Source organism: Haemaphysalis longicornis, unplaced genomic scaffold, assembly GCF_048455015.1.
Source record: "Haemaphysalis longicornis isolate Haplotype H1 unplaced genomic scaffold, Haemaphysalis longicornis Haplotype H1 scaffold_4, whole genome shotgun sequence".
In the NCBI taxonomy this organism is placed as follows: Eukaryota; Metazoa; Arthropoda; class Arachnida; order Ixodida; family Ixodidae; genus Haemaphysalis; species Haemaphysalis longicornis.
The window spans coordinates 220,235,745-220,351,798 of NW_027526361.1; the positions used below are offsets into that span (position 1 = coordinate 220,235,745).

Sequence of the window (116,054 nt, forward strand, 5' to 3'; positions counted from 1 at the left end):
TATGCCGCGTCGATGTCTCCAATGATCTCCATTTCTCTTTCTCGGTGGGGTGAATACCGTCCAGCTGAAGGGTCGACGAGGCCGGCGGGCGAGGCGTGGTAGCGCTGCGACTGCCGAGGCTTAGCTGACCCGTCGGTGCGGCACAGTCTTCTTTTGGCAATGAATGGTACTCCGATGGCCTAAAAAGTTAACTGGTAATCCCCAGTGATTCCATGCAACTTGCCGGTTCACCTAGTACCACTGATTACTGCTTGACAAACGAATTTAATGCATTTAAAGCTTAGAAACACCGAGCGTATGAACAACGCGTCTGCATCGCTCGGCTCCCTAACGGCTTTTTCAAAAGGCCAGTTTCCAGAACTGCATGGGTTCTCGGCGCCCAGACGCCTGCCGTTGCTCGGCTGTACACCGCTTACTGAAGTAACGATGGATAACCTGAGAACTTTACGGCGGCTGATCTCCAGCTGAGCACCGCTTGCCAATTATTCTGCGGCCGTTCGCTTGCCGTGGTTCGGCCTAAGACCGCCAACTGAATGAAAAACCAACATTCTGGGGCCGCACGTAGGCCGGTCTCCTTTATTACACTGGTTGCCCGAAGAAAACGAACATTCTGCCGCCGGACGCTCGGTTTACAGTAGAGAGAGCAAATACACTGCAGCCGCACTCAGGCCGGTTTTCTTCCAAACACCAACTGCCACATGAATACGAATATTCTCTGGTAGGTCGCTTGTCGCGATAGGCTGAACACCGTTTCCCGAAGGAAAAACGAATGCCCTACGGCCGTCCGTCGGCCGTTCTTCTTCTGAACGTCGGCCACCGACGTCGGCCGTTCTTCAGAACACGGGCGGCCGAAAAAATACCGAAGTGCTGGCAGCCAAACGTCGGCTGTTTCACGGTCGAACAGTGGCTGCTGGCCGGACATGCCAGAAAGCGGCCATAGACGAGCCGGTCGTGGGGAAGTCTTTCTGTGCTGCCTGGGCTAGCACTGCATGGCGACCCAAGAACAGCTATATACCGCTAGTGATCCTTCCTATCCTCGCGCAACGTGACTTCCTCCAGTAAGGATGAGAATGATGTCAGAGATGTAATTACCATTCCTTACCGCTTCATCGTTTAATACTGGTGCTACCCTATCTAAATTCTCGCCGAGGTATTGATACGAGAACCAAAATCAGTAGACAGTCGCGCGTAGCACCAGATGCTCTAACCCACCAAAGAAGATTCACTGCTCCGCTAACAGCTTTGCTCTGTCTGTTGTAGCCGGCTTCTCCACACATTGTTAGATTGCAGCCATACATAATCGATCTTGCACTGCTGCCATGTCATTTGTTTTGATGAGGCTGCGGTGTCATCATCCAAATCTTGGGACCCAGCGACGTGCTACCATGGCATAAATGCTGACGTTGATGTTGACGTCTATCTTACGTTCACCGCAACCCTCTCCATACCATGTAGCCTCGACCGCAGTGGCTATATTCAGAGACTGGGCAATGGTCCGACAAGTCAAAGAAGTGGGCAGTGGCGCGTAGCGCAAGACGTATCCGCCTCCAGCGAATACAATGCTATGTATTGAACGTAGCTTTTTCGGGGTAACGGCCACCTTGTAAATACAACATCACAAATCGACCATCAACCATCTCTCTCGTTCTTTCGCCAGCTAACATTATTCAGAACTAACAGAATGCGATTTCTCTTCACAATACGAACTGGCACAGCATTTGTTTCGCTTGATGAAAATACAATAAAATGGGAAGGTGGAAATCGGCAATAAAGAAGTAGGTCGTTAACTATCTGCTTATTCACACACTTCACACTGAGCTCTGAATTCTATTAGCGTGTGCTAAAAACGAATATTTGGAAATCTTGTTAAGGACCTTTATGAAGGCCAACCTAAGGGTTTCGGGATACCTGTCCTCTAAAAGTGGTGAGCCTGAAATAATAGATAAAGTGATGCTGTCTTACCACTGTTTTGGGATCAGGTAACTACCAAGTTGGTGCTACCCGACAGGATCCTTGAAACCCTCAGCGTCAGGAGGCGAGACGGGACAGTGCTCGATGGCCGGTATGGGGATGTACTCCGTACTTCTATCAAGTATGTTACGTGGTGGCTGCACAAACGGCAGCGACAATGGGTTAATGCGAAACGACTTATTTACACTACCTCATCTTATTTACGACTTATTTACACTCGGCCATCACAGCCCTCAGTACACACATGCGTCACGCACACCGCTTCGTCGTCTTCGTCTTTTTTTCGCAACAGTAGTAAGCGCTTACGTCGTTCGCGTTCACGTTTCCGTTATGCACCTTCACTAAGTGGCTCGTCCCTCCATTTGGCTTTTTCTGCACCGAACGAGGACAAAATCAGGCACGCCTCCTTCTAACGACAGCGATATTTGAACGCAAAGCTCTCTCGTGGCGGATCATCGTTGTCTTTACACTGTGGGGCGTAGAATTTTTCTGTCCAATTTTGCACGTCGATGCACCTTTCTACAAGTCTAAACCTCTTCGACCATGTCAAAATGCAGCAACCGGATAGGCGCTAGCTTTATTACGCACGAGAAACACAGGTTCGAATTTCGCCGCGGGAGGCGTTTTTTTATTATGTAACTTCACCCATTTTCACGTGGCCGACGCCATCAGTGAGTGCACTAAAGCTTCGCTTTAGAAAACAGTGCTTCGGGCATCTTATATCACGGTTAAATTATCTCAAAAATTGCCGCTGCCATAACACTTTATAAACAAAACAAGTCATCTAGCAACCCAGGTGGATAAGAACGCCTTTTCACACCATTAAGTCTAACTAGTACCGCATATTTCAGCAAAAATTTGTCTTTTGTCCTAAACATCGGCAAGAAGGGACTAACATCGGAGCAGTGCGTAACATACCATTTGCTAGCAGAAACGCACAACCACATCTATATTTTTGTATATACCGTAACTCCCTGTAACCCAAGTGCTGCCATTTTTTCGCGAAAGTAGCCCCATGCTTTAAGAATTCCAACGCGATTTTTGTAATGGTGTATCGATTCACACACAGCTGGTAGGTATGGTTTATGGGGTTTCTTTCGCTCTTGATTCCATATGCAAGATGATCCAGTATTTCTAGACTTCAGTAAGGCATTCAATCACGACCATCCCAATTAACTTCAAGTAAAACTTCTAAGTATTGATTCACCACATTTTCTAGGCCTCAAAAATGATATGTGCCCAACAATACTCATTCTGGGGAGATTTTGGAATGCTCGTAAGGTGCCCTATCGGTCTTATCAAATGTTCCGCAGGGCAGCGTCTCGGGCCCCATTCTGTTTCTAATGCACGTAAGCGGTATCGGTTCAGTCGTTATTTCGGCCGTACATATGCAGTTAATTGCAGATAATTGCTTCGTCTTCGGAAAAGCAACATATACCGAGAACCAAAAAAATTACCCTGACGGCTTCACGCGTATTCGGAAGTATCGTAAATTGTTGTCTATGGCATTTTGCTTAGAAAAAAACTTAGAAAAAAACTCCGACTCATATATCTTATCGCATTCACCAGAAACTTTCTTGAAAACCTAGATGAAAATATATAGTCGTGGCAATTACTCTTTATTTATGATGGTATGAACCGCAGAAATTTCTGTGGTGGTGCCACGCGTAAATATTGCTTCCTAACGCTTAGAAAGTAAGACATCCTACGGAAGCCATGATTGCGATTGTAATATTTTAGTTGTACCCGAGATTCAACAGGAAGAATTGTTTGTGACCTCTTTTAAAACTAAAGCAAGCAAAACCTGAAAATTTGGTCAAAAGAAACATTACATTTTATTTTCAGTAAATGGATATTGCGCCCTCTAAACCTCAAGCGAATATATCAAGAATAAAATGTTGTTTCTCAAATATAAATCTAGCTCGGTAGCTGACACCGCATGATCCCAGTCATATCACATTTGCCTAAATTGCGTATACCCCGGAAATTATGCATTTGTGTCCTTACAACGCTGCAAAAAATCAATTTATTTGCTGGTTGTGTGCTGGAACTACGCTAGACAACTGAACATGCAGCATTGGATTCTACTGATAAAAGCTTATGTGTGGCGTTCACTTCAGGTTGAAAGCGACGAAAAGTAATTTATTTTTTAACACTTGGACCGGCTCAAAAAGGCGGTTGATATGTGTGCTCGTTGCTATCTGCTTTTGTTTTCAAATACCGTACGGATGTGATAGAAAAAGGAAAACGGTTACTACCTGCGGGAACTGTTTTACCATTTTCATTTCGGGTAGGTACGCGTTCTACAATAATTCCTTTTAACCAATATTGCAACTTTCTTGCAGGTAAACGGTCTCAAGAGGAATATCTCATTCACAACTGTCCTCGAAATGATCAGAACAAATAATCAACTAAGAACTTTATCTATGCTTGGTCATGACAGAAATCAATCTGTGTAAGTTTTTTTCTGGAACAAGCTACAATATGCGGGTTTCACATTTTAGAAAAACTACAAATACTGTTTCTGGTTTGCCTGTCTAAGTACACAAGTGTTGAAAATGGAAAGCAACTTATGTCAATATTTACAGCCGGCATATGGTCAACTGATACGGATCAAGATTTCCCACTTTTTTATTTTCGCCCCTTGCTGCATTCGCGAGCAAACCGGTAGATTACGTAGGAAAATGCGCCGTACTGATCAATGACACCCCCTTCCGCACTTCAGTCCCCAACGGAAGTTTTGGGCTGGGCCGAGTATTCTGTACAAGCTTGCTCAGTACAATACAAAATTTCGCTATATAAGTTGTTTTCGTGCTGCCAAAAAGTCACAAGAAAGCAGCATTTACTTTTCTTTAGCAAAATTATTTGAAAGCATTTTTACATGTCAAAGCAAATTTAATGAAATGTTTAGACAACCACACGTGGTGAAATGCTCTAAAAACTGGAAGCTTTCTGTTGCCTCAATAGACCCTCAATGTTCTTGCATATGTATGTTTAGGAATCCGCCAATTTTTTTTATTTAAGCACGGCTACACGAAACAGCATTATATCTTCAACGCATGCCAAACAACAAACATAAGGCGAGCTATGTTTCATTCGCACCCTTATTTCCTCAATCGTATACCACTGGCTGGTAACGTTCGGCATATGTTGCAGCATACCTTGCTGACCTTCTTAGGCGCCGAGAGCGTCACTCAGATGTCATACCGATTGGCAGCAGTTTTTATACCGTTGGAAATTTTCCGCGCAGTCACGATCAAGTTTAAGGTGATCGCGGGAGCATCGCCCTGCAGGCATTTCAAGCTGCATTGAGGCCGATTTCTGAACTTTGAAGATAAATATTGCAGTGTTTTTTCCCGCTCTAAGTCTCTTGCATGATACAATCGTGATACATCCCATAACATGGCGCTGCTGTTTCTTTCTTTGCCACGCTAGCGATCGTCGTTAAATTCATCGCGACTGTACATCGGGATCGGCACTGTACATAGGCAGGCTGTATGCCCTTCTTTGCGATATCCTTTGCCTTTGAAAGGTAACTACTGCAGTATTATTGCTAGTAACTTCCCTTGTGTCTGACAGACTGTCGAAATGCAGAACGTCGCAGTCCCTCCGTTTGGATTCTGAAAAGCATTACTATTTTATCCAAACTTGGTTTGGGGTAAAATTTCGGAACAGACATGAAACAGTCCTCCCCATCGGTTATAATACTGTTCTTTACTGGTGGCTTTTTTATGCTTCCCCATTATATATGATCCCTCTGGTGAAAGGGCCGGCGCCCGAAGCTGGGCTCTCTAAAACAAAAGAACAGCTGCCTCAGGCGCGTAATTTGGTTTGCGCTGAATGTTACCACTCCCCTTTCTGGTGTTCTCTTCCATCTGTCCAAAACAAGAGCACCAGGTAAGTTCACAGGGATCTATCGTGTACACGTGCACCTACACTGAAGGTACAATGACGTCAGTGCAAGCTGAGAGCATGGCTATAGATTCAAAACACAAGCAAATACGGCGCTGCTAAAAAACGTAGTGCCACGAGAAAAGCGAAGCGTTGCAGCTGGTGTGGCTCTATGTGCATTGCTCGGTGGCATATCACGCCCCCGACCCGCTGATCTCGCACAGCGGCGCATCATAATCATCATCAACACTCCACTATGTCCACAACAGGAGAAAGGCCTCTCCTATCGACCTCGAACCACTGCAGTCCCGCGCCGCTTAAGTGTATTCTTTGCCTGTGAAATTCGTTATTTCGTCCCTCCATCAAATAATTGACCTTTCTCTTTTCCTGCGCCGTCTCTCGGTGTCCACTCTATCTCCCTGGTAGTCAAACCGATTGTCATTGCACCTAACTACGTGGCCAGCCAAAGTCCATTTTTTTTTCTTGATTTGAACTATGGTATCTTCTGCTCTAGATTGTTCTCTGATCCAGGAAGCTAGTTTCCTGTCTTTAAGTGTTACCCGTTCATTATTCGATCCATGACACTCTTAAGTTCTTTTTAACACGAAATTGTTTTATGCGGGGTCCTCCAAGATCTAACTGACGCCATATCCGTCACGAAAATGACATCGCCATAAAACGTTCAATTGCTGCGGCGGCGCCAGGATTCGAGCCACTAATTCATCGCCGCCACGGGAGGTACGAACCGTGCTCCTGATTGCGCTATAAAAAGACGCATGCATAGGACGACAAACGCACCTGATAGCCTTCCTTTGAGATTGTGCTGCCATCTAGGAGAGGCGAAGCATATAGTACATCATGACGCTAGTGAGCGCCGACAGTTGGCGCCTCGATGCCAGTGCCTACGTGTACGGGGGAGGCGCAGCGTAAGCTGCGGCGGTGCCTGCCGCGCTCGTGACACGGCCCGCTGCTCCAGTCGCTGCAGCGCACCGTGTGTTCACTAAACGATTCTCTGACAACCCATTTGGTTTCGTTCGCACGGACGGTTTTCGAGTGCCTGTGGCTTCATTCGGATATACGCGATGCTCCGACGAGTGCAATCCAGTGTCTACCGTTGATGCGTCTACCGGTGCCATACCAACGAAATATAAATAGCGATGTGCGAGTTCATACCGATGCACAATAAACATCCGGCTACTTCTGTGAAGGCACATTTCACGTTCGCGTTTCACCTCTTCCTGTAGAAGAGGGAACAACAACATTTTGTTCTTTAAAGCGCCAAGTTGGCAGTAGGTAATTTGGGGTCAGCACCCGCGACGCGACAGCCCCAAATAACTCGCAGCGGGAAATTAGCAAGAGATCTTATCGATGTTGAATTTGACGGAATGTTTTCGCATTCACAACTGATTAAAAGTGTTTTGATGTCCTTGTATTTTTTTCCCCATGCCCACGAAAAGAAGGACCGGGACGTGGAACGTGAGTGGTTTTTTAATGGAAGTGTGGGGATCGTATATACTAATGATTATAGTAGGAGGCAGCAACGAATAGCACCACGTTCCTTCTTGATAATATTTTCAACATCCTCCCGACGACGCGATAAATGGAGGAAAATAATGAGCAAATCATGAAGAGTTGCAGTTTTTCGCCGTAGTCGAGCGCGTAAGCGGTCCAATTTGACAGCAGTCTAGGTCATGTCCGTGTTAGCTACACCACGATAGTTTACACTTCTACTTCCATGTATGCTTCAAGCGCCTGTAACACATTCGCTATGAGGAATCGGACCAGTTTAAGTGGCGCATCTGGACTGGCTTCCTAGTTCGATGAGTTAAATGACTCTCTTGTGTTTTCCTTTCCTTTGGTTTCCTTCTTTTCTCTAAGTTTTCAGTTGACCATTCTTTATTTAGGACGCTTTTTTTTATTTTGAGATACCGTTACATAATTGTTACATGGCCACGCGGTGTGACCGTTCCCGTAGCCTTCGTGTTCGCATCGGGGTTCCCAAATGTTCATGACGTCTTGCAGTGGCCAAACCAATACCCTTCGAACCGAAATTAATGCGATGGCGACGTGTACCTGAATGCTCCGTGGGTGAGTTTGAGGCTCGGTAGCTGTGTGGATGCTAACGAGGGGGTTCTCGGTTCAGGTTTCGTGGTTGTAGGCCTTTATTTGCACCGATCTTTTCGTCTCATAAAAACTTTCCGAACAGATGTTTCTTCAGAACCCCCCCCCCCCCCCCTGCATTGTCGTTGCTCTAATGAGTCGTGCCTCTACTTGTTCAGTCGATGAAATAATTCATTGTTTAGAGGAATCATCTCGTTTGGTTCCTTTGGGTCATACGAGGAGCTTCTTTAAAAGCTGTAATCAAGTCACCCTTTGTGTTGTTGAGAAAATTATTGTTTTTTACTGCCGATTTATTGTTCTTTACTATACCATGGTTTTTATTTCATGCGCTATATTTAAAATGCCATCGTTAAATTGCTTCTGCAATTCTGGGATCAAGCGAATTATTCGTCATTTGCTAAGCAACATTCAAGCTTCAAAATCACCCGTACTGTCAAATTCTTCTGTTAAATCATATAAGTCAACCAGCTGTTTAGCATCGAAATCTAGCTTTTTCATAATTGTTTCTTTTTCAATTAGGCCCTTCTTTGGGCAAATCACCGTACCAATTGACGTGGCCCCGCCATTGATTTGTGAATTAATGTCGTCAATCATTGTGGTAACGTCCTTTCGGCCTAAGTTTCCACTTTGGGAGAGGGCTTGCATGTCTATTCTAGAGGTAGTTAGTATCTGCGTGGCCGTTGCGATGAATCACGGTTGGCGCAAAGTAGAAACGGCTGCCGTTGTCTTGCGCTGGTTTCCGCGAGGCGACCGCTAAGTATCAGTAGTGTTGTTGAGGGCGTTGGATCAGGTAGTCGTTTCGGCGAGCCGTCTGCCCATACTTTGGTGTTGTTAATTTTCGCCTGCGATCCATGGTCAGAGCAGCAGTCTACATCCATCGCTGCTGTGTCACTCACATCATTGTTGTACGACAGTCCGCATTCAGTTCTTCAACTGCGCATTCCTTCTATCTTGGTCACGGTAACATTTTGTCGAAGAAATTGAGACGAGGGTTATGATTCCGGAGTCATCCTTTAATGTGAGTGTGGAACCGGTATCTACTAATGATGATATTAGGCGGCAGCTTCCAATAGCTACGTCTTCTACTTTTATAATATTTTGATAACGTCATTCCTGGTTGGGGCAGTATAGGAATTTTCTGTGGCATAAGTATGCGTCGTTTTAACTGTAAAAGCAATTTGAATGCTTAAACTAACACTTTTTTACATTTTTAGAGGTGAGTACTACAGTGATGAACCTTATGCTTCCTATTATCTCCTGGACAATGCATTGGGTAAGTCTTATTCTATTACGGTGGCAAGCCAGCGGGCATCACTTTCTGAAACCTACCTAAACTTTTGTGTACAGCGTTTCAAGCTGTAGTTATGCAGGATCTGTACATGGAGAAAGGCCTGCCCAGGTAAGCCTTCCTTAATTTAGCCTGAATGTTGGACTACAATATTTCTTATACCATACCTACTTGCACGAACTTGAAGGTGAGTAACACACTTCGAATGCGTAAAAATCAGACACTTACGTACTACATATATGCAATAACTTATCTTCTTCATTGCCCATGGTGCCATACAGATCCAATTATTGTTAAACAATCCCTTGCTCAAACAAACATTCTAGACAACTGTACCTTTAAATAAAAGCACCGTTAACTCATTTGACCATTCTTAATGCCATTAAGTTTGGTTTGTCACCCACCATACAACTCTCATTTCAAAATACCATAATGGACTAGCGGCTTCCAGTTCAGCGTGCCTTTGTACTTCTGTATGGCGGGTGTTCTAGCTTGGAGGTTCGATTTGATAAACGACTAAAATGCTAACGCTAACATTATCGTTCTCTCTGTAAGCCCCACTTCTAGACCGCCACCGAAGAGACATTTTATTGTAATAACAGAATTCAACGTTTTTTTAATTGTTGAAAATTTTGTTAATTCTCCTTTTTCTACTACTGTGGATTGAGCATAAGAAAAATATTTTTGATACCACCGCAGTTTTGATGTTAGTAACATAGTTTTGGTTTACACGCAGGTACATTAACCTCGCTGCCGTGGGATTTATAATGGGCCACATGATAACGCTAGGCTTCTACCACGACGGCAAGTTCCTTAAATATGTTTTGCGACCAGCTTGCAGCTACAAGTGCTTCCCACATAATGATGTTCCAATCACTAAAATACAGGTTTTAAGAAGCAACATAGCTTTTACTACAAATATTCTTATTGAAACTGCTAACTGCAAAACTTCTTTAGCTCCTAAGGGGGTGATTAACAGAGCTAACGTGCTCCGCAGATTCACTGATGATATGGCCGGGACAAACCCGTGTTTGCTTACGTTATAAATTGCTAACAAATCACAAAAACTTAACTGTTATTTTGATTCTTTACAAGCACAGTAAATGTTTTAAAAGTACAGCTGCCAAATAAATATTTTATTGGAGCATAGTCAGTGTCCAAATACGAACTTTTGATGATATAAGGACGCCTCTATTTCAGTTGTATGTTGCAACGAACGCGCTAACTTTGGCAAAGATGAATAACAAACCATGTGCCAGACGCACCAGCCTTAAAAACATAAAAAACAGCGCAATAAAACCAATGTATTTTATCGCCTTGTTTTTCCCTCTAATTTTACCACTAACACAATAAGCAATGCGTAACTTCAAGTGCTATCGTAGCTGTGAGAAATGCAGCACCATTCATTCAATGTAGATGTCCCCAACCTTGTTTTATCAAAGAGCGAGTGAAGTAGAGTATGCAGCGCTGTCTTTACAGTACGCAAATACAGTACAGCACCTTCATGTCATGGGAGGGGAATATGGAGAATGGATGCTGCATTTGTCAATGCAACGTTTGTGGAATTGTTAAAGAACTGTACTGAAAAACACTTCGGACACGAAGACACACCACATTTTGCGATACGTGTTTTATTCTTGGCCCTAAAGCCGGAAAAGACGAGAAAGTTCGGAGCAAGGCTAGGAGATTTATCTTTGCAGGAAGAGGTTGGAAACTTCATCTTGTGGTTTTTCCATTCGCGTTGTTGAAATGTGTGAACCCAAGAAAGCCACTGAAACACAATAAATCCACTAGCGAAAATCTATTGTTTAAATCAATACTACTAACAAATATAGTTAAAAAATCTGCATAGTTATTTAAATGGAGAAACGTGGAATACATGGCACAACAAAAGAGAAAACCGGGTAACATTTACGTCCCGTGTGCTTCATCGGTAAAGATGAAGATCATGAGCGAGTGATTTTCACGAGGTCCTCCGGCTCACTCTCTAAGGCATTCATAACCAGGTGCTAGGGGCTGTAATTTCGGAAAGCAATCGAGGTTGTGTGTTCAGACACACGCACAAGAAAACGCCTGTGTAAACCAGATGAGGGCAATTGTAGAAGTGTCCCATTTCGATATTATATTCTGTATCTCGAGCCCTAAGTGTAGTAGCGTAGTTCCGCTACAGCGCTCAGCAACTTAAAACAGGAAAACTTACATTAAGCAGTGAATGGCGCAGGGCAGGCAACAAAGTTCAAGCGTCCGAGAATTGAGCCTCGTCCGCTAAGATTTGCCGAGTTTGATTTTTATGAGGTTTTCAGATCAATTCGGGTGATTTGGCATTTTGTCAAATATTATTTTAAAACAAACATAAACCATAGTTTCCAATATTATAAATGATTTTAATTATACCCTGCTTACCGCTTTCTTTGGAACGATAATACTCCTATGTCAGGAGGCACCCAAAACATAACAAATATTTACCAGTGAGTCAAGATTACACTGTTTTGGGTGATTTCAAATGTTGTGTCTTAGGGAAAAGGGCACTTACCGGGTCCTCGTACTTCAGGTTCTTAGCTTAAAATGTTTTTTTTTATCCTAAAAGTGGTGTCATGTACTACCAACTAGCTCGCACCCACGCCTTATTATCTTAAAAACGGCAAACTTTTTCTTTCAGCAAGCTTGCTCGACTGGCTCGGGCGTTCGCATGACTGGTGGTCTAGTGATACCCGCGAAGCTTTTAAGCAGAGGAAGGAGTGTTTTGTCAAGCAGTATGAAAGTATTGTAGACCCTACGGTCAACATGTCGGTAAGTAAAACGTGAGATGCTTGCAATGAGAAAACTACATTCGTAGGTGGTACGGGATTAATTTGCAGCCCCAACATAGAAGCTCGAGCTTAGCACTTCGCCCATACCCGCACTTGTAGGGGTCCAGGCATAAGCTAGTCTACGAAAGCCCACGTTAACACATATTCTAGAAGCGGAATGAGTTATTGTTGCCTGAATGTCAAAAATATGATCCAAATTCTAGAAGACAGGGGCGGAGAGTCCTCCTCACATACATAAGTGATGGGAACGTCCAATAAAGAACGGCAAATCCGGAGTTTGATCTTATCGCTTTGCGCTTACAAGCAGCGCCTACAAATTTAATTCGAAACCCGACTGATGTGGTTCGCGGGAAATGCTGTGCGAATATCCAGGCATCGCACGGAACACTCTGAATGTGCCTTGAACATGACTATTTCCACAATACGCGTATCTCTGACATGTGCTTGGTCACCCATCGACCCCATTCCCTCGGCAGCGTTCACTTCCGTCTCCTGCTCCAAACTATGCTTTTGAAGCACGCGCTACGGCTAAAATTTCCACTTACGTAATTCAAATGTACGTAACAGCGAATCTCTCTACCTACCTTTTCGACCAGACCGAGACAATAAATATGCAACTGATGTACAACGCACAAAAATATGAAAAAATAATAAAAGTTCATGGGATGCCGGAATAGATCTCGGTGTCAAAAGAATACGTTCAATACTCACAGTTTTAACATACAGTAGCTGACAATGCCTAGAAAAACTCACATTTACGCTATACATAATGATTAGTACATATAACAAGTTTGTAGCATTCACGGGAAGCAACGATGTTTAAATTTCGCCTTTTAAGGAACAATTACACCTCACACCTTTTTTAACTGGTATAAGCACAGCCGCCTGTAACTTGCTATTTCAAGTGAGAATGCAAAACTTGTTTTATTCTTCACAAAAAATTTAGCACATTCTTTAACCTTCGTTATCCCAGTCCTTTTGTGGAAAACTTATGAGTAGTATTGGGAACATGGGGGGGGGGGGCCTTTCCTTTAATAAAGAAAACAGTTGTTCTTTGGTTAAATAAATTAAGGAAACCGGTCTGTCAACTTGTCCTTCCGTGACTCGATTCAACCGACCGGCCTAAAGATGAAAGGGCATGTTCTCAAGAATTGTATATACTCAAGGCCATTGGAAACTACTAAAGCTGGTCGTGGTATCCGTCGTGTATAGCAGGTTTCTGGAGCACACAGAAAACTTTACGAATAGAGGCGGTGGAACATCAGTTCTTAACTTACAGTACCGGCGTTGTTTTAATGAACAGTGCACGTGGGGTGCGTTTTTTCCGTTTTTGTGGTAGCAGATAGAAACAAGTTAAAATGCTGTAGGATAAATACATCGGCGAGATAATGTAACCACTCAAAATACCTTTTTGCGTGCTGTTCTAGGAGCAGTAAAACAAAATGTGGCGACAGATGTGGTGCGAGCACTGCAAACGCGGGAATATCACTTCGGATTGAGGAAACTTGCGAGCATGAGGTGCGGATGGTGGGGCTGGAAAGAGGAGCGGATGTTTCGAGGCGGGGCGCAGAAGACTATCGTGTTTCGGCGTCATTTGCACAAACGCAACCAGATACGTGGCCGTTTTTTAATTTTCTATACCATATTCTCGGCTAAAGCCTTCTTTCATGCGTAGGCCTGTACGTGCCTGCAACTACAAAAGACTTTCCGCTTCGCAGTAACTTGACCTAAAGGGCTAATATCTACGTGTAGGATCTTGATATAATAAAAAATCCTTTAGTAAGAACTGGGCTGGTTAAAACATTTACTACTGGGAAAATCAGAAAGGCTGACGAACAGCAGTGATAAACCTTGTTTGTGGTGCGTGTTGTTCTTAACTGTGGCGTTTCTATGATACGTACAGTTAAACCCGAATATAACGAACCCGGATAGAGCGAATTATTTTATACTAGCAATAGTACCCGGCGGTGCCCGGGTGGGCCATTATATTAGGGACAGCAATTGGTATTTGTTAGTCGCCATATTAGGCTACTTCATTGGGAAGCGGTACACACTCGGGAGCGTCTGCCTGCTGTCAATACATAGGCTCCTACTGCAGGCGCGTCGTGGTAATGTGAAACGACTGGTACTCGTGTTTTACTCCAACTCTCGCTAAACAAATTGCACCAAGATGGCGCGGTTGAGAGAATGAGTCAGTGAGTGAAAACGGTTTTATGGAGCCGGCGAAGTGGGAGTGGTTCCCAATTTCAGAAAGCCTTGTGATGAGTGGGCAGCCTTCGCTCTGGAGGAAGCATTGTCTGGACATCCAGATCGCTGTTAGTCACCAGGTTCTCCCACAGCTCAAGGTTTGGAAAAGTGGATGGAAGAAGGAGCTTGGTTTGCTTGCACTCTTAATATGATATGAGGAAGACTGCCAGGTTGCAAAGACAACTTGAATACGGCAGGAGATTGCGCTGGGAACACATGATGGAGGCCACTGTAGTTTTATCATAAGTAACATGGGCTCCCTACAGGAGGCGCGAGATTGCAGGAAGTCCCAGCAGATGTCGACGGCTAACCTTTGCGCTTTTTACTGGTACATTTTCTCTTTTACATTTATGATATATGACACCTGCTCCAACGGGAGACGCGTAGTTGCCGAAGGTATCAACAGATGGCGGCCGCTAAGCGAAAGCGGGAAAACTCAACTGAATTTTACGTCCAAAAGAATGCAGATTAAAAATCTCGCTGGCCTTCTTATCCGCATGTTAGGACAAAATCCTGAAAGTGGTTTTTGGGCAAATAAATGGGCAGCATTTTCAAGAGAAAACGAATGGGAGATATCAACTGGCTGGGTGGCTATTTACGAAAGTGTAAAAACACAGTGTTTTCCCGAAATCCCGCTTGCCTCTATTGGGAAGGTGTCATTGAAAAATCTTGTATAACAGTGTTGAGATACGTGAGTAAGTTGCCTATCCCAACGAAAATCAGTTCGATATCTCAGATGGCGGGCGGTAAAAAAATTAATATCTGAAAAACTATTTCACCGCTTTTCACTCTCTTCATGGTGGAATTTTTAAAATTTTAAGAAATATTGACCTCCAACAGCGTAATCAGAACGTGCCCTTGCAATCTGTAGCCGTTTGAAAGTGCAGTTTGGCTAGACGTGCGCATAACCTGTCGGGCCTTTTTGGCTCATCAGCCGTGTCATTTGTAATAACAATTTGACCCTTTTAGCGGCGTCGCAGAGCGAAATCCTTAAAATCGGTTCAGTGCATTTGTATGAGTAACATATTCTAGCAAAAATCCGTTGGATTACTGAATCGGTGAAAGCTTTATTTGAGAATCTTTAGGAACACCGTTTTAGTTCCGGAATGCGGAATCACCTCGCTGTTGTAGGTTATGGCGAAATCCAAAAACTACTTTTTAGGTATCCTTAAGGCCTACTTATATCAGCAAAAAACGTTTCGATATGTGAATGGGTGACCGAGAAAATCACGAATTCGCGAAACAACAATTTCTCCCTTTTCTTCGGTTAGGAGGGCAATTTCTGAAAAACCCGCCTTAGTGAGCACCTACTCAATGACGCAAATGAACTCGTGAAATTTCAAGTCTCTAGGTCTAACCGTTTAGGCTGGGCGTTGATGAGTCAGTCAGTCAGTCAGTCGGGCACTTCTTTTTATGGGTATAGAGGACATCTGCTCCAACGGGAGATGCGTAGTTGCCGAAGGTGTCAACAGATGGCGACCGCTAAGCGAACGCGGGAAAACTCAACTGAATTTTACGTCCAAAAGAATGCAGATTAAAAAATCTCGCTGGCCTTCTTATCCGCATGTTAGGACAAAATCCTGAAAGCGGTTTTTGGACAATTAAATGGGCAGAATTTTCAAGAAAAAACGAATGGGAGATATCAACTGGCTGGGTGGTTATTTACGAAAGTGTAAAAACACAGTGTTTTCCCGAAATCCCGCTTGCCTCTATTGGGAAGGTGTCATTGAAAAATCTTGTATAACAGTGTTGAGATACGTGAGTAAGTTGCCTATCCCAACGAAAATCAGTTCGATATCTCAGATCGCGGGCGGTAAAAAAATTAATATCTGAAATACTATTTCACCGCTTTTCACTCTCTTCATGGTGGAATTTTTAAAATTTTAAGAAATATTGACCTCCAACAGCGTAATCAGAACGTGCCCTTGCAATCTGTAGCCGTTTGAAAGAGCAGTTTGGCTAGACGTGTACATAACCCTTCGGGCCTTTTCGGCTCATCAGCCGTGTCATTTGTAATAACAATTTGACCCTTTTAGCGGCGTCGCAGAGCGAAATCCTTAAAAACGGTTCTGTGCATTTGTATGAGTAACATATTCTAGCAAAAATCAGTTGGATTACTGAATCGGCAAAAGATTTATTTGAGAATCTTTAGGAACACCGTTTTAGTTCCGGAATGCGGAATCATCTCGCTGTTGTAGGTTAGGGCGAAATCCAAAAACTACTTTTTATGTATTCTTAAGGGCTACTTATATCAGCAAAAAGCGCTTCGATATGTGAATGGGTGACCGAGAAAATCGCAAAGTCGCGAAACCACAATTTCTCCCTTTTCTTCGGTTAGGAGGGCAATTTCTGAAAAAATCGCCTTAGTGACCACCTACTCAATGAGGCAAATAAACTCGTGAAATTTCATGTCTCTAGGTCTAACAGTTTAGGCTGGGCGTTGATGAGTCAGTCAGTCAGTCAGTCGGGCACTTCTTTTTAAAGGTATAGATGACACCTGCTCCAACGGGAGACGCGTAGTTGCCGAAGGTGTCAACAGATGGCGACCGCTAAGCGAACGCGGGAAAACTCAACTGAATTTTACGTCCAAAAGAATGCAGATTAAAATATCTCGCTGGCCTTCTTATCCGCATGTTAGCACAAAATCCTGAAAGCGGTTTTTGGGCAATTAAATGGGCAGCATTTTCAAGAAAAAACGAATGGAAGATATCAACTGGCTGGGTGGTTATTTACGAAAGTGTAAAAACACAGTGTTTTCCCGAAATCCCGCTTGCCTCTATTGGGAAGATGTCATTGAAAAATCTTGTATAACAGTGTTGAGATACGTGAGTAAGTTGTCTATCCCAACGAAAATCAGTTCGATATCTCAGGTGGCGGGCGGTAAAAAAAATTAATATCTGAAAAACTATTTCACCGCTTTTCACTCTCTCCATGGTGGAATTTTTAAAATTTTAAGAAATATTGACCTCCAACAGCGTAATGAGAATGTGCCCTTGCAATTTGTAGCCGTTTGAAAGAGCAGTTTTGGTAGACGTGTACATAACCCGTCGGGCCTTTTCGGCTCATCAGCCATGTCATTTGTAAAAACAATTTGACTCTTTTAGCGGCGTCGCAGAGCGAAATCCTTAAAAACGGTTCTGTGCATTTGTATGAGTAACATATTCTAGCAAAAATCAGTTGGATTACTGAATCAGCAAAAGATTTATTTGAGAATCTTTAGTAACACCGTTTTAGTTCCGTGATGCGGAATCACCTCGCTGTTGTAGGTTAGGGCGAAATCAAAAAACCACTTTTTAGGTATTCTTAAGTGCTACTTATATCAGCAAAAAGCGCTTCGCTATGTGAATGGGTGACCGAGAAAATCACGAATTCGTGAAACCACAATTTTTCCCTTTTCTTCGGTTAGGAGGGCAATTTCTGAAAAAATCGCCTTAGTGACCACCTACTCAATGACGCAAATAAACTCGTGAAATTTCATGTCTCTAGGTCTAACAGTTTAGGCTGGGCGTTGATGAGTCAGTCAGTCAGTCAGTCGGGCACTTCTTTTTAAAGGTATAGATGACACCTGCTCCAACGGGAGACGCGTAGTTGCCGAAGGTGTCAACAGATGGCGACCGCTAAGCGAACGCGGGAAAACTCAACTGAATTTTACGTCCAAAAGAATGCAGATTAAAAAATCTCGCTGGCCTTCTTATCCGCATGTTAGGACAAAGTCCTGAAAGCGGTTTCCGGGCAATTAAATGGGCAGCATTTTCAAGAAAACACGAATGGAAGATATCAACTGGCTGGGTGGTTATTTACGAAAGTGTAAAAACACAGTGTTTTCCCGAAATCCCGCTTGCCTCTATTGGGAAGGTGTCATTGAAAAATCTTGTATAACAGTGTTGAGATACGTGAGTAAGTTGCCTATCCCAACGAAAATCAGTTCGATATCTCAGATGGCGGGCGGTAAAAAAATTAATATCTGAAAAACTATTTCACCGCTTTTCACTCTCTTCATGGTGGAATTTTTTAAATTTTAAGAAATATTGACCTCCAACAGCGTAATCAAAACGTGCCCTTGAAATCTGTAGCCGTTTGAAAGAGCAGTTTGGCTAGACGTGTACATAACCCTTCGGGCCTTTTCGGCTCATCAGCCGTGTCATTTGTAATAACAATTTCACCCTTTTAGCGGCGTCGCAGAGCGAAATCCTTAAAAACGGTTCTGTGCATTTGTATGAGTAACATATTCCAGCAAAAATCAGTTGGATTACTGAATCGGCAAAAGATTTATTTGAGAATCTTTAGGAACACCGTTTTAGTTCCGGAATGCGGAATCATCTCGCTGTTGTAGGTTAGGGCGAAATCCAAAAACTACTTTTTATGTATTCTTAAGGGCTACTTATATCAGCAAAAAGCGCTTCGATATGTGAATGGGTGACCGAGAAAATCGCGAATTCGCGAAACCACAATTTCTCCCTTTTCTTCGGTTAGGAGGGCGATTTCTGAAAAACTCGCCTTAGTGAGCACCTACTCAATGACGCAAATAAACACGTGAAATTTCAAGTCTCTAGGTCTAACCGTTTAGGCTGGGCGTTGATGAGTCAGTCGATTGAGATGCTGATTGGCCATGATTGGGATGTTGAGCCTCGCATGGAGCGACGTGACGCCCGACACCTTCCGTTACTGTTTCCGACGCATGGGATTCATGACAGAGCCTATCCAGTTAGCGAGTCTGGACCAAGACGGCAGCATCGGCGAACTGCGCAAAGAGATCGCCAATGTCCCAGATGATGTACCGAACAAAGTGTCCTTTGAGGACTTCCTGAGTGTCAACGACGACTTTGCCGTCACTGTGAGCCCCACAGGCCCAAACAGCCTCGCTGATGTCTGCTGGTGCTACTGAAAGCACCGAAGAGACTCAGGATGCCACAACGTAAAGCCATCCGATGCTTTATGGAGCGCTTTAGCCAGGGCACGGACTCGAACTGGTGCAAACGATGTCCCGTGTAGAGAATGCGGTTCTAGTTGGTGCCGCCACAATGAAGGCAAAAACAAAAATCACTTTTTTTTGCAAATTGGGCAGCTAAGGCGGGAAGTAGCTTTCTTGTATGCAATATGTGGATTGTTTTGTATAAGGTAATGGGATACTTTATGTGTTCGTTTCTCTATGTGGCAATGGCAGGCGTTGTCCTGCGTATTGCGAACTCGTAACAAAAAAAAATTGTTATAGACGGGTTCGGCCATATCGAACTATTGGATATATCGAACTAATGTCGGTGCATAATACAGTTCGCTATAACCGGGTTTGAGTGTATAACAATTTTTCTTAGCCTAAATCAATATGATTCTTATGTCACATTTTCTCTGCAATATTTTCAGTTGAATGGACAACGTACCGTGCGCAGAAACATTGCTGACAACGGCGGTTTGAACTTGGCCTTTGCGGTGAGTGGAAGACAGCTAAACCAGGATAATGCCAATTGGTTGGTCGTCATCTGGGCCTGCGAACTACCGCAAGCTCATTTGTGCATGAACGGAGAGTGAGGCGGAGTGAATACGTAATCTTTTAATTGGTTCGTCAGTTCTACTTTGACCACACACACGTTATATTATTACTGTATTGTAAGTATTGTGGCTCAGGGCGATGCTTGACCCGACCACAGCACAACAAAAAAAATCGTGTATTAGAGTGCACATTCGCGTGTAGAAACGTGTCAGTAGCGCTTCTTTCATGGATAAACTCGGCAAAAATGAACACATTTGTCTCACGTGGCATGCCGAGGCGTACAACACATGCCGAGGCGTACAAGAATGTTTACATTCCGGTGGTAGGACTCGGCGTCTACGTGGGCTAATGAGATGAGTGTGTGAAAACGTTTTATTATGAAACCTCTTTTATGTACAGGCATTCCAAAAACTTCAACGAGAATTACCAAACGCTACGCTACCGGGGCTTGAGAATTTTACTACAGAACAAATTTTCTTCATTTCGTTTGCCATGGTAAGTAACAGCCAGCGAAGTTCATGCTGTTTTTTATTTCTAAGTAGAAAAAAAAAACTTCCACCAAAAACAAATTCCCGAGGGCCATCAATGGCGCTTGTTAACCCAACGGCTGACACAAAATATTTACGAGTCTTGAGCTGATGGCTACAATTTGCAGGGAAAAATGCGTACAAATCGAACAATATTCGTAAACCTTTTGCACGACAAAAAATATTTATTGTAATATTTTGAAAAATACTAAACGACAGTCATCTTTAGAAAACGTGTAAAATAATAAATTTCCGTGCATTTCTATACAAAAATTGAAGGTTGATTCATGGGTTCCGTTTTTTCTTAATTTTCAATTGTGGCAACTTCAGACATTGCGGGGTATTACTCAAGCCCTTTTAAATTTTAGCGGCAAAAATAACTCGCCATAAGTTTGCCTACAGCTTCCATTCAGAGTATTCATGGAGTTATTTTATCCCTTCTCAAAGACTCCTTGTTCACTAACGGTGACCTGTCCTGAAACACACAGAGGGGCAATGTTTTCAAGAACATACGAAGCGTTCATTGTGTACTGTACAATGCGAAGCTATTGCTGGTATATTGTTTGTTATCCCAAGCTTCAGGCTACTGCATATTCCATTGTGGAACGTGGGGTTATTAAAAGTTTCTTCGACACAAAAAAACACTGAATCGAATTCAAAAAAATATTGCAAAAAGGGTTCTTCATAACGTTACTTGAAAGTAAAGAGTAATTGCGATGTGTCTATATGTAAATCGGCAGGATTGCTTAGTTTCGACAACGAATTAAAAAGTGTCTATTTGAGGTATTTTTTGGAAAAGTGGTATTTACCTCTACATGTGTCTTGTTATGCGACACCACCAATTAAAACACACTACAGGAGCTCCATACGATTGTGGTATGTCGCTGCATATTTTAATGAGTTTCCAGTGATCTGCTATTGATAGCTTCGTGAAGTAACATTAAAACGGCCACGGTTGCTGTTCGGCATGCATGAGCTAAAGTGCTCGGCAATGTTTCATTGCGTTGCACTTTTATTTGTCGTTTGTGGTTTCTTCTGTGTTTTGCATGTGTATCTACTCTATAAATATTACTCGTTTTCGGGGTTCCTATTTTCTCTGACCTTATAAAACTGCACCTTTTTTACAAACGCCAGTCTGTGAAACTGCCGCTACTGCTGGGTGTTGCCACGCAAACCATACTGAAGGCTTGGGCATGGCTGCGACTAATGTTGCTGTACATTTCTGAAAGCAATTAAAGGAGCCATGAAGAGAAAACAAAAGTTTGTTTTATTCGAAAGATTAGGTGTTTCATAGTACCCCAAGCGCTTTCCCGGAAGCAAATGATGCTTTATTCACTGATAAATAAGGCAATTTAAGCCAAAATTTTAAATCTCCCGCTAAAATTGAACATTCCGTGACGTGTACAATGGCGTCATAGAGCCGGTCCATGAAACAGATACTTAGTATGTCGACTCCATATAGCACCCACACGCGGGAGTCGATCGAGACGGCGGCCATTTTAAAAATACTAGTAAAACCTAGTGCACCCGCAGCCCTAGTCATGGAATCGCCTGATCCGGAGAACAAAACTCTCGCCGAGGAGCTCGGGCTTGCATTTAACAACCTCACACCACAAAAACGCTCAATGCTTCTAAGTGCACGAGCGGCAAGAGTTGTGGGATACGCGGTGGACGGGAAAGCGACCATTCCGCGATAGCCACAACAGACGAACGCCCAGCCGTCGGCACCGCTGCCTCGTCAGCCCCGTCGCGACGGACGAATATAGACTGGTACGTATGTGCCGTATTTTGATTACGGTTAATAATAGTTCAATTTCAGTAGCAGTATCACTTATGCCAGTTGGCCGGTGTCGTGTATGGAAAGCCGTTCGCGCGAGCTCTCTGCTTCGACCAGAAAGATACGAGCGTCAATGCGCGGTGTTTGCGGCATTTTTTTCCCCAAGGTCAGAGCGATTTGACGAAGTCGGCAACGAGCGCCAGCATGTTCCAGGAGTGAGCTAACGTAAGGGTCCCTGCCGTAACTGAACAAACTGAAGTTTTCAGTGGTTGTAAACTGGAAACGAGCTCGTAACGACAGCAGCAAACCAACACCATTCGAAACTTACGCGACGACTGGCACTATCTCGTCGCTTCTTGCTGTTCCTTACTCCCCTCGTTTCTATTTTTACCTTTGCTGGTTGGCGATATGACGGCCAACCTCCTGTGAAGGGATTACGATACGAAGCAAGGTGGCGGCTGTGCGTGCTGGAACGGTTCGTTGGCCCCGAAGAGCCTCGAACCCGAAAATTCGTCTGCGCGACGGCGAGATGTCGAGCTCGGCCGGCGCGCTAGTTTCGTACGCATTGGCGCACACGCTTGCGAGTTCGTTCGGACCTTCAACCGTTTACTCCACCGTTCTTTGTCATAAAAAGAATGTGCAGTATGTTTCACGGGCATTTAGCTCGCTATGCAAGCTGTAAGCCCTGCCTAACATGCATTTGCTTTTGCCGGCCTCCGCCAATCGCAGAGCTTAGCCCATGTGACGGCATAGGTTCTGTTGCGGGAAATGAGCTGGTGGGTCGCATGACCATTCCCGTTTTTCCTAATTATGTAGCTTATTTGAGCGAAGTTTGCGTTATAAGTGGTGTCGTTATGGTTCTAACGAGGCAATCTTTCGAATGAACCAAACTTGTGTTTTCTCTTCATGGCTCCTTTAAGAAACAATAATTTAAAATGTATTCCGCTTTGGCTTTGGCACAAAGCTTTCCTGTCTTATGTCATTTTGAGCGGTGTTTCTGCTCGCACGTTTTGGAACCGGAGACTTGTAAACGGTATAGTCCCTCCCTTTAGTAATATGCTCAAGAAGACCTCATTTCTCAGAATCGTACCCTGCCTTCAATTTGTACGGGCTCTGGCATTACTGCGTAACCCAAATGCTGACAGTTGCTTCAGATGGAGACAGGGGTGTGGTTTTCCCTTATATCGCAGCGATTATGACTTAATCCCTGCCCTGTGAGGTATTGTTCAATCAAAATCGGTGGCAGACTCCCTGTGCATAGATATGTGTGTGCTTGAAACGGTTGCAGAAGGTCTGCGTATGTTACGGTTTAGGTGGCTTGCTGGCTTGCCCTGAATGAATTAAGTGAAGCCGCCAGTTTGAGTGAAAGTATAAGTTATTATTTGTAGGTGTGGGTCGAAATTTTCAAGATTTTGTAGGTAGCCCGGGAGGTCTAGGAGATTTCTGATTTACATTTAGGCTATAAATCGCGTTATTGTGGAGAGCTTCGTACTTCTTGACCACGTGGGGATATTTACCCTGCGCGGAAGTATCTACACACTTGTTTTTCGCTTTGGGCTTTTGTGTAAAAAGCGGCTCACATCGCCGAGATTCTACCCGCGTCTTTTGCCTTAGCAGCACAACGCCTCCGCCACTGCGCGATCGCGGCGAGTCCACCGGGAGAGGAAAAAAGCCGATTTATATCTCGGTAGAGAGACAGACAAGAAAGTTTCGGGTCAAAATATTGGTGTGGGTTGCGCAGTGTAGAGGCATTTGGAAGCCTACGGCAGAAACCCTGGCCCTGCACTCGACATTAATAGGCTGATGATAAATATGGTTATGACAATACCAAGTGCTTTCACACTATTCATTTGGAGTACGCGACACTACTCATCCGAACAGTAGTGCCACAGCTCTAAAAACATTGTTATCAATTTCTAGAACCTTTCCCTACATAAATTACAGATAAGATACGCTGATAAATCTGTCTGCACTATCTAAAACCAAAAATTAAATTGTGACGAACGTTGCTCACTTTCCTATCTTCCTTTTTTAAAAACACGTTATCCCATAAAACAAAAATTTATAGAGCGGCCTCCTATCTAACAATTCTAGAAGTTAAAAAAGGCTAAAAGGCAATAGAACAAGCAAAGCTAAATGTGCATTGAACGTAATAACGTCAAAGGTGAGCCTTATATTTCTTAAGCCTTCATTGTAGCCTACTTCAACGCTGCAGACCTGCACTCTTGAAATAGCTGTGCAGGTTTGCAGCATCTTCCAAGCTGCGTTGCTTGCAGATTTCCCCTTTTTATTCATTCTCCTTCTGGGGACTTGCAGGTGCAATAAAATATATTGTTCGTCAACAAAACATGCGGTCTTGAAAATTTTGTGCTTTTGTCATCTTATTTTACCGCAGCCATGGTGCACAGCTGTCACGGATTCTTATCTCAAGCAACAAATCGAAGTGGACCTCTACTCACCCATGAAGTACAGGTGTGTCATTTCTCGGAAGCGCAATAATCCGTCACTCACAAGTTCTTTCTCACTACACATGATTTTACAGGTCACTCAAGTTCACTCAGTAATCATAGGCTTCACATGGACGCAATTATGCCGCAATCTATCATATTCGTAGCTCTGATAGACAGGACTGGAATATGACTGACTGGACATAAGGTGCATGCATGATGCCAATGGTGGTGCCAACAGTTAAACGGTGCGAAAGAAAATAACATTGTCAGGAGCTGACCACATTTGTTCTCTTAGAATGCAGGATGATGAAATGGCTGCTTTTGCGTTTGTGATGATTGGGTGTAACCGTTATAGACGCTTAGCGTTCAGGGTATATATACAAAAACCTATATGTGTATCTGTATTTGCCTGTGCGCGAATAAATTGCTTTTACTGATTATAGAGGCACATGCTTCAAACAAGAAGCGGAGCTTATCATCAAAACTTTGCTACGGTGCGCTACTCGCCAGCAGAAAAAGACGCTGTGATACATCACAATACGAAAGTTTAATTACTGTTGAGTAGTGTTGGAGTTGTTTTGGTCCACTTGTCATGCAACTGCAGCTTCTGCGCGACATAATAAAGTGCCTTTTTTAATAAATTTGTACAGAGCACCAAATATTTTCAATTTATTATGCACCGCAATTTTACGCTTCAGAACAACATATGGCTCTTCGTTGCCTAGATATACTGTGGTACCCATTGTTTGAGTGAGCAAAAATTTAAAATATAGTAAATGCGCGAAATGCTGTAAATATCTACCCGTAAACGTAATACAACAAATATGCAAAAAAGTACGGACACTTGCTACACCTCTGACATGAAACACCTGACGGGCGACGTCGGAGACACGAAGTTATGATGTCGAGGAAATTGGACTGAGTGAACCAGAAATGCGGAAGCGCCGTACAGTCTGAATTTTGCATCACGTATTGAATTGAGTGTAACCCTAAACCAAGATTTGATGCCGTTTTTAACCGATAGTATGTAATAAGTACCGAGCATTTAATGAAATTGTTGCAAAATTTTCTTGTTACATCGCTTCGGTGAAAACATTCACACGTGCTAGACAAAAACTGCGCCGAATAACCAGTGGCATAGAAGTATATAAATGTCATCTCGACTAAACGTTTCACTCTTTATAAAGGTGGTTGTATTTACTAACAGAACACAAACCAGTTATTTGTCGCAGCATCCACTAGGAACTTATTAACTGGATATAGTAAATATACCACTAGTGAGTTTACTAAGTGTAGCGGAAGTAAGCACCACTACATTCAACAGGAATGTCGAAGTGAATAACACTCCCCTGAGCCACATGCTTTAACTAACCGACCATCCATAACCTAGTTAAAACTGTGACGTGAGGGTAGTGTGTACACACTAAACATGTTTAGACAGCTTTTGGCCTAAAAAAAAGGTATAAAAATCTTGTCTCATGGCACACACGTTTGAAATATGTTTTAACTAAAAAAATCTCGGGGATGAAATAAAGTGTGTGCTTGTGAACAGCCTAAAGTAAGGGTGGGGGCAGCGCAGCTACGCGTGGTAATGTGGATCGGCTGAACGTGCAGCACGACTACAGAAATATCCCCCTTAGACCACGTATAAATTGAGCAAGAACGCAAAAGTACTGCACGGGAAGAGCGAATATATCGTAGTTACCTTAGGTATAAATCAGCTCTTGCTGTTGTAGCCAGCAGAGGAAAGTCCCGTGATAGAGTGGGTGGACTTGCCAGAAAAATCAATTATGTAAGCGATAATGTTGATGTTATGCATTTTAATTTGAGCATATACAAGTCAGCATGTGGATTCGCAAAAAAGTTTTAATCACTAGCTTCATTGGAAAAAGTGCTAGGTTATGTGGTTCAGTAAGTCGTAGGATTTTGTTAGTATCAACTAATGTTAGTATCAAACAGGCGGCAGTTACTCAGAGCCCGGTCTAGACTAGTCACCATATCATGTGGGTACCATATTTATTGATTTGATTGATTGTAGGGTTTAACGCGCCGACGCAACGCAGACGATGAAGCGCGGCGTAGTGGAGGGCTCCGGATTAATTTTGACCACCTGGGGATCTTTAACTTGCCCCGAAATCTCGTACGCACGGGCGTTTTTGCTTTTCGCCGCCATCAGAAAAGCGGCCGCCGCGGCCGGGAATCGAACCCGCGACCTCGTGCTCAGCAGCGCAACGCCTTAGCCACTGAGCCACAGGTACCATATTTACTCGCAGAACCTACGTTCCGCTCTGCTTTGTAGGTAAATTCGTAAGGAATTAGTAAATATAGCCGGTACTACCCCTTTACTAGCTTTTTTGTTAAGAGTGTGTTTGTATATATGCCCACTAATATTGCCATCTTATCGGCTATTCGGTTAGGACCTAAAACTACATTTATCATCATTATCGTCATTATCGGACTACTCAGGTTCACTGCAGGACGATGTCCTCTCCCATTGAGCTCCAAGTGCTCCTGTCCTGCGCTATTCTAGTACATTGTTTACCCCATATTTTCCTTATTTCTTCCTCCCAATGGATTACTGGCCTTTCCCTTCTTCTAGACCCATCTTTTGTTGTTCACTCCGTTGCCCTCCTTGCCCGCCAGTTGTCGGTTGGCCTCACTACATGGCCAGCAAGTCCTTTTTTGTCTCTTTATTTACACTATGATATTGTCACGTAGCAAACACGGAGCAGCTATCTTGAAGGAAAAACAAGTTTATTGCAGTGAACTTGTGCTCCCCTAACTACTCAAAGAATACACAGGCGGCGAACCAACAGTCCACAAAGTGACGTATGCAGTCGAGTGTCGGGAATTGAATGCCGCGGCGTCTGCTCTGCGGGCATTTCATCTTTCAGTGCGGGAGTTTCTGGAACCGTCGATTTGCATCGAGAACACTGTAGATAAACGAAGACTATTCTAGGCTAGTGGCGTAAGGGCGAAACATTCTCCCAATCAAATAAGATAACCGTTGGGCATCAGCAATAAAGAATTATGCGCTTCACTGGGGACACCGATAACACAGCCCGGCGCAGCGATGCGGTAAGGCCAACACATAAATAAACAAGTCCATTGCATTGTTCGCGGCAATATCTTCTACCATAGTTGCTTCTCTCATTCAAGTAGCTCGTTTCCTGTCCCTCAGTGTTACTCCTAACACTATTCGTTCCATGGCCATTTGATCCGACCTAATTTTTCTTTTTAGTTGTTTAGTAAGGCGCCAGATTTCAGCTCCGTACGTCCTAACCGGCAGTATGAACTGGTTGTAAATTTTCTTTTGAGTGGAAGAGGTAGCATACTTTTCATTATTTGAGAGTACTGGACAAGTGGTCCCCAACCTATACTTATTCGGCGCAGGATTTCTCTTTCGTGTTTGGGGTCAGCACTAACCATTTGTTCGAGGTAGTTGTAATCTTTTACTGCTGGCGTTTCGTTTCCTAAGCTGAAGAGGATATTTTCGTACGATTATTCTACCTTACTTTATATTTATTGGTATTTTTTTTACCCCACGGCCATGCTTCCTGATCCTAGTTCCTCAAGCATTGTTTACAGGTGGTCTGCAGTGTCACTCAGCAATACTATGTCGTCCGCAATCCTGATAATGGCTGAAGTAGTCCGCGTTTATTCTTAATCTTATATTATTCCAGTCAAGCTTTCTAAACACAACCTCCAGACATACTCTGAATAGTTTTAGCGAGATGGTGTCTCCTTGTCTTACTGCCTTCCGAATAGGGAATTTATCGCTTACCTTGTGGAGGGTTATCGTGACCGTGGGTTCTTTATATGTCTTCTAGAAATCCTAAGTTGGTCTCCTCTATTCTTTGGTCGTTTAGTGCTTCTAGCACGTCTGATGTGAGTACGGAATCAAACGCTCTCTTTTAACCACGTGAGGGTTCGAGCTAGTTGGTACTCCATAGTGCAAATTTAAAGCGCAACAAATTTAGACAAAAGACGAATGACACAAGGACAAGCGCTTGTCCTTGTGTCATAATTCTTTTGTCTAAATGTGGTGCGCTTCAAATTTGCTCTCTCTTAGTCTATAAATGCCAAGTAAAAAGGCTTGTTATTCTGCAGACCTTTCTGTCACTTGATTGACAACACGATTGTGATCCATAGTTTAGTACCCTTTCCTAGCCCAGCCTGCTCTCTTGGTAGTTGGAAATCTAGACTGTGACCTATGGGGCTAACTATAACTATCAGACACGTTACATTTGGTGCACTATGCCCAACCATGTTATGCCGAACCAAGTGTAGGACCAAGCGGAGAACCATGCGTTGGTTATGCTGAAACAAGGGTAATTTTTCAAGGTGGTGTTATCTACGTATCTCCCAGCATTCGTGTCCCATGGATACCCATCACAGTGGGCTCAAAAATTGCCCTCTTAGTAACTGTTTCGTTGACCTTGCGTGTTCCTTTCTGCTATGATTCGTTATCCTGTTGGCCCTAATTACGATTTTCCAGAGTTTAAGAGCGAACCCTGTACCACAGTGCATATTTCAAAGTCATTCATTGCGTCGCACGCTACCTTCATTCGCCGGCGCGGAAGCTGCGCCTTTCTTTTGCTTCGCTCTCTCAGAGCCTCGCCGTTGCAATGCCACGTTACTAGGCGAATGTTCAACGGCTCCTTCCGCAGCATTGGTAACTTGTTTGATCGACATTTGGTTGTTTATGGCACGCCGGCCTCGTCTTCTGTGCGCGCTCTTCAGTGTAAATCAAAGAATAAATACAATCATCTAGAGGATATAGCTAAACAGCAGGCTGCGAAATCTCAACCAAGGGCAAATGTAATGAAGCAGCGTGTGCGCACTCGTTGCTTTGGTTGGGATAATTAGGTTTGGAAGTTTTAAACCTGAGCAATTTTTGTCGTGTTAGACACCCTTGTCGTTCCTCAATCCGTGTAGTTATTCGCAACCGCCTCTAGCCTGCGCATTGCTTTGGCAGCTTTCCTAGCAAGACTGCTGTCGATAAGGAGCAAATTCAACGCCCCTAAAATCCCAAGCTCTGACTTCTGCCATAAAAGAAAACATTGTACAGTAAAACTTTCGTAATGTTCCTGTACTCCATATGCTGTACATGGGCCATAACTATTTATTTCCTAAGGGAAAAACTTTAGATGTCTCATTAAAGGCGGTAAGTAACCACAGTTGTAATTGCCGATAACACCACAAAATTACCGACGCTGTAAACATACTCAGTAAATCAAACTCATTTGGGTTTGTGTGATTTCAACACGAGCAGCCAGAGCAGCAGCTAAGTGAGCTAACCACAGTGAGAGACCGGCACCGTGCCGCAAGGAAACCAGAATCACCTTGCCGAAGTGTCAGGCGAATAAGACAGAATGTGCCCAGAAGGAGTGCACGCGGAGTACACCCCTAATTGTAGGGAAGCTGCCGCATGTACTGCACCTAGTCTGACTGTCTGTGCGATTCGCGTCAACAGAGTAATCAATGAAAGTGAAAAAAGAGATGCAAACACGGGGCAGCCGTGGAGAAATCTGTGATAATCAATGGCTTTCGCCTTCATATCACGTAAGCAGATTAGGTGCCTGAGGAATTTTAGAGCTAACTTAAGCTTGTCAACTTGCCATTCTGAGCGAAGCACAAATGGGAAACTTTTCACTGTACATGGGCGGCCATATTGCTGCACTTCGCGCTGAGGCCAAAAACTACGTCACTTTAAGCGTTTGCCGGGACATCTAAGACTTTCGCAAAAATAGCCCTTTGCTTCGCAACAGAAACCACAGTCCCTTATGACTTAGCGCATCTCCGCGCAGCAACAATAATAGAACGGTGCGTGTGTAACAGTGTTAAGGTGTTTTAAATTGACAAACAGTTCAGTGAACACATAATCACGCCTGCTGAGTTGGGAATTCGAAAACACTAGCGTCCTTTGAGATAACGCTTAGGGCTCCTTTCTTCGACACATGCCGTGTGGTCTCTACCTCACAATATGCATAACCCATTCATTACACAAGGCATGCAATTATGCACACTGCGAGGAGCCACCATCGGTCCGAGCTGGTGGAGCACGTTCACGAGGCTGAAACACCGCCGCGCCTATGGTGCCTCGATTCACGCATATCTCCGCCGTACAAGGTGTAGGCACGTATTGGTTGGCGCCACCATTTTGGGTCACGCTCGCGGCCCCAGCAAGTCACTGTAGCAGGACCGCACTCGACGTTTTGCCGCAACGCAGTTTACCCGCCAAATCTGAACGTTGCTGGGTCTTGTGGGAAACGATACAAACTATGGGTTGAGAACTTTGTCCCAATACCGGTGGCACGGGCCCGACCGTTCAAAGGGAGTCTCTACGCTTTAAGGCAATTCCTAAATGGAGGATTGCAGGCAGCCTAGCCGCACCAACTCAACACCGCCTCTTTGGGCAGTTGGAAGAAGGGCGCCTTACACTGGGTAAATACCCAGTGTGCGGCGAGAAGACGCTCAGTGAACGCCAACGTCCCAGTTACAGGGGTAACATGCACGTAGTTCTCTTTAGGTGAAAGGGCGATAAAACGCCACGCGTGAGTGAGCGCGTTGCCACTGCACTAGCCAATTGGCTCACCTATCTGGGCGAAATTCGGGGTGCGGTGGACCTTGGTGTGCCCGCGTTGCCGCGCTAGCCATACTGGCTCGCAGCAGTAAGAGACACAGCCCGTTCACTGAAAGACGCGTTCCGCATGGCGGGATCGTTAAGTGTTAAGTACGGCCTTTATGTGAGCGTCGGGAATAAGGAGCAACCTACGGCACGGGCCGGCAGCCGAAAGGGCTTATGGCTTTCACCACCGCAACAGAGGTGCTGCCGTACTGCAACACAAATGTCACATACCTTAGGCGTCATGGAGAGCGTCTCCCGCATCCGTCCCTCAAGCGCGGGGCGCGTTGAGCGTTTAAGGGAGATAGGGCTCGGGTCTCATTGGACCCTTCAAAATGGGCCAATGAGCTGAGGTCCACTCCCCGCATACCACCACCCCCCCCCCCCCCCCCCCCGCATGGCGGAGCAACCGCCGTCGTTACATTACCTTAACTACACCATTAACCCCTGGCAGTAGTCTGAAAAGGCTGCTCGGCCCGCCACAGTGTCACCGATACGAGCTGGCCTTTCGGGACGAGAGGGGGAAAGCGCCGCGCAATGCCACAAAACGAACAAATGTGCATTAGCAGCGGAATCCAGAGTCCCACGAGTCGTGCGAATAATGTTTTTGAGTTTGCTGCAAGCTATCTGACCTGCACTGGCGTGGACGACCACCTTTTCCTATTGGAGAGGCTAGGGCCGCGAATTTTGTAGATGGTTAAGAGTACTTTGGAGTACGTTGGAACTGCTGCGGAGAGCGCCTCACCTCGCGCCATACCAACCGCATGCAAAGAGCTTTAAAAAGCGTCGGGTCCTATGGTAGGCTTAATAGCTGCGAGTCTGCTGGCCATGCCAACTCAACCGAGGTGTGCGGCCACCTACGTCCGACACATATGCAGATTTTCTGCTTATTTTGCCTGCAGTGACTGGCTCCCTCCCTATCCCTCCTCTCGAGACGGGCCTAGAACCTTTCCTCCCAATAAAACTACTCCTCGTCCTTCTTTGCTACTAAACGTACAGAACGCCGCCTTTTTCGATTAGTAGGCAAGTTCAGGCTTTCGCAAGTTTAGGCCAAGACAGTTTCTGCACTCTAAAAAAGAACAGCCAAAATGAATTCGCTGCTACGATGGCTGTGTTTGACGCTTCAATGATTTGTTTTACATTCAACGACTCTCTTTAAAACGAAGGAGTTACACAGACTCTTACTCTTTGTAATGGGAGTAACGCGTCAACAAACCTGGTACCATTTATTTAGCGGCTAATTTTATTTTCATAGTGCTAGTTTAGTTTTGTGGCTACGGCATTTCAAACTTTTATGGCATAGATAAGCAAACATACAAAGCGACAAAAGACACGTGCGTATATGCCCCTTGGCTTTATTCTTGTGTACGTAAACGCTAAGCGCTTCAAATCTCATTTTAGAAGCGGCGCTGAGAGAATCTCTTGTCGGCGGCCCTGTCCTTCCTGCGTGCGTCCGTTGTTGTCCCCACCGCTGCGCCCCTCTTCCTCTCGCCGTGATAGAGCGCCCTCTCCCCCAACATCTGTGGCGCGCGCACTGCGGCGCGCTCTCTCACTCCGCTGGTGGACGGCGCGCGCGCGGCGCAAGCGCTCTGCGCATGTGCAGCGCCCTCACTCCCCGCCGTCTCCTCTCCTTCGGGCGCGCTGCGCATATGAGTGCCGCGCTCCGGCCGGTCTCTCAGTCGACGGCCGTCCGCTCTACGCTTGCTCTCTCTCTCTCTCTCTCTCTCGCATTACCCAACGATTGCTGACGCAATTCGAGTAATCGACCCAACGGAAACGCACAATGGAATCCCCTTCAGCGTCGCATCACACCAGGGTTCCCGTGAGGGGAGGTGGGGTAATTTTTCTTGTTTTCATTATCATTTTGTTAATATGTCATGTCAAAAAGCAGTCAGGAGCTGAGCAAAATTTTTTATTCCTAAAATTGCCAACTATGGGCGAATGTTAATGCTAAAGCGCGCAAAAAATGGGTTATATACTGCTTCATAGTTTCCCAATATACCTCCAAGGTATGCGCTATCGGCTGCAGACAACAAAACGTTTATAAGCCACTTTGCTGCACAGACCCCAGGCGCCACCTTTTCAGTGTAATGAGTCATTTATTGCATCTGCATTAGAAATATTTACAACTGCGGTCACCTGATTTCTCATTGTAACCCTGCGAATTCCGCCCTATTTTGTTTCATTACAGGTATAACGATACCTGAGCTCGAGGTTGTTGTGTTTTCCTTTCAATAATAAAAATTATTCTCTCATCTCTCTCTCTCTCTGTTTAGAATGTTGTCTGAAGCAAGCCTGAAAGCAGTGGCCACGCGTGTGGAAGCCTGTGCTAGGTTTCCTGCGGCAGGAGGCAACTTCCAAAGTTAAATTTCTGTTACCTCGCTCTTCCAGTGATGTAAAACAAGTGGTATTTTTGTAAGTACTGGAAACTAAACCCGGAGAACGGCACACTGTTGCGATCTACTACAATGGAACCCGCTGATACGTCCCCCGGACTTACGACGACCCGCGTCTTACGACGGATTACCGCGGTCCGTGCAAACTTGCATTAGAAACAATGCATAAAAACCCCGACGATATGACGCTCGGGTGCACGCGGTCTGCATCATACGACGGACCCTGGAGCGGATAATCCGGTGTTTTACCTTGTTTTACACCGCTTCGCTGGCTAATCCCGACCTTCTTTATTCTTTACCCTCGTTTGACACTGCTTTATGTGCAATAGTCCTCAGGCGGGCAGACAACTTGCTTAAAAGGGGCAAGCAAGCAGGCGGCTACTCGTGAGCGGGAGTTGACCTGTGACGGCCCCACGTGGCAGCCGTACGCCAATGCGCAAACTGGGAGAAATTGAAGCTCAGGTGGCAGGCGGGCCGTGAATTTGAAGCGACCATCGAGTCGCGACGAAAGCAATAACTCATACGAAGCAACCCCACGGCGATGGCCAAATACCCGCTTTCCCCACCCGCTAGACCCAAGTTCCTTTCACAGCGCTCTATCTCCCTACATCTCTGCTTATCAGTGTTTTTCAAAGCCGTGTTGTCGCTCCGCTCCTTCCTTTCATAGAGTGCCTCAATTCACACGCGTCCGCCGCAAGGGTGGAGACACTTATACGTTGGGACCGCCATTTTGGATCAATCGCTGGCCGCCTCGGCAAGTAACTGAAGCAAGACCTGCGCTATAAGTTTCGACGCAACACGGTTTGTTCAGAAAGTTTGAATCATCATATCTATTTCGCGTTGCTGGATCCTATGGGAAACGAAAGCAGCTATGTGTTGAGCACACCGTAGCGACGGCACGGGACCGTTCAAACGGTGTCTCCACCATGTACTGGAATGTTATTTTTCTTTCATCTCCGCCTTGTACTATCGTTCGTTTCGCTTGGCCGTGGCAGTTTCACACTCGCCTTTCCCATTTCAATTTGCTCGACTACATCGGCCTCCTCACTCGCGCAAAGCGTGGTGCTGGGATGTAGCTCGGATGCTTGGAGGAGAGAGGGCACAACACAGGCGTTACTTTTTTAACTTGGGATTTCAGCTAAAGGTTCGCAAATCACGCCAACAATGCCCTAAATATAGTAGTTTAAACAAGTTCTTAGCCCACCTGTCACGCGAGACCGTCTACTAGGCTGGCATTTGCCCACACCCCGATTGTACGACACCCCGGTCATACGACGCTTTCACGCGGTCCCCTGAAATTCGTATTATCCGGGTTCCACCACAATAATTTTGAGAATGTCTATATTAGGTCCATTTTCCTTCTCTTTATATATAGCTTCCTGCCGCAGTACACCATCCTCAGCTATTCGTGAGCACTTGTTTTGTGTGAAACGCTGGCTTTTGTCCCTTCTAAGCGCTATTTTTATTAGAAGTACGTAAAACAAATTGATCGGCTGCTGTTTCTGTGCTCTTTTGGGCAGTCCACAAAACCTCTCGTTTCTAAAACCCGAACAGGACGTCAGTACAGAATTTCGAACTAGACCTTTTTATCCCCAATAACCTTGATTTCAGCTTTTTATATCTGTCTAGTAATGATAGTTTGGTATGCACTGCTTAATCTGACGAATAAATGAAAGTTGTAAGTTGTCAGTATGCCCGCTTTTGGAAGTGTTTAATGACGTACTGGTATAGCGATTAAAACCTTAGTTATCATCTTTTATGAATGAGTGCTAACTCAGTTTTTGTTGTCTCATTTCAGAATTAACGTGCCGTTGAAAAATAACCCAGAGTTTTCGGCGGCCTTTCACTGCAAGGAAGGTTCCTCTATGCGCCTGCCAGATGAACAACGCTGCTTTATTTGGTGACCTAAACCACAGTTTGTGTAACCGAGCACCCCTGCCTGAAACGGTGCTCTAATAAGAGCTTTATAATAAATATATCTAATCTGGGAACATCCTGACTATAACAAAAACCATTGGTCTTTACGTTTTACCACCGAGAGTACCTTTTCTGGAGGGCTTTTTTTCTTGTGTAAAATATTCGTGGGACGCCCAATCAGACCATTAAATTTACAAGATAATTTTCCAGCAATTTTTATACCAACCTGCAAATGTGACACCAAAACACGTACAAGGCACTGGGGGCGTCACGACCGTGTGAAATGCAACGATTCGACCAATGTTGCTGGCCTATTTTGTAGATAAAATTGGCTGGGTATATGTAAACAAAAGATACGTTTTAGTGTAGTTATATATTTGTGTTTTCCTTTCGTATTCTTTAAAGAACGTGTGCGCGAAGCAGTGTTGCAAAGGTATGGAGTGCTGTCGGCTCCGGAAGAAACCACCATCCCGGATATTTAATTGGCTACATTAGAAAGGTACAAACATGCTAGGAAGGCTCTTAGGGACGCAAACAGCACTCCCTCACCAGAGAAGAATCTTGCCACCCTGGTGTAGTAGACGGCCGCCTCCTGCCACGTCCGACCAGCTCAACTTTCGGCCCTCAATCCCCAGCAGCTGTAGATCATCTGTTAACGGCGATGGTCAGAACAGCGACACAGCAGAGGGTGCTAAGAATCTATGGGTCCTGACACTGACCGGCGGCCATTGGAGCGTGACCCTGGCCATGTTAAACGCACGCACTCTGACTAGCGAGGGAAGCTTAGCTGTATTACTAGAGAAGCTCTCGGACATTGAGTGGGATCATCATCACCTGCCTATCTACTCCCACTGCAGGGCACAGGCCTCTCCCATATATCTCCAATTATCCGGGTTCAGTGCTAAATGCGGCCAATTCGTTCCCGCAAACTTCTTGGTTTGACCTGCCCATCTAACGTTCTGCCACCCCTGCCACTCTTGCCTTCTCTAGGGATCCATTCTGTTACTCTTAATGTCCAGGGCTTATCTTGCCTTCGCATTACAAGCCCCGCCCACACCCATATTTCTTCTTAATTTCTACTAACATGTCCTTAACACGTGTTTGTTCCCTGATCCACTACGCTCTCTTCTTGTGCCTTGATGTTACATTTATCATCTTCCATTCCATTGCTCGCTGAGTCGTCCTCATTTTAGGTCGAACCCTTATTGGCGGTGAGCGCGACCACGGGCGGCGCTGCGAAGCGCGCCTTCGTGACGTCGGCTTAGGGATTCTCGATTTTGTCGTCTGCTTCACTCGGGCTCGCTCTCCCTGCTGTTTCTTTGCGCTCGGTTGACATCGGACGCTTGTCCGCACCAGATTTGGCATGTGAGTAACTTTTTATCATAATAATAGACATTAAATCGTATACGCTACCTCAAGACGTGAGTTAAAGTGCAGTTTGGGGTACCGCTACGAAAGAAACATTGCCGGCGTCCTTGCGAAGCCGGTCCTGTGCGGAGTGCGAAGAGCCGGAGCTAGGGGTCAGCTTCTCTACTAAGCGATCTCTCGAACAAAAGGGAACAGTCAGCTGCTAATAACCGACAACAGTGAAATTGCACGACCAAAACAAATACCAGGCCTTCAGGGCTGTCGGCGTTGGCAGAAGGCACTACTACTCTCGTATGTAAGGTAAGAGGTTTTCCAACCTTGCCGAACGCTCGAAAGTATTTTATCACATCCATTTACGTTGTCACGGCATGAAAGTATGCCGGCATGCATTATGGGGCTGCAAGAACTGTAGGTTGAGTTCCGAATAACCCACTGTGCGTATAGGCGCGTGCTGGTTTTATACCATGAACCAGTATGGAGGTTTTTTCAGCAAAACGAGTCACGTCTACGGTAGAGATACAGTAACGCTATGTTTGTTCAGACCTGGAGAGATATTTCAGTACATTCCCCACAGCCACGTCTTCCCATTATTCAGATTTGCGGGAAAACTGCACTCAAGAGGAGAAGGTGGAGGAGAGACAGCAGGAGAAAACTCTAACAGTAAAATCGAGCTGATTAATGGTTCGGGTCCTCAGTCCAGGACAAATGAGTAAGAGCATTTTTTTTTCCAATTCATAGATCGCCATCCCGGGTTTGTTCTTTACGCCTGGAAGAGTTGAAAGAGTTGAAGACCTCCTTGGAAATATTCATCGGTTTCGATTCTTGTAATATATGCACGTATACTATTTATTTCGTTCGTTAGCGAGTATATCAAGCCTTAAACACCGTAATCGTGTCATAATTGTTCGGGTTGAGAGTAAGTTCGTTATGATAACAATGGTTACGATAGAAATTCGGAGCATGAAAGCCGCCGTCGAGTACTCTGGACAACGTTGCCTGGGGGCGCGATCGCGGAGGCGTAGCAATGACCTTCCCATTGCATTTGCATGTGAATACACAACGCATAATAAGACGTTTGTGACGGTTAATAAATAGTTATTTAAATAATTCGTATTAAAATTATTGCATTGGGCACAAAAAAACATTCAACTGGTAAAAGTCATCAGCAACGAAAAAAATAGAAGAGAGCCGCTTTATTTCCAGCTGTGCGATGCGCGTGTACGTAGCACTAGATTGTTGAGTCGTCAAAAGACATCTCAAAAATACTGTAGGGAATCCAACACATTTTGAATACTTATCTGTGCGCTGAACCTCGCGAGTAAGCTAGAAAGGACGGGTTGAACACGAGATACCGACCGATGCTCTGAAGAAAGTTATTCTTTCTCTCCTCGTGTGTTGCAAACTTGTGGGGGATACAGCTTGAAATAATTCAGATGTGTCAGAAGCTTGCAAAAATGACTGAAGTACTAAAAATAGGCTTTTTAATGCACTAAAGCACCAAAGCGGGCGATTTCGAGCACAGGCACTGCTGCCCCTCACAAGCGGAATGTAGCAGACGACAGCGGTGCGAGTCCCTAAGCCGACGTCAGAGACAGGGGGCGCCACTCAAACATCTCACCGCCAATAGTGGGCCTCCAAGTTCCTGCCCGGTAGGTGAGTACCGGCAGAAGTCATACACTTCCTTCTTCAGGGACAATGGTAAACTGCCATTCATCACCTGAGTATGCGTTCCGAATGCAGACCACCCCATTCTAATCCTTCTAATTAGCATTGCCTCATCATTGGGATCCAGGGTCACAACTTGGCCTAAGTAGATATATTCGCTTACCACTTCCACTGCCTTGCCAACTATCTCAAACCACTCTGCTCTTCCAAAGTTATTGAGCAGTACATTAGTTTTCTGCATATTATTTCCAGTCCCACGGTTCTACTATGCTTGTCCAGTGCGGTAAGCATGCATTGCAATCCGTCCCCCGAGTTACTTAGCAAGGCAACGTCACCAGCAAATCTGAGGTTACTGAGGTATTCTCCATTAACCCTTACTCCCACCTGTTCCCAATCCAACGTTCTGAATACTTCTTGTAAGCATGCTGTGAATAACATTGGAGAGATTGTGTCTCCTTGTCTGACACCCTTCCTTATAGGTATTTTACTGCTCTCCCTATGGAGGATGATGGTAGCTGTAGACCCATTGTAGATATCCTCTAGTATTCTTACATAATGCTCATCTACCCCCTGGTTCCGTAATGCCTGAATGACTACTAGGGTTTCGACTGAGTCAAATGCTTTCTCATAATCTATGAAGGCTATATATAGCGGTTCAGTATACTCAGCGCACTTCTCTATCACCTGATTGATCGTGTGAATATGGTCCATTGTTGAATAGCCTTTACGGAACCCTGCTTGTTCTTTAGGTTGACTGAAATCTAAGGTTGCAGAAATTCTGTTAGCGATTACTTTGGTAAGTACCTTGCAGACGACTGACAGTTAGCTCGTCGGCCTGTAATTTTTCAAGTACCTTTCGTCACCTTTCTTATGGGTTAGGATGAAGTTCGCGTTCCTCCAAGATTCCGGTTCACTCACGGTCATTAGGCATTGCCTATACAGGTTTGCCAGTTTTTCCAAGTGCAATTTCCCCGCCTTCCTTCAGGAGGTCTGCTGTTATCTGATCCTCACCAGGCGCTTGACCCCTTGCATTTCATTCAAAGCCTTCACTCCTTCTGTCGTTACTGTGATGTTATTATAGTATGATGTTATAGGGTTAAGCGAAGTTAGGACAGTAAAAGGCTTCATGAAGCTCACTAGCGAGATAAGCAAGAACACGTGGTGCAATTTTGAACCCATACAGAAGTAAGAGGAAACGTGGAGGAGTTTTTCAGCATTAGCTAGAGAGTCGTGTCACTTGCGATCAAGCTGAACAAGAGACACAGGTGAAAGATAGTGCAGGCCTATGCTCCAACAACCAGCTATGACGATGAAGCCATAGGCAACTTCTGCGATAATGTCGAATCAGTAATAACGGCAACGCCACAGCTGCCAGTTTTTATGAGAGACTTCAACGCACAGTTCGGTAAGAAGGAAATGGCAGAAAAGTCAGTGGCAAAATTCGGAATAGACAATCCCAAAATCGAGGCGATACACTGGTGGGAGTTGCTGAAAGAAATAACCTACAAACAGAAATACAAACAGAGGAACAGGAAATGTGCATGGAAATGAGTGCTACAACAAACAAACGAAAGTGACTTCATTTTAAGTGATAACCCAGGTATTGTTGCAAGGCGAAGATGTGCTAAGTAAGGTTGGGAACAGCGATCATAGGTCGGTTAGGTGCAAGCTAAGGCTGAATCTCAAAAGTGAAAGGAGGAAACTCGTGAAAACTAAGAAACCCCGCAATGAGTTAGTCAGGGTGAGATTGAAGAACTCATTAAGACAAAGTCGCGCTTCTAAACGAGCAGAACGAGGTCAGTGTAGACGGGCTAAATGACGACTTAACATCGGTCATCAGTGAATCAGCAGAAGCTGTGGGAGAAGCAACACATAAGGAACAAACTGAAAAAATAACTAGAAAACGAAGGAACTAATTGCCAAACGTAAGAACCTAAAAATGTCAAGCACGTCAGATCCCGTTGAATTATCCCAGCTGTCGAAACTGATTAACAGAAGTAAAAAAAAACGGCGTTTGTACATATAAAATGGCAGTGATCGAGGAAACGCTACAAATAGGGGAACGCTTGAAGGCAACTAAGAGAAAGGTAGCCATCGTGAAAGACACGATGTACGAACACAGACACGAGCAGGGTAACACAACACACAACATGGACAAGATAATAAAGGTAACAGAACGATTCTACACCAGGCTGTATGCCAGCGACATTAGAGCAGGAGAAACTACTGAGGGTACAACCTCAACTTGCAGTGTCCCACTGGTAACTAAAGAGGAGGTAGGAAGCAGTGTTGTACGGAACGGCGTTCGTGGAACTCGTTCCATTTAGGAGGAACGGAGGAACGCCACCGTTCAATTAAGGGCCGGTGGAACTGTAACGGTAACTCGTTAGGTTAATGAAGGAACGGCAGGAACGGTGTTTCTCCTGCAAACGTTACATCGGTAGGATTTGGCCATTTTTGATGCCTAGGCTCGAGTACAACAATCCACAAGTTGCTACTGTGTTTTTAACTTCCTACAAGCTGTCCAATTTGCCCTTGTTCTTCAGCAGAACGTGCTTCCTCGAAAGTCAAAGGCATAAGAATAACCACGCCGCGGGCCGCAGGTTGTGCTTGTTTCATACCGGTTGAGCTTACGCGGCGTTCGACGGGTGCCTTTTGTTTTCTGCCTTTCATCGTTTCGACGGCGTTCGACGGGTGTTTTCTGCCTTTCATCGCTTGTCTCGAGAGAGCAGGAAAGGTTGTCTAAGCCCGAGCGGTGCTGCAGTTTCCTTGTGAAACCACCGTATCTGTATATTGTCAGCGGTACCTACCGCATTAGTTCGCGCGAGGCGCGGGTGCGTTGCGGTCGGGAGAGTTGCGCTCCCTGTGAGGTCATCCGAAGGGTCACGGCTATCAATACGGCTGGGGGGCGCCGAAGGTCTCGGGATGCCGTACTGCTCGAAGTTAGAGCACACGCAGTTCCTCACGACGCGGCCCGTCGCCGATCTGGCGGGAATGGGCCGACGGGAGTGCCAGGTTCTTTTGTATTGCACGCGTCCTGCTGAGAAAGGACAGAAATTTCGTCCTTGTTTGGTATAGTTTTGTCGCGTGCTGTATGGGCAATACCTGATAGAGGCCACCCGAACGAGGGCGGCCAGCGTTTAGAGTGGAAACGAACCCACTCGTCACAAGCCCGCTTGTCACCGGAGAACTGGTCATATTTCAACTTATCACACCCGACTTTACATGCCATCTCGACATAGGAACTCTCGGGCAAGGTGCATTTTCGTCGCATGTGGTTCGTTGCACCCTGACCATGCGAAGAAAAGCCTTGAAGCGCTGACTGGAAATCGAAACCGGGCCTCAGGCTGGTTTCAACAACTTTATACTCGTTACAGCTCTTCAGGAGGACGTGGGGAGGTCAGTGCGACCTGCACGTGTGTATAACGCCTTGAATGGCAGCTTTTTTTTTGGGGGGGGAAGCAGAGGAAGGATAAGTCAGCGTGCCCTTGACTGCTTTGTGGGGCTGATCATACAGCGGCGTTGAGGTTGGGTACTTAGCGAGTATGGACAATGGCACTTCAGTTACAGCTGTAGTTGGGCAGGGTCTGTGTGACGACGTCATGGCGGGACCTCCACTAATGTTTTAACCTTTTACACCCAGCTGAAACATTGTTCAGGGGGCCAAGAAGGAGGGCGCCCCGCTCATGTGTTTTGAAAGTGGGCATGACACCATAGCAATTGCCCCATGTAAATTTGGGCATAGAAAAACTGTAGGTTTTTGCGAGTTTGGTTTCCCGTTTTGTCGCTTGGATTTCACGGTTCCGCTACATTGCAAACAAAGCACTGGTCTTATACGGTCAGGAAGAATGGTCTACGGTCAAATCACGTACCCCTAAAAAGAGAAGCATCAGGGTATAAAAGAGCGGCATGTGATCCAAGTATCATTATAACAATGTTAATGAGGTGTTACCGTACACTAACCTAATTTCTTCCGCCAAACATTCAAGCACACTCGCCCTGGGCGCGTAGCCAAAACTTTTTTTGGCGGGGGGAGGGGGTATTAGACGGGATATTTGCCGAAATAACCACTAACTATGGCTCCCGTGCTGCCTGGAAAAATCGGATTGGGTTCCAACTCCCAAACCTACCTCTGGTTACATTCCAGAACTCGCGTATACTTTTCTTTAAAAGGAGACGAAAAGCAGGCGGTAATATCACTGTGACTTTCCAAAATAAGCTCTTAAGGCGAGTTTTCCATGTGACGAATCTTCCGTTAACACCAGAATTCCTCATACGAAATGCCCTTTGACGAGTTGGCATTCCCGACCAGTTTACCTGTGACGAGTTTGCCTATGACGAGTGGCCTTGTGACGAGTTAGCCTAGACCCGCTTAAAGTCGCTTTCAACCTGTGCTTACGCAAGTGATTAGGCTCCGCATTATTTCCTTACACAGCATTTCTAACCACAGTAATTCTTACGCAGTATTTCTAACCACAGGATCTGATTTGTGCGTCGCGTCCACATATTTCGCTATCTTTGCTTGTTTTCTTTTTCTACTGCCCTGATTGTGTTCGGTATACTTTGCAATTCTTGCGCGTAGATTTTACGTGTGACGACGCTGTTGACCTTTAATTTTTTTACTTGTTATCGTCTTCTGGCTTAAACTTAAGTTGCGAACCTCGTAGCCATTACTTGTTCTGCTGTGATTTGTTCCTCGCAAAATTGGGCTGTATGATCCGCAAAGCTTCACTTTTGTGACCCCCTTTCTCAACTCCCTGCAAAGGGTCTGTAAGGTATTTTAAGTACCCTGCATATTGTTCCTTTCGACATAGCTTCTTATGCAAGGAATTTAATTATGTTCTTGCGTGCGAGAAACATTCTATTTGCACATCTGAAGCACAGTAACTTTACTGCGCATTTGTATGTCGAAGTGACAAGTGCCATATGTGTTTCGCCTATAATAAACGAGCACCAAAACCGAAGTTAGACATGCCTCGAGTTTGTCCGGTGCTCCCTGAAAAAAAATTCGGCTAGGAGCGTTTCTGTGGATTCTTTGTATCTCCAGATAAGCGGCTTCCGGCGGTGTTCCTATTCCTATAATATACGTAGGTCGGTGTGAGTTTAAAATTTCTCACTTTATTTCACCTATATAAATTTAAAAAAATGAAATCTTAAGTTAATGTAACGACACGTTCCAATTTTCGAAGTGGAACTGGAACGCGTTCCTTTCGCAGTAAAGGAACTTGTAACGGGAACTCGTTTCAAAATTGGGAAGGAACGAGGAACGAGCTTTCGTTTCTGTTTTAGGGTTACGTGGTCAACACTGGTAGGAAGGTCTCTGAAAGGCAGGAGGAAAACAGGAAGCGCTGAAGGTGACGGCATAAGCTTGGATCTCTTGAAGGAGTGAGAAGATATTTTACTGGAAAAGCTTGCTGCACTATCTTCGGAATGCTTCAAAAATGAAGAAGTGTCCATAGCCTGGAAAAATGGCAACATTATTCTCATTCATACGAAGAAAGATCCCAAGTACCTCAGGAGTTGCAGACCCATCTGCCTGGTCTCTGTTGTGTACACGGTTTTCACCAAAGTAATAGCTGCAAAGGTGACCGCCGGTATTTTCAACAACCCCCACAGCAGGCTGGGTTTACGAAAGGGTACTATATGATGGATCACATTCATGCTGTCAATCCAGTCATAGAAAAATCCGCAGAATGCTCAACGCAGCCTTGCTAGCAGCACAAAAAGACCAGGCAATAGAGGAGACTTACATAAGACTTGTAGGAGACATTTATAAAAAATGCACGGGCAGGATAACCCTCCACTAGCAATTAAAATAATTCTGGATCCGAAATGGAGTGAGACATGGAGACACTACTGTTCACGGCGTGTCAGGAAGGGGCATATAGAAGGCTTGACTGGGAAAGATAGACTGAAAGATAAACGGGGAATACTTGAGCCATGTGAGGATTGCGGATGACACAGTACCGCAGAGTGAGATTGCAGAACATCTGCAAACAATGCTTGATTAACTACAATCAGAAAGTATGACAGTGGGGATAAAATAAAATTGAATAAATATAAAGTATTCAGGAATAAGCATTCCAACAACTTCCTTTTCACCTTAGGAAACGAAGCGTTAGAAGAAGTAATAGAATACAACTACCGTGGTCAGATGGATAGCGTTGACCCCAACTACGAAAGAGAAATTTCGCGCAGAATAGGTATTGGTTGGGAAGCACTCTGGAAGCACTCCCAGATAATTAAAAGTAAGGTACCTCTGTCAATAATTAAACATATACAATGAGTGCCTAATGCCAGTTATGACATAAGGTGTTCTAACTTGGTGCGTTACTAAACAACTCGAAAGCAAACTTAGCTCGGCTCAACCGACCATAAATAATGTAAAGACAAAAAATCAGGGACAGGAAACTGGATCAGAGAACAAACTAAAGTTGACGATATCATGTTTCGAATAAGGAAAAATAAAGTGAGTTGGACTGGCCGTGTAGTGAGAGAGAGAGAGAGAGAGAGAGAGAGAAAATATTTTTACTTCTCCAGCAGAGGCTCATGTGTGGGCGTCGCCCCGTGGAAAGCGTCCCTAGTCCGCGATGCCTGGACTTCGTCTGGCCGTCCGTGCTCGGGTCACCAACTTAAGCTGGATATCCGGGTCTGGGCTGGCTAGGGAAGCCCTCCACTGCTCGAAGGTCGGGTTGGAAAGGGGGAGGGGCAAGTCTGGAGTTCGTTGGCACTCCCACAGTATATGGTAGAGGGTGCCAGGCTGGGGACAGTGAGCACAGACGGAAGAGTATTGTGTGGAGAAGATGAGGTGGAGGCGGGTGGGATGCAGATAGGTATTCGTTTGGAGCCGCCGCCAAGTTGTAGCGTCCTCTCTGGAGAGGCGCCAGTGTGGTGGTGGGAGACGACAGCGAGTTTGCCGGTAATGCGCGAGAATCTCCGTGTAGCCACTCAGTGGGTGGGGTTGATCGTGAGGGGGTAAACATTGGCCACCGTCGGCAATGGCTCGGTGTATCATATCGTGAGCCGCGGCGTGAGCCGCTACATTGCCGGGGATGGCGGCGTGTGCACGAGCCCAGACGATGCGGATTTCAGGGGTCGTTGAGCAGTTTTTGAGGATGTGAAGTGCTGATGAAGAAATTCGGCCAATTTGGTAATTTCGGCAGGCTGTCTGCGAATCGGTGAGGATGGTTACTTGGTCAGGGCGGGAAATGGCGGCCAGGGCAATGGCTACTTCTTCGGCGACATCGATTGAGCATGTGGTAGTTGTGGCGGCAGTGACGACGAACCGACAACCGTCGGGCAACAACGATGACCGAGTGGACACCAAGAGATTGATCTTGAAATAGGGAAAGGCCAATAACACGATCGAGAGAATAAATAAGGAAACTGGGGAGTAAACTTTGGACTAGAGCAGTGCAGGATAGGAGTAGTTGGAGGTCAATGGGAGAGGCCGTCGTCCTGCAGTGGGCCTGAGTAGTGTGATGATGATTAACATGATGATGATGATGACGATGATGATTATCTCTTCAATATTTAGCTCTCTCGGTGCCTGGCGTTGCTCGAAACTCGGGCCAGCAAAGTGGAGAGGAGAAAAATGCTAGGCAAAGAAGCATGACGGAAAGTGGCGTAGAAACAAGAAGCTGGCGAGCAGGTGTGGGGAGTGCAGGGGTACAAACATGCGCTTTCCGTGGTCGGAATCAAACCTGGGTCGCTCGCGTTCTGAAACCAGTGTCTTTCTGATGGCGTTATCATCGCATCGGGCTGCTCATCATTTCCTTTATGTTCGGAGCGTGAAATTTGGCCATGGACTTTGGCTGAGTCGAAGTGAACTTTCTCTTCAGACCCTGGCAGTTTGGATGCTGGACTTTAGAAGCGTGGTTCTTTTCTTTGATTTACTCAGTTTACATCGATAAAACTTCGATTTTTACCCTCTTTCTCTTAAGAAAAGGATTAGTTAAAGCTAGTGAAGACCACCAGCTGTGCTGTTTCACAAATCTTCGTAATCTCAATTGTACAGGTGGCCGAATTTGTTTGTGTCTGTGGTTCAACGTACGTGGTTGTGGTAGTGAAAAACCACCTGTTTTGCATCAACTCCGCGCGATGTCTTCAACACTACGCGAAGACTTAAATTAAGGCGTGGACCTTGGTCCTGCGGACAATAAAGTTTGTTTCTCCCTTCCTTTTTTCTCTCTCTCTCTCTTTCTCTCTCTCTCTCTCTCTCTCTCGCTCTCTCTCTTCAAAGTAATGGAGTCTCACGTTCTAGTTTTGACACAGGGGAAAGCTTGCTGTGCAGTATGACACCGATGCCTTACTCGAGAGGAAACTATATAGTACGATGAGTACATTTCAAAACACACAGTTACTGCGCGCTGACTCGTTAACAAACCGAAATCTTATGGTCACTTGAATACAAAGCTACCCTTCGAGTTCCTGGCTAGTTGCATGTGACGAAAGGCGCGAGTGCCACACCAGCGTGAACAATTGGAAGTGCCACTTATTGTCGTGTGGCGGCACCGGGTATTTGAACTACGTTAAGGTTAAAGTGGCAGAGACATTTTTTACGAAATAAAAATTCAATGCAAAAAGGGAAACATCACGAGTACCTACATCCCTACGTGTGTCGGCGCCCTTCGTTCGGTGCCAGGAGTTGAGGTTCGTGTAGCCACATGCAAATTACGTTCACAGCAAGACACAAGCGAGGCTACTTGGTAAATCTTACTTGCCTAGAACACTATGAGAGAGAGAGAGAGACAAACATTTAGTGTGCAGGAGGATGTTCGTAGGGCCGCCACCCAGTGAGAGGCATCCTCATTCCAAGATGCCTTGGAGCTGGCTGGCCATCCGGGCCCGTTCTACCAGTCGGCGCTGGTCCGAGAGCTCGGAGCTGGTCAGCTGCTCCACCCACTGCTCATAGGTAGGGAACACGGAAGAGTCTCTAAGGAGATAATTCACGCAGCACCAAGCGGTAGTACCAGGTTATTTATTTACACCTGAGAGTTTTGATAGGAGCTGTCGTCATTGCGGAATGGAAACATACACAACTGAACATTGTGTGTACATGATGCAAGGGGTAAATTGTGATTTTAGCCCCTATGGACGGAAGAAGCTGGCGAGTTATAGATTTCCTTAGTGTAGAAAGTCGTCTGAAAAATGTTCTGTTTCCCGTACTCCCTGCATGCGCCAGCATAAAAGTGTTACCGAAACTTCGCGTGCAAGGGAATGTGTCTCACTGTCCTGCCAAGTGCGCAGGTGCAACTGTGCCTAAATGAAAACAAAGCTGCAAGAACACAAAATGACCTGCAACCAACTACACGCAGCCGGTGGCTTGATTGATTGATTGTGGGGTTTAACGCGCCAACGCAACGCAGGCGATGAGGCGCGCCGTAGTGGAGGGCTCCGGATTAATTTTGACTACCTGGGGATCTTTATCGTGCGCCGAAATCTCGTACACACGGGCGTTTTTGCTTTTCGCCTCCATCAGAAAAGCGGCCGCCGCGGCCGGGAATCGAACCCGCGACCTCGTGCTCAGCAGCGCAACGCCTTAGCCACTGAGCCACCGCGGCGGGTACGCAGCCGGTGGCTTCTTACATGATAATACATGGGCCTGCTAAATAAGGCAGGATAATTATACATAATTGCAGTATGATCGTCTTGCGTATCGCTATTGTGATAAAACGAACACTACAGCAAGCAGACTCTACACCGGAGGCAGGCAGCAATTTTTCGCCAACTAGTCAAGTTTATGGCTTTCGATTAAATTGACGTTATTTGTGTGGGAATCCTTCACGCTATTTCTAGTAAGATCCTTACAATGTCACAAAATGAAGTGTAGAGAAATGTCGCGTCTTTGTGCGTGTAAAAACGGAAGAAAAACGAAAGCGCGTTTAATGCGGATCAGGTGGCCTGTGATCATCAGGGGCGTAGCAGCGCCAGGAACTCGTTGGCGGAGTGGCACTGGAGCAGCCGCTCCTTCCACGAGATCAGCTCGTTGAAGATGGGCTCCTCCATGCGAGCTCGGTGGGCGGGGACCTCAGTGCCGAGCTTGTGCAGAACGGTGTCCACCACTGCCCCAAGCCACGTCACGTTGCCGAAGAAGCGGGCTGGGCCGGAACTAGCGGCGCTGCATCATTACACGGTGGCACATTCCGTAGGGCTCAATTCTGTAGCCAACAAGGTAGCTTCTGGGTTCAACTTGCATTTGGGAAGTTTGCATGGCTTTACCATGAACACAATGCACGAGCTTGGTTCGTTAAAAAAGCTGCTTTGTCCCGACTTCAGTGACACCAATATTGTCGCAAACTTCAATCAAATAATCGAGACATAAAACAAAACTGATTCCGAAGTGGCCACACCCCAACCACTTTTCGGTGACTTTCTCTATGACGTCACACGATATTGCTTCAGCGAATGGCGGCCGCCGGCCTTAGCCACCGCCAAGAAACATCACTCGAGTATTGTCGCGGGGCGCCCCTAGTTTTGTTTTGTTGCATCTACTGAATGCCGCTTGCAATCGCACGTCATATCTGTATTTTTACTGCAGGCATATACTACTTCACTCCCCCGCATATAACCTTACTGTAGAGCGAAATTTGAGTTTGCTCGATGTTTCCGTTTTTATTTGTAAAAATGCCTTTCGTAGACGGAATTCAGCTGGTTGAGTTGCCAAAGGTTAGTTCTTTCCACTTAGGCAAAGTAGTATTTCATTTCATTTCGTTCCATTTCATTTATTCTATCCTTAAAGGCCCGAAGGCATTACATAAGGGGGGGGGTCATGAAACAGTGTTTACAGAAATACAACAGAACCTAAATATTGTTGAAAACAGAAAAAAACATGCAAGAACACAAAAGCACTAGAGCCCCACAGTTCAAAACATTGGCTAAGGTAGGAGCATCGCAAAACAAGTGTTACATAATTTTACTGAGTTAACAATTGGACGAAGCAGAGCACAATGATTAAGTTGAACAATACATCTTGAACAAAATATCTGTTACAGCAGTAGAACTTGAAGGTTAACCTTGAGTGAGAATATCTGTTTCTAGTTTATCTCTGAAACGTTTATTATCAGTGAATGTGGCGATATCATCGGGTAACGCGTTTCATAGTGTTACAGCGTTAGGAAAAAAGGAAGAGCTAAATGCTGATGTACTTCCGGTAATGTGGCTATTAGACGACTGTGATTTAAACGGGATGAAGGGCCCTTTAGATTAAAAATACAATCATCGACCAGGGAAAAAGCTTCTGGATGTGTAAGGCGGGTCCGCATCACACCAGCGATTCTGGCTTTAGATTCTCTTCACTTAGGGGTGCCCCCTGAATGAATGGCGCTTAGCTGCACGATATACAGACATGAGACCGAATGGACGAGACCACAACTTCGCGCTGTTTTTTGTCGTTGTTCTCAAAGTGATAAGAAGCAAATCCTGTGCATTTCAGCAATGAGCTTGGAGTGACATAGGGAGTCAAACTAGATTGAGGGACTGTATATAAACGTGCCAAAGGATAAATTTCCAACTGGCCCCTACATTCAGTGAGATGCATCCCAACTCACTTGATATCTCGAAATGTGTTCCCAGGCTAACTATCGAATGACAGCGAAATGGGGGCAGCTCTCCACATGCAACAAGTCGCTTTGAAGATGGCTGGGTATTGAGAGTCGAAAATTAGACTATGATAAAGAACTGTCTTCCAAAAGAGAAAGCAAATCACAATTAACACACGCTTTTAATGGCAACGTGACAAGGGATAGCCTACACTCACACGTTTGATTAGTTAATAGTGCGAAAAACAATGACAGGTCACGCGCTGTAAACACGTTAGAGAATACAAAGCAGCCCAAAAAGCGAGGACTAAGAGTGAAGCAAGCACAGACAAGCGCTGATCACTCTTAGTCATCGTGTTCTTGCCGCTGTTCTGTATGTTCAGAATTAACCAACTGCCCCCACTTCATACGTTAAAGATCCCAAGGAATCTGTGCTCCACCGCCTGGCATTGCGTTTTTTCATACGCATTTTTATCTTTACATGCGGTGTATGGGCACGCAGGACAATTTTTAACCCAACTTTTGCCCGCCTTTTACCTTCTGACATTTACACTTATAACTGTAAAGCCTGCGTTGGTGAATGTTTCTGATTTTTTGAGGTTTGGGTAACCGAGCCGATCACGCCGAGGAAAAATCTGAGCACTTCTCGCGCACTGGGATGGGGAGGGAGCGGATGGTGTCGTATAGACACATAATTATTAATTACAGATTGGAAAGGGTTAAGTATCCCCCCGCTTACTGCACTCTCAACAAATGATATTCTTGTGAATGTAAGCTATGTACGGGCAGGGCAGACCTACGCCATATTATTTGGGAACGTCCCCACGAGAAGAACCCGTTAGGTGCTTCGTTACTAATTAAGACTGAAGAGCAGTGGGAGATCGTTCTGTGCAGCTCCGACCCGGACGTACAGATCCGGTCGGTCCAACTGGCCGAAGACGCCGCCGGAGCCCATGGACTTCTGGCCGCCGTCTGATGGGGCTGAAGAGGCTCCGCCTTTTTTGCTTCTAAACCATGTTGGACAAATAAATGTTGTTTCTCTTCTCTCTCTCTCCCTATCAAACTATCTTCTAAATAAAAAAGCCTGAAAAGAAAACGCCTCAACACAAAAATAATAATTGGGAATGCCGTTGGCGCCCTATACATAATCCTTCCAATGGTTTTGCTCGTTTCCTTGCACCTAGAAATTTTCAAAAAGGGTGATCGACGCTGTCTAGACCGACATCGGGGCCTCGCGTAGTCATTCACACCTGGGTTGAGTAACTCTGTCTTCAAACTGGTCCGGATGAACGCCTGTTGTGGAACGAGCAATACTAATCTATACTAAACTCCCATGATTCCTGCACGAGGACGTCACCCTGCTATGTAGTCTCAGTGAGTCATCCACCTGAGCTAACACTATGTCGCCATGATTTTAGCTGTCTGCCCTCAACAACTGTGCTTGTTGAGGAATGGGATTTGTGGACGTTTAGCAGCGATGCTGTTTAAGATAGCTTTGGGTCGGCGAACGTGCGCAGGGAATCCTCGCCGAGTGATGACGCTTTCTCGCGCGCCGGCACGGCTCTACCTTGGAGATCACTGTGTTCAGCGTTGGTGGTGCGATTTTTTACGTGCCATTCTCTTTACCAGTTCAAGTGCTTTCGCGCCTCAAGTGGGACGCACAGACGCCGAATTCGCGGAGCCGGTTGCCGCCAGTTCTAGCGGATAATGACGGCGTCCGCTTTGAGAGAGGTGTGAAAGCCTGTGGAAAAAATTATGCGGCCTGACAGTCGTGAAGAACTGCAAGCGGCAAATACGGAAATTCATGCGAGGTGCAACAGCCGGTCTCCGACGAAGGCAGAGATGGGGTGACAGAAGAAGAGCGTCACACCCGTACAAGGGGAAGCGCGGTGCGAAAACCGCCGCGCCTCCACTAGACACCTGTTGCGACGACTTTTGTCCCATCCCGAATATCGTGTCGGCGAAGCGCCGGTGAAAGCAAGTTGCAGGAGAACAGTAGTTAGGAGCTCCCGTACGTTGTGCATATTTTAATGTGCGAGCGTGGATTGCTCGTCGGGGACCTAGTGATATCACCACGCCTACAACTTAACCGAGTCTCGATACATAACCATGCTACTGGTCACCTTTCCGAGCATACAAGCAAGGCAATACGCATAAACGTAGTCGAACCAATAACAAGCTAGTCGGCGCCGCCACATCACTGCATGCCCAGTCTTCGCGGAAGTAGTGCGAAGCTGCCAAAATTTGTTTGCGGTACACGAAAGCGCCCGCAGCGGTGGCTCAGTGGGTAAGGGGTTCTGCTGCTGAACCAAAGGAATATGCATGTAGAATATATGCATATTCCTTTGGAATATGCATGTAGTGGAATATGCATGTAGAATACATAACAATGCCAACGGCATGCTCAGGTATTTGCGCTGGAACTTCTACTTCGTGCCGTCAGATGTTAAATTAACACTTTATAAGTAATTCGTTCGTCCAAAATTAGAGTACGCCTGCGCAATCTGGCATCCCGGCAAAGTCACGCTCACCAAATCCATTGAAACCATTCACAATCGTGCGACTCATTTCATTTTATCAAACTATAGCCGTAATGCCAGTGTCACCTCAATGAAATCTCTTCTTGGCCTGCCTGACTTGTCGGCACGTCGCAAATATCATCGTCTTTGCCTTTTCCAAAAAAATATTTTTCCATATCATTCACCTGAAAGACCAGCTTATCCTTCCGCCTACATATATTTGATCCCGCATAGACCACCTAAACAAAGTTGGTGTTCCTTCTTGTCGCACTAACCTTTATAATGATTCTTTCATCCCAAGAACCAGCGTTCACTGGAACCATTTTCCCGCCTCCACTCCTGCCATCTCAGAGCATTCCCAATTCAAGACTGCCCTACAAAACCTCATTTGGTAGTGTGTAATAATGCTATGATGTACTACCATTGCTGGATGTCATAGTTCTGTACCCCCCCCCCCCCCACACACACACACACTCCTTTCTGTAGTGCGACTTGGCCCTGAAATATTGTAAATAAATAAATAAATAAATGAATAAAAGGTGACAGGTTAGATAACGTGGCGCAATGGCGGCTTTCCAGGTGAAGGCCTAAAACGAAAACGCCAGTTTACTGAGATTTCGGCGCACGTTGAAGATCCCCAGGAGGTAACAATCATTTCGGAGCTCACACTACGGCGCACCTAGTGGCCTAGGTGTGGCTTCGGCGCTTCAAATATGAAAAACTTGACTTTGTTCACGATACCTTGCTCTCTTCCCACCAGATAATGTGTTAGCTAAGCACAGGGGCAGCGCTGTTGCGTTCCGCATTAGCCCTCCAAAGCTGCAGACCACACTTCTATCCTGACGATATTGCTCTTACGGCTAGCCTAATCTGGTGCCCTTCCAACACTTATGACTCGAATAAACTCGTCAATAGCCTACATTACCAGTGAGTCTTTTCTGTACTAGCAGTACATGAACAAGATTTTGTTAGGCACGAGCCTGTAGCAGGCCGCACTTCTTAGGCTCCCACTCTTACAGGTAAAGCGGCTGTATTAAATGGTACACGCAGAGTTCAGAGAGAGCCTATCTCCTCTCCATTACAAACACGTCCTGTTATATTATTATCTAAGACGCCAAATCCCGGGAACAAGGAATCCGCACGTCGCGTCGGAACAGTGAGTCTGCAGCTGCTGCAGTGAAACTGAATGAAAACATTGGTTAGCCTAGGACGTTAATGTAAGTGGAAGCAGGGGCATCGGGAAAAGTGTCGCTCGTCTTTCGTTTAGTAAAGAGGGATTGGTTGCTAGCAATAACATATCTATAAATTTAGCCATATTAAGCACACATAGGAGTGCCTGACGTAACTTTGATGAGCTATCTTTTGTGTGACGGTTGCACGTAAGTAAAATCGCAATTGTCAGCTGATTTCATATTTTCATCGTTACCCCAATAGTTTTACACGTCGCCGGCTGCGAAAACATTTCAGGTACCTGCCGTTCGAAGAAGGGCTGCCGAATGCGCCTTCGTCCTGGGAGGGTGCTTCGTCCTTCCCATCTGCAAGAGCGATGTTTAAATGCAGATTAGACAAAAATAAATAAAAAACGAAAATAAATTTGAATTAGTAATTTTGCTTCTTGGAACTTGCTGCAAATTTTACTAAAAAAAATGACAGAAAGTTTGCCTGTCGCCACACACGGAAAAAAAATGACAGAAAGTTTGCCTGTCCCCACACACGGACAATTAGAAGGGGATGACAAGGAGTAAGTAGAGCTGTGGGAAGAGCTCATCTATAGGGAGAAAGAAAAGCGTGCCAGTCACCAGCATTTATTTACCCATTAGCAGAAGCTTTCTTTGCTCACATGGACACCAGCCGGTCGCTGTCAACCTAGCGAGCAACCGCTACAGGAGAACCCTGCCATAAAAAAAAACGTGTTTTGGTGTACCGCAGGATTAGCAGGCCGGGTCTCAACAACTGTGATTATGCAAGAAATATTTAACGGAGATTCTACCAACTTACCCGTAGGTGCTATGTGAGCTCGGGACCTGCCATTGAAGTTTGAAGAAAATCCGAAATTCAACGTAAACACAGAATTGATTTGGTTTATTTGTGGCAGTAGCAGGGGAAGTACCCTTCTGACCTACAGGGAGCGCATTCCACGGCATGCTGAAGGACACGAGCTTCAACAAATCCCGAAAAAATTCCCGGCTGTCTCCACAAAATTGAAACCTGGGGACGAGCGAAGCATGCAGTGTATAAGTGTATTCTTAGCGCCTTGGCGCCTTTTCCCACGGATATGAAACCATTGGGGGGTAGAGGTATACAGCTTTGCTTGAAGCACGAAGCGTCCTAGTGCGAGGCGTTGGAAAACGAGTGCCCCGGTGTTTTATAACCCTGACTGCGGGGGCGACGAACCACGACGACGAGAGGAGACGGTGACACACCGAGCACCTAAGAGGGTTCGCACCTGAAACTTGCTACAAGGCTTAGGCTAAGACTCCAGGTGCATAGTTTACAGAAACAAAACTAGAAAAAAAAATAACACAGCACACTCTTCTCCTTCTAATCCCCAAAAACACCCAGCGGAAATAAAATATTGGAGTATATATTTCTGCACTTATAATTGCGACAATACAGTATTTGCGATTGCATTTCCAGACGTTTGCCAATATCCATGCAGTACACGTGCATACGGCGAGGCCAGGTATGCATGCATGTCGTGGGCGCGCTTATGCGAACATGCTTTATCCAGACCGAAGTAACACTGCGCCCGTAAGATGCGTGCGGATAAAAGTACTCCCGCAATGTCCTCCGGGCACCCTCTAAGCTGCACTATCGTGTTCACTACCTCACCGTACAGCCTCCTTTTGTGCGGTTAACGTAGGCCCTACGCGGTGGGTTAAGGGAAGTCTGTACGGTTTGTTAGGTACTGGCAATCATGCGTGTGGAATGGCAGAATAATAAGGTGCGCCTTGTAAAGGCTCTTATAAACTCCCCCACGTTCCCTGTCGACCGGTACAACACGCATTCTCCGGTCCTTCTGGACGACACGCAGAATGATACTTTTGTGAAGTAGCTTTTGTTACCCAACGCCCATCTTGCTTTCAGCATGGGCCAGCTGTGTCGATGCAGTCACAGTCGTGACATGTTTCGGTATTTTGCCTCGGTGAAGCAATAACCGAACTGTCCAACGTGAGGTTCAGCAGCAAATAAGACTCTCCCCACGTGACTTTTGACTGGAGGACTAGCTGCTATTTTGTCATTCTTCATGCACCGAGCATAGGAACAGGACAAAATAACCGGTTTCTTTGGCAATTATAGACTTGAAGACAACTGCATTAGCATGCCTTCTTTAGCATTATTGGGCAAGCAACTCGAATATCTGACTGACCATCAAAGAGGGAAGATTGGAATCTTGAGGTGTACTTATTATAGCAGAATCGACAATTCGACTAGTTGACACCGGTTATACGACATTTTAAAGTAGCCCACTAAACACCATCGCAATAAGGAAAGAAGGAAATAAACAAAGCACCGCGGTTGTTTGGCTATTGGTTTCTTTTGTCCGTGTTGAGTGCGCTACATTATTATGTATTATCCTTGCTCTGGTTGTGTATGTATTCACTCTTCCTATTAAATCTTTTATTTTTAGTCTGCAGTCAGTCTGGGTCTCTTCTTTTGTATTCTATTCTCGTGCGCTGTACATGAAGACTGTCTTCACACATATAGAACTTTGTAGCGACCATCATAGGTGCCGGAAAACCTTGCCGATACTAGCGTCAACGTAGAACATAGAACAAGGGCAGCACACTCGCCTCGTCCTCGGCCGTCAGCAACGGAAAACGAAAGGCATCCCGCCACCTGTGCCTTGAGACCGGCGCAGTCGACCGAAATACCTGGCCGGTCACGAATGCGGTACTCGATGGTAGCGGCATCGGTGACGAGCACGAGCAGCTTGTCGGCGTCCACGCTTTCGATGCGGAAACTCAACGCCTGCTCGGCCACGGCTAGGCAGCACGACGCCTGTTCTATCAGGCTGCGCCCCTGCACTGCACTGCGAAGCTGGAACGCATGAAGGAGGTTCACGTCGGTTACTGCCGACGCGTAACTTTCATTTTCCTGTTGCACGCTACGGCTCACGTCGCCTGTAGATGACCGACAAGTAGAATCTTGTTATAAGCCCTCCAACTGCATTTTTAACAAAAATACCACACTATCAAAACTGTCCTGTCCCTTCACAGGGTTTCAGTGTCTGCAGAGCGTATCGCAAATTACCGCGCGTTCACTTGACATTGTCGCTATTAGAGCACCAACATGTCCAACGACATAGAAGTCAGTTGATTCATCTTCGAAAATTAATCCTCTAAATTTCCGTATATTTCTTTCTTGGGGCTAGGAATTTGTTGTTTAAAACTCTGTCTATTCGAAGAGAGAGTAACATGAGAAGTGTGAAAATCACAATGAATTTTTTAAAGATTGTAAAATTTTTTGGTAAGTGTAAGGTTCACTCACGAGGCCATTGGCCACGCGCCCCGGCCTGGTGCGTGAAAGGACAGACCCCCGCTGCTGGGTCTAGAGGCACTGCACTGCCAACACTACAGTGTGGTCGTCGTGAATTCGCTGCGGCACGTTCGGGAGACGGCTTGTCTGGATGCCGAGAATGCCGCGGCGAACAACGAAGGGGTAATTGTCGTCGTATGACGGCACGGCAGCGGCGGCTTTCCCGCAAAATCTCTTTGTCGCACGCCACCGTAGGAACGGCTGCTTTCGGTAGTCGCCGCGTTTCGCCTCCACCCTTCGGAGTCATGTGTACTCGCCGCCGCGTGCTTGCTCGCCTGCGCACAGGCTTTTGACCCGAAGGTTGTGGCGCCTAATTGAATATTCGGCAAATGGCTGAACGACAGCTGTTTGCGTGAATTTGGGCCCTCCCTTACGCGTGTACGGACGATAGAAGGGCGTTCTCGAGAGGGAGTAATACCGAGGTGTTATAAGGCCGAACTTGGTCGTTAAAGAGCGTTCTTGTCTGAGCTACCAGTAAGGCAGTTCCCAGCGAGACATGATTCTCGGCCGTTCAAGCTACGTTGGAATTTGTGAGCCCCCTAAGCGAGAGATAGACTTGAGGATCGCGTCGGTAGTTAAGGACGCAGCTGTTTGCCGGGAAACTAGACGGGTTCTGCGGCGGGAACAGAGTCCCGGCCATCGCCGTCACGCGAGCGGTTTGTAGACACTCAGAGCATAGTCTAGAAAGACGTAGTTGAGGCTTCGAGTGACTCGTGCGCACTTGGAGCTATAGCGTCTAACTGAAGTTTGAAGATTTTTCTTTACGTTACTAACGTACCCAGTTACTCTAATGTGAATAGTTGTATATAAACTTTTCGTTTTCCTTCTTTCAAATACAAACGCCTCGAGTTCGTCAATTCGGCCGCCCTCTCCGAGAACTTCAACACCATCGCCGTGCGAGCCTCCTGCCAAATCAACCGGAGCCAGGTCGCTTGGGTTCCTGATCGGCACCGGACTTCGGGGAAACGAACACATCAATCTTTACTCTCAGGTTTTATGAAAGCGCTCTTCTCTGCCCTTCAGGCTCGTCATCCGTGGTCATTAAAGGGACACTGAAGTGAATTCACCAATGACCCTTAATCACTAAAGACCCTAATGACCTAATAATTTTGAATGTTAATGCAAGAAGCCTACTCAATAGATTTCCTAGCTTTGCCTCCCTAGTGTCAATGTTTTCCTCCACACATAGTAGGTGTTACTGAATCTTGGGTTCATGAAGGCGTTTATGACTACGAGATAACTCCACCCGGGTAAGTCCTAGTTCGCAATGATCGACAGACTGGCAAAGGGGGAGGGGGCTTTGCTCTTTTGGTCGGACTTGAAGATCTCTGTTTTGCCTGTGACTGTAGATGTTGTATCGATATGAGGCAAGCTTTACTTAAACAAGCATCAGCTCATGGTTGGTGTCTGCTACCGCCCACCAGGCATCTCTGTCGATCTAATACGCAATCTTAATAGTTATATTTGTACCCACAATATCGATTCATCTAATATCTCTATGGGAGATTTCAATGTACGCGAAATCCATTGGCCTTCTCTGACACCGTGCGTTACGAAACCTGGCGTCGGCCGAGAACTAATAAATTTTTCACTGCCGCATAACTTGGTGCAGTTGGTTAATGATGCCACCCGACTGGGCGCATTTCTCGACCTAATGTTTGTAAGTTCTGACATTGCTGAAGCAGGATTTTTATGTCAAACTAGCGAAGGTATGTCGAATCATAAGGGGGTAATCGTGACGCGGTCCTATCCTGTGCTCAAACCCTTGTATTCGTTCACAATGTTCCCGGAGGCGCATCAAGAATCTGAGGCGCACCAAGAATCCTGATAAACCCGATAGTGTTAACAAGTTCCCGAAAGCTAAAAAACAACTTGCCGCAATCGTGGCCTCTGCAAATGATTTCTTTCTTTGGCATACACTTACACCCTCTACAAAAACGTAATCCTCGTAAATTCTGGACAGCAGCTCTGCCTAGTAGCTGGTCTCACTCGTCATTCTTGATTAACGGTGATACCCTTAACGGTGACCACAGAATCTCCAATTGGTTAAATACTTACTTCCACACTGTATTTTCCGTTGATAATCATGTTACCCCTGCCTCTAACTGTCCTTCCGATATCGGCGCCATTTCAGATCTAACTATCAGTCATGCGGTTGTTTTGAATCTTATTCTGAACCTACACGCAAAACAAGGCAATGGCCCTGATGGGATTTCAAATTATTTTTTAATTAGCCATGCGTTACGGAAATCTCGTTACCTTGCCATCATATTTCAGAAGCCTTTGTCTTCGGGTTTTCTTTTCCGATGGCTGGAAATTGGCTAAGGTGCGGAAGGTTTATAAGTCTGCTGATAAGCAGACTCAGCGAACTATCGTCCCATCTCGCTGACATCCGGCAAATAGTTGGAGCACATTATTTATAAACATGCAATCGACTTTCTTCAGCTAATAATGTTTTATCCAACCTGCAGCATGGTTTCCGAAGGGGATTCCGCACTTTAACTCAGCTAACAGAATTTACCGACCACATTTCTTCAAGTCTTGATTCCGGTAATAAGGTCGACGTAATATTCATCGACTTCTCAAAAGCTTTCGACGCTGTTCCTCACTCTTAGTTGCTTAATAAACTCGGCGAGATCCCAAAAAATTCCAGTGTAGTAGATGTAACTGCCAATTTTCTGTTCAATCGCTCCCAGTACGTTAGCTTGCACTCGGGCAAATCCCCTTTAGTTAAAGTCACATCAGAGGTACAACAAGGGTCAGCCCTTGGTCCTTGTTGTTTCTGGTCTTTATTAATAGCTTGTCACAATACATTCCCTGTAAACTACGCATCTGCGCCGATGGCTGTGTTTTGTACAACCCCATTACCTCCGTTTCAGATGACCACCTTCTTAATGACTCGTTGAGTGCCTTTTGCACTTGCTGTGATACATGGGAGATGAATATCAATTTCCGTAAAACAGTCTCAATGACCGTCAGCACCAGAACGCAGACTTCCGTTTCCAACTACTCTTTCAATGGCTTAATGCTCCGAAGGGTTTCAGATTATATGTTGGTGTGATTTTTACTACTGACCTCTCCTGCTCTACACATACCAATTCAGTCTGCACCAAATCTCTTATTAAAAAACTTGGTCACCAAAGACGCATTCCCAGAACATCCCCACAGAAAACTAAAATACAAATGTACAAAACAGTATTTCGTCCGGTTCATTACTATGTCTCCATCATTTGTTGTCCGTATAAATAAAAGGAGAATTCAAACAAATTGAATTCGTCCAACAAAAGCAATCCATTTCATTTATCGCCGCTATGAACGTACTTTTTCGCCTACATCCCCCTTCCAACTTTAAACCTTGCCTCTTTTCTACGCGACGCGATATCGATGCGCTTAAATTCTTGCGCGGTATCGTACACTCAATTAACCTCTTTTCCGATAACAGCTATCTTACGTATGCTATTCCAACCATAACTCGAAATAATCATGTCCTAAACCTTACCCCATTTCAGGCACATCCCAATTTATTCAAATTTAGTGTTTTTCTAAGAACGACAGAACAGTGGAATTTACTGCCGGGTCAGATTAGGACCACATCGATAAATCAATGTCAGCTGTTTCTTGAAAGTCGTCTTTAATCAATCGTTCTTTGCTTTGTTGTGTTGGTATGAGCGCCCGTTCCTCCAGTGCGCACTCATTGGCTGTATAACGATGCTTCTATGTGCATTGGCGTCTACAGGATCGGGTTTTTGTTCTGAATGGAATTGCAATGTGTGAATGGTTGTACATTGTATTTTTTGTTCCCAGAAATGATGCACTTCCACTCGATGCTCTGTATTTCACCCACTCCTGCTCTAACACTTAAAGGGCTGCAGTTTGTACAAATAAAATAATAAATAAATGAATAAATATAAATAAATAAATTTATCGAGCTGTTGGTTTTGCTCTCAGTTCGTGGAATGGCTCGAAAAAACACACTTTGCATGGTTTATCCGGGCGATAGGGAGGTACGTATTTATTTTATAAAGGCTGAAATGAAAAACAACTTATCATGCCTAGTTTGTGGCAGCCGCACCAAATAACAGTACAAGGTGCTACATGAATACAAGGTGCTACGTGTTAAACGATATCTAAGATTAGAATTCAAACCTGTTTCGTTTTCGGTTCTGTGAAACAACGTGCTTGGCATCCGAAGTTATCGCTGGATAAGCATTCTCGATATCTTAGTACAGGCCATACCGCGCTTCTGCCATGCTGTCGACTGTACAGTTCGCTAGATATTCCCTTTACCCCCATTTTTGGAGCTTGGCTGGCTCCTGTCTGTACCGTAAGAGGTGTGCTCACACCTGGCAAAGGGTCTGCTAAATCAGGAGCGTTCACGCAAGGAGTCCTTGCTTATGGCAACACCACGCCAACCAGAACTCGTCACTAACCTGCGCGTCAGTGTCAGTCTGCTCGCGTTAGGCAAACTCGCTCGTGGAGCGATAAACGTCACAGCGCAAAAATTCTGAATTAAGTGTAGAAAACATTGCCCAAACACAAATAAATCAACTTGAAATACGTGCGTCATCGGAAATTCGAACTCCCGAATAGCAAAACAATGCACCTGGTAATGCAGATCACTTGGCCATAAGTTCACATAGCCATTTTACATTTTGGTTTAGTTTGAGCAATCCATGAAACTTAGAAGCCTATTTCTTGAATAGCGCTCTTGCACTAAGGGTCCCCCAAAATTTCGCAAATATCTCGTCTCAGCGACTGCCTTCGTTAGTCGAAAAAGCATTCGCAGAAGGGTGGCCGTGCTGCTGACCGCTGCGCTAGTTCAACCCCCGCAAAAGGTGCCTCCCACACCTTGGGTTTACGGTGCACCCGAAAACGTTTCGTTAACTTTTGTTTCCTTGTGCCGCTATTAACTTCCCTGATTCTTCTCCCCCATTCATTTGTCATCAGATTTTATGCAGGCGTACCAGTCAACGAAGCGTCGCATGTGCGTTTCTGTAGAGCGACTTGGACTTAGACCTTGATACAGTCTACAAACAAACAAACTAAAGGCACATTCTTTCTGGCACAAACGTGGCTTGGCTTAGTTTCAACTAAGCGAACCAATATAGACAAACCGCCGGCGGCCGGCCGACTAAACGCTGGACCGACTGATTCTCTCGGAGGGTCGCCGAGCCGCCCAGTAGCGCAGTCAAGCCAAGCCATCTTGTTTTGACGGCATACGAAACGCCACAGGAAATCGGCAAGAAGGATGCAGATAGGAGACCAGCATTTACGAATTATTTTTCAACTGAATAAAGTCACGTAAACGCAGCGAGAGTAGCCGAAATATGGCCAGGCGCCTCCAGACTACAATTTGCGTTAGTCATCCCGCAATTTTTATAAATCACTTCAGTGTCGCTGCAAAATGTGATAAACACTAGATCGCAAAGTTAGCACGAAAAGCTGGCCTTGAAGTATAAATTTAGCAAATTTTGTCAAACCAAATATGAAAATTTCCCCTGAAGTATCAAATGCAATGCTTTTTATTTGATATAACAGCCCAAGGGCAGTCTTTTACGTAACGCATGAAGTATGGCTATCACGCCAAAAAACAATCGTGGATCTACATGTTCAGCGTAACATGTTCGCAATAATCTCTTTGTGTGCAAAGTGGTTTTACGAAAAAGAGCGAACTCTTTTAATTGCTTTATAGGTGGTTAAGAAGCCGCTCGCAATTGCTTTTAATATTTATGTTGGCATAATGCATTGCGTAGTGTGACAAAGGGCTCAGTTTTTGCAGCCTGGCCGACAACCCGCCTACTTTGATGCGTTCAGTAGTGCAGGGCAGAAAAACAATATCCAAGTTATTTTGAAGAGTGAACAATATTTCCAGGTGCGACATCTGGATATAAAAATGCGCCGGTGCGAGAAGTTTTTTTACCAAAAAACTAAAAGCGTTACAAAAAAACTAGATAGACTGGGCAAGATTTTACTTAGGTCCAAAGCGCCGGGATTGGTGCTTTAAAATACCAAAGTTTTAAGGACACCTTCTACCTTATACAGTAAAATCTCGTTGATTCGGATCTCACGGGACCGGGAAAAATGTCCGAATTATCCGAATGCCGAATTAATGAATGAACAGGAAAAACAACATTAAAATCACGTTGGAGAAGCATACCTTTATTTGCTGAAGTATTTTGTAATAGTCGTCTGCTTTTTCGCGCAGATTCCGCAGACAATTTTTCTTAACTCTTCCATGTGGCCAACAGCATTCAAACTGTCGGAACTGCTCAGGCAAACGTCCTCCAATATCAAAAGCGCCTCCGAGACTTCTCGTGAGGTGCGATGAGGTCGCGGCTGCACCTCCTCGCATGACTCCTCATCAGAATCGTGGTCTTCCTGGGCGCCCGTGACATCATTAATAATCTCTTCAACGGTCAGGAGACCAGCATTTGTCCGAATTAAGCGGTGCAATGCCGAATTCTAACGAATTAACGAAGGTTTGGTCCCATAGACTAACATGCGCTTTGGCCGGGACTAATTGAGCCGTCCGAATTATCTGGATTTCCGAATTAACCAGCTTTTACTGTATAGTAATCGTATTTTCGCAGTGTACGGTGACCTACCTTTAGCCCTTGCGTATTAAATGTATTACAATAATATGAAAGTTGAAAGTCGAAATTTTGTGGCTGCAACATGTACAGGAACGACTAGCACAGTTGTCGAGGAGAAGGGTCAATTATGCACTCCCAACTTGAAAATTTCCTTATTAATGAAAAGAAATGCCGGTAAAGGGAAGTGCGATTTCAACAATGCCCACCCTAAACTATAACAAGCAGAGATATAAAATTTTGGAAGGGTATTGTTATCCTGGCATTGGTGCTGAATATGGCGGAATTTTTAAAATTGCAATGCCCGCACAGATGCATAATTATTTGTGCTTACAAGTGTTACCCATTGAAATTCCAACACTTCAACCTTAGGAATCTATACAAGTCAAGCGGTAAGACGGAGAATCAAGATCTTTAAATATGTCTTATTTCGCCCTACTCGTACGCGAAGCTGTTTCCCTTTGGTGCTAGCGAGTGCTAAGGCGGTTCACTTTGTGAGAGATGTGATGGCCTGCTGGCAAAACGATTCGGGCCATCCAGTCAGAGAACTTTCAAGGAAAAGCTAGGAAATCCATCTAGTCCGCAACAAGCAAGAGACGAAGCGAGAGATGACGCGACAGAAGAAAACCCTCAGTGCCGGAGAGGAGAAAGCGTGGCGCGAACCCCGCCGCGCCGCTACTCGAGAACGAATGCGGCGACTTTGCTCTTATCCCGAATATACCGCTGGTAAAGCGGCGCCAAACGTGAGCGTGCTGTAGAAGATCTGGAGTTACGAAATCGCGTACATAGTACATAATTAATGGCCGAGTGTTGGTTGCTCTTTGGATGGCTAACGACGACATCCCGGAGAAAACTTGACCCAGTCTCGAAGCATAACCACGGAGCAAACTTGGCCGAGTCTTCAAGTATAACCACGAATAAAGTGAGGCGAACCAGGCGAAATGTACATAAGAAGAACTTGCTGCTGGGAGAGTTTGTGTGAACTTTGCGACATGAATTCAGCGGTAAAAATGGGCGAACACAAGAAAGAGGACAGGACAGGCGCTATTGAACAACTGGTTATATTGCCATGAGGTGCAACGATACATATAGGAAAAGGAAGGCGAAAGACGCGGATATGAGCTGGGCGCAGAACTTCACTAAACAACTTAGGAACCTAAGGGAGGGCGGTATCAAACCATCTCATTACACAGGCATACAGAGATATAGAGGTGTCCCTGACTCTATCACCTCCGTTTTTCGTTATGTGATAAGTTTTCAAAAGTCGTCGGGCTGTTTGGTCCCGGCTTCTGCCTAGAATTTTGGCCTGTCGAAACATCGACTCACACACCTTGCTTTTTTGCAGGAAGATGAAATATGGCGCTCTATCAACAGTCTTTAAATGTTGCGCATGCTGTCTGAAGCTGTCATGAATGCAGCGGCCGGTTCACTCGATGTGCCACCTGCCGCGTTTCAACGAAATGTCATACCCGACTTCTTTGGCGCACCGCACATACGGATTGGCATGCTTCTTTGAGCCTCTCGTTTTTCTTGCCCGCTTGGTTGTGCGTGCGCAGACCTCCTTCTTTCTTTTCCTGTATATATCGTTGCACGTCATGGCAATAAAAGCAGTTGTTAGTTTGCGTTTGTCCTGTTTTCTTTCTTTTCTTAGTCCAATTTTGGCGCTAAAACCATTTCGCACGAATAAGGTTTGTGGGGCACCCAGCTCAATATTTGTGCAGTCTTCGCGCCACCACTACGGGGCTGCCCCATTTCTTTTAAGTGCAGAGCACATTAGGGCCTCGCCTTGTCTTCGTAGCTCGCTCGCTGGACCCAACCAGAGCCCCACAGCGTACTGTGGTAGCAGTTCGCCGTCGTAGAGGAGTCCCGCAGAGGCTTCGAAATCCAAGCAGGTTATATAGCCATTATTGTTCGCAACTCGTGAACCGCTGGCGCTTGTCGTACATCTCCCTGTTGTTTAGCGCGAAGAATACTGCGGGTACATTTGAGGCAAAATATGCGTAATTAACCAGCAGCGCCCGCGTTCATTTAGTTAGGAACGCTCGTTGGGTGGGTTTTCACAATAGTAAGAGAAAAAAGTGGCAGTGCAATGCCGGAACGTGCGGGAGAGAAAGCAAGAACAAAAAAAAAAAAAAACAGAACTCCCGCTGGCGCAGTTTCAGGCGGGGGGAGCGCGAGCACTGCGAAGGCGGGAAATTTGAATTGCATTAGACAAACATCCATTACATTCATCAGGAGAGGCGCGAGACAGGGCGGCGGAGATCGTGATGGGTGGTAGAAGGGAGCTGATAACGGCGCTACAGCCAATTATGTCGAATCAGTGCTCTGCATTTCCGACTTCTTTTACATTCAGTAGAACGGCTTTAATTGTTTTTCTTTTTTTTTGGCGTCTGTGTGACTAAGAGTTGAAAGAGCGTGGGAACACGGCTTTACAACGGAGTCGGGAATGCCAGTTCAAATGCCAAAACTGTAATTTCGTGGTTGCTACGCTCTTGTGAATATTTTTAATAATTCTGCAATTCTGCTGCTCAGAAATGGAATTGATTTTATTACAACGCACATCATTATAATGATTATGGCGCTAGCTTAGATAGGTCTTGTAAATTTATAATTTTTTACTCCATTACTAGTCGCGGGACTTGCAGTGTACAACTGATAGCTATATATTATACCACCAAAATGCTTTCAGCCGCCCTTTCAGATTCATACGTCACTTAGCGATCCGTGCTCACCGTTATCCGGGACAGCGGTTTCCCAGCGTAGCTCATCTCGAACACAATAAAATGTCGAGTCTCAATACACTGGTTGCTGCCTGCAGAAAAACGCAGGAAGGCATGACATGATGCTACACATGCCATGCTCTGTTCCACTGACACAAAGTTGGGAACCGTGCATTTTGTGTTCAGCCCGGCTTCACTGGTGCTGGTTCCTTGTGAAGAACTATTCACGATTTATACAAAAACCATTGCTCATGGAATAGTCGCGTAATCTTGAAGACGCTCGGTACAACCCAAATGACCGCGGTAGCTTTTGAAAAATACAGGAGTTTGTGCCTACGACTTCGTTCCCAAATCCACAAAAATGTTTTAAAACATGGCCGCGCAATAAAATATCTTCAAGATTTTGTAAAATTTTGATAGGTCCGTAGATTAATTCATTGATTTTTTGTAAGGTTTAAGGCGCCGACGCTACACAGGTGATGAGCCGCGCCATAGTGGAAGGCTCCAGATTAATTTTGGCCACCTGGGGATCTTTAAGGCGGCCGAAATCTTGAACACACGGGCGTTTTTTTATTCCGTCTCCATCAGAAAAGCGGCCGCCGTGCCGGGAATCGAACACACGTCCTCATGCTCTGCAGCACAACGCCATAGCCACTGAGTCGCAGCGGCGGGTTTTCAAAAGGTCTATGTGCACGTCCTTGGTTTGGGCGCATGTGTAAGTTTGCGTAGTATGCTTCAGAGATTCTACCTTACAGCATCAGCATAAACTCGGTAGTTGAAGTGCGGGTGTGGGTTTTTGATGTCCTATTATGTTTTCGGAGAAGCAGAAAATGTGACACTGGCACCGAGGTCTGAGGTCCAACCGCAAGGGACGATAAGAAGTGCATGGAGCGAAAACGTGCTATAGCTTCTCAAGGCCACTTCTAAAAACGTCGCATCACCCCGTTCCAATATTACGCAAATTCAACTCTTCCCCTTCAACCATCTTTCGTGTCATCTATCCCGCCTCCACTTAACAATATATTCCCTCGGAAGCAAAGGTCTGGGTCGACCTGATAGCACTGTGGAATTCTGTAACCATTGTACATAATAACAGTGCCCTACAGATAATAACGTTTGCTTGTAGTCCAACTAAATCACCGAAGATTGAGGAGCGGAATAATGAGAAAAAAGTATGACGATCAGCTCGACGAGATGTAGCGTACCCACAAAAAAGCTAATTCCTGTAAAAGTAGTTTTACGAAAAAGAAGACCGCTATGGTGGAGCTTTCAGTCTGAATCGAAGGACGTGCAGACCGACAGACAGAACAAAATTTTCGCTTTTAGAAAGTCCGAGAAAAACAATGCGATATAATAATGCTGGGAGGATGAGGACGGGCCGCACAATTATCACTGAATCGACTATGAGAGAGCGAGTTCGAAGGTCTTACCTTTCCATCGTTGAAAAGCCGCCAGCAATTCCACAGCGGGTCCTCCCGCGCCAGATGCTTCGGAACTCATGCTGTCGGCCAGGGATTCGGTGGAACCGACGCCACTCGGGTCGTTGCGGAGCAGCCATTCCGGGAAGAGGTCGAACACGCAAGCTATCCTGTGACAGACAGTGCAAATGGCGTGCGTAGTGTTCCTGAGACCGTTTTCCCGCCATGCTGAAAGAAGCTCCCATCCTGAGATGCCCATCACTTTTTAGCATCAGACAGTTAATACAGGATAAAGTTGAATGCAGTCCAGTAAACGGCAGAGCTTAATGCTCGAAACCAATCCGAACGGGCCAAACATATTGAAGGTTGCCTTCAGAGAAAGCGCACGACTCTTTAAAAAAACTTTGTAACACTTTTTTTAGCTTTTTTTTCAAAAAGTTGTGCTTGCATCATGTTGTCAACCAAGAGATCCAGTCCTTAGATATGGTGGTTTTAAAGCACCTCAGCTCAAAATTACTGATATATGCCCATTAGAGAACTGAGAAACTTCCTCAAAAGGTAATGTTCTCTTTCTCAGCCTTAACGTTTTTCGACCGTTCGAATTACGTCATTACAACAGCGAGGGGGAGCCACAAAAGCGAAGCAGAAATACAAGCCGTATCTGCTTCGACTAGCAAAATCCCGTAATGCCCCTTCGTGCTGGCCGTAACTATTCCTTTTGCGGTACAGTTACCGCCGGTACAACATTAAGTAACCGCACGAAAATAATTGGCCTAAGGCTAGATATTAAGCCTAAAGTGTCTAAACAAGTTAAAAGTGGCGCTCAGAGACAGGGTTGGCCTCGTTAAAAGAAAAATTGCTCTCATTTGTTAAAAGAACGTACAGACGAAGTCATGACGGATGCGTCAATTTCACTGCACTCAGTTTCTGGGGATTTGAGTCTGCACGAACATGCGGAATATTGCACGTAAATGTAATCCAGGAGCAGAAGAAGTGGCGAAGCATCTTAACGTTTTTGCTATGCCTGTTGACCGTCGCAAAGGCCTTCCCACAGTTGCACGCGCAGCGGCGAAATTGCGTGCTTTAGGTACATTCTTTGTAAATTTGTGCGTAGAAACACGTCTCTGTGAGTCCCAGCAAGTTTGTTCTATCTAAATTGTGTGGCGGTGTTTTTTGCGCATCGTACTCAACCGACTTCCAAGTAGATGAGCGTATAGCAGGGAAACCAACTGTACGATGCCTTGATATTTGCAGATCTGGCTGTCTCGCATTGCTTGTTTGCAGATCTGGCTGTCTCGCATTGCTTGTGTGTTTTGCAGTGAAGGGTACTAAATGGAAACCGTGTGTAATAGTAGAGACGGCGTCGACGATAGGGATGTTAAGAAGTACAACAAAGAAACGCAGGAGATGTTTGTGGGTTTGCACCTGACGGACGTCTGGCTGTGCAGCTAACTGCACCGTTGGGCACTTGGAGCACTGTTATAACGCAGTGAACGAACCAGCGACCTTTTCAGCTGGCAGTGGCTCTGGCTGGTGCTGCTTCAGCATCGTCTGTAAACAAAAGGACCTAAAAAGGAGCTTCCGAGTTTCTGCAAAAGGGCTGATCTCTGAATAGATATTAACATTTAGCGCGAGAAGTGCAGGCGTTCCTGCAGAAGGACACCTTGCGCAATTGTCCTGCTCCAGAATGCGTCTCACGCAAAAGCGGGCGAGTTGGCAGGGAAGCGGTTGGGGCGAAATGTCCCTTTCTCAGATTTCGTTAGGTAATGAGCGCGAAATATCTATCAAGGGGCTGCTTAACGACGCATGGAATTTCGTGCCGCTTCATTTGCCTACAGAATGGGAAATACGATCAACAAAGAAGTACAAAAATATAGGCGCATAGCCTAAAATGCAAGCTTCATTGCCTTGTTCCTGGATTTAGAAGCTCCGCGGATGTTCGTCTTTTGAGGATGCTTGAGAATATAAACTACAACTATACCGAATGTCTTCTCAAAGAAAACACGCTGCATATTTATTAGGCGCACCTTTTAACGCCCTTGTGCCGCCAAGCGACTTTCGCCCAACAGGATGCCTAACGTCAAACGCACTACTTTTATTTTCAGAGTTTTAATCTATGTTCGGGGAAAAAATCCGAACACACCTAATATATTATTGGTCACCACAGAAGTGGTAGCGTGGGGCCTGTGTTAAAATAGCTGGTCTCGCTCTCTGCATTGCGCCGTTTCTGTTCACCTGTGTCGGTGTACGTGAGGCAATAAACCTCGCCAATCTATCTTCGCTTACTTGTCACTCCACTTCAACCTGGTTTTTTCGCGCACGCGCATTGGGCAGCGCCGGATTAGTTCTCTGCGCATGCGGGGCCGGCAGACTTTACTATGAAGAAGATGGTCAAGGTATGAAGAACATGATTAATCTTGACACTATTCCAGCGGTGCCAAACATAAGCAGTGTCCCTGTCATTTCTGTGTTAACACTTCACCCTTTGTTTTCAATGTTCAGCTTGTTCTTCTAAACTAAATATGCACCAACTAGCCCAGCAACAAACTCTCTTGTATTACAAGAGAAATAAAACAGATGAATTCGTGCCGACAAATGCGGTCAGCTGGGTTAAACCAGCCAGCCTTGGACAACCACGGGTGGTCTTATTAAAACAATGTGAGATTAATACTATTCAACAATGAATGCTATGAAATCGGAAAGGATACCGCTATAGAAATTTCCGTCGAGTTTTTGTTGTCTCCTTTGGCCTGAATATTGCACGCAGTACCTTTACTGTAAAGGTTTCTTTTTAAGTTTGTATAGAGCGTGTGTTCTGGAGGTAAGCATTTTCACTGTTTTGGACACACACTGTGTTAAAATGTTATGTAGGAATAAGATGACTTACTACCTTTCAGCTTTCTCCGCTTTTACTGCAATTGTGAGCCACCCGGAAAAGCGAGACACACTGGGAATATTTTCATCTTGAAATATGCGAACAGTCAATTTTTTATAGAAAAGTTGCGGCCTTAAAGGAGCCATAAAGAGAAAACACAAGTTTTGTTCACTCAAAACATTGTCTCATTAGAATCATACTGACACTTCTTTTGTCGTAAACTTCGATCAAATAAGTTATATAATCAGGAAAAAAGGGAATGGCCATGAGACCCGCTCGCTCATTTCCCGCAACAGAACCTATGACGTCCTACCAGCCAGCTCTGCGATTGGCGGCGGCTGCCAAAAGAAAACGCAAATTAGGCAGAGCTTATAAGCTTGCCGAACAAGCTATTGGCGCTTAACTTTAGGGCATATTCTTTTTAAAGCAGGAAGAATGGTGGGACCAAGAGTGAACGTTACGAAATAACAAGTAAATGTAGAAGAACCGATGCGCACTGCTGTTGCTACTGCGCGCACTATGCTTGGTTTAGCTGCACAGGACTGCGGCGCTTTGGGGAAGTCTCGGCCGACACTGGCCGATTGACGCAAGTAACGGTCTTACATTACCCAATTTGTCGAGGGAGCGCTATGTTTCGTAAAACGATCATTTTCTGCCGGACCAAGAACAAGCCGGGTTCAAATACGGCCAAAAACAAACCGGATAGAGAAAACGGCTTGCCATGGTATGGTGGCGCCATCCAGGTTCACTAAAGGTAAACAAGGCTTGCCAATTGGCTGCAGAGCGGTCGGTTCCGCTGATTTCATTGCAGACCACGAATACACACGATTTAGTGGAAAAATTAGAATTTTAAATTAAATTGATTATTTCTCAGTGAATAAAACATCGTTTACATTAGGATAAGCGCCGGGGACACTATAAAACACGAATTGTTTCGAATAAAACAAACTTGTATTTTGTCTTTGTGGCTCCTTTAAAGCAGGAAGCAATGAACGTTTTGCTATAATAATGTCCCCGAGCCCGGAAGAAACAAAACAGGGAAGATTATACGTGTCGCTTCAGCATCACCGCGCGTTCAGTGAAAGCATATGCCTGGGCGGGTACGTTGAGGTCGCTGCGTCTAAATATTGGTGAATTGGCAACGAGTCTCGGAAGGCAGATGTTATGTATGGCCAGTCCCTCTGAAGTACTATGGGAGTATTGCGGGTCCGGAACTGAACCGAAAAAAGAAATAACGGTTACCGGTTACTGCCGAAATGGAGGTACTATTGGAGTATTGCGGGTGCGTGTGTTGACTTCAGGGCTAAATTGCGAGTTGTAATGCTGAAGTTGTCGAAGTTGTAAATAGAGAAGAATAAATTGAAAGCTATGAAACACACAAAACTGCACCAGCGTGTATCATGCGTGAAGCATCCAGATAAAAATTTTTGACAGTGCTTCAGAGACCGCTACCATTGTCTGAAAATAGCCTCTCTATGTTAGAAGATGGGTATCGCCAAACCAAAGAAAGAAGCGCCGTGTGGGAACTGTAGTCTACATTTTCTGGATGATTCTATCCGCGACCTCCATGATTCTATCCACGACCTATTTTCAAGGTTTTCGTAGTAGCAAGTGCCGCAATTGAAAATAAAATAAAAATGTTTGCAAATTTTGTATTTTTTCTCCGCATTGCCAAATTGATTCAATATCTAACAGCCCAAGTTCACGACATGTGAGCTGCAGGAGACACAATATAGACTTTTTCGCATCAATAGGTACGCCAGGAAGACTAATCCTAAAGTGTGTACGATTCAAGGATAGTAATTAAAGGCGATTGTCATCCTCCCATTACCAGCGCGATCTAAGGTTGGTAATCATTGCTGCCGCTTCCTGCAGGTTTTTCAATAAGCAATTTGTAATATTTACTATACGTACAAATCGCGTGCTAGTGCACTGCGGTGAAGTATGAGTACCGGCAGGGCACCTCTCTCAAAATTACAATGGCGGTTTTTTTTTTCACACACGGTACAACATATGCATACATAATGGCTTAGAAGCAGGGTGTCGAACCGGAACTGAACCGAACCGAAAACCGGAACTGAACCGGTATTTTTGCCGGAACTGAACCCGAACCCGAACTGTTATTTTTTGAGCACGCTGAACCCGAACCGGAACTGAACCGAAAAAAGAAATAATGGTTACCGGTTCATGCCGAAATGGTTCGACCCTTCGTTCTTGACATTGCACAGTCAATGCAATTCAGGGCTTTTTTTCTTTAACGTACCATGAACTTCGTACCCGCTCACGCACTTTCCCCTCCCGACAATTGAACACTAACACGCTCTATGTATCAACAGGGGAAATGAATGAGCACCAATGTAGCAATGGTCTGTTGCTGCTGAAAGCGCGAGCGTAGTGCAAGCAGTCCAAACGAAATGTCCTTCTCGGCAGCTTGCAGGGTATATTAAACGACTTTGCCCTTCCCTAGCTGCGACTTTATAGGAGCTATCAGGCTGCAGGAGTGCTCCACTGCGCAACAGCGAAAGCCCACACCCGATGTGTGCGGACTTTTTGCATTTCATAATTTGTTTAAATGGTCCGACACCTGCAATTGTTATTACTTGACAAATGTGATCGCAGCAGCTACTCAGTCGCTAAGCCGTTTGCTGCTGACCACAAGTGGCCTCGATCTCGCATATCACCAGCTGGTGGAAATAAGTCTGCCGGCCCGCAACATGAGCTGTGCCTCGCAGCAGAAATATAGCACGGGGCATCAAATGCGCCACTTTTTTTTTTAAATGTGTTTACACGTAAAACAACAAAGATGAAAAGGCTATTCACGTTGTTTTTAAATATACGCAAAAAGACACTAAAACCGAATCAGTAAAAAAAGCACCAAAACGTGAATATTGCTTCTATACTTTTCTTTGCCCTGCCTTTCACAACCAAACGTGTCATCAATGCGAAGGAAGTGAGTTCCGTGGTCAGTTTTTAAGGACAATACAGTCGACAAGTTCCATTTTATTCAGACACAAATAATAACAAATATGTCAGGGAAAACTGTTAAGGTGCGCACTTAATCCTTTTGCAAGAAACTGCAGCCCTCGACCTTGTCTTGGAAGCAGAAACAGTAATAAAGCAGATGACACGTGCAGAAAGGCAGGCCGATAACTGACACTGTCCCATTCGCCCAGCGATCATATTTTCTGCTTGTTCTGCAGTTTTGTCTCTTTCAGATCTGCTTTTTTCCGAAGGTACACTTCCACTGACTGCCCAACTCGCTACATAACTTCTGCTACATTACTCGTTCCGGAGGGGAGTACTGCTGTGGACGAATTAAAGAGCGTCTATCCAAAGAAGTCCCATCTCATGCTCCCCGCATCAAATTTCCCTTTCATTTTGTAATAGCATAATCTGTCATCAGATTCCGCAATGTAGTACACGGAAGAATGGCCGGGGGGCATGCGGTACGATGAAATACTGATTGTAATGCCCACATCCGGTACAGCTATGGCAAAAGGAATTTCAGTGATCACAGCAATAATGCAGTGACAGAGCGTTAACTAAAGCCTGCTTTTAACCAAAGTATGGCTAACACATTCGATAAGGTGACAGCTAACAAATTATTCAAGGTGACCAAATAATCTTAATTCATTGGTAGTATTTATGTGCCTGTTGTAGGATTTTTCTGTTTTGTTACAAATATAAAAAAAAATGTCCACGATTGGTATGAAGCGCTGGTATTTGAATGGGCCAGTACGCTGGCCTGCAGGCTTGCTTATCCTCAGTCCTGCCAAATGGCGCTACCACACTCCGCCGCGGACCTTTTTCCGCCGTTGCACCGTTTCTCACCGTATTTGCTTGCACCTGGCTTGTTTTAAATGCAGAGCATTTCAGTAACTCACGATGTCACCCGCGTTGTCCCGTCGTAGTCCGAACCGTCGCTGTCCGCACCCCTCCCCCTACACTATATAAAAGAAAATACTATCCGGCGCCAGGTTTCGATCCCTCGGCCCTGCGGGCGGAACGCAATGTACATGGTACTCTACCCACTGCGCCACAGAGCCGACACAGAATGGGACGCTACGGACGTGCCTTGTATCGTTGACTCATTCAAATTACTGCTGACGAGCGCTCTCTCGTCAGCAGTTTCCACAAGTGCAACAATATTAACGTAACGCAAACTACTTAACGTCGTGCGCCCCCAATAATGCTCTGCATTTGATCGTGCCCCTCGCGAGGGGGATGTTTATACAGGAACTCCTACTTCTAGCCGACTCATGGCGCCCTCTTTCTGCCATTGTAGAGACTATGAGGTGGTCTTCGAAGGGCGCCAAATTTGAATTCTACAAAATTTTTTTTGTTACGGTAGAAAGTAACCGTTTCGTGAAACATGTGGTATACTCGACCAGCTCGGCCACATAAGACCACGTCGCTTACACCAATCGGCCAGTGCCGTGTAAGACAACTCCAAAGCAACGGACTGCTGTGCAGCTAAACCAAACATAGTGCGTCCAATTCCAACAACAGTGTGCCGTGGCACTGCATGTTTACGTGTATTTTCGCAACGTTAATTATTTACCCCCCCCCCTCCCATTCTTACCACGGCAAAATGAACGCGCATTAAATTTAGTGCAAGCAGCTCGTTCCGCAAGTTTATAAGCTCTGCGCAATTTATGTTTGCTTTGGCCGGACTCAGCCAGTCTCACAGCAGCGTATATGACATCATAGATTCTGTTGCGGGAAAGGAGCCAATGGGTACAGTGGTCATTCCCTTTTCTCCTTATTATATAGCTTATTTGAGCAAAGTGAGGAGTTAAAGTGGTGTCAGTATGATTCTAACGAGGCAGTATTTCGAATGAACCCAAGTTTTGTTTTGTCTGCATGGCCCCTGTAATGCGCTATGCAAAGTTATCAAAGCTGGACGCATTTTTTGTTGCCTAAAGACAATCATTTTCCTCACATGACCAATAAGCACAAAATACATGGCCGATGTTTAACACTTTATGACATAGCAACGATAAGTAGTCAGAGCTATTACGTATACAAAGATCCAGAAATTTCTCAATATTCAAGAAAAGAGAATTTATACCTTTGAACGTCAATGAAGTTCGGCGTTCTATAGTAGTTGCCGTGTTTCAGAGTGCTTAGTGTTCTGGAATGCAAGAAAAGAAATGTCGCGCATCGAATTACAGAAGAGTCCAAGGCATCCGTTTGTATCTGCCTGTGTACAATGTAGCCAGGAAGGCAGTAGTGTAATTTAAAAAAATATATTTTGACGTATTCTAACTATCCTAAATTCGGTAGGTTAGCTTCTCGTTGATACCTGTTGAAGATAATTGAATGTAAAGAATTGAATTTAATCGGCTGGGCATGCGCCATATAATCTTTCGCTAACAAACCTCTATCCAGCGCCACTGCCAAAGAAAGGCGTCGCTGCCATTTCGGCTCAGGAGAGACGAATGGCAAGTCGGTGCACCATCTCTTTTAGACAGTATACGGAAACCAATTGTACCGATAGGGTCCTTATTTACACGTCTCTCTTTCTCTTTATTATACTCTTGCCAACCGATGGTAGCAAAGTATCCTGTTTTATTGTAAAGCGGTTTACATGTTAATGCCAATTCTGTTTTCGCACCCGACACTTCTCCCAAGCATACGTTTTCGACAAATAGTACTGTGATCGGAGAGAAATCATCAGCAAGGTCACCATGAAATATATGCACTGCTGAAAATAATACCTATGATGCTAAAATGGGCTTGCATTTTTGATAGGTACAAAAAATCTATTAATTACGGCCCAGTTTTGTCATGCCTGCACCGGCCAATAGGAAAAAAACAGCACAAAAACCTTCGTTATTTTGCGGAAAATAGCCGCGAACTCACAGGCTGTTTTATGCAACTACCGAATGGCCGCAAATAAAGTAAAAACAGAATAAGAAATCGTCCCAACTCCTGAAAGAAGTAAACTGACCAAAATCGTTTTCAGTGGTTGTGGCAATTCTGAAAAACTATTTCATTTCGTATGTTGCGGTTAGCATTTTTCGCTGCACTTTGAAAGGCGGCAAACATATTTCACATTTGATCGTCACAACCGCGTGTTTGCGCTGTTTTCAAAAGAAAAGTTACCATCCCATCCTAAAGTAAGTTGAGAGGACCGCGAAAGCTAGAAGTGCGTCCAGCCTGCCATAAAAGTTCATCCTGTCGGTCACCAAACCTTCAAAGACCACATCGCAAAGGAAGAACGAACCAATGCGACTACTTTTCCCGCACAAAGTAAACGCATCTCCGAACAGTCAAGATGTATACCGCACGTGGTTTATGAGATAATGATATACTATTGCGCTCTTTCTGCATGATTGAAGCGTGTATTGTCTTATCTATAACCGTTCCTTTCTTGCGATTCGCAAGTAACTGCTCTGACACATGTAATCCTGTTTTCACGCACACAGCGCGTGTTCAGAAATGTTACCAGAGCTTTTAAGGCGACCAACCGGTCTATCAGGAAATGCATTAGTTTTTTGACGGAACGCCATCGATTGTACTAAGAAAGCTTTCGGCTTAACAAATGGTGAGAATGACTGAAAAAACTGCTGCGTGTCGTGTTCAGTTAACGCCGCATCCTCAAAGAATTTACATAGGTGTAATAGGAGGGCAACACAGTTACACAAGCCTCACATGCAGCACTGGATGGCGGTGATCAGTGCGTCGAAGTGACCCTCGGCGACGTCAGCGGCTCCTATGGGCATGATCTTGAGGACGGTTCGCTTCAGCAGCGACACCACCTGGAAGACCTCGCAGTGACGACCGTGGGCCAACCACTTGGATCGGTCTTGCCTCCTGCGTGGTAGGAGTAAAGGTGAACAGGCCGGGGGATACGCTGCTTGTACAGTGCCTATTCACAGGCGCATGGTTAAAAACAGCAAAGGACTGTTCGTCTTTCAAACAGGGTCCTTCACAACTTGGGACTTCTAGTTCAACCGAAAGATATTTTAGCTTTTGACGCGCGAAGGGAGGGGGCTTGGATCAGTGTGCACTGATATGCCAATATTACAGGCTCGATAAGCTATTCCGTGCAGAATGCCTCAGAAGCTGTTCATTAACTTTTTTCATACACTGTTTAGTGGCTATAGGTGCAATCTTTACACAGGGCGTTGAGATCATTTGAAATTTATCCACGCATGAGGTGTCAAATGCCTTTTGCACCTTTTCCACATTGTCTTTGGAAATGTTTTTTTTTTTTTCGAACTATTATAGATTCTTATGCGTCTGTGGGCACCTTTGGTAGATATTTGAAACTGGTCTGTATCCGATATTGAAACTGATCTCTCTGGTTTAAAGGCGGGACTTGTAACAACGCTACTACAACTTTTCTTAACGAACGAGGAGTTTGGCATTTTCGTGCGCAAGCATTTTGAACTGTCACAAATTTCAGGCGGCTGCAGAGTTGTTCGTTATGGTTTCTACACTTGACCTCAATTGGAATGACTAACAGGCAAACGTAACGCCGGTGCGATACACACCGAAGGTCATGTACTGGCAAGAAAGCTGATCCAGAACCTGATCCAGAAGCTGATCCAGAAAGCTGATCCAGAATAAGGAGATTGGGCAAGCATGCGTAGATAAGTCAGACTTTTGGGGGGAGTCGAAATTACCCGGGAAAATTTCGTTAATACAACCTCATGGAACTCCATCACGTGAGAGATAAGATTAAGTAAGCTCCTTTTACAGATAAATTATAGCTTGCTTGTTTGCAGCATTTCACATCCAGAAGGTTAATGGGCACTTTAGGAACTGGACTCCTCCCTCAAGAAAAGGTGTCCTGCCACTTTTCATATTAAAGCGTTTGAGCGTTTTGCGTTGAAATGAAAGCCTCGCGCAAAAGAACACCAATTCTTGGGAGTGTTCCTTAGCAGACGTGCGGCCGACACCACCTTGGTGTTCGGTCGGCCAGGCGAAGTTGTTACTACTACGACAGCGCCCCGCTTGAGGCGATGTTTTAAAGACTATCGTCTTTCTTGGGCTGCTTAAACACGGAAATTTTGGTCTGTCTGTCTGTCTGTCTGTCTGCCTGTCTGTCTGTCTGTCTGTCTCTCTGTGACTCGATTCAGCCACCCGGCAAATAAACAAAAACTGCGCAATAGTTTTATGTACTCCAACAAAATCTAAACGTCTAAGTACGGTCTTATGTTCATACCTGTCAACATTGTTGAACATGAACCAGATATTACGCAAATATGAGACAGAAAATTTATACATAAATAATATTTGCAGTGTTGCTTTATAAAAAAAATTATACATGCTTGATTTATCCGAAATTAAATACTACATACACTGCAGAAAAAGCATTCACTCCGTCGCCTGCTGTCGCCCGCGCCGCTAGAGCTTCTGGTGGCATTTTAAGAAATCAAGCGGGAACTGTTACGAAAGGTTCCACTAAATAGGTACCACGTTCTGCTTGGAACGCACGTTGACTAGGAAAACGCGGTTCTATAAATGTTGAAGCAGGGCGCCTCGATTCACGCGCGTCTCCGCCGTACGGCAGCGCTGGCATCGAGGGGGGCCTTAGGCATCACGCCTGGAGCAGTGGAACGCGGTAAATGTAAACTGAATTTACGAAACCTTTTGCGTGTTTACCTTGGGAGGAGTGTGCGACGGAAGGGGCACGTCATGAGAGGTGAGCAGGAAACGACGAGTGGCATTTACTAGGCAAATGTCGACAGACTATTGTCCTTTGTCTACATTTGTAACGAAAGGAGCAGGTACGTGGCCAATTTTTTCCCTAGAGGTGGCTGAGGCTGGGTGTAGAGGAGATTTGAGCTTAACCTCGTTGCAGCTCCGTAGTAGATTCCACTGGAAAGTGAGATTACCGAGGCAGAACTTGCACCTTATCTATAAAAGCATGTAGGAAAAATAGCTATGTATCCGGTTTGTTCCCCTGAAACAGTAATGCGATAATAATCTATTGATGACGATCGCGTGTAAATGGAGCTGTATATCTTAACCTAGGAGAAACTGTGCGTAGTGGTATTATCTTTGTTATTTGCACATACATAATCACGGTCAAAACACCGACAACCATGGTAAATCAAGAATGTCTCAGAATTTTCTCTGGTCGTACAACCGGTCTTCTGCGAATCCAACATTCACCACGTTGAATAGCAGTGATTGTTTTGTTCGTTGTTACTTTGCTCTCCCAAAGGCGAATTATGCACTGCGATCTCGCCTCACTGACTATTCTTCAATCTGACTAGCTGCAGAAACAGTATGTGCTAACTCAAGTAGCAGCCTCTTTGGCGCAAACGGTGACTAATAGGATGAGTACGGGTTATTCAAAGGCGTTTTATGCCTAAATAACGGCGAATACATGATAGCCAAGACTGCCAGGACACAATTCCACCAGGGTGTAAGCAGAAACGGTTACTCAAAGGTATCCCTTTTCGCTGTGTTAGATCTTTGAATGCTACCTCATATAGATCTACGTTGAGGCTGCGGATCGATCGGGCAGGCTTCTTTATTTTTTTTTCTATCGTGCTCCAGGCTCAACAAGAACACATAAGTGCTCGAGGTGTAGGATATAGTACTGCTATTATATGTCGGCTTCCTTGAAGAAATCTTACCCATTTGGTAGGAAGGCGAGAAAATTGTACGGCTGGTCCTGGTTGCAGAGATCCAGAAGCTGGCTGGGAAACACAGCGATGGGCTGCCGATAGACAGTGAGGTGTCAAGTACGCAGCGCGGTTCAAAGCACGGTTCAGTTAAAACCACGGAGTAAAAACGTATACAGGAAACGAAACACCCATTGAAGCGGGTGCGGGCAAGCGACAAGGTAATACCACAATGAAAAGAAGCGCGGCCTCCAAAGATTCGTAGCTGCAGCTACGAAGGAGGTGACAGGGCACCCCAGATGGAAGAAATGGTGGCGGCCACAACTCCTTCCGTGGATGCTCAGTGAAAGGCCGGTTGCCGAGGCTGGGCAGTTTGTTTTTCGCAACAAATGCTGCTCGCTTAACCCCCGCCCAGCGTGTGTGACGCTTTGTGGCCGCCTTAAGAGGAAAATTTGCCTTCAGCTGTCTTGTTCTTACTACGTGGTTCAAACTTACCCTGTTGCTGTTGGATTCAGCCTGGCGGCATTGCGACTGAACCACGACAGCCGGACAGAAGGGGAAATCGACACATGTTACATATCGATTAAAGCCTGGACTGCAACGACGACACGTAAATACTGCTGAACGATGCAATGACGTAAATAACATTTTTGCGAGCATGTTTTACCTACGTTAATTGCTCCCGTTGGTGGGGAGCGGAAACGGGAGACGCACGCAGGTCGAAATAGCAAATTTCACGTTCCCCCATGCAAATTTAGCCCCATAGTTAAGGAGGGTTTCCTAAAGGGCACCACTTACCCGCTTTGCCACTGGCTTCACTTTGGGGACGGCTGCTTGGGTCGACTCTAAATACGAAGAAACAGCAGTAAAGCATAAATTTAGATTTCCTAAATGCGAAGTATGTTTTTTGAGCACAGTCTTGAGTAGGATCATTGGTAAGTGCTTTGCAGAACGTCGATACCGATAGTTTCTTATTCGCCTCGTTATCATAGTCGGTTTTGTCAAAAGCCACAATGGCACCTCCCTTATCGGCAGGTTTCCTAACTATGTCGTGGACAGCTTTCGACACCGCTGATATCGTATACCTTCTATAGAGTGCACCATTTGTAAGCAACAATATATAGGCCAAACCAACGCTTTTTTGAATACGGTACAACATTCACTGCTCTCATACAATAAGTTGTCCTTATTTGCCTCTGTCAAGACATCTAAACGGTCCCGGTCATGCATTCGGACATCTTAAAGCAACAATTTTGGAATCCGCTTTTGAAACCCACCGCGGCCGCTAGGTTGGGGAAGCTCATCTCATTTATAAGCTTCGGTCAGCGACACTTGGTATGAATGAAAGTTACGGAAAACTAACCTTCTTATCCCTGGATTAAAATTGGCGACCTCATTAATTGTATCACGCTGTTCATTAATTTTATCCTCGAGTTTCCCATCAGAATTCGCAAAAACTTTATTCCATCACAAAGCAGTTTCACTCTTTCATTGTACAGTACCTCATTCGCGTGTTATCACCAAGTACAGCAGCTTGTTAGCCAAATCTGGCTCGACCATGTGATTTCTCCTTCGAAAGGATGCCGCGTTCCCCCTAACCCTTTCCAACATTTAACTCCTTGTGATTTCTTTACCCTATCTATTTTTCTGCCATCAACACCGGAGAGCGCACATTAATTGCGATCTCTTTTTTTTGCCCGTTTGCATCGCACCACACCTGACTCCCGTTCCAGTGATTACCCCTTTGCATACATTTCACTTTTCTTTTGAAGAAACATTGTCCTGAACTGCACGCGCACTTCCCCGGTGCACGCGGGTGTAGGCCACAGGCATCGCTCCCCTAAATCCTGTTCCGTGACTAGCTCCTTGTGCAATGCTCTGTTGTGCACCGTATCTATTTGCATCCGCTCCGTGGAGGGCGCACACAAAATGCAGTCTTCCTTATTGCTATATGAATCGCTCCGAACCCGTCTCCCAACTTACCGAATACTTTATTGTGTACTTTTCTCTCCTTTTTGAAACCGCGATTGTCCCCGCTTCCGCACTGACTGAACTTGCAGCCCAGCGGACGCGAGTCCTTGGCTGTGCAGAACAGAATTTCTTCGCTTCTTTCTCTCTAGCGGTTAGCCGCCTTTGTCCTCTTCCTCTTACTTGCTAAATCCGCAACACACACCAGGTGCGTTGCCACGTAGTCGTGCAATCTTGAGAGCTGCCTTGTTAATTTAGACCCTTTCGCTTTCTTTCTTTCTTTTTTTGTTCTTGTTGTACCACGGGCATAGCTCAACTGTATGCATACACTCTCTTGCCGAGACATGTTTTCTGCTTCTCACAGTTTTCCGCAAAGCTATATAATAAATGCGTTCCAAATGTTTGTGGCAGCTCTGATGAAGTCAAGTCTCGTTGCCACTACGTGAGTAAACCTTCTTTGTTATTGTTCTTGCTGTGTATCCGACTGTTTACTTGTAAATATATATATATATATATATATATATATATATATATATATATATATATATATATATATATATATATATATATATATATATATATATATATATATATATATATATATATATATATATATATATATATATATATTATTTCGGCTGCATTTCTCGGCTAGGCCTGTTCATTTCTTTCCCTCGATAATTTTCTCCCATCAGTTGGCGACCCCCCGTAGATGGTTATAGTTTCGTGCTAGAACCGCGTTTTTTAGCACAATGGCTTCACTAAACCAAATTTGACAAGCAAGTCTGGACTATATGTTCTGGGTAAAAGGCTGCGGTACCGTTGTTAGCTTTGACACTATCACCTTGTAATCGATATGTGCATGCGAGCGTCTGTGATTGCTTTTCTCTCCCCTTTCTTTTTTTTATTGCAGTTTTGTAATATTCGTTCCTGACCGCCTCGCCGTTCCCCGAACTGGTACCATGCGCCGGCCAGAAGCATACCGCCCGGCGCCGCGTTATACGCGTGCACCTGCCTCATGTTTTCTTTCTTTTCAGGACTTGTTTGACTGTGTCTTTTTTTTCTGCTCTTTGTATACTAATGTACACTCATTTCCTGGCGAAACTGCCTGTCCTACTGCTTTTGGGCGCGACCCTTGCATCCCACCAACAGAAGCCAACTGTCTCATGTCTCAATCACCTGACCCTGATTCTTAGAACGGGTGTGTATGGGCAGATGTTCGCGCTTTGTATGCATGAGCATATCTTCTTTGGACCTTCTTCGTTCCGCGTGACCGATTTTTTTGCCGATGTCAAACACGTGCATGGGCATATCTCGTTTTGACCCCTTTCACACATGTTGCCACGGGCGAGGGGGGGAATTACCTTCTTATTTTTTCCTCCTTGTTTCTTTTTTTGTTTGGCTCCTTTTTCTCATGCTCATACTGCGTGACTGCTGGTTCTTGTTATCCCTTTTATATTTTTTTTATTTATTTTTCCCCTCTCTATTTCACTTTTCTCATTCTTTTGCTGCCAACCAACCACGATCCCATTGTACAAACTCTCCCGTCTCTAGCCCTGCCCTCGCCCTTGCTGCATTTTCTGTATATATGTATATAACCCTCAAAGCAACTTATTCTGTATTCTGAAGAAAGGAAGTCCACTTCCTGAAACGTCAGTAAACTTTTATTTTAATTTTTAATTTCTTTCTCGTGTGTTTCTGTGTCTACGTACCTTATTTTTTCGCGCTCTGTGTGACTTATGTTTCCAGACTATATATATATATTGTAGTGAAGAATATTAGCTATGCTCCGCAAAAGCATCGGAGGCGTCGTTACCCATAATCGGTCATGTTGACCAGTGCGAGCAGCGTCATCATCAGCAAAAAGACTGTCATAAATCCTGATTGCCATCACCTAGAACGACGGGGTTTACTCGGACTGCTTCGCTCGGCTCGTGTATGCTTCCCTGGTCTGCGATTCCTGACCTCTCGCCTTCAGAAAGATCTTTATCAGTAAATCACCTTTCAAGTGGTGAGGAGCCGGGGTAACGCCTTAATCCTGGAACTCCGGAGCCGGAAGTTACCCTCGGCCATGAACAACCAACCGAACCAGAGTGCTACGCCCTCATCGCCGACGGTGATGTTCTACGGTGCTATGCAGCGAGAACCTCCATTCTTCAACGGAACCGATAATAACGACGCCGAGGATTGGCTGTCCATGTATGAACGCATAAGCACTCATAACCGATGGCACGACGCCATGAAACGGAATAACGTCGGCTTCTCTCGGAAGGGCGCCGTTGCGAGTTATGGTATGGGAACAACCAGCGCGACTGCCGGACGTGGTCTGAGTTCAAGGTAAAGTTCTTTGCGGCCTTTGGCCGTTCAGCGGTGCGCCAGCTTGAAGCGGAGCAGCGTCTGCGTGTTCGAGCACAGCAGGCTGGCGAGAACTTTATTAGCTATATTGAAGACGTCGTGGCCCTATGTAAGCGCGTCGACCCATCTATGGCGGAAGCTGATAAAGTCAAGCATATTTTAAAAGGCATAGATGACGACGCCTCCAAAATGCTTTTGTCCAAGGACTTGAGCACGGTTGCCGATGTCGTCAAGCTCTGATTAAGCTTTGATGAGCTGCGGAAGCAATGGGCCCTCATTCGAAAATCTCTTGCACGGGATGGCTCTGGGTTGAGTTTGGCAGCGATTTCCGCCGATTCCGCATTCCTTACGCAAATTCAAGACTTCGTGCGTGAGGAAGTGGCGCGCCAGCTGTCCCTCCTACCCTCCACGACGACGTCGGTGTCGACGCTAGAGGCTGCCCTCAGAGATGTCATCCGGGGTCAAATTGCTGAAGCACTTCCGCCGCCGCCTCCGCAGTACGTGCCAGTAGCTGCGCCAGTCACTTATGCCGAATTCGTCGCCAGACCATTGCAGCAGCCTGCCATCACGTTCCAGCCGACATTCCCATTTCGACCTCGGGTTCCGCCCTCGGTGCTTCCTCAACCTCAGTTCGTGCCGCAACCCCGGAGTGTATGGCGTACACCGGACAATCGCCCTATCTGCTTTGCGTGCAGGATGCCTGGGCACGTTGCACGCTATTCTCGTCGTTGTTCGCCGTCAACCTGGAACTCTGCGCCTGCAGACTTCCCTCAGTCGCCTCAAGTCCATGTGACGCCACGCTCGTCGTTCCCGACCTCCTCTTCGAACCGCGCCACCTTTCCGACCAGCGTTCGCCGTCACCACGCCGTCGCTCGCTCTCCCCGATGCGGCGCCGTCCTGGTCCCGGAGATACGGAAAACTAGTCGCCGCAGTTCCTGAGGCACGAACTGCGTCGACGTCGAAAAGTCCAAGGCCTCATCCCCTTCCGTCCCCTACCAATGTCATCGATGTTATTGTTGAAGGCATTCGTACATTAGCTCTGGTCGACACTGGAAGCCAGGCTCCCCTTCGGCAACGGCCGTAACGCGTCTCCCCAGTCGAGCGTCGCACCATCGAGCAACACGTCGATGACATGCTCCAGCGTGGCGTTGTTCGACCCTCAAGCAGTCCCTGGGCATCTCCTGTCGTTCTCTTCCGAAAAAAAGATGACTCTATTCGATTTTGTGTAGACTATCGCCGCCTCAACAAAATCACGCACAGGGACGTCTATCCTCTCCCTCGCATAGATGATGCTTTGGACAGCTTGCAGGGGGGGGGGGGCAGAATTTTTCTCGTCACTTGATTTAAGGTCCGGGTATTGGCAGGTTCCTATGGCAGACGGTGATCGCCCGAAAACAGCATTTGTCACACCTGATGGGTTGTACGAATTTAATGTCATGCCGTCCGGGCTATGCAACGCCCCTGCAACATCTGAACGCATGGTGGACAATGTTTTGCGTGGCCTCAAGTGGAAGATCTGTCTTTGCTATCTAGACGACATTGTCATCTTTTCCGCCGATTTTCAGACGCACCGTCACCGTTTGGAGCAAGTTTTAACATGCCTTCCACGAGCTGGGCTCCAACTTAACCTGAAAAAGTGTCGTTTTTCCGCCACGAAACTTACCATCTTGGGTCACGTTGTCTCCAAGGACGGCGTGCTCCCCGACCCAGCCAAGCTTCGCGCTGTCGCCTAATTCCCGAAGCCAAACAACATAAAATCCCTTCGGAGCTTCATAGGGCTTTGCTCGTACTTCCGGCGCTTCATTCGCAACTTTGCTTCCATCATTGAGCCATTGACAAAGCTCCGCGGTAGTGCCCGTGACTTGCCTGCCTGGTCTCCGGCCTGCGACCACGCGTTCCATACTTTGCGCTGTCTCCTTACATCGCCACCCATACTTTGACACTTCGACCCTACAGCGCCCACCGAACTTCATACTGACGCCAGCGGAGTTGGCTTTGGGGCTGTGCTTGGCCAACGTAAACAAGGTTTCGACGAATATGTCGTCGCCTATACCAGCCTTACCCTAACGAAGCCAGAATCCAATTATACAGTTACCGAGCAGGAGTGCTTGGTCATCATCTGGGCGCTTGCTAAATTTCGACCATATCTGTACGGCCGCCCATTTGATGTGGTCACCGACCACCCCGTCCTCTGTTGGCTGTCTTCTTTGAAAGATCCGGCAGGTCGTCTGGGGCGATGGGCGCTTCGCCTCCAATAATATGATATACGAGTGAAATACACGTCTGGTAAGAAGCATTCGGACGCCGACGCTCCCTCCCGTTCACCCGTACCTGCTAATCTATCGGACACTCCGGGTGACCTGGCTTCCCTTGCTGTGACTGACATGGCAGCTGAGCAACGGAAGGACCCATGGATTGTTGCCCTTCTCACCTCGCTCACCAATCCTTCCCAAGCCGTAACGACACGCGCTCTCCGTAGGCAAGCATCTCACTTTGCAGTACGCGATCAGCTGCTTTATCGACGCAACTACTACCTGGATGGCCGCAAATGGTTGCTCGTGATTCCACGGCATTTGCGGTCCGATGTTTGTGCCTTATTCCACTCTGATCCCACATGTGGTCATTTCGGCCTACTCAAAACCTATGAACGTTTGCGTCTTCATTACTTCTGGCGCGGGATGTACAACTTCGTGCGAAAATACATTCGATCCTGCCAAGATTGCCAACGCCGAAACTCGCCGGAACCTCACCTCTGTGGTCCGTTACAGCCGCTGCCTTGCCCAGTGAAACCATTTGACCGTGTGGGCATTGATTTGTACGGACCGTTACCATGCACAACCGCCCGCAACCGCTGGGCTATAATTGCCATCGACCACTTGACGAGCTATGCTGAGACCGCCGCTGTACCAGCTGGTACCGCACGGGACGTCGCCTCGTTTCTCCTGCGGCGTTTTATACTCCGTCACGGTGCGCCTCAGGAGCTGCTCAGCGACAGGGGCCGCGTCTTTCTGTCTGACGTCGTCGCGGAACTTCTTAAGGCATGCAGCGTCATCCATCGAACGAGCACTGCCTACCATCCGCAAACGAATGGCCTCACGGAGCGCTTCAACCGTACCCTCGGGGATATGTTGTCCAAGTACGTTGCCTGTGACCATGGCAACTGGGACCTTGTACTCCCTTACGTGACGTACGCCAACAACACCGCCATACAAGCGCCGACGGGTTTTTCTCCGCTTTTTCCTCCTATATGGGCGGGAGCCATCGTGCATGCTGGACACCATCCTTCCCTACCATCCTGATGTATCCGAGTGCACGCCGATTTCTGAGGCTGCCAAACACGCCGAAGAATGCCGCCAGCTTGCCCATTCTTTCACCACTGAAGAACAGGAGCGACAAAAGTCCATCACGACTGGCGAGCCCGCACCCGACTTCGTTCCCGGTTCTCTCGTGTGGCTCTGGGTACCCACCAGGACTCTTGGCCTGTGCTCGAAATTCCTGTCGAACTACCAGGGGCCGTACCGTGTTGTTGAACGCACTTCCCCGGTGAACTACGTCGTCGAGCCGCTACCACCTTCCCAGGATCTCCGACGCCGTGGACGTGACAGTGCATGTTGCTCGTCTCAAGCATTATTATGACCCGCTCGTCTCGCCATCACCTTGAGTCGCCAGGATGGCTACCCTCTTTTCCGGGGGGTAATTGTAGTGAAGAATATTAGCTATGCTCCGCAAAAGCATCGGAGGCGTCATTACCCATAATGGGTCATGTTGACCACTGCGAGCAGCGTCATCATCAGCAAAAAGACTGTCGAAAATCCTGATCGCCATCACCTAGAACGACGGGGTTCACTCGTTCTGCTTCGCTCGGCTCGTGTCTGCTTCCCTGGTCCGCGATTCCTGACCTCTCGCCTTCAGAAAGATTTTCGGCAGTAAATCCCCGTTCAGTATATATATATATATATATATATATATATATATATATATATATATATATATATATATATATATATATATATATATATATATATATATATATATATATATATATATATATATATATATATATATATATATATATATATATATATATATATACAGGGTGATCAAAGTTAAGTCGACAGGTTTTTTTTAAAATTAGGCAATTAGGCGTTATTGTACGTGAAGACCACTTCTACAGTGAGGTTGTGCGCCCAGGGGGAATCAGAATGAGGGGCTAATTATTGATGTCGGTGGATTAATTAACCAAAATTGAATAATTAACATTTTATTGGCAGCAGTAATCAGGCATGTTTGTATTGAGAAGTTAGAGGCAATCGTATTTTCGTACAGTTTTATTTGGCAGAATTCTTCTAGCGCATCCCTACTCCGAGATATCGAACTGCGAAGTTTATATGCCGTTCGCATGATTACGCATGCTTGACAGTGGCGACCAGCGCAAAGCTCCTCCCCTTTGTTCTGTTTCGACAGCGGTTTCGACTACGGCAGATTGCGATAACGCCAGCCAATACTGAAAGGGTGCCAGCTATCATTTTTTCCTGTGCCTCCACCCCGTTGTCGAATTAAACACCGTACACAGCAGGCGCGTCACAAAAGGGAGGAGCTTTGCGCCGGTCTTTACTCGCTTGCATGCGTAATCATACGAACGGCAATTAAACTTCGCAGTTCGATATCTCGCAGTACAGATGCGCCAGAAGAATTCTGCCAAATAGAAGTGCGTGGAAACACGATTGCCTCTAACTTTTCAATGCAAACATGCCTGCTTACTGCAGCTGCTTAAAAGTTAATTAATCAATTTCCGTTAATTAAGCCACCAACATAAACAGTTATCACCTCATTGTGTGTCCCCCTTGGCGCATAACCTCACTGTAGCGGTGGTCTTCAGGTACATCTAAGCGTCTAAATTTAAAACTACCTGTCCACTTAACTTTGATCACCCTGCATATATATATAGTTTGAAAAGATAAAAACTCACACACAGCGCGAAAAAAATAAGGTTAGTAGAGACAGAGACAAACGAGAAAGACGTAGAAATTAGAAATACGTTTACTGACGTTTCAGGGAGAGGACTCCCTTTCTTCAGAGTGTACAAAATAAGTTCATTTCAGAGTAATATATATACAGAAAATGTAGCAAGGGCGAGGGCAAGGTAAGAGGACGGAGAGTTTGTACAAATGGATCAGGGTTGGTGGGTAGCAAAAGAATAAAGAGAGAGCGGGAAAATAAATTATAAAAAGGATAATAAGAACACGCAGTCACGCGGCATGAACATGGGAAAAAGAGAGAGAGAGAGAGAGAGATAGAGAAGAACCAATCACAGAGAAAAAATAAATAATTAAAAAATAAAAAATAAATAACGTAATTTTCCCCTCCCCCGGGGCAACGGGGGTGAAAGAGGGTCAAAACAAGATATGCCCATGCACGTGTTTCTCTGTGATTCGTTCTTCTCTCTCTCTCTCTCTCTTTTTTCCCATGTTCGTGCCGCGTGACTGTGTGTTCTTATTATCCTTTTTATAATTTATTTTCCCGCTCTCTCTTCATTCTTTTGCTACCCACCAACCATGATCCATTTGTACAAACTCTCCCTCCTCTTACCTTGCCCTCGCCCTTGCTACATTTTCTGTATATATATAACTCTGAAATGAACTTATTTTGTACTCTGAAGAAAGGGAGTCCTCTCCCTGAAACGTCAGAAACTTATTTCTATTTTCTACGTCTTTCTCGTTTGTCTCTGTCGCTACTAACCTTATATATATATATATATATATATATATATATATATATATATATTTACAGGGTCATCAAAGTTAAGTCGACAGGTTTTTTTTAAAAATAGGCGCTTAGATTTACGCGCACACGACCGCTACCGAGAGGTTATGCGCCAAGGGGGACATAAATAGGAGGTAATTATGGATTTCGCAGGCTTAATTGCATAACATTGGTTAATTAAGTTTTTAGTGGTTACAGTAACCAGATATGTTTGTATTATAAAGTTAGACGCAATCATGTTTCTGCGCAGTTTCAATTGGCAGAATTCTAGCGACCGTAGTCAGAGATATCAAACGGCGAAGTTTAATTGCCGGTCGCATGATTACGCATGCAAGACGGTCTGCACCGGAGAAAAGCTCCTCCCTTCTGTGACGTGCCTGCTGTGTACGGTGTTTAGCTCGACAAAAGGGTGGAGGAACACTAAAATATAATATATGGCAATCATTCATTCTTGGCTGGCGTTATCGCAATCTGCAGTACTCCGATCCGCTATCGAAATGCAGAACAGAAGGGAGGAGCTATGCGCCGGTCTTGACTTCTAGCATGCGTAATCATGCAAAAGGCAATTAAACTTTGCCGTTTGATATCTCGGACTGCGGATGCGCTAGAAGAATTCTGCCAATTGAAACTGCGTAGAAACACGATTGCGTCTTACTTTCCAATACAAACATGCCTGGTTACTGCAGCCACTAAAAAGTAAATAATCAATTTTAGTTAATTATGCCACCTACGTCAATAATTACCTCCTAATTATGTGTCCCCTTGGGCGCATAACCTGACTGTAGAGGTGGTCTTCGGGTAAATCTAAGCCCCTATTTTTAAAAAACACCTGTCGACTGAACTTTGATCACCCTGTATATAGGGAGCAAAAAAACTTTGAAGATGGTAGAGAACACAAGAAAAGAATACTTCCAACAAGGTAGAAACCACGATTGTCGCCAACGTTTCAGCAAAGAGACTTGCCTTCGTCAGGGTCTGACGAAGGCAAAATCATGTAACTGTACTCTGATGAAGGCAAGTCCCATTGCCGCTACGTAAGTAAACCTTGCTTGTTATTATTCTTGCTGTGTATCCGACTCTTTACTTATACTATTTCTGCGCGCTTTCTAAGTTTTAAGTTTTATCTTTCTGTAGATTTTATATATATATATATATATATATATATATATATATATATATATATATATATATATATATATATATATATATATATATATATATATATATATATATATATATATATAGATATACATATTGCGTGCTACTAGCACTGCACTGACATAACTGCTCTAATTTCTGGACGGCTTCGAACTTCACGATTCGAACGTACACACATGTGGGTTCCCATACCAACAACTAATGTTGAAGCTGCACATTTTTACAACTTCGAGCTTACGCCTGAAGCACGCATTGTCAGGCCTGGGCGAATCCGTCTCGATGCCGACCTCGGACAAGGTTGCGATCGAGAGATGAGGACTGCATCTTGCCCGGCGCGTCGCATCGGCAGTGTAAATCTCCTCGTCACCACTGTCGCCCTCGTTGGACTCCGGGCTGGCGGCCAGGAGAGACTGCCTGTGGAGCAGGGGGATCGACTCGTATCGCCCCCTTCCTGCACCCGCGCCGCTTCCTCCGTTGGGCGAGTTCCGATCGCCTCTGCCGTACACCATGATGACTGTGAACAGGAGCACCGTGCCCGTCAGCACGCACGAGATGGCGATGTAGAACACCACCTGCGTGCACGGGCAGTCGTGTCACGCAGTGCTTATTATTACGAGTTCCCGCAGCAGTTATACAAGGCTAGTCATGACAGCCAAAAATCTCCAGTGCAAGTAACGCGCAAAATTTCTGTTCAGTTAGTTAATGGTCACTACCAGGTAGACGGACCAAATATTTCATTACATTGTTCAGGTTATGCCACAAGAAAAGAACATCCGCACATGATAACAAACTTGTTTCACAAAATTACTGATAAAATATTCTCCTTCTGGACGTACCATTTATCTCCTGTTTGCCTACCATCTTCCAAGTTTCTAATAAACTTTCTAAGTTAACTCCAAGTTTGAAATGAACTTGAGAGTGACTCTGTTGCGCGAAACGCATTTCTCGAATTTGAAGCGCGCTTGCTTTGATTATTGTTACTTACCTGCCGTGGACTATTCCGTTATGTGATACTGTGTGTCATTGTATGTACTGGTCACAAAGTTAAACCCCGCCGCTACGGTTTTGTACCAGGATCGCAGTTTCTTCAAAAAAAATTTCACCATCTACCCGTAGGGGAACCCTCAGTAGTATGCGAAGCCACCATGGGTTCGACTCCAGTTCCCATTAGTTTTCAGTTCGATCGCGGCGTTGTGGAAGGAGAATGCGGGAAGCGAAGCGCGCGCGCGCGCGTCATATATACCGCGGAGCTACAGTGGCGTCCCCAGCGGAGTATGCAGCGGCTACCGTCGCGCCTCTAACCGCTGCTTCGCATTATCGCGCGTGGAGCCGCAGATGTTGCCATTCGTTGCGCAATACCGAAGAGGAGTTTCGGAGAGGAGAGGAGGAATGCCGGAGAGGAGTGGAGATCAGTAAAGGAGAGGAGGGGATAGCGAGGAGGTAGCGCATGCGCAGTGGGGGTGTGGCCGCCGCACGACGGCGACCGCACAACGGCGGAGGGAACAGGCGCCACCATAAGCTGCTCCGCATCTAATAAATAACCTTGAGCGCAATTTATCCCCGTTTGCCTGCCAATAATACTAATGTATGGGGCAGTAATACGTTTAATTGGGCAATTCGTACACTTGCTCTGCACCACGATTATTTACGAGTTTAGTGTTCGTCAAGAGGCTCAGGTAGACCAGCCAGCCTTGATAATAGTGGCCTCTCCACACTTGCCTTATAACGTGAATAAAAAATCAACGTAAACAATCGCACGCCTTCTCTGCTGAGGCAATATACAGAAGCGGCGCGTTTGTATTTAGGAGGTGCAGCTGAAGTGTAAATGTTGTGTAATTGGTTGTTATTACGATGTTTTAAAATGCGGAACACTTTAGGCGCTCGCCTTGTCGTCCTACCTCGCTCGCTGGAACCAAGCATATCGCCACGGCGTTACGATGCAGCCTGTCACGGTCCCTTCGCGGCGGCGTAACCCAGAAGCTTCGAAAGCCAAACGGCTATGCCAGGATATGCGTAGCGTGAGCTCAGGTTCAGCTGGTTATTCTTAGCTTTCCTGGTTGTCTAGGATTAGCTGATTATCATGCTTACTGCTGCTTATCATCCAATCCAAATCCAATCCAAATCGAATCCAATCCAATCCAGTCCAATCCAAATCCAATTCTAGCCAAGTTAAGCCAAGCCAAGCCAAGACAGGTCAGTCTAATGCAATCCAGAACTCCCGCTGGCGCAGTGTCACGCAGGGTGCGCGTGAGCACTGCGAAGGCGGGAAATTTGATTTGAATGGAGTAGTAGCAGTAAGCGGATAACGGCGGTACAGCCCATTATGGCGAATCACTGCTCTGCACTTCCGAAAGCTTTCACATTGAGTGGAACGGCTTTATATTTTTCTTTCGCGAAGTTCTGTATATTAGATGCAGAGCAACTGATTCACTCGCCTTGTCCCTCCGGCGTCGTCGTTGTCCAGCCCTCCCCCATTCTCCTCGCCACGCCAGCTGCGCTTTCCGTCGCTCATCCCCTCTCCTCTCCGATAGCGAACACTCTCTGGCGAGGGGCATTGGATTGGATTCGATTGGATTGGCTTGGATTAGATTGGATTGGCTTGGCTTGGCTTGGCTTGGCTTGGCTTGGATTGGATTTGGATTGGATGGGATTAAAGTGGATTGTGTTGGATTGTGTTGCGTCATAGCCGCGGCACGTTGCGGTATAGACGCGGCAGACGCGCTGGGACCGGCGCATGTGCAGTACTCTCTCTTCCGCAGTTCCCTCTCCTTCGGGCGCACTGCGCATATAACCGGTGTGCCGTTCTCAGGCGAAGCAACATTCACGCTTGGCTCAAACGTCTATAGTCCACGCCGCTTTACAAGTACGCCAACGTCGTCATCGACTGGGACCGGCTTACGCAGTACCCTCAACGTTATGCGCGCTATAAAACGCGGTCCCTTCGCCGCTCCGCCTATGCGTCGCATCTAAACAGGGGTTCCCGCGAGGGGAGGTGGGAGTTTTTTTCTGGTGGGGTGCGGTACCCACATTACAAGAAAGCCTTGAAATTCTGGCTTGGAGTAGACTAGCAAATCATAAGGGCTAAAAAAAGGCACAGGCTGCCCTATACAAAGGCTGCACAAGGTAGCGTTCATCCCGTTATATAAAGCCAGCGGAGCGAAACTCAGCAACTTCAACGTCCCAATATCTGACCAAGAAACTGAAACACGGCGTAAATCACGAGGTAGTGTTGGCCGGTGTGCGGTCCTTCTTTGGGTATCTCTGAGGAAACAATATCTTGCCTACTAGAGCGCCACTGCTGAAGAACGGTCTTCCGAACAGCCGCCAACTTAAGACACGAAGAAGTCGCTTTAGGCCTACAGGCACAAGTGACGTTTCTCCGGGGATGATCCCCGTTTGAATGTAATACTGCAATATTTAAATTCCAGAATCCAAGCTCTGCCATCCGTTTTTCACTTAGCGCTTCGCTCTGTGTTATCGCAGGATGTTCAAAGGCTTACGTCCGAACATCCTCGAAGTCTCGTTCAGTTTTTGTTGTTTACATTGATTGCCTAAAATAAACTTCTCTGGAGCAAGCCACGTACAAAAAGCTCCCATCCGGGCGGATCAGCACGTTTTCAGCCAAATGTTCCCGGTCATGCGTCAACCCTAAGGCTGCCCAAAATGACGGGCGACAATTCAGGCACAAATTCATTACAATGGGTTGTCCTACTTTTTCTTTGGTCCTCAGTGTCTTCCCTTATATCTTCTTGCTCGCTATTGTCAACTAAAGCAGATAACCGGGTCGGGTACTGGGCTGTCTTGCAATGGGCAGCATCGAGTTCTTGTGCCTTTGCGAGATTGTGCAAACTCAGTAATGCCAACAAGTATCAGTACCAGCAACGGTAAAAGGTAGATAATGTTCTCCGTATGTGCAGTAAAGGGCCAGCAGGGCTAAATGGACTTTGAAAAGTACATTAGCCGATACGATAAGAGCAGCCTACATAAAACGTGAAACTGAATCATCACGATTGATTGTAATGGTTAGCGCACCGAAGCCACACCCGGGCTATGAGGCCTGTCGCAGTGGACTGCTCCGGATTAATTTCCACCACCCGAGGACCTTTCACGTGCGCCGAAATGTAGACGCACGGACTTTCGCTGTCCAGCTCCATCACAAAAGCAGGCAGCGTGGCTGGGATCAAACCCATGCCCTTGAGCTCAGCAGCCAACACGGTATTATCATATGGAAGCATTCGTCAAAGATGGCAGTGAAACGTTCCTGATGGTCTTATGTCAACCTAGGGGGATCGTCGTATGCATGGGTTTGGTGTAATTCATGACGCTGACTTTCCAGGGCCCTCGGATCATATTGAGGCACCTCTAACTGCGCTCATAGTTACCCCAGAAATTACTGTTCCGCTAGGCTAACAACCTTTTAATGCATCTGTAGCTTAACAAGTGCCCTGGCGGGCATGAAAAGACAAAACCAGCCCACCTGGTTGGTGTTCAAAAAGTCGGCGAGCGGGCGGAAAAATCCCGGTCGGGCTTTACTGCCATGAGGGCGATCGGGTGTATTGGTGGCCGCAGCTGTTGTTTCTTCATCTTCGCGACGGTCATTCATACCGGGCTTTGGCAACTGTAGACTGGGGAGTAAAACCATGGGATCGCCGTTGGTGGCGTTCCCTGAGGACGCGGCAGCCTCGGGCAGCTGCTCTTGTAGTTGCTCCATCTGCATTCTGCGTCGCTCCTGGGCCCGATATGTGTCGTAGTCTGAGAGTTCGGACGCTTCTCTCGTCTCCTCTGATGGCGAAGACTGGGGTTCAGTTTGTAGCGAAGGCTCACCGGCGAAACTCAGTGCCGCAGACAGAAGCAACAGGGAAAGAGCAGCAGAAGCCATAATGAGTAAGAAGTTCTTCGCTTTCGCTTTCAAGCAGCTCACAAAGACATGGGAAGGATGGTCGCAAAGTAACAAGGTCGGAAGACGTCCTAATGCTTCTTCCTCTTCTTCTGCTGTACCATGGGCAGCGGGTCGCGTGCAGATGAATACGGTCAATTTTGCGGAGCTCATAGCAGTGCTAGTGTTGAGTTCCGACAAATTCTCTGATTGAGTTCTGCCAGGTTTACGCAAATAATCATCACCATAAATTTTCTTAAAGCGCGATATGAAGATTTAGAGGTTGGCAAATATTTTCTAGGGGCTGATTTCTTCTCCAGCCTGACTAAGGGCTATACCTGAAAATCCCGCTCTCCTGGGTTTATCAGTTTTAATATTTAGGTCTCCCGGTTCTATTCTTGGCATGCATAAGACACTTTCGTACATGATTTGGATTATTACTGCGCTTCTCCCACTACTCCGCTCTTGATACGTGCATTTGGTGGGTGTAAAATTTCTAGGGGCACTCAAGTCTTGTTAAGATCTTTAAAGTTGAAAGGGTGGTGATATCTTATCTACTTTGTATTTGAGCCTCTTTCTTCGTTTTTTTTTTGCATTTTGGCGTTAAATGCCCCGACTGGCAGATCGGTAACACACGCCGCTGCTTTCGCAGAGTCATTAGCCGCCGGGTGTGGTAAAGAACCTGATTTATTCACGTGCCGCCATGTTCACTTGCCACGCGGACATGCAGTCGTTTAACTTTTCTTCCACCAACGGCAAAGTAGCGATGGTTTGCGCGTTTCAATCGATGCCTGTCAATGCCTGCTCTTCAATGTGACGCTATAGGATTTCCTGCTTGTCCTGTTTGATAACCGACTGCAGTTCACCTCCCCTTTGCCGTGGTCAATCGATGGCCATTTTCTGCCATGCCATAAAAAATGCGTCGATGGACCAATAGTAACGCACTGAGTAGTAACTGTGGTTGCCGGAGATCTAACCTCCAACGCACTCAAATGGCGTTTTTTTTTTTATTGACTCCTTAAAGCGCGGCCAGTTCTTGAATCGGACAACTACAAAGATGATTCTTGTACAATTGCAAAGCCAAGGCTTTCGCCTCAATAATGCTCTTTTCAAATATTAGTGCGAAATACATTATATGCCTCGTGCTTCGCGAACGCTGCGCCGCCTGCCGCCGCTTCTCCACCGCGTTCACGGGATTCGCGCTGCGTGGCTGATAGGGGCCCGTACAGTGTTTTGGTTCTGTTTGATGCGACGCATCTCTTTAACTCGCCTTGTCCCGCGTCGTTGTCGCGGCGTAGTCCGCATCCTCGGCGCGGCAGCTGTGCGCTCCGCCGCTCTCATCGCAGTGCCATCTGTACGTCAGCGCGGCCAGCTCGCTCCCGTCGCCGTGCCAGCTGTTCGTTAGCGCGCAGCTTGCGCTCGGTCAACATATGCGCATGCGCTGCTATGCGCTGCTCTCTCTCATTCCGCTGCATATAAACGCGGTAAGTGCACCACTGCGCTCAGTCGTTCCGCCGCCGGCGCTCCGATGTCATCGTCCGATGATTTGAATAACGCAACGGCAACCCCCGATGCGTCGCATGTACCCCATGGTTCCCCCCGCGGGAAGATGGTGTAAATTTTTTGCTTCTGTTCGCCTTTCCGCGCTCTAAAAAAAACATGTTATCGTGATGTCTATAGCAAAGAGTACGTTTAGGTCACTTAAAAAGCAGCTGCGTCTTCGTAGAGTACGCGATCGCCTGCAAGAGCTACCCGGGGACGTGGTTCTGCGCGCTTCGTGGCCGCTCTTCCGGGCGTCGGCCACGGTAGCAACATATCACACCTACATGTCACCTCCAAATACGTCAAGCACAAATGAATTCTACTGTCGCCTCGTTTAGACCTGATACTGGCACAGGGAGAGGTTGGCTTCATTTTGCAGCATGGACAATGATGGCGGCTTCGTTTCGAATATATACGTCGCAGAAAAATATGTTTCGGGGATGTGATTACCCAATCCCGGAAAATAATTTGTGCCTTTTATAAGAATATAAACCATGGGAAATGTTGAGTATATTCCAAGCCTGCGCGTCGTTAAATATGTGCCCACACACACCTTATAGAAAGAACCAAGGCAAGTTAATGAACGCACGGAAAAATAAATGCTGTGCAAGTGCGGAAGAAGCATAATAGCCCTAAAGGAAATGAGAAAAAAAAACAGTGCAGCTACCGACATGCTAAAGACGTTCGTCGAAACTTAAGCACTGCTATTTCTGGAAACATAGTGTGTGTGTCTGGGGGGGGGGGGGTGTTTACAGCGCGGACGCTGTATACAAATGCGGAGCGTAATCAAGCAATGAACGTTTTAGTAATCGCACACATAAATCTCGCGTTCACTTTCCTTTTGTTTTTCAACTTGAGCGAACAGCTCATCGTACGGCGGACGCATTTTTGGAAGTATACAGGGTAGGCAATTCAACAAGCGATGAAAGGTGTCGTTGGAGGAGCGTGACATGTGATAGGCCCGGTGATTTCAGTTTCTGCTTTATTCTGCAGGCTCCCCGTGCCATATGACGATATTTCAAAGAAGCATTTAGTCGCAGACGCGGATTATATTCTAAGCCCGTCTCCGCACTGCTCGCAGAGGATACATGTAGCAGATGAATTACTGCGGGCGCTCACCTCACGACAAGACGACTCTGTCGTGTGCTGATCCCCGAGTATAATTATGCATTGTCCATCGTACTTTTGTTGAATATTCCCGAAATTACACACACTGGCTTGTAAATGGTGGTGATCAATATCTGAGGTATAATATTGCAAACGTAACTGGCGTGCTGTCAGGTATGAGTGCTCCGCTCATCATGTAAGTGCACAAAACTGTTTACATCGTACTGTACAGCCGTAGCATAAACATCTGAGGAACCGGTGGTTACGGAGACACTGCTAGTAAATACAGGGCACTGTAACTACAATCGGCTCCACCATACCCCGGTTCCGCGACATGGCCTGTGACACAAACCTGGCGCTTATACAGACCGAATATACCACACTAACATAGCATCAGAAATATTTACACTATCGTAAACGCACCCCATTTGCGAACACAGTGTCCGCTCCACATAAACATGGATTTCAAACGCCCGCAAACGGTAAATCTCGGTCGTGAACGTGCCCCAAAAGCAGCGGCGACAGTGGGGAGCGGCACGCAGACTCCCGCGGCTGCTTTCGAAACGCACCGCTAGGGGGATTTCTGTGGCGCCCCTACAGGCCGCGCTCGAGGCGTGTACTCTTCTTTTCTGGATTTCATGATGTAGCAACGGTTTCATCATTGCTAATGGGAAAGCCGCCCTTCTGCCCGGGCTTTGGGAGGGAGATGCGGCCATCTGGTAGCATGAGGTCAGGCCTAACGGGAATGAATTTGACGCTGCTTGGCGGGTCGTTAAATGAAATGTTACCCGCCATGGTGGCTGAGTGGCTAAGGCGCTGCGCTGCTGAGCACGAGGTCGCGGGTTCTATTCTCGGCCGCTCTTCTGATGGAGGCGAAAGCAAGAACGCCCATGTGTACGAGATTTCGGCGCGCGTTAAAGATCCCCAAATGGCCAAAATTAATCGGGAGCCCTCCACTACGGCGCGGCTCATCGCCTGCGTTGCGTCGGCGCGTTAAACCCTACAATCGATGAATCAAATGAAGTGTTGCTTTTTCCAACCCATAAGTCTAAAGAAGGCCAAAGGGCCCACCTTTAATGTCATGGTAACGTATCAAAGTATCATCATCATCAGAATCGCATATATAAATGGGTATTTTAGCGTAACGAAACCTAAACTACGCTAACCTAAATCCAACCTAATATAAGCTAGACCCAATCTAAACTGACATAACACTAACTTAACCTAATACGACGCACCCTTACCAGAGTTTCTTCAATTTATTTTCCACAGAACAACTTCATCATACGGAACTACCTGCAAAGATTCTCCCTTTTAAGGCACACATGAATATAGATCCAATCAAGTTTGTAGCGACACCATCGTCAGCATGAGCGCCAATCATTATCAGCGGTGCCACGCGCCACAGAACGAATTAGCAACCGGAATTTTGGGATGAGAAGAGACACCTTAATATTCATTTACCGCGGATACGTGCGCCCTATGTTAGAATTTGGCTGTGCTCTCTTTTCAGGATCTCCAATGTACAAACTCAATCCGCTTATACTACTAGAGCGACGTGCCCTGAGATTGTGTCTCGGCCTTCCGAAATACACCGCTAATAACATCCTGTACTTAGAGTCCCGGCTGCCTGCACTAGAATCTCGGTTTAAGCTTTTAACTGCTCTGACGATGCTTAGGATTTTCGAATCGCCCCTCAGCAGAGATTTGTCGTTGATGGTGGCTCGACGGGCTTTATTTTTAACTCGTGGTGGCCCCACCAATACCGCCCTCAATGTGTGTATGCCCAGACATTACTTTCACCTCTTAATATGAACATTCCGTCCGTTATGCAGATATCCTGGGAAGCTCTCCCTGTTCCCCCAACCTTTAATAACATTTTTCCTAACAATGCGAAAAGGCTACCTACACGTCTACTAACCGGTTTGTTGAACGACTATCTGTCTAGCTTGGATACATACGTGGCTGTAGCGACTGATGCGTCTCAACTTGAGGAGAGAGCGGGTGTGGGGATTTTCAGTCCACAACTCAACTGGTCGCTTTCGATTCGCCTACCAGACTTCACCCCAATATTCTATGCTGAGTTTATGGCGATAGTCATAGCATTAAAAAACGTACCTCCCCAGATATTAAATGTCGTAATTGTGTCTGATTCATTAGCTGTTTGCTCCGCTTTGATATCCCCCCAAAATTCTGCTCTTCTTCGCACATTTGGTTTTTTACTTCCTTCCCACGAAAGAGAAATCCGCTTGATATGGGTGCCTGGGCATAAGGGTTTATATCTGAATGAAGAAGAAGACTCTTTAGCGAGGTCAGCACTAGACGGCCCTCCGATCGACGTCTGTCCATTTCCCTCCATACTGGCCGGAGCACGGATCCGACAGCATCAACATCTGGCGAGCAGGCAGGAGGACGCCATCACCTCCCTCGATGATTACCCCCTTTGGCATATGCGTGGGACTCCCGATGTTGCGAATCTCGCCAATGCGAGGTTACTTTAACTAACTTACGTTGTAGAGTTCCGCAGCTCAACTTCTACAGGCACCGCGCTGGGCTCACCTCCTCTCTTCATTGTGCTCTTTGTGATGAACCCGAAACCCTAGAGCAATTTTTCTTACATTGCCGCGGCTTCTCTTCAATGAGAAGAAAATACCTCGTGGAGCCAATTAACCACCTTGGACTTACCCTTTCAATGCCGGTCTTACTGTCGTTCGGTGCCATTTCGCTTGGGTTTCCACACAGGAATTTGGTTACGGCCGTCCACACCTACGTCTCAGAAACTAGGCACCTACCCTGTTAGCCGCTCTTCTTGTACTAAGACGAAATAAGAGCCTATTGCAAAATCCCACATAGCCTTTTCTTGCAAATTCCTGCATAGTGCAAACTTTCATTCTACAAATTCCTGTATTTGTTGTGCAATTATTTTGATCAACAATTTTGTCCCCCAAATTTAGTCTCCTAAATCGGGCACATTAGCCCCAATATATCTCCAGATCCTAGGCAATCCCCCAAGTGGGTATGCGCCACCAAAAAAAAGGGACAACAACAACAAGTTGGAATGCGACTCTGAAGGAGAGCTGGCGCTCGTTCTTGCAAGGGCCTACGCGACCCAAAGAAATGTGGGAAGCCGCCTCCGCCTCACGCCTGCTTCCTAGAAAGGGGTGACCCGGACTTTCCGCGCCTTTCACCCGGTCCGCGGCACTTCGACAAGGCGACGTGGGGGTACCCGCCCATACCGGAGTTCGAGCCACGCGACCTCCGAGGTTGGTTTATCAAGCTTGAGGCTACGTTCTTGCTGAACTACGTCACGGTACAGCCGTTCAAGCTCTCCATCCTTTGGGAGACGCTTCCGCTTGAACGCCGCTGCATCGTCACCCTGCCACCACCCAGCGAAACTCCGTACGACGACCTTCGCCCTGCCGTGATCGCGCACTACGGCCTCTCGGACAGCCTGTTTAGGCCGGGATCAGAAGAGGTACACGTACGCTCCGCGCACGCTTTAGAGCCGCACACTGTACCCTCTGCACCATCGCCCTCGTCCCCAGCCACTAGTGCCGCACCCGTGGACTCCACCTCCAGCGCGGCAACTGCACCTACACCGACGGGACTGGCAGCCGACGACATCGCGGACGTGCACTGACCTCCCCCGGCTCGCCCCCATTTGTCACTTCACGCGAAGGCACCGGTGAGCCACGCAATATTGAGGCGGCGACCCCACTTCCTCCTCGGCTGATGGCGCGACCCCATGACCTCTCCACCGCAACACTGATCCCTCAGTGCCAGACTACACGGCAGGTACAGTCAACCACGAATGAGATGCACATGGACGCACGCATTGTGTGCCGGCATGCCATTGCGTCTCCCGTCCTGCTGAAGCAACAGCAACACTGACTCTTCCAGCCACGACGCTCTCAGTCGCTGCAATATTCTGGACACAGCTACCGCTCCCACGTGTGACCTGCCCGACAACCGCGAACCATGTGCGCTAGCGGACCCTGAGCGAGAGACGGTAGACGTCCCAACACTTGCGACGCACGAAGCCCTCACGGCTCCAGCGAGTCGGAACCTGGAAGACTCCATTCGTCACACCTACACGCGAAGGCGCAAACGCCGTGCACCTAACTCCCGCTTCGCCATTCCACATCAACCCAACCCTTCCACGACAGTGCGGCCGTCACAGGCTCTGCAGAGGCGACTTTTCGACCATCCCCATCGACAACTATCCGGTCAAGTTCGGAGGCCATTCAGCACTCTTCTGCGTGACTCGAGTGCCTGCACACAACAAAAGCAGCGTCGCTTCAAGCCCCCACGATGGTCAATGGCCCATCAGTCGCTCATCCTTAGACGAACGGGGCGGCGACGGCGCCGCTTATCCGCACAAGTGGTCGCGGTCCGCCCAACGAGAAAGCTGTCAACATATCGACACCGCCCAACTCTCGCGGGTCGTGTCATCCCAGTTCCTTGGGAGCTTTTTTGGCTACGGCAGCGCACTCGAACTTTCGGTGACATCAATCTCGCCTCTGCGCGCAGCTAGCAGCCTCCGCACCGCAAGACGCTCGTTTCCGCCTGCGACCATTGCGCCACTCCCCGGCAAGGCCCCCCGAGGGAAATGCACTCACCGGACGCCCTCCATTGACGGACTAGGACAGCATAAGGACATTGACTGCGGACTAATATTACTGATCACCGGCGTGGTACATACCCGTACATAGTTTTCTTGTTTCGCCCAACATCCGCACTTTATTTCTCATCTTCGTGTGTAACGCGCTAGGGGGAGCCCTGTAGCGACATCATCGTCATCATGATCAGCAATCATCATCAGTGGTGCCACGCCCCACAGCACAGTCGGGATGCGACTCAGCAGCAGGGCGGCCGCTTGTTCTGGCCGGGCCTACGCGACCGAAATAAATGTGGGAAGCCGCATCCGCTTCACGCCTGTTTCCTACAAGTTCAATGGTTCAATGAAGCCCGACGACAGGGGCGTATGCCATGCCAGCAGAAGTGTATTGAATAACACTATAAAAACGATAACATAATAGAAAGTTTGGTCGGAGAGTTGGTCCGTGGCTTCAAAGAAATTAAATTGCGCTCTTTTTAATTTCCTTTAAGACGCGAAACAAATCACCCAGCAAAGCATTTTATTAGACTTAATTTTTTTTCTACAGTGTGCCTATTTTTTCTGTTCCTTCCCACATCTGCGATCCAGCCCATGAGCGCTCATCCAGTCTTTTTGCGTTGCTCTGTCCTTGTTCTTTGCTTTATTACTTTCTAAAACATTGATGAACTCCATCGTTTTAGCAAGTCCAGAAGTTATACCAATCAATATGTTATTTAGACTTTGAGCACTTGGTGTGTAGACCATGGGAAATGTGTGTCACTACTTTGTGTTTTCATATCCTGAAACTCAGAAAACGGTTACTTACACAGGGTAGCACAAATCCGCGGTATTGTATTGGCAAACGCTTTGCAAGGGCGCATTTACGGTGTTGTTTACGATGGCGTGTAATATCTCAATTATTTGCCGACACGGGGCATTTTATTTTTGACGAAGATCCGTCCTAAAGCGGTACAACGAATAACAAAAACCATGCATCCCTTCATTGAAAGACGACGATGGTTACACGCGAAGCTTTCTCGCGAGGGATTCCGTGGTTTTCGTGTGAGTTTGGACTTTGACTCGTTCAACCTTGACTTTGACTCTTACGCAGTTTGCATTTTTGGTCTGATATTTACCCATATGATGGCACACAAAGAAAACTTCGCTTTCAACCATCATGTGGGGTTAGTCAGAAGGGTGCATGATTTCTCTGCCTATTGTTGCACGTGCAGGCGCCCCTTTCCAAATCGAAACTGCTTGAATCGTGTCAAGTTGGAGAAATGGGGTGGGCGCCAGCTTCCTGGCGCGAGGGACCGAGGTTCGATTCCGACCACGGGAAGTGTTTTTTCCTCACTTTACTCAGGGTAAGCATCGTCATCAGTAAAGTTGGCGTTCCTAAGAGTGCATTTCGTGGTGCGCATTGACGCCATCCGTGAGACATCGAAAGCTTCGCTTCAAAAACGCGAATGGCCGCGCTGGCGTTGCCGTCTCTCCACTGCCGAAGTGACCACGGAGGCATCACGTCGGGGCGCAGCCCGCCACCTATCTCGGCTAATGCGGCTGCCGCACGTCCTCGCGGAGTCTCCCGTGACTCCATCCAGCCGACTACTGGGCGCTGCTAAATAAATGTGCCCCAAGTGCAGTGCTTCAAAGTAAACGTTATGACTACGAAATGTAGATACTGGTGGAAAACAAAAGGAGAGTCAGGATCACAAAGCTTTTGCCAAAGTGAACAAACTCGGCCACATAGAAGGGTCGGGCGCAAGGCACATGTGGCAGGGTGTACAATGAGCATGCGAGAAGCTCCGCATTGAGGGCCTCTAATGACGCAGCAGCGAGGCGTTGGCATCAGGGCGGTACAGTCTCCATTTTGCGAGGAAAAGGACGATGTACCGACGTGTTCCTAAAGATATCCTTCAATGAAAATCCACTTAAAATTTTCTCTCAGGCATGCAAAACGTTCTCGTCAGTTTTCGTTGGTTCAGTCGACAGTAGACAATGGTCATAAGCACGCTAGGCAGAGCCGGGCCGGGGAGCAAAAGCAGAGATAGCTTTTTGATTAACGTCTGAAGATGAAGCATGGGTTCACTGTATAGAATTATTTGCTGGGGATGACAGTTCAACCCAGTTTTAGTTTCAAATGTTGTATTTACAGTGAGGGCTGCGTGCACAACTAACAAATACAGGGCAAACAAGCAATCTTCGGGCATGCTTAGTGATAATGTAATGGAATAAAGACTCTAGTAAATTCCTGCACAGACACAGTGCGTAGACTGCGCCCGGACGTAGCCACTCGTCGATCCCGACGTCACGCCTACTCGGACCACCCCTTCGCTACTCCCTACGGGGTTGGACGCCGCTGCCCCGTAAGGGAGGGCGTCGCTCTGCAGCTTTTGTTCGGTGCTGCTTTTCGAGGGCCGCCAGGACCTGCTCGACGGCGGATAGTTGGGTGTCCTTGTCTTAACAGCGTACTGCTTCTTGGATCCACAGCGGTAGGTCTGTCCTGGTTTCCCACTCGTTCTACCGCACGGCACAGCCCCACAGCAAGTGGGTGGTCGCGGCCCTAGCAATGTCACACAACCCGCACGTGTCGTCCGTATAGATTTCTGGCTGTACGTGTTTCATTACGACCGGGTTCATCAGTGAATTCGTCTGCGGCTGCCTGAACGTGGCCACTTCCTCCCTGGATATCTCGGGGTGCGGCGGTGCCAGCACCCTCCTGTTTCTGTAATATTTGGTGATAGCCTGAAAGATATCGTGTCTGACCTTCGTCTCGGTAATAAATATTACTCTCTCTCGCTCTATCTCTCTCACGCCCGCCTTTGGCGCAGATTCCTGAGTCAATCTTTCGCACCGCGTATCTCGACATCTCTCCCACCCAACACCCCTACACCTGTCCCATTTATCAGAATACTTGCAGTGCCTAGGACCTCGACTGGGATAACCTTACTACTTAATGCTTCCCCAATCTCCATCCCAGGACCAATAACAGTGCGAAGTGACCAACCCGATGATTGCATGTCGCGAATACTTGATCGCATGGGAACAAGCAGCGGCAGTAACTCACTGATCCTTGGATTAATATCACGCTACCCACCTTTCGTTTTAGATGCGAAGCACTTCATGGTAGGGGCTATGTCCCTCCCTTGTTGTTGTTGCACCGTCCACACCCCCGCTGGGCATGTTCGGCTTGCTCAACGCCCGGTGGCGTCTTACCCTTTAATGGCTCCTGGAGCGACAGTGTTGCCGGTGTCTTCCTGGGCCACCAGGAGACGACCACGCTTCCCCTTTAAGGGCTCCTGGAGCGACAGTGTTGCCGGTGTCTTCCCGGGCCGGCATGTGGTGAGCACGCTTCACGCGCCTTCGACGTTTCATCGTCGTCGGCGGCGGCGTGCGTCGGCGAGTCTCGGTGGGCCGTGATTACAGGTAGCCCAAAACCATCCGGGGACCGTGCATCGGCCTCATTTTCAGCAACATTAGGGTTCATCCACTACAACAGCCCTTGACAACGGCCGCTCGATGGGAACTAGGTCCGGCCTGCCGAACGCGCCTCTCCGCCCGTGACGACGCTTATTTCCCTTTCCGCCGCAGCGTCAGTCGTGGCGCTAATCATCGGTGACCGAAGAGCGGCGGCTGCCGGCCGCGGTCGCGGTTTCAATTGGGTGTTAGTTGTTCATGAGCGCACCGATGGCCGAAGTCAGCATCTTCATAATTTATAATAATATACAGTGATACGTGAGGCGGAAACTCACAATATAGACGTCACAGACTAACTAGTATTTCCGAAGAAGGCACAGCGCTGCATTTGTTTCCCCTTTAGCGCGCCACGTGCGATGTTAGCATGTGGCGCATTGGTAACGTCGAGCGCAATAGGCGGATTTCTTTTTAAAGAGTTTCCCAAGGCTTTCAGGTATAATGTTTGGAGTGGCAAGCTAGTCTGAGCAACCGCATTTCTGTTTATTACGTACCAGCTTATAACCTCTGCGTGCGTAAAATCACGTAAATGCGTGATGCTGTGTCGTACACGCCCTTTTCTCGATGCGCGTTTGACATATGCGACTGCATATTCTCACACCTTGCTTTACCTGCGGTTCAAAGAAAACTGGAATTATGTTAATACCTTTTAGGGTCCATTGGTTCATTTGCTTGGGCAATATTTTTCGACTGCGCTTTAGGCTACAAAGTACACAGAATTATGTAGGACAGACGTATATAGTGAACAGAGCGAACGAAACTATGAACTGATTTATTGCAACAAGAACACTATTCACATGGGAACCAAAACACACGGAAATGACAACAGGATTCAGTTGAAGTGGTGGAAAAACTGGGACAGTCGTTCCTTGATTTACAATAGATACACAACGTAATATACCGTTGGAAGGTAAATAAAGCTGTAATAAATCTCTTGGACATAAAAAGGTAAATATAATAAAACATTTAAACGGAAACATATTGCGTTTGTCAGAAAATATGTAAGTCCTCTTCGCCTACAGTTCACCGGCAATCAGCTTTACAAGCGGAGAACCTTTCGCGAGAGAGACTTCCGCGAAAGCTTTAGTAGATTCTCCAAAGAGCTAATAACGTCGCCAGCCCAGTTAGCAAGAAGCGGCCTGAATAGCTTTTTCATTTACAATTCGCACAGCTCATGACAGTGGTATGGGTCCCCGTTGCTGGCGCACACCACCAGCAGACAGTCTGCGAGGTGTGGGAATACGGTGTTTGAAAGGAGCTTACAAAATTGTCCGCTGTGTCGGACATGCGGAGATTGCAGAGCCTTGTCCCCGAATGTGCATAATAATTGCACAGCCAGACCGCTTGCAGTCGGGGGTAGCTCAAGCCACCTGGTCGAGGAGGCTGCGTAGAAACTGATACCACCCACCAGTGGACTCGTTCCCCTTCAACTGCACCTTGCATCCAGGGCACGTCACCTGCAATGTTTGACAGAAAGGTACAGTACACCACCTAACATTTCCATTTTCAAGCAGCACCACGAGGTAAACCAAGTGAAAGTAATGTGCTCAAGTATGAATGATTGCCTTTTTCTCGCACACAAAGACCAGGTAACCAGCCAAATAGGTTAAGGGCGCCAACTCCAGTTCCGTGGGGACCTCATCCAGCTTCATTATGTGCTGCAGCTTCCAGAGGACACAATGGGCTTCGTCAGGGCACCGAGAAACCTCCGAAGCTGCCCATTCGATGACGCAGCTGACAGATGTGAGTGCAACCTGGCACTCTGAACTGGTGGGCGCATTTCCACTCGTGCAGGTCTGCAAAATACCAACCTGCACCGCCAATCGAGCTTCTTCAGTGCAGCAGTTTCCGAAAAACATGGCGGCTAGCTTAAACTAGATGTTTCTACGAACCCTGAGAAGCTTCTCGGCTGTGCAGCTGTTCTGGCGTCAACACGGTCGTTTCCGCCGTTAAACTGTCGGGAGCAGCTGAAAACCGACGCCACTGGATCGCTGTTCAGGGCTCTTGTCATCACGTACCTGAAGCTAAAAAGGTAGAAGAGTCAGTTTGGATACACCACAAGTTATTTATGCGGGTGCGTTACCATGACTGAGGAAATAAAATCTCTAAAAAAATTTATACTTGCCTGAATTCACTAAGAAGATATTCCACGACTGCGGCGGTGGACTTTGTTGTCATGCCGGTTGCTTCATGTGTCTCTTTTGTGAGGGATTTCGTCCCAGCCTCCATGTTCTCATGTTTGATGTCTTCCATGTAGGGACGAAATCAATCTTGAGCCACGCTAGCCTCTCATCATTACTTGAAACGAATGGCGCTTCTCTGGATTTCCACTCAGCAATATCGTGTTGGTCATGCCAACGGGCAACATACTTCATGAACGTAATGGTTTACCCATAGTTTCCGAATTTCTTAGCGCTCTTGTGGGAATCTTGAGCCACGCTAGCCTCTCATCATTACTTGAAACGAATGGCACTTCTCTGGATTTCCACTCAGCAATATCGTGTTGGTCATGCCAACGGGCAACATACTTCATGAACGTAATGGTTGACCCATAGTTTCCGAATTTCTTAGCGCTCTTGTGGGACTGCGGGCTGATCTCAAGGTACTCAATTACTAGCGGAGAAAATATAGCCGTAGCACGATCAACTTTCATTTTTTCCAAATTAGTCGGCTCAGCGTGAGCTCTGCTCAAAATGCGCACCGGCTTCATGAGAAAATTCTCTTGGATGTCGTGGAGCGCTTTCAGGAAAAAACCACCTGCAATTGACCCTGCTCCGTCAGACATTTCCCTTTCCAACAGGTTGGTTCTAAAATTCTTCATGAGGTGGCTTGGACAGAACGACAGGAATAAGGGTGCTCCTTCGCGCATCTGGTGCGGCACAAAATGCTGCAGCGTGCCGTCCTCCGACATGTCCGGGAACATTGCGGTGTTGGTCCCGGAACTTCGATTCCATGACCTCGCCTGTCACCGACGCGTGATGATGCAAAATCCTTCCAACCGTGTTGCTTGCCCGCGTTATTCCGGTTTCACCCTCCGGAAGTTAACATGTGCATATTATTAAACCTGGAAGCTGAGCTAATTAGGTGCTGCTCATAATGAAAAACGACGTAGATGCTAGACAACATAGAATCACGCAAAAATAGACAAGTTCTTACTCGCAAGTAGTTTTTATAAATCTATGAATATCCACCCAAGCGGCCTATCCGACTTCACACAACAAATTTCACACATACGGGAAACTCGACCGCACATGCGAAATCACACCCCGATTCAAAGGAATTACAGAAAGAAGAAAGCAAATCACAAACACATTACCTATAGCACGAAGGTGTTTCTCTCACACAAAGCAATCAGGTTCGCAGCGCATCTCAGCATTTTACATCCCTGTTTAACGAGTAAATAAGCGGTTTACTAATAAATGTGACCTACTATTTCTCGGCATTTGGGGACACTTAGTTCGGAGTAAAATTGCCGTGCCTGAATTCAAACATGAGACAGCCCTGGGGCTGCTGAGCCTGTGTTTGGCAAGGTAAAAACACAGCCGTTTAAAATTCTCCTTGAATTAGCATGCTGAATGGCAGGAGTAGCGGAGTTTTATTTTCCAGCAAAAACTGGCTGCCGTGTTTAAACCGAATCGGCATTGTAACATGTTGTGCAGTCATATTCCCGAACACCGCGGATACTTGCTTTGCGGGAGCAGCCGCATTGCACTTCTCCTTTTAACCGCGAGCAAGAATTACTTAGCGCCATCAAACAGATCAAATTCTTAGACATTGAAGACATATCCTTGCCGTAAATTGTGGTGTTATATTTTCCAGATACGCGTGTTACAACGCGAGTGAACGACGTTTAAAGGAACGATGATCGTCGATATTCCGTAGGCGCCCCGAAGCGAAGGCCGCGGGAGCCATCACCGACGTGTGGCGCCCCCGCCGAAAGTAGCGGCGGCAACTGACAACTCCGCTGTCACACGGCCGCCCATTGCCGGCGCGTGAATGGGCAGGCCGGACCTAGTTCCCATCGAGTGGCGGTGCCCTGACTTTACATTACACAGACCATAAGGCGGTCATAATTAAAGCGGAACGCCAACCACAGCCCGACGTCACCTACGTTGGGCATGATGGTGATAGTGCCTAAATAAAGACAAACTCATACGCCGTACAACGTCTCTCTCTCTCTCTCTCTCTCTCTCTCTCTCTCTCTCTCTCTCTCTCTCTCTCTCTCTCTCTCTCTCTCTCTCTCTCTCTCTCTCTCTCTCTCTCTCTCTCTCTCTCTCCACTTTAACACCCCGCCCACCCTCTAATAAAATTACACCATCTTCCCGTAGGGGAACCCTGAGTAGTATGCGAAGCGGCCATGGGGTCAACGCTATTTCCCATTTTGTAGTTCCGGTAAGTGAAAAGTTTGGTATTTACCATGGAAATCAAACGGTAAATATAACAGCAGCTACGTATCTTAACCTAACAGAAACGAAGAACTGAAAACTGAAGGGCACTTGAATCGACCCCATGGCTGCTTCGCATACTACTCAGGGTTCCCTTATGGGAAGATGGTGTAATTTTTTGCTTCTTGCTGCGTAGCTGTTGCAGGTAGAGTCGAGCCTTTGTGTCCGCCTGCTGTACGTCGCGGGTAACGCAGGAGAGCAGGTTCCCAGATTCATGGATAGAGGGCGCAGTAGTATTTCTACAGGTTGCTGGAGAACAATCTCCAGCACTTTGCTGGAGAACAATGCGCCAAGAAATGCGAACAAAGAAGTCAGACTAGCCCAAAAATTTTATAAAGGGTTTTTTTTTGTCGAGCTGATTGTACAGTGGCGTTATAACTCAGGTCGCTGTGCAACGCCAACCCATTGCAAAGGGGAAGCCGCTAAGCGTCATCATCAGGTACCTTAGCTGCAGGCAGCCTCGCACACGTCCGGCTTTGAAACACGACCACGGAGCATGCAGGCATATTTGCGCCTCCTTCTGCACGCTTCGTTTGTTTGTAAACACAACCCAACGCTTTCACTGGAGAACTCAGACCGACCGTTAGCTATACCGCCAGAGCTTTTGTAGCCCGTAAAGTACACAGGTCTAGACCAGTCGCTGTGAATAACTTGCCATTTCTGTGCGCATCAAGTTCTTGAACATCATCGTCATCATCTTCATCACGTCATCAACTGGCATAGCAAGTTAGGCAGTTTAGCCCGGCTAAAATCGCCAGACTTCATTAAAGATCGTTCTCTCTGTCTTTACCGCCAAACTTTGTCGCCCAGAAGGAAAAGTAACATTTGCCAGCGCTGGAGTTTTGATAGCATGCACTGATTTGTAAACTCTTCTGGAGCTCAGAACTGGGCAGCGATATTATGTAGCGTAGTTACATAGTGCGGGCGCAGTATACGGAAAGAGCAGCTCGCAGACATGCTTACGCATCCGCGCGCTTACGCCAGTAAACTGGCTAATCAAAAGAATTGCGAAAACTACGGAGAGTCCCTGTTGCGTCAGCCTCAAATGGGCGTACGCTTTGCAAACCTCCTGCGTTATTTATTTTGACAACTTTTGCTTCTCGAAGTTCTTAAACATGCTTTACGGAGAATGAAGTGGCGAACTGCCGCGAGCTGCCTAAGGCCGTCGACGAGGACACCATGTTTGTTTTCGGAAGAGAACCATTACTGCCAGTGGCGACAGTCGCAACCAAAAAATCCGAAAATAAATAAATAATTCTCTCCGTTTCACTTGTCCTGGCAAGCAATTTAGTGGCCCTATCAATATCAGGCAAAAACATAATTATATACTTTTTAAGTGCTGAGGTTACAGCCAGGCAGTTATTTTCGTTGAACTACTTCAACGTGCGCAGCAAAACGGCGTGGTTATACTCTGTAGCCTGGACTGCATTGCCAGAGAAAGTTGTCCCCGATATTACGTGACTCATCTTGCGTCCGGCGAAGAGGAACACCGTGTTCGCCGCGAATGAAAACGAGGGCGGCCTCCATGTCTGTGAGCGTTACACAGGACCGAACGGCGTTTAGCGGTGGTCAGCAATACAGCTACATCAAAGGGTAACCACGCGAAAACAAGACTCTAAAAGAGTAAGCGAAGCTCTTGCTTTGTATATCCAAGGTTAGCTGAGCAAAGCCAAAGCCATTTTTCTACAGTCACCACATGATACGTATAACTCACTAGTTGGGCGGTTGTCTTTTCTCATCATCATCATCACCGCCTTTTAGCCTCTTTGGTGGTTTCTATTTTGTTAATATACTGAAATGCTTGTTCAATCGCGCTTGATAGTTCTGATTGCGCTGCTATTTCCGAGGTGCTTCGCGACTTGCGCAATTAGCAGGCTAAAGTCACTCCTGTAGGCCACAGTGCATGTCTCTATCACATGTTTGTAAGCAGAAAGCCTCGCCGCATTCGTTAGTTTCACGTTCATTTTGCTAGCGCCTAGGTTGTTTCACGGTGTGCCGGTTAAGTGCAGGACTCGCCTCCCTGTCGGCCGAAGCTCAAATCACAGACCCTAAGTTTAGCCAATGTTGTTTTGAACTCATTAGATTTTGGTCTGATTGGCTAACCATTTGGTCTGTTTCGATTTACACCTACAATGATACCGGGTTTTCTACTTACGGAGTCAACTACTGCTTTCGCATAAAATCGGAAAGTTTTGCAGCGGTGCGGGAAATCAATCGAATGCAGCTAAGCTTTCTATGCGGGGAGCATGCTAGGTGATTCTGAAGAAGCAAAGTGATATAATTCGTTAACCTTCAAACTAGCAGTTGAAGTCACAGCTACTAGCTCCGACTATTCCTCCCAGCCTATCCTGGTGGAGAGGGTTCGGGTGGCCAGCGCAATCCAGGGTACCGTGGACTAGAGGACCACGCCCCCGCCGGGTGCCCATCATTAGCACCAAAGGCTCGCATCAATAAAGTTTACCGCTGCGCCTCCTTTTACCCTTTCAAAGACAAGTAATGTAGTACTGACGATTATAAACAGAACGGTGATTTGAGGCTCACAAATGACGACATTTTATTATTTAAAATATTCTTTCGCCTTCTATATTTGGACAATTTAGATTTTATAAATAGACGGGCTTGGACTGCCACTCCGGCTTTATCAAATATTTTGTTAATTACAAAAGCAACGTTCACATCACACACGCTGTGAGCAATTTTATTAGTGAGATTTTTCAAGAATTATTTTTGCAGTTGATTTTCTTAAGGGAGTATTCGTAACATCGCTAACTGGAGGAAACATCGGACACACTGAGAAACTTGCGGATTTCAGCCCACACGTCGAACCCAAGGCCGTCAATTTGGGTTCTGCGCACATTAGAAGGGTAACAACTAAGCTCCTCATTCACAACTCCGGAGAGCTTCCAAAAGTCCGTCTGGAGGCGCCGAACGCCGTCTTGGACTTTCTCTCGTGCTTCGACTTCGTTTACAGAGTACACTGCTTCTACTCTTTTCCGAACGAGTGGGTGCCAAAATACGAGCTCGTACGCAGCCGCGCACAGCTTCAGCGTTGAACCGAGGGCAAATTCGGCAGCCCTCGTAACCAAGGAATTATTCCGACTGAGCACCTGGTTTATTACCTGCCACTTGTAATCATTTACCGTATTGCAGTCAATAAGCAAAAATGTTAGAGTGTGATTGTCTTCTAAACTTTGCGCTAGCTGTTGTACCAGGGCTTTACACTGGCAATAAAATCCGCATTTGCAGATGAAGTGGTGTAGAGTCCGGCTTTTCTGCACCCAACTGCATATGCCCAGTACAGTTGAATCGTCAAGGAAGGCGTCCTCGAGACTGAATTCTTCCAGGCTCTTGTTTTGGCAAAGACCATGGATGATTGTGGACCAAGCTTCTCTTGTGGCTTTGAGACGCAGTCGAAGGCATTTAAGCGCCGTGGTTGTAGCGAGATAGGCAAGGACAAGAGCGGCGCAATCTTCATCAATGTTGGCGTCGAGGTCCTTTATGTGGAGGTCAAAGGCAGAGACTTGATCACTGTTGGCTAAAGTCCCGCAGATGTGCCCTAACTGTGGCGGCATTAGGTCATAAAAAGTGTAGACAGTTGTCGACGGGAAGCTACTTACTTTGCTTATTGAATCTGCAAAATAACAGCAGCTTGAACGACACTCTAGGGCTAAAAACTTTCCGATAGTGCCAGTCTGTCGAACGGCGTCGGCAATTTTGGCGATAGACTGGCAAGAAATGTTTTCGAAACAAAGCTCTTGAAATTGGCTCGCTTCGTGGACAGCGCGGAGTAGCCTCAGCATCTCTTCGTTTTGAAAATGGTTGTTATCAAATCGTAGTCTCTGCAGCGAAGCACTGTTTCGTATCCCGTGGGCAAACGTGTCGACTTGCCACCATGACTCCCATCTTGATTTTGCAGCTTGTAACTGTACTTCCATGTCACTGCTTCCGTACAACCAGCCAGCAGGAAAGTTATTCCATGTGCACGACGAAAATGAAAGCTCTTGTATGGTGGTGTTTACCGTGAGCATGTCCGCCAGATGGGTGCTGTCGACGACGTCTAAAACGAACTGCTGGAGCGAGAGCTTACGAAGCGCACGGTTTCTCTCTAGAGATTGAAAAACTGGCGTGAGCAACCCAGCATCTTGTTTGCCAACGAGTGCGAGGTCTGTAATTGTGTGGTTATTTGCAAGAAAGGCTCCAAAAGCGCGAGTATTAGCATCTACCAAGTGAATTTTTAAGGTCGAAATGGTCGAATTGGCTTCCAGGGCTTCTATAATAGTTGTTGTTTTAACCATGGGCCAAAAACGGGTTAAGATGAGCGTCCTTAGAAAGGGGGCGTGTTTTATGTAGGCCAACACGATAGGCTGTAGTGTTATCTCGCTTGTTTTAATATGCACAAAGTCAAGGTGCAATTCTTCCAGTTTATCTGCTCCGAAG

General features: G+C 46.3%; 3 protein-coding genes across 3 annotated transcripts; 1 reads left to right on the plus strand and 2 right to left on the minus strand.

The window, feature by feature from the left end:
* Positions 1 to 19,006: 19,006 nt before the first annotated feature.
* On the plus strand, positions 19,007 to 35,577 carry LOC144180222 (endothelin-converting enzyme homolog). Its single transcript, XM_077708602.1, has 5 exons — positions 19,007 to 19,162; positions 19,621 to 19,755; positions 20,216 to 20,311; positions 24,516 to 24,592; positions 35,393 to 35,577. The coding sequence occupies exons 1-5, from the start codon at positions 19,007 to 19,009 to the stop codon at positions 35,496 to 35,498; spliced, it is 570 nt and encodes a 189-aa protein (XP_077564728.1). The 3' UTR covers positions 35,499 to 35,577.
* Positions 35,578 to 48,388: 12,811 nt separating this feature from the next.
* Positions 48,389 to 96,293, minus strand: LOC144180223 (uncharacterized). Its single transcript, XM_077708603.1, has 10 exons — positions 96,054 to 96,293; positions 91,906 to 92,148; positions 80,345 to 80,427; positions 77,403 to 77,564; positions 75,817 to 75,879; positions 67,883 to 68,040; positions 66,465 to 66,544; positions 56,398 to 56,644; positions 54,075 to 54,138; positions 48,389 to 48,664 (listed from the first exon to the last, which is right to left on the minus strand). The coding sequence occupies exons 1-10, from the start codon at positions 96,291 to 96,293 to the stop codon at positions 48,457 to 48,459; spliced, it is 1,548 nt and encodes a 515-aa protein (XP_077564729.1). The 3' UTR covers positions 48,389 to 48,456.
* Positions 96,294 to 114,382: 18,089 nt separating this feature from the next.
* LOC144180224 (uncharacterized) lies at positions 114,383 to 115,513 on the minus strand. The gene has a single exon (XM_077708604.1). It carries the CDS (start codon positions 115,415 to 115,417, stop codon positions 114,383 to 114,385), a length of 1,035 nt encoding a protein of 344 aa, XP_077564730.1. The 5' UTR covers positions 115,418 to 115,513.
* Positions 115,514 to 116,054: the final 541 nt, after the last annotated feature.

Coding starts and splice junctions, on each gene's coding strand:
- LOC144180222 (XM_077708602.1), top strand. CDS start 19,007: ATGGGATTCATGACAGAGCCTATCCAGTTAGCGAGTCTGGACCAAGAC. Junction 19,756..20,215: donor GTTTGAACTTGGCCTTTGCG/GTGAGTGGAAGA, acceptor TTTTATGTACAG/GCATTCCAAAAACTTCAACG. Junction 20,312..24,515: donor TCTTCATTTCGTTTGCCATG/GTAAGTAACAGC, acceptor ATTTTACCGCAG/CCATGGTGCACAGCTGTCAC.
- LOC144180223 (XM_077708603.1), bottom strand. CDS start 96,293: ATGCAGATGGAGCAACTACAAGAGCAGCTGCCCGAGGCTGCCGCGTCC. Junction 80,428..91,905: donor CTGCCGATGCGACGCGCCGG/GCAAGATGCAGT, acceptor GTCTATCGGCAG/CCCATCGCTGTGTTTCCCAG. Junction 77,565..80,344: donor CTCGCCTTCCTACCAAATGG/GTAAGATTTCTT, acceptor CCTACCACGCAG/GAGGCAAGACCGATCCAAGT.
- LOC144180224 (XM_077708604.1), bottom strand. CDS start 115,417: ATGCTGAGGCTACTCCGCGCTGTCCACGAAGCGAGCCAATTTCAAGAG.